General features: G+C 41.4%; 1 protein-coding gene across 2 annotated transcripts; it reads left to right on the top strand.

The window, feature by feature from the left end:
- The first annotated feature begins 46460 nt into the window (after positions 1-46460).
- STAC2 (SH3 and cysteine rich domain 2) lies at positions 46461-124104 on the top strand. 2 transcript variants are annotated; one of them, XM_070726677.1, is made up of 11 exons: positions 46461-46920; positions 89208-89499; positions 93160-93257; positions 100110-100203; positions 102006-102121; positions 102432-102513; positions 105115-105176; positions 107690-107787; positions 112478-112529; positions 117061-117198; positions 122295-124104. In XM_070726677.1, the coding sequence occupies exons 1-11, from the start codon at positions 46828-46830 to the stop codon at positions 122397-122399; spliced, it is 1230 nt and encodes a 409-aa protein (XP_070582778.1). In that variant the 5' UTR covers positions 46461-46827; the 3' UTR covers positions 122400-124104. The 2 variants fall into 2 exon arrangements, with proteins under 2 accessions (XP_070582778.1, XP_070582779.1); XM_070726678.1 differs by having other exon boundaries at positions 46730-46920; positions 102009-102121.
- The last annotated feature ends 20075 nt before the right edge of the window (positions 124105-144179 follow it).

The following is a 144179-nucleotide window of genomic DNA, read 5'->3' as shown; positions in this document are numbered from 1 at the left end:
AAATTCATAGAAAAGGTGATGAAATATTGGAAGACTGAGCTTTTTGTTGGGAATGAAAGCTATGGAATGATCAACATCAGAAGGGGCATCTTCCAGGGGGACTCTTTGTCCCCATTGCTATTCATCATCGCTATAATCCCGCTGTCACTCATCTTACAGAAAACAAACCTACGCTACCAAACTGCTAGGAATTCACCAAAAATTTCACACCTGCTGTATATGGATGACCTGAAGTAGTATGGAAAATCAGAAACTGAGATACAGTCACTAACCAACACTGTGCGAATCTTCAGCAATGACATCAGCATGGAGTTTGGCCTGGATAAATGTGCCACAGTGGCACTGAAAAAGAGGAAAATCACTGAAAGTGAGGGCATTGAAATGCCAAATGGTCAAACCATCAAGTGGTTGATGGCCAGAAGCCTACAGATACTTGGGAATCTTGCAACTGGATAATATCAAGCATGACCATATGAAAACTGTGATCAGCAAAGAGTACATGCAGAGGACCAGAAAAATTTTGAAGAGCAAACTGAATGGTGGCAACACTATCGAGGCTATAAATAGATACACAGCTGGCATAGTGAACTGGACTCAAACAGAGCTGGACAACTTGGACAGGAAAACCAGAAAATTAATGACGATCCATCATACACTACACCCCCGCAGTGATGTTGACAGGCTGTATTTACCAAGGAAAATAGGCGGCAGAGGACTTTTGCAAGTGAAGCAGACAGTGGAAGAAGAGAAGCATGCATTAGCTGACTATGTGAAGGAGAGCAAAGAGTCAGCATTGATGGAGGTCAACAATAGGAAGCTTCTCAGGGTGAAGCAAACTAAAGACCAGTACAGAAAAACTGTAACTCAATGTCGTATGGACAGTTGCCGGAACAAAGCATTGCATGGCCAGTTCTTGGAGAAGATTGAAGGCAAAGTGGATAAAGAAAACACCTGGTCATGGCTTACAAGTGGAACAATCAAAAAGGAGACAGAAGGACTAATACTGGCGGCACTAGAACAGGCCATTAGAATAAACGCTGTCAAAGCCAGAATTGAAAACTATTGACGATCCAAAGTGCAGACTCTGTAAAGAAACAGATGAAACAATCGATCACATACTTAGCTGCTGCAAAAAATCGCACAGACTGACTACAAGCACAGACATGATGCTGTGGCACAGATGATCCACTGGAACTTGTGCCGGAACTACTATTTACTAGTGGCAAAGAACTGGTGGGATCATAAGCCCGAAAAAGTGGTCGAGAATGAGCAAGCAAAACTACTGTGGGACTTCCGACTTCAGACTGACCGAATTCTGAAGCATAACACACCAGACATTCTGATTGTGGAGAAAAATAAAGTATGGATCATCGACATCGCAATCCCAGGGGACAGCAGAATTGAGGAGAAGCAGCTAGAGAAATTAGTGAAATACGAAGATCTAAAAATCAAGCTGCAACGTCTCTGGCATAAGCCAGTGAAAGTGGCCCCAGTGGTACTTGGCACGCTGGGTGCAGTGCCAAAGGATCTCAGCGGACATTTGAAAACCATCGGAATTGACAAAATCTCCATCTGTCAATTGCAAAAGGCCGCTTTACTGGGATCGGCAAACATAATTCGCCGCTACATCACGCAGTCCTAGGTGTTTGGGAAACGCCTGACTGATAATAAAATACGAAATCCAGCATAGTGATCTCGTTTGCTGTGTTGTATTGACATAACAATAACAATAACAATAATGATAAAGGGATATTGTAATTTAAGGTAATTAAACAAATGCCTGTTCAACAAGGACTACTTTATATGTTTTCTCCTTTTAATAACTGCTATACAATAAAGAAGTGTGTCTGTGTAGGTGTCTATGAGGACCACATTTCGAGAAGCTGGGAGATAGTGTTAGGACAAAAAATGAGGAGAACCAGCCAAAATACTAACTGAAATGTAATTAAAGTTGGTAATTTAATTCATGATTCTTCTCTCTGTATTTAATATTGTCTTTTCCCCCTTATCAAATTAGAAACTATTGTTCAATATTAACTTTTGGAAGAGTTTGAAAGCTACATCTAAGACTTTCAGAGAATGGAAGTAGCCCTGGCCCTTAAATCAGCATCTTTTATCAATTTAATGATGACAAATGACCATTCTAGGGGAAAAAACTTAGTCAGCAGTGCAAACATCTTCCTTCCCGCCCACAAAGTGCAATGCCATAAGAAAAAAAATAGGTTCTAGATACACATGCGAGCTGAATGTCAATTCATAAGGAGAAACAATATGGCTCAGTGAACTGCACTCGAACATGATACCAAATCTTTGCAGTATATGTGGTCTTACTTCATACATACCTTGACAAATGACATAAGGGGTATACGGGTATATAAAGTTTCTATAGTGATAAGGATCCTAGACTAGGAGATCTATCATTATTATTATTGTTGTTGTTGTTGTTGTTGTTGTTGTTGTTGTTATTGTTATTGTTATTCTGATTGAATGATTCTGTTTATTATTCTGATTGAATGATTCTGTAGGAAGTTAGCACCCACCCCCTCATAGAAAAATATAAAATATCCTAATAAATATTAAAAAGGCAGATTATATAGGATATCACCAGAAACATGCTTTTAATTTAGGCAAAGAAAAGACCCACTCCTCGTAGCCCCCACCTTTGTCATAGAAACATAGAAGACTGATGGCAGAAAAAGACCTCACGGTCCATCTAGTCTGCCTTTATACTATTTCATGTATTTTATCTTAGGATGGATATATGTTTATCCCAGGCATGTTTTAAATTCAGTTACTGTGGATTTACCAACCACATCTGCTGGAAGTTTTTTCCAAGCATCTACTACTCTTTCAGTAAAATAATATTTTCTCACGTTGCTTCTGATCTTTCCTCGAACTAACCTCAGATTGTGCCCCCTTGTTCTTGTGTTCACTTTCCTATTAAATGCACTTCCCTCCTGAACCTTATTTAACCCTTTAACATATTTAAATGTTTCGATCATGTCCCCCCTTCCCTTTCCCTTCTGTCCTCCAGACTGTACAGATTGAGTTCATTAAGTCTTTCCTGATAAGTTTTATGCTTAACACCTTCCACCATTTTTGTAGCCCGTCTTTGGTCCCGTTCAATTTTGTCAATATCTTTTTGTAGGTGAGGTTTCCAGAACTGAACACGGTATTCTAAATGTGGTCTCACCAGCGCTCTATACAGCAGGATCACAATCTCCCTCTTCCTGCTTGTTATACCTCTAGCTATGCAGCCAAGCATTCTACTTGCTTTCCCTACAATCAATCAAGAAATGGCCAGGCTCACCCATCACCATCTTTTGTTAATACTGTAGTTTGAACTAGTCTTCTACATAACAAATAAAGAGCCATATCAGGAATTGGCCAATGCACTTTCATTACACCACTACCTAGCAAAGGGCGAGCCAAACTTGAAGTAAAAAAAACCACAGCCTACAAAGTTGCTTCACATGGCACCATGGGAATTTGACAACCAAACTTATACAGAAACAGGAAACTCAGGAACACTCAACAATGGACATTTGTTTCCCTCCTGACCCAACGTCTGGAAGCATGTGATCCATCTTTTCTGTTCAGGAGCTCGTGCCATGTGCTCCTGTCCACCATTAACCTTCTTTCCAAGCTCTCTCCATGAATCCAGTGTCTTTATCCCCACTTGGAACTGAACCCAGAAGAATATTACTTTATTTATTTTATTTATTTTGTCCAATACACAATGAGATTTTAGTGGGTATATATCTATATACACATAGTAAAATATATGATGAAGGTTATAGAGGAGATACTCATAGTAAAATATATCTAAGAAATAATAGAAAATAAGATATAGTAATACAGTAGAACATATCAATGAAAGAATAGAAGAAGAGATATAGGAATAGAAGAAAGGAATAGGAGATATAGGAGAGCAATAGGACAGGGGACGGAAGGCACTCTAGTGCACTTGTACTCGCCCCTTACTGACCTCTTAGGAATCTGGATAGGTCAACCATGGATAATCTAAAGGTAAAGTGTGGGGGGTTTGGGGATGACACTATGGAGTCCGGTAATGAGTTCCACGCTTCGACAACTCGGTTACTGAAGTCATATTTTTTACAGTCAAGTTTGGAGCGGTTAATATTAAGTTTAAATCTGTTGTGTGCTCTTGTGTTGTTGTGGTTGAAGCTGAAGTAGTTGCTGACAGGCAGGATGTTGAAGCATATGATCTTGTGGGCAATACTTAGATCTTGTTTAAGGCGTCTTAGTTCTAAACTTTCTAGGCCCAGGATTGAAAGTCTAGTCTCAAAGGGTATTCTATTTCAAGTGGAGGAGTGAAGGGCTCTTCTGGTGAAGTATCTTTGGACATTTTCAAGGGTGTTAATGTCTGAGATGCGATATGGGTTCCAAACAGATGAGCTATATTCGAAGATGGGTCTGGCAATTGTACTTCCTACAATTCTATGAAAGTAAGGATTCATGAGAAAGCAAGATGGTTGCCTTAGCTTTGGCCCAGCTGGAACGCAGGGACCAGAACTAGATTAGTAGCTCCTGTAGTAGTCCTCCATTTACAACCACCATTGAGTCCAGAATTTATATTGCTAAGTGAGATTTTTTTTTTGTTAGCTGAGTTTTGCCCTATTTTATGACTTTTCTTTCTACATTTGTTAAGTGAATCTCTGCAGATATTAAATTAGTAACACGGTTGTTAAGTGAATCTAGCTTCCTCGTTGACTTTGCTTCTCAGGAAGTCACAAAAAGTCATCACATGATCCTGTGACTGCAACCATCATAAATATGAACCAGTTGTCAAGAATCTGAATGTAAATCACATAAGCAGGGGCTACAGCGAGGGTCACAAGCATGAAAAATGGTCACAAGTCCTTTTTTCCAGTGCCATTGTAACTTTAAATGGTCACCAAATGAAATATTATAGGTCAAGGACTACCTGTATTCAACACATCTTCAATCTGCTTAAAATCTAAATCTGTCAATAGCACTTTCCTTCCAGTTTGTCCAGCACCTTGTGTTCTGAAATGCTGCTGATTTATAGGATAAAAATCTGCTTTGGAAATTTTACACCGGAAGGCGTGTCATAAATTATCCTATTTAAATAAATAACATAATGGAAGTGTTCAGCTTGAACATGTGAACAAAATGTATTTTTAAAGAGAGTTTTTGGACCTTGTAACTGTTTTACCCAGAGCTGATCGCCACACCCTTTATTGCTTTAGGAATTAGCTTTTGAGTGAAAGAGGCCACCCTATTGTTGAGGTATAGATCTGTGCCTCTTTTTCCCCCAGGGAATTTTTTGGCACCGTCCCATTTGTCTCTGCTAAAGTTTATTTGTAAACAAATAAACAAAGGGTATCTGACATAAGTTGCACTTCTCCCTCTCCCTTTTAACCCCCAGCCCCTATTTCCTTTGTTTGTACAGTATACATCCCAGAAGCTCTCACACTGTCCTAGAAACTGGGTATGTGTTTGATGTCAAAACATATGAAGATCAAAGGCTTGAAAGAGAGCAGCAGAGAGAAGAATTCGTATCCAAAGTTGAGATGCCTGGATTCCAGTTGTAAGTCCCTGGCAATATTGTTGCTTGTGTGTTGCAAAGAGTACAAATCACAAAGGAAATAAACAGGTATAGAGTGATGTAATAGTTTGGTATGATGTGGATGCAACAGTAGGAATCATTACTAATTTAACTAAAAATAAATCTCATTTTAGCCAGCTGTATTTCTGCTCAATCTTTCTTTCTTTCTTTCTTTCTTTCTTTCTTTCTTTCTTTCTTTCTTTCTTTCTTTCTTTATTTATTTATTTATTTATTTATTTATTTATTTATTGTTTTTTTAATTTATTCATTTATTCATTTATTCAGTCATTCATTCGTTCGTTCATTTGTTTATTTGTTTATTTATTTATTTAAATTATTTATTTATTTATTTATTATTTATTTATTTTATTCATTTATTCATTTATTCATTCGTTCGTTCGTTCATTCATTCATTCATTCATTCATTCATTCATTCATTCATTTATTTATTTATTTATTTATTTATTTATTTATTTATTTATATGCCGCCCCTCTCTGCAGACTCGGGGTGGCTTTATTCTAAGCTGCGCAGAAAGGTGCTTTAGGATGGGTGGCATTCAAATCTTTTAAATAAATTAAAATACCGGTAAATAAATAAATATGTCTTCACTTTAAGTGTCCACGGATTAGGGTCAACTTCTTGGCTGCTGCTACTACTCTCTCTTTTGAAGTTTCTTTTTTTTTTTTAAACAGGACTTGCAGTAGAGATGCTTTCACAAAGAGAATTATTCTCCATAAGAATTCTATATGGACACACACACACTGGGAGAAGCAGAGAGCCTTTCAATGGATATTGCTGCAGATGCAGGGCAAAAATGTACCCAGAGATAAGTTTATTTTGGACTCCACCCTCCCAAACTATTTTTTGCATTTATTTTTCATGCTTTTTTCCCTACTCTGCTTCCAGCATTAGGCATGAGGAGTTGCCCACCACCTAAGATTTCCCTTTTTCCTATCCAAATAAATGTACTGACATTTTGCTGCTGCCTCTCTTCAGGTACCCTTTAGATAAATGGGAGAAAATCATTCTCATTGCACAAGCATTTTTAAAGGAAATTTCTATAACGATACCATTATATCCCATTTATATTTCTTTAGAGATACTCACTGCTTCTGCAAGAATGTGACATTTCAAATAAATATGATAAAATGCACTTGATTTTATAGGCAATTGAAGAATTCACCATTCTAAGTTTTGATATACAGTACAGTGGTACCTCTACTTAACAACGCCTCTACTTAAGAACTTTTCTAGATAAGAACCAGGCGTTCAAGATTTTTTTTTTGCCTCTTCTTAAGAACCATTTTCTATTTAAGAACCCGAGCCCTGGAAAATTTCCCATGAAATTTGAGAGCAGCACAAAATCCCAGCCAGTTTCCTGCCATTCCCCCTTTAATTCAGGCCATCTCGGGTTTTTCTGGGCTTCGAGAGGAGCCTTTCAGTGGCGCTTAAGGAGGCTTTGGCAGTCCAGAGCGAACAACGCATTTTCCTTTCTCTGGGCACTTGGAGAGGGAATAAACCTCTGCCAGCACCCAGGGAAAAGAAACACTCCCTTCGCTCTGAGCAGCCATCACCACAGCGAAGGAAAGGCGCCGGCTACAAAGCGAGTGGGAAGGAAGAGGCAGCATGTAGCAGCAGCAGCAGCCAGTGTATGAGAGACAGTGTATGGGAGGCAGCCTTGCACCGGGTATATTGGAGGTACATACTCCTCCTCACCGCCGCAGAGTCCCTCTTTTTTAAAAAAAAAACCTTAAAGTTTTGGATTTTTTTGATTCCCCTCACCTCATCTTCTTCCTTCGGCAGTGACTTTCCTTCTCTTCCTCCTCCTCCTCCTCCTCCCACCCAAATTCCAAGCTTTTATTTCTTTCCTAATGGGTTTGCACACATTATTTGCTTTTACATTGATTCCTATGGGAAAAACTGTTTCTACTTAAGAACCTGGTCATGGAACGAATCAAGTTCTTAAGTAGAGGTACCACTGTACTTTCTTGGTAATCTTTTTGTCATATGTACTTGTTCTTTTAAGACAACTTTATACATCTCTCTCTCTCTCACTCACTCTTTCTCTCACTTCCTCCTTCCCTCCTCACACACAACCAGAGTCGCCGTTACCCCTGACTTTTTAAAAAACTGCACATAGCAATCTAGTCTATTAGACAATTCCTTCCAAACAAAAAATTAAAATGAATTTTCATTTTTACCCCCAGTGTTTTTGAGCAGTATCCTGTTACATATATTCAGCTGTGTAAGCAAGTTCAACTATTACTTTACACACTACTTCATGTAAGGTATTGGGTTTTTTGAGCCGAAGAAGTTGAAGAATTTGTGCTCTTCCTAACCTCACAATGATTCATAAGGGCACCATTGTGCCTACTGTCCCTATTGCCTAATTTACCTATACCTACCTTGCTAATGTTTATGTTTATACCAATACCTAATAATGTTTATGTTTATACCAATACCTACTACCTTATACATACTTGACTAAATGAATGAATGAATGAATGAATAAATAAATAAATAAATATTGCTAAGCTATAATCCCCAAAACATTTAGAAACTGTGGCGAGGGATGCTGAGAGTTCATAGATTCTTGGAAATCTAGTCTTTTTTTAAAAAAAAAAAATTGTAATTAATTTTTAACAAGTTTAATATGCACACAACATAAAACAGTGCATAGTGAAATGTGCCCACCACCTCAACACACACACATACCCCACCACCAATTGGGGGTGTTTCTTATATAATCCACTTTGACCCAAGAGCAATATATCTATTTACGTATTGTAGAGTGATTCCAATTTATTTCTTATAGCTTGGAAATCTAGTCGAGTCCCTTTTTCAATGCAAGATCCATTACAAGAACATTTCCCAAGCTGGTCAACGGTGTATGGACTTGCATATCTAGAATTCTTAGAAATAGTTATGCTAGCTGGGGAATTCTGGCAATTAAATTTTTATAGATTTTTAAGACATTTGGATTGAGAAACACAACCCCTAGATCTCGGGCAAATGACTTTACAAACTCATTTCAGGACCTCCAGTAAAGGAAAAAACTGTTTCATGTGGCAGTCAGTTCCACCTGCAGACAGCTCATACAGACGTAAAGTTCTTCCTGACCCCTACTCTGGATCTCCTTCCTTGTCATTCTAAACCTCTGCTGAAAGTCCTTCCATTTCAGACTTTTCTACGTAACAAGCTTTCCAATTATTTGAATATTGTTATCAAATTTCCGTTTGATCCTCTCTTCTCTTAGTTAATCATAACCAGATCCTTTATTTGTTCCTCATAGGTCTTGATTTGATGTCATAACTTTGGTAGCCCTTCCCTGAACTTGCAGTGAAATTTTCACAGTTTGAATGAAAAAAATAGCTGTCTTCTCAACCTTTTCCACTTAAATCACTGATAAAAATATTCAGCTGAACCTTGTGGAATTCCACACATTATTTCTCACTAGCTAAAGCGCAACTAGTAATGAGTTGTTGTATCTCAGTGGCTTCCAGCAGGCTACCGAGTGTCCATCTGTGCTTTTCCTGCAGACTGAATTGCGGTTATATTTGCACTGCATACCAATTCCATGGTTAAGTGATTTTTGTCTAATTGTCTTGGTTCACAAGTACGAACTGTAAAGAAGCCATACAAGCTGGTCTCATGCTGAATGATAAACAAGCCAACCAGTGTTCCCTCTAATTTTTGGGGTGGGTGGGCGGAAAAGTATAGTGTCTGAGCGGCAGTCCTTTCAGGACTGGGCGGCACAGAAGCAATAGATAGATAGATAGATAGATAGATAGATAGATAGATAGATAGATAGATAGATAGATAGATAGATAACAAACAAACAAACAAACAAACAAAAAAACCCACCCTGTTTTGCCTCAGAGAATTTCAAAATAAAATACTGTACTGTGTCTCTATAAGAGTGAGCTCATAATAGGGCAACTCTATCAATATCAAAATGCCACTTAAATAGTTGAGCTAGTTTCAAACTAGATTTTGATTTTCTTTCTCTCTTCCTTACTCCCATTCTTTTTCTTTCTCTTTTCCTTCCTCTATTTTTTCTATCTGTTTCTCTCTCTTCCTCTCTCTCCCCTTCCCTCTCACTCTTTCCCTCTCGGCTTCTGGGCAGGTTTGGAAAACTCTGAGTTGATGATGATTTTTAAGTGAGCGATTGCTCACTGCTCAGCTTAGAGGGAACTATGAAGCCAACGTAACACCAGTCGCACTTTAGCTTCGTGAGTGGTGTGAACCCAGTTCTGCTAATGGGCCAAGTATGCATTCTCCATGTACACCCAGTCTACCTCCTGCCTCTCTCCAGATCCCCAAATGTTCAAAAGCTATCAACTCACGGTTAGTAGAAGAAAGGTGAGGCAACAATTACAGGCCTTGGGTGTGGGGTGGGTAATTCTGTACTTTGGATGTTTTCTATATACACATGCCCAAGTTTTCCTAACTGTTTTCAGTAAATAGTGTTTCACGTACAGTGCTAGTAAAACTGCAAAGTCCTGCCTCTCTGTTAGGGAGGAGGGTAATTTTATGGAACAAAAGAAAGGCTGATTTGTCTTTTAACAGGTAAACCTTTATAGCCATTTATTTTGGTCTGAAGTTGAAATGCTTCCTCCTTTGTAGGATGCCTAGGCATTTTCACATGCAAAACATCTCTGTTCTACAGATAGATTTATTTATTTACTTATTTATTCATTTGTCCAATACACAAATACATAGGAAGAAAAATAGACATGTAGTAATATATATAAAGGTAAAGTGAACTTAGAGGAGAGGATATATGAAAGAAAGAAAATATATATGATAAGTGAGAGAAAGGAAAGACAATTGGACAGGGGACGAAAGGCACACCAGTGCACTTATGTACGCCCCTTACTGGCCTCTTAGGAACCTGGAGAGGTCAATTGTGGAGAGTCTAAGGGAGAAATGTTGGGGGTTAGGGGTTGACACAATTGAGTCCGGCAATGAGTTCCACGCTTCGAAATCATATTTTTTACAGTCAAGTTTGGAGCGGTTCGTATTAAGTTTGAATCTGTTGCGTGCTCTTGTGTTGTTGTGGTTGAAGCTGAAGTAGTCATTGAAATTATTATTTCAATTGTGAAGCAGATTATTTTCTCTCTTTTCCTATTACTGGCATGGCTACTCCAGCTTTACAACAAGTTCTGCACTGATAACATTTGTGATTTATTTGAAGAATTTAAATCTTGCCTTTCTTCTAAGAGTTCAAGGCAGAATGCATAGTATTCCGTCTTCCTTTAAAAAATACACACCCAACCCTATAAAATAGCAACTTGTAAGTAGGGGGAAGAATTAGTCACAATCTAAATTAAAGCTGTCTTTCCCAAGCACAAATCCTGGGTGATGGCCAAGTGATGCAGAAGTAGTTAATTCTGAATGTATCACTCATATAAATGGCAAATTTCACAGAAATAAAGAAATAGCATAGTCTTCTTCTGTCTGCTTCATGCCAAGTACATTTGGTTAGAAATAATGCCATTTTGTTGAAAAAATGAACATATGGAGCCTAAACATAAATAAAAACATTAAATATTTAAAATAATAAAGATAATGCAGTATAAGGAACCCATATATTTTTTAAATGTGGGAAGAAACACGTATAGGCTATCACGGTTAGCTCAATGGGTCATAATCTGCAATGTAATGCCATATCTTGGGCAAAGGCCGGTATCATCAGCTACCCCAGTCCTGTAACAGTTATTATATTAGCTATTCGAGTGCAACTTCTCATTTTGAAACCTGCATTTTAAATTCATTATTTGCCCAAAAGTCATTGGGAAGATAGGGGGCTTCTCGGAAAAGTCCCAGGTTGCAAGAACCTTCAAAGAATTATAGCGCCCCCTGCAGCCAAAAAAAAAAAAGAAAAGAAAAGAAAACACTATCTCAAGTACATTGCATCTCTCAAATTTTATTTTTTTATTTTAAAAAATCTTGCCACGGACAATTCTGGCAAAACCATAAAAATAAACAATTCTAATAAATAACAATACAAATACAAATTATAATTAAAAGATGGAGGAGGGAGCAGGATACATGTGTGGGAGGGAATAAGATCTACAGGTCCATCAAACACCTCCAGTGTAGAGGTCCAACTCAATTGGCAGAGCCAATTCTTCAGGTTCTTGAGGAAGACCAGGAGTGTGGGAACAGATCTCACTTTGGATAGCAAGATGCTCAAAACTCCAGAGAGCTGGCCTCCCAGATTCTGGACCAGCTACTATGGAAGGTAAGCAGCCCAAACAAAGAGGCAATGGTGGGGAAGGAAGCGGGCTAGGGCTGGGGTTGCTAAAAGAGGAGAAAAGGGGGCAAACAGGTAGATAGGTGGAAATTTTATAAAAATCTATTTTGGTCATGGCTAAGTGTGATTGAGTGGGCAAGAGTGTGAGTGATTTCAAGTTGGCCACACCTATTCAGTCATATGCCCCCCACCTAGCTATGCCCACTGAATCAGTAGCAAAAACTTTTGAAACCCACCACTGGTCTAATTGATAAGTGGTTGCGTTGACAGTATCAATGACTCTGTCCACTTTCTCAGAACCAGCAAGATCAGAGCAAGATCTTTCCCCAGGCATCTCGCATGGATTTGCACCACTCATGGGTTACAACTGGGAACAAATCCGAGTGACTCTGTCCATCAGGTTTGAACAAATTCTTCTGCAATAAGATAAGAGAACAACAGAGTTGAAAGGGGCATGGGAGGTTGTCTATTTCAACCCCATTCAAGCAGGAAATCCTTGACCATTTCAGAGAAATGGTTATCCGATCTCTTCTTAAAAACCTCGAGTTTTGGACCACCTACAACTTCTGGAGGCAAGTCATTCCACTGATTAATTATTTTCACTGCCAGGAAATTTCTCCTTATTTTTAGTTGGTTGTCTCCTTGATTAATTTCCATCCATTGCTTCTAGTTCTGCCTTTAGGTGCTTTAAACAATAAATTACAACACATACACGCCCACTCTTTTTAATTTAGATATTAGAACACTGTTATCGTGTCATTCAAATCCTTGTTTTCATCAAACTAGACATACCTAGTTCCTGCATTCTTCATGTTTTAACTTCCTAATTATTTTTATTGCTCTTCTCTGCATTCTTTCTTTAGTCTCAGTGTCTTCTTTACATCATGGTAACCAAAACTGGATGCAGTATTCCATGTGTGGTCTTACTAAGGCTTGATAAAGTGGTGCTAACACTTCATGTGATCTTGATTCTATCCCTCTGTTAATGAAGCCTAGAACTGTTTTGACTTTTGGATGATTACCAGAATCTTCCTGTCGCAGGAGGCACCTGGGGAATCCAGAACAGGACCACTGAGCAACTCTTTGGACACAATAAAAGTAAAGAAATAATGTTGTTTCATCCCTGATCCTACGCAGCTTCTGCTCAGGCAATCTCACACTACTCACAAGAGCCTACAAAACTTTTGCCAGACCCATGCTAGACTACTGCTCATCTGTCTGGAACGCATACCACATCTCAGACATCAACACCCTTGAAAATGTCCAAAGATATTTCACCAGAAGACCCCTTCACTCCTCCACTCGAAACAGAATATCCTACGAAAATAGACTAACAATCCTGGACCTAGAAAGCCTAGAACTACGGCGCCTAAAACATGATTTGAGTATTGCCCACAAGATCATATGCTGCAAGGTCCTACTGGTCAATTACTACTTCAGCTTCAACCACAACAACACAAGAGCACGCAACAGATTCAAACTTAATACGAACCGCTCCAAACTTGACTGTAAAAAATATGATTTCAACAATCGAGTTATCGAAGCGTGGAACTCATTGCCGGACTCAATTGTGTCAACCCCTAACCCCCATCACTTCTCCCTTAGACTCTCCACGATTGACCTCCCCAGGTTCCTAAGAGGCCAGTAACGGGCGTACATAAGTGCACTGGTGTGCCTTTCGTCCCCTGTCCAATTGTCTTTCCTTTCTCTCACTTATCATGTATATATTCTTTCTTTCATATATCCTCTCCTCTAAGTTCACTTTACCCTTATATATATTACTACATGTCTATTTTTCTTCCTATGTATTTGTGTATTGGACAAATGAATAAATAAATAAAATCCTTCTTAGAACCACAGGGCAGCTCTTAATAACAGCTATAAGTTGTTTTCAGTTGGAGTCATCTTTCATTGTCCTCCAATGGCGCTGTAGCCTTTTCAGCTTAAGAGATGCTTAGGGCAGTTTCCATGGGGAGAATCTGGCATGAGGGGTTGGAATAGACCACTCAGGTTCAACACTAACCAGATTCTTGACTGACTTTTGATTCCAGAGTATTACCAAGCTTCAGTCAGGCCATGCAGCAATCCCTTCAAGTTATCTCCCAGTTCCCTCTGGAACCCATTTGGGTCCACCAGCGGGCTGCTTGGATGATTCCCCTTTCACTGAGAGGGGAACCATAAGAGAGTGTCAAAGAACCATGAGGGAGGGAATAAGGTTAGATTTACTTACTTACTTACTTACTTACTTACTTACTTACTTACTTACTTACTTATTTATGTAGGTAGGTAGTTAGGTAGTTAGGTAGTTAGTCCAATACACAATGAGAGTTTTAGTGGGTGTATATATATGTATAAAATACATGATGAAGGTTATAGAGGAGATACTCATAGTAAAATATATCTATGAAAGAATTGAAAAGAAGATATAGTAATACAGTAGAACATATCAATGAAAGAATAGAAGAAGAGATATAGGAATAGAAGAAAGATATAGGAGATATAGGAGAGCAATAGGACAGGGGACGGAAGGCACTCTAGTGCACTTGTACTCGCCCCTTACTGACCTCTTAGGAATCTGGATAGGTCAACTGTAGATAATCTAAGGGGAAAGTGTTGGGGGTTTGGGGATGACACTATGGAGTCCGGTAATGAGTTCCACTCTTCGACAACTTGATTATTGAAGTCATATTTTTTACAGTCAAGTTTGGAGCGGTTAATATTAAGTTTAAATCTGTTGTGTGCTATTTTGTTGTTGTGGCTGAAGCTGAAGTAGTTGCTGTCAGGCAGGGCATTGCAGCATATGATCTTGTGGGCAATACTTAGATCTTGTTTAAGGCATCTTAGTTCTAAGCTTTCTAGGCCCAGGATTGAAAGTCTAGTCTTAGGGTATTCTGTTTCGAGTGGAGGTATGGAGGGCTCTTCTGGTGAAGTATCTTTGGACATTTTCAAGGGTGTTAATGTCTGAGATGCGATATGGGTTCCAAACAGATGAGCTGTATTCGAGGATGGGTCTGGCAAAAGTATATATCACTTTTCCATTGCTCCAACATAAAAAACCAAATCTAGTATATGCCCACTGTCCTGAATTGGACTCATGGTTGCGGTACGGTGATTGTAAATTCTTGGGCTGCCTACAAAGCTAAACCCAGGGATACCAGATTGAAGTCCTCCAAAGTCTGGGAAACTCCATTGCCAATTCTGAGATGGCCTCCAATAGGCTAAGAGGCTGGTAGGCTAGCAACAATCAGGGCTGGGTTCTTCCTAGTTTGTACCGATTCACCTGAACCGGTAGTGACCTGCTGGTGATGTCACAATGATGTCACTAAACCGGATAAGTTGGTGCTGGTCTGTAGATGCCACATCTTTAAAAAAAAAGGAATGGTTTTTTTAAAATTTATTTTTTATTCTGTGCAGTTTTTGGCACTGTGTATGCCTCCCCAGTTTATTTTTGGCATTTAAAAAAAAATGGGGTTTTTGCACTGCACATGCATGGCGCAGGAGGAAGTGAACTGGCAGTGAGGTAAGTTGGAATTCACCCCTGACAACAATCCCAACTGAGCTTGAGAGTCTAGCTTTAGAATCAGAGTCTCATAGCCAGAGGGGCGTAAATAAGTGCACTGGTGTGCCTTTCGTCCCCTGTCCAATTGTCTTTCCTTTTTCTCACTTATCATATATATTTTCTTTCTTTCTTTCATATATCCTCTCCTCTAAGTTCACTTTTACCCTTTTATATATATTACAACATGTCTATTTTTCTTCCTATGTATTTGTGTATTGGACAAACAAACAAACAAACAAATAAATAAATAAATAAGAGACTGTCTGATGAGCTCTGCCATCTCACCTTTCCTGCCCAGAGGTCTCAGCTGATGGCAAACACTAAATCCATCTAGACACATCTTCTATCAGAGTTAATTCTGAACTTGCATTGAAAAAGTGGAGGACACCAGGCACTGGACAGTTTGCTTAATAAAGACACTACAGCAGGAGTTCTTTCATCAGAAGGCTTTTATTTCTTCTTAGTATCAACAACTATTTACTCTATAATATATTACAGAACACCTAACCAAACTATTACACTAGATGACACTATCACAGACTATTAACCACTAACCACTAACCACAAGACCATAACCACACCTATGCAAAGGAGTATTATAATGTATGCAAGTATTGACCAATCAGGTTGTAAAACAGATTGCATCATTCTGTTGATGCACCATGACTGATCATTCCTTCTACTTTACAGTAATTACAGCATTTCCACTGTACTTGGAATATTACCTCAGGTTTTAAATCCTGACATCTTTGAAAGAGAAATCCTCCCTTCCACAGTCAGCCAGATCTCAGTGATACATACCAGGTTGGCTCACTTCTCTTCAGTAAGTTCTTGAATAAGAGGAGACTTATTATTGGCCAGTCTGCATACATCAGTAGCCATCAAAACTGTGGGCCTTTGAGGGTATCCTGTCTACAAACCGGGAATGATCTCAGAGAGCTGAAATACTAATTCTACATATCAGAGACATCCTCCTTGTAACAACCTGCCTTCTGGCTCCCATAGCATTCCATGGCTGTCATTATGGGCAACAATTCCCATTCCCCCCCCCCCCAAAAAAAACCCCCAAATGGTATCTTCCTGATGCCTGCCCAGAACATTGTTCCCCAAAGTCTATAACCAAGCACTTGGCCATGGGGACTGGGGACTATGGAAACTTCTACATCATCTATATTGTGGGAGAAAAATAGTCAGATAGCAGTTATAATTTCTTTCAACAACCAGTGTCCAGATACTTAGGATTGTAATATGCACCCAGAGAGATTTGGCTTTGAGAAATTGTAGCTAATAAACAATTTAAATGGCAATATGTGGAAACCTAATGAAGCAATATATCTCAATCTTGGCAAGGTTGACGTTGAATGGATTTCTAAAATTCCTTAGCCAGCAGCTGACTCAGGAATTCTGTAAGTCTATCCATCTTCATCTATGATGAGAAACACTACAAAAAGTTACACTATCCTAAAGATATACACATCAAATGAAGCACAATTTCAACATTTTAAATAAAAAGAATGAGCAAATATCTAAAAATAGCAAACTTCTATGAACTTGATGCTCAGACGTTATTGTCCTTTGATGTTCCTGGCAGGATGGCTGGCCATAAAAGTTGTCCATCAAAGCATTAAAGCGTCTTGTTGTCGGTCCTGCTATGTGAAATGGGAATCAGGGTGTCCTGTCATTGTTCTTGTCAGATAATAACATATCTGGGTAGTGATGGGCAAATCTGACAGCTTGAGTTTCTCTTACTTTTTCCATTTGCACATACCGTATTTTTCGGAATATAGGACGCACTGGAATATAAGATGTGCCTTAGTTTTGGGGGAGGAAAGTAGAGGGAAAAAATCTGCTTACCAGATATTCATCTGAGTAGCATCCTTAGTGTGGTCAGTTTCAGCACATTATTTTATCCCCTGGTTATGGGCTTTAAAAAAAACCTTATTTGGAGAGAGTAACAATGAAAGAGCTTGCAAGCCATTAAGAGATGGGAACATTGTTAGAACTCGTTAGGACTGGAAAAGAAAAATTCTGAGCAAGTAAAGCAATGGGGGGGGGGAAACTGCAAAGACTTAGGGCTTGGAAAACATTATTGGCAGAGAATAACAATGAAAGACCTTGCAAGCCGTAAAAGCTGGGAACATTGTTAGCACCTGGTTAGGGCTCGAAATAAATATTTGGAGCAAGTAGAACACTAAAAAACCCTACAAAGACAGTGTTTGGAAAACATTATTTCACAGAGAGTAAAAAAGAGTGAAAGAGCTTGCAAGCGGGTAAGAGCTGGGAGCATCATTAACACCTAGTTAGGGCTAGCAAGAAACATTTAGAGCAAGTTAGAGCAATGAAAAAAAAACCCTGCAAAGACAGGGCCTGGAAAACATTCCTAGCAGTGAGTAACAATGAAAGAGCTTTCAAGCCGTAAAAGCTGGGAACATCATTAGCACCTAGTAAGGCTGGAAAGAAACTTACTTGGAGCAAGGTAGAGTAATGAAAAAAAAACCTCTGCAAAGACTTAGAGCTTGGAAAACATTCTTCACAGATAGTAACAATGAAAGAGCCTACAAGATAAGAGCTGGGAAGATCGTTAGCACTTAGTTAGGGCTGGGGGGAAAAGTGTTGAAAAAAGCTGCATTCAGTGTATAAGACACCCCTGAATTTTCAGCCTCTTTTAGGGAGGAAAAAGGTGTATCTTATACTCTGAAAAATACAGTATGTCTTATGTCATTCACACAGCAGTTTGAGATTTTTTAAAATATACATACATGCTTACCCAGGTATAGACACTCATATAAAGAATATTCATTTCATGATTTATGTGATGTGCAAGCAGGAACATCTTTATATCATTTAACATTGGTTTCATTCAGTTTTTAAATTATTGAATTGTTCTACATATCCATGAAAGCATGAATTTCGAAAGGTATCTGATGTTTTAGTTCATGCATTTTGGAATAAAAACCTGACCTGAAATGAAACTTCTTTCAACCATGAACTAAATTAATGTCTCTGCATTACTGAATATAAGACTCCCATTTTGTTTTTAATAGAAAATATCTCAAGGCATTAAACATGTTTTATCCTTTTTGCCAACTCGCCCAATTATAAGCTCTGGAAAGCTCTTTCTGCCACTCTTCCAATCAGGAAATGAAGAGAATTAACCGAGAGAGACCCACAAACAGGGTTATTTCACACCATTAGCACTTTGCGTTGAAGCATAAGAATACAGACAGGTAGATAATAAGAAATGGCTGGGCCCAGCTGAGCTGCCTATATCTCCTATAATGAGGCATGTTTATTGAGGGATGTGCTGGCGGTTTTTGTACCTCAAAAAATTAATGCTTCTCAATGCTTCTTTGCTTTGCTAGTGACTCTTAAAAGCCTTGTTAAGGTGAGGCCCCAGTATACTCAACATTAGTTTTTCTAGACAGGAATGATTGTAAACCTAATCCTACGTAGCTTCTGCTCTGGCAATCTCACACTACTTACCAGAGCTTACAAAACTTTTGCCAGACCCACCCTCGAATACAGCTCATCTGTTTGGAACCCATATCGCATCTCAGACATTAACACCCCTGAAAATGTCCAAAGATACTTCACCAGAAGAGCCCTTCACTCCTCCACTCGAAATAGAATACCCTACGAGACTAGACTTTCAATCCTGGGCCTAGAAAGCTTAGAACTAGGACACCTTAAACAAGATCTAAGTATTGCCCACAAGATCATATGCTGCAATGTCCTGCCTGACAGCGACTACTTCAGCTTCAACCACAACAACACAAGACAACACAACAGATTTAAACTTAATATTAACCGCTCCAAACTTGACTGTAAAAATAAATGACTTCAGTAACCGAGTTGTCGAAGCGTGGAACTCATTACCGGACTCCACAGTGTCATCCCCAAACTCCCAACACTTTACCCTTAGATTATCTACGGTTGACCTACCCAGATTCCTAAGACGTCAGTAAGGGGCGAGTAGAAGTGCACTAGAGTGCCTTCCGTCCCCTGTCCTATTGCTCTCCTATATCTCCTATACCTTTCTTCTATTCCTATATCTCTTCTTCTATTCTTTCATTGATATGTTCTATTACTATATCTTCTTTTCTATTATTTCTTAGATATATTTTACTATGAGTATCTCCTCTATAACCTTCATCATGTATTTTACTATGTGTATATAGATATATACCCACTAAAACCCTCATTGTGTATTGGACAAAATAAATAAATAAATAAATAAATGAATGAATGAATGAATGAATGAATGAATAAATAAATAAATAAATAAATAAATAGTTATGATCCTCTGAATTCTGAAAGAATGAGAATGGTTGCTTCATTCAAAAGACCTCAAAATAATCCTGGAGCCATATTCTGCAAATCAGAGGATAAAGTATGTGACAAATAGACTTACTTTTAACGTGACTGACATTGAATGATTTCAAACTGAAAGTGTATATTACTATAATATTATGCATCTATGCTAAAGTGAGAGCTATTGCCAGATGGTGGGAGAATGCTGGATGAGAAATTATGGGAGTTAAGGTTCACCCATCTTAAAGTTGCTGAGATTGGGAAACATCTGCCAGTTAAAAGTACATGTATCTGCAAATGGGAGCTTCAATCAGTTAGCCAAAACCGTGCATTGACTTTTGTTTTGCCTCCTCCATAGGTACCCTAATACGAATGCTTTATTGCTCCTAATCTGGTTTGTAGACAAGGCCACTGCAGGCTGCCACTGAGTATTGAGGGAACAAAATGTAGCAATAGTATAATCCCATGTACAATTTATGGAGTCATATCAGTTGAACAGCATTTTTGGCTGTTCTTGGCCAAATTTGGCTACTTCTGAAAAATCAAACAAAGAGCTTGTCAGTTCTTAGCAGGAATTCAAAAGAAGATTTAAGAATTATCTTATATCTCTTCTGTATCATATTCAACCATAGATTATATTCTTAGTGTTGCAGCTTGAAAATATTATTCGGTAAAATGGTTTGGCATGATATCAGTGTGAACTGATGCTCTCTATTCATAGTCAGCAAATCCAAAAATAAATCTGTGGTTTTTATCTAGCACCTTCAAAACATTGTCATGTTTTAAAACGTTTACCTGCCTGGTGGATTGCAAATGTTGTAGAGGATACTATTTTGATAAAGGAAAAGATTAGGAACCACTCCATGTAGTACAAGCTGGTCTCAAATCTCTATGGAGAAACATAGAATGAATTAAATATGTAAATTAAATTAAATGTATAGCACTAGCGACTATGTGTTTGAGTAAATTGTTTTTAAAAATCATCAACTACATTTATACAACATCCTACTGTATGTGTAATTAATATTAACTTTGGACTTTTTTGTGGCTTAACCTGTAGCATGAATAAAAATCACTGTGTTACAGTGTACTGTATTAGGCAAATTTGGAAAATGAGTTAATTCAGTAACTATATTAGTATATTGGGTGGATAAAACCTTGGGTTTCAGAGAAATGGGTCATTCCTCAGTGAGGGGTAGGTTACACAGAACCCTCCCCTTCTGTTTGTTTTTATTTCTAATTCTAAACAGCTACAGCCAGCATGATGGATGATAAATAATGGTAGCCACAATGCACTATGTATCTAGAAGAACTTGAACTATCCAGCCTTGCCCTAGGAGATTGACCTAAACAAAACTTTAAATTGGTTTTTGCTGTTGTCCACCAATATTTTGGCTTTGAAGGTTTCACCAAATCTATAGTATAATCTGACATATTTTCAATTTTTGTTAAAATGTTCCAGCCTTTTCCCAATCAGGGACTTGTCTTGCTGGCTAAAGATAGTATAAGAGTTGTAATTTCATCAACCATCAGCTGAGAAAGTTTTGCACTTTTCTTTTTATCTCCAGATTTTTGCCACTCTTGGAAATCACATGTGGTCTTCCAAGTGGAAAGTTACTTGTGCGGCACACAATAAGGGCAGGGGTGGGCTACTGCCCGGATGGGCGGGGAAAACGTAGTGGGGTAGCGAAAATGGAGCTCCACCCCAGAGCACCCAATTTCCACTAAAAGATGTTGAAAGAAAATGCAGGATGTCCTGCATAAGCCACGCCCACAGTGTGGTAGTAAAAAGTTTGGTCGCCCTTCACTGAATAAAGGGCATGTCTGCTATGCAAATATGCCCCTTATTCAAATGATGCTTCACTGAGGAGAGGTAAACCTCAGATTTAGCAACGTGGTTACACTTGTGTTAAGTAAATCTTACATAATCGTTCTGTACCAGATGGCTGGTACAGGCTAGCAGGTGGGGTTCCTCATTCCTTGTCCCTCCACCATTTTCACTTCTACCTCAGCAGCAGTTTTGCATAGACATTTGCCTAACCCTCCATTTTGAAACTAGCTGCATTGCAGCTTCTTAGCAGTGGGTAATAAATCCATGCGTGGTAATCAACTGCTAAATATAGCGAATGCTGGAAGCTTTTTATACCCAAGCACACCTGACTTAGCTGAGAAAAGAGGAGGGGCTAGGAGATTTGAAAGGGTGTTTGGAATGCTTCTTCAGCAATTTACTTGGACTTCACGACCCAATTATTATTATTATTTCTACAAATACTATTTCTTTGTGGAAGAAAAGAAAAACAACACCAGCCAGACTGATATGTGCTCAAAAGTAAACTGGTGGATGCATTTCGAATTAATGACTATGTTTGGTTTTCTTCCAAAGCCACAATTTAGTTCTGTGTCACCACATGGGCTGACAGTCAGTTATTCGCATACTTATAGGAAAATAGGTCTTACTGACTTCAAGGGGGCTAATTGCTAAGGAAATGGGCAACGTGCAGCCCACTTGGAAACACTCTGATACAAATATGAATCCCCATTGAATTTTCTTCTATAGGGCACATATATTTTCTATTTAAGCATCTTTTGATTTTGTACATCCTCCAGCTCTTTGTGTTACTGAATGTATAAAAAGATGTAAGTCAGAACAGAAGCCAACTTATCCACTGAATTTTGAGACCCAGAAACATTCTCTCCCATATGTATTGATTAATTTCCATCCATTGCTTCTAGTTCTACCTTTAGGTGCTTTAAACAATAAATTACAGCACATACACGCCCACTCTTTTTAATTGTACCCCCTTAGATATTAGAACACTGTTATCGTGTAATTCAAATCCTTCTTTTCATCAAACTAGACATACCTAGTTCCTGCATTCTTCATGTTTTAACTTCCTAATTATTTTTGTTGCTCTTCTCTGCATTCTTTCTATAGTCTCAATGTCTTCCCTCCCCTCCCGATGCTTCAGTGTTAGGGGCAGCCATTCACTAGGGATGTGCAGTTGTAGTCCCTGTGTAACTATTGTCTTCTGATATTGCCATTTGACATACCGTAGTTTATCCTTTCATGAATTGGTACCCTGGACTATTTTCTCCCGTCATCTTCTGTCATCCTATCCTTATCTAAAATAATTGAACCATGTAGGGTCAGAGAAAGCTGCCCCCACTCTAAGACCATTGTCAAAAAGTAGCCCTTGAGCTAAATGGGGGGTAGATTGTCTCAGCCTATGTCCTTCAGATTGCTCTCTCCCCTCAGTATTTCTCTGATTACCTCATCTCTTCTTGTTTCTTCTCTTTTTGCCTGTCCGTTCCTTTCCTTTGGTTGTCAATCCAGATGTATCTATTTCCTCTGTGGTTGTGTTATCTCTTTCTGTCACACTTCATCCCCCTTGTCTCCTTCAAACCTTTATCTCTCCATCCTTCTCAAGTCTCAGCCTTCCCTATCTGTCAGTTTAAGCCACCACACACAGGCAGAGAACAACCTCATTCATATTAAATGAAACAGCATTCTTTAAAAACCAAAACAAGACTAATCCAGTTGGATTTCCTTCTGGGATAAGAGGTCAGAGATCTTTTTAAACCAGCCTGGGGAACAAAATCTCATGACAGCCCCCTCTGCTTAGCTTCCTAATTGAAAATACAAAGAGAGAGAGAGAGAGATTATTTAGCCCAAATGTTAATTCACTCTGACAGACATGGGGGGAAAATGATTTTCTGAGTGGAACAATAGCAACCTATACTTACATGATTTGACTTTGGTAAGTTATTCAGTCAGTTTTACAACTCTTTGAGATAGGCAGGTGGTATTATAGGTAGCAGAATAGAATAGAATAGAATAGAATAGAATTCTTTATTGGCCAAGTGTGATTGGAATTTGATTTTGGCACGTATGCTCTCAGTGTACATAAAAGAAAAAGATACATTTGTCAAGAATCATGAGGTACAACACTTGTTGTCATGGGGTCAAATAAACAATGAGGAAACAATATTAATAAAAATCTTAAGAATACAAGCAACAAATTATAATCATATGATCATAAGTGGGATGAAATGGGTGATAGGAATGATGAGAAAAAACTAGTAGAAATAGTAGTGCATACTTAGTAAATAGTTTGAGGTGATGAGGGAATTACCATACTTGTTGAAGTATAAGACACACCTTTTTCCTCAGCTCTTACCTTGCAGCCTTTTCTCTCTGCAAAGAATGTTTTACAAGCCCTAAGTCTTTACAGGGTTTTTTCCATTTCTCTAACTTGCTCCGAATAAGTTTCTTTTCAGCCCTAACCAGGTGCTAACAATGTTCCCAGTTTGCAAGCTCTTTCATTGTTACTCTCTGAGAAGAATGTTTTCCAAACCCTGTCTTTGTAATTTTTTTTTAAATTGGTCTAACTTGCTCCAAATGTTTCTTTCCAGCCATAACCAGGGGCTAACAAATCACCATAGCTGTCAAGTGAATCCCTCAGTCATTCAGCAAGTCCCATTTCCTACACTGACTTTGCTTATGAGAAGCTGACTATGAAAGTCACAAATGATGACCACTTGACCATTAGTAGGCTTCAAATTCCATCGCTACCCGTTTGCTATTGGGAGTGAGGGTGTGCATGGGCGCACCAGGCACTTCTGCTCATACACAGAGATGTTTGGACAGATGGACAGAGCCTCTCGCTTACCTGTTCATCGGATCCAGGGTGAACCGATAACAACCTACCACTGCACTTGAAACTGCAATACATGCCAATTACCAAATGTCCAAATTTTAATCACATGAAAATCAGGATGCTGCAATAATAGCAAAAAAAAAAAAAAAAAGGAAATCACCTTTTTGGGGTGTAACTTTGAATAGTCACTAAACCAATTCAAGAGCTAGCTCGCAGTATATTTTCCAAAAAAAAAAAAAAAGATTACCTGATTAGTTGCCAGAGCTATAATAATATATATATTCTAGTTTCTTTCAGTCTGTAATAATGCAGGTAGACAAAATTGGCTATTTGCTGTACTCTGCATATTTCCTTTCTTTGCTCAGGTCAAAGCTAGAACAGATGAGGGTGAAGATGCTAAAGCTATAGAAGATAGAAATGTTGCTGGGGGTAGAAGCAGCAAAGTTTAAAAAAACATTAAAAAACTAGCAATTAATTCTTTAGAAGCTGGTAGCTTGATTATTAGCAAATGTGAATTATAGAAAGTACCTTATTCCAGCCAAAGTCAGCCATACCACCAAACAAGATAGAGTAGGTTATTTACATAATGGGTGGGACACAGTTTACATGGTTCAACAAATCTTATTCAAACCATTTCCCCCCCAAGAAATCAACAGTTGGAATGAATGAAGGAGAAGCAGCAGAGTGGGTGGTTGAACTATATGATGAAGGAGTTCCTGAGCTAAACGATGTGGCTGATTTTATTGAACTGATAAGAATGAGATTCCTAGATGTTGCAAGCCAGGTGGACATAGAGAAACAGATTGGCCTATTAAAACAAGCAGGGCGATTTGTAAAGGAACTGGTATGGGAATTCAGACAGGCTGCAGGCAAGCTGAGAGAATGGCCAGAGAGACATTTGGTCCACATTTTTAAAAATGCTCTTGACCCAGAATTGAGAAGGGCTTGTGAAATACATGGGGTCCCCTGGGCCATTGAGGACTAGTATGCCATGGCTATCACTTTGGATGAGGTGGTTCGCATTGAAAAGAAACCTCCCCCCTGACGGAGTTGGTTGAGTTGCAAATAGGCTGACACCGTAATTTCTGCGGTTCATAGTCACTCCCAAGATGTCAGAAGCAGTCATATTGGGTCTGCCTGGTTGGACAAATGGAGTCCCACCATTAGGTGGGAGGATGGATATCGCAAGCTTGCTCTCCACATTGGGCCTACCCCTCCCACAAAGACTGGCAGGAGGAATCCCCCTCCCCGGGAGAGAATGTATGCAATGTCACCAAAGGAATTGAAAATTGTGTGCACACAAGCAACCTCTCATGCAATTTTGCTTATGTGCATTCACAGAAGCAAAAAACCACCAAAATAGTTTTTAAAAATGGCGCTGCACATGGATCAGGAAAGACACCACTACTGTCACACACAAATTGCACAATCGTCAGATTACTACCAGACTTTCGCACTGGGGCACACCGATAGAAACCCACCTCTGGTTACATGGTCAAGATATTACTTGAAATCCAATCTTGAAGGGGGCAATTTGGAGAGAAATATTTAAAATGTTTGGCCCTAACAAATAATAATCTGACATCCTCAATGCATAATGTTTCCATGAGCAAATAATCTTCCTCTATTTATTTTTAGAGCAAACACATCATTCATATTTTTATTTGCTGCGTCTATAATGTTGCTATTATTAAAACAGCAAAATATGTCAAGCATTGTTTATTAAGCTACTCCGCTAATGATAACATAGAAAGAAAATGTGTATATACTGAAATACTTTTTTATTTTTAGACTATGTTGCTAAATATATTAGGACGAATTCAAAATTTGTAACAGTTTACACCCACTGAAACAATTAACACTGCTTATCTTGAATAATTTCAGTGCTATTATTTTCAAAAGATGCTCAAATTTGAACTCAGTTCCCCTGGTGTATCAAATTTTAAAACTGTTAAAATTTGATCTTTCATTCCAATGCCCCATAGAAAAGAGAGATGTACCATTGGCTTATCTGAACAGTCTTCTCTGTGCACTGCGAGGAAAGTACAATTATGGAAACAAACTCTGGTCGGTTGTTAGGGACTGAGTTTAAATTGTTTAAAGTACACCCTTTATCTCCCTTGACAGCCAGTTTTCAAACGAAGGTGTAGATAAATATCCAAAGTAGTGTATGTCCTCAGAAAGTCTGCGACCCTGGGCCACATAAACTGTCAACTGCCAAGTGTCAACCCCAGGATGGAGGCCTGCCACAATTGGGATGAATGTAGCAGAGGGAGGCACCTTTGAAGTACAGGGGAGAGGAGCGGGTGTGAAAATGGCCCCACTAACTGGCCCTGTGGCAAGGAGGCTTTCTCAGATTCCAGGGCTTGAGCCACAGAAGGGCACTCTTGGGACCAATCCCTCTCAGTTGCAGTCCTTGTAGGATAAAGTGGCATTGCCAGCTGAGTTGGGCGTGCCCTTTGAGATGGCAAAGGCAACAATGGCTGCTAAGGTAGTGGTGTTAACAGCTGCAGTTGGGGTAAGGGCTGGGGTGCCTGAACCAGTGCAGTCTGCTTCTCAAATTGCTTCCCCAACGCTCAAAGTCTCTGCTCAGTGTCCTTGAGGGCCACTGCAGATGAAACAGATGATCTAGAGGTCTTGGTCTTCTCCTTAAAAAAGGAATGGCTTTTGGACGTGGCCTTCTTGGGAATAGCAAATGTAGATGCCTTCTCCTTTTGGGGTTTGTCTGCTTTGTCAGTGGTTAAGATGGTGATCACAAGCCGGCCTCCGGTTATAAGGTAGGCCTCAATCAAACAGCCTTGCAGGCTTAAGGTGGTCAGAGGAAGTATTGCCCTAGAGCAGACACCCCAAATAAGCTGTGTGGTAATATAGCCATGGGTAGTGCCAGATGGCAAAACTCGCCCCCTGTGCGACTATTCAACTGAATAGTCACACAGGCTCAGATAATCAGCAAGAAAAATGTGACTGCTAGCGAAGAGAGGCACTTACAAAGGGCGATTGGCAGCTTTGCTGTGTAAAGTGCCTTCCAGAATGGTCACCAGCACAGTTAGTGTCAAGAAAAACTGTTGGTGGCTTCCAAAATGGTGGCGAAATCTGTCTGGCAATAGCCCTTGGCAAAATGGCCACCTGAAAGTCTGCCTGGTAACAGGTGACTCAAGCCCAAGCTCAACAAAAAAGGTTAGCGGAATTCTGCCCAGCAACAGGCGACCGAAGCTTCCAGAAAATGGCTGCTGTCAAGGGCTGAGGCGAATCGAGCCTTGTAGTTCTGAACAATGTCGAGAAAGGCCAATCGCTGAGAAGAAATGCTGCCAAAAGACAGTAAACTGCTGAATCGTATTCTCGCTGCCAGCGGCTACAGAGGAGAGGCGCACCCTCACTACTGCCAACGTATTATTTGACTCCACTCTGAGGTGTTTCATCCATGTGGGGCAGGGACTCCAACTGCCTAGAATCATGGAGGTGGTGGTTCTTCCCAGCGTGCCTGCTAACCAGCCCATCTCAGATAGCAAAGGACTTGCAGGGCAGCAAGGGAGCCTCGAAAACACCCAAAAGAGGTGGAGGAAGGTTACAGCTGCTGAAGGAGAGTCCAAGGAGATGATTTCAATGTATGCTAAAACTAGGAGAAAAAAATTAATGTCCCTATCACTACAACTAAGTTTTGAAAACTAACTGGCAAGGCTGATAGAGGCCATACTTCAAACAATTTAAACTCAGTTCCTAGCAATCAACCAGAGTTTGTTCCCTTGATTGGACTCTCCTTAGCAGCACACTGAGAAATATTCTTTCCTGTGGTGGATCAGGTTGCAATAATTTAAATGTTTTTTGAATAACAATTCTGTATGTATGTATGTATGTATGTATGTATGTATGTATGTATGTATGTATGTATGTATTCATTCTTTCTTTCTTTCTTTCTTTCTTTCTTCTTTCTTTCTTTCAACTACTTCAAAAAGTATTGCACTTTTTGTGTAATCTAAATAATATCTTTTTTCCATTGTTGCAAAATAAGTTCATTAGCTTTTTGGACTAGCCGTTGTATAAGAGCATTTTGGGATGGGAGTAGAGAGATACACGTTTTTCTGAACATTTGGGAGGATATACATCTACTAAACCTAATAAATAGAACCCATACCACATCTCGGACATCAACACCCTTGAAAACGTCCAAAGATATTTCCCCAGAAGAGCTCTTCACTCCTCCACTAGAAACAGAATACCCTACAAAAATAGACTAACAATCCTGGGTCTAGAAAGCTTAGAACTACGATGCCTAAAACACGATTTAAGTATTGCCAACAAGATCATATGCTGCAACATCCTACCTGTCAATGACTACTTCAGCTTCAACCACAACAACACAAGAGCACGCAACAGATTCAAACTTAATATTAACTGCTACAAACTCGACTGTAAAAATATGACTTTAACAATCGAGTTGTTGAAACGTGGAACTCACTACCAGACTCAATAGTGTCAAGCCCTAACCCCCAACATTTCTCCCTTAGACTATCCACGATTGACTTCTCCAGGTTCCTAAGAGGCCAGTAAGGGGCGTACATAAGTGCACTAGTGTGCCTTTCGTCCCCTGTCCAATTGTCTTTCCTTTATCTCATATATCATATATATTTTCTCCCTTTCGTATATCTTCTCCTCTATTTTTATATCTTTTCTTTATATATAATACTTCATGTCTATTCTCTTCAATATGTATTGTGTATTGGACAAAATAAATGAATAAAAAATAAATAAAAATAAATAAATTAGATTCAAAGTAAGAGATCAATTGGCTGAAACAAAAGAAATTAGAAGGGGTGGAGCAGTTTTCCTCCAAACTTGCAGGTGGCTGAGGCACCATTCTCTTTTTATATGCATCTCATAAAAAGGACTGAGGTTTCGGTTACATGTTGTGTGTGCCCTCTTCACTTTTGTAACCTCTGGAAATCCTTGTGGAGATTGGCAGCCCTTAGAAAAAAAATATGTGGAATGCTCTGCCATCCTAGGCCCTGAATAAGGCCTTCTGGGATACTGGGAGGCAGTGTGGGGTCCATCCAAGGTCAGCTCCCCCCAAGGTCATCTCTAGATAAAACAAGAAAGTCTTTTGTTTAAATCCTGGGAGAGCCAGCGCTGGGCTGTGAGAATTTCTGCACTAGCAGTTCAGAGCCTCACCCTGCCATGGCTGTGGCAATATAAGCAGTGTCTGCATTTATGATTTATTACCATTGCTGTGGCTCATTGACATTATAAATCATTTGTGTAGAAATCCTCAATATAAAGGCCATACCGCCCGGGAGGAGGGAAGAGCGCTGCCAAGGCTGCTTCTGATCTTGGGTAGTTGCCCAATTAAGAGATTTAATGTTAGGTACTTATGAAAATAACAAAAGGTATACTCCAAGCCAAAACAGACATTTTTCATGCCCAGCCAGCTTCACTTAGCTCTGCTTTCTGAGTGAGTGATTGTTTCAGCCACTTGTAGCAAAAGGATCCAGAAGTCTGAGTAGATCTGAACAGTTGACCAGTCTCATGGGGTGAAAGAATTTGTGGGCTTTAAGCCTACTCCCAGAACTGAGCAGGAGGAGTGAGCAAAGAGGTGAAAGGAAGGGAGGGGGTAGGACAGGGGGAGCCAAAGCAGCATTCATTTCTTAAAAGCTCACTTGCTTTGACCATCTACACATGGAGACATTCTTTAGCTTTTCATCTGTTCATTCACTTAAATATCAGCCAGCAGTGTGTGGCAGCCACCAACCACAATACAATCTTAGGTTGTAGAGAGATAGAAAGAATCAAGATCATACTAATATCACTTTAGAAAGTCTTAGGAAGACCACACATGGAATATTGTTTGGCTCAAGGGAATGGTGAGCAGGCTTTGGGGCAAAGCCAGAGCCATGGAATAATAATAATAATAATAATAATAATTATTATTATTATTATTATTATTATTATTATTATTATTATTATTATTATTATTTGCTTTTAACATTAGATTTGTACATTATGTTTTGCTGTTGTGAGCCGCTCCGAGTCTTTGGAGAGGGGTGGCATACAAATCTAATAAATAATAATAATAATAATAATAATAATAATAATAATAATAATAACTTCAGACTTCAGACTGACCAAATTCTGAAGCATAACATACCAGACATCCTGATTGTGGAGAAAAAGAAAGCATGGATCATCGACATCGCAATCCCAGGAGACAGCAGAATTGAGGAGAAGCAGCTAGAGAAATTAGTGAAATACGAAGATCTAAAAATCGAGCTGCAATGACTGGCATAAGCCAGTGAAAGTGGTCCCAGTGGTACTTGGCACGCTGGGCGCAGTACCAAAGGATCTCAGCGGACATTTGAAAACCATCGGAATTGACAAAATCTCTATCTGTCAATTGCAAAAGGCCGCTTTACTGGGATCAGCAAACATAATTTGCCGCTACATCACGCAGTCCTAGGTGCTTGGGAAGCGCCCGACTGGTGATGAAATACGAAATCCAGCATAGTGATCTCGTTTGCTGTGTTATACTGATGATAATAATAATAATAATAATAATAATAATAATAAATAATAATAATAATAAATTAATAAGAATAATGATGATGATGATAATTAATAGTAAATTTATTATTATTATTATTATTATTATTATTATTATTATTATTATTATTATTATTTAGATTTGTATGCCGCCCCTCTCCGCAGACTCGGAGAATACCATCACTTTTTCTCAGGAATTCCTGGAAGCATATGTGGTACATATATAATTCTCCCCTCCATTTCTCCCCCTCCTCACAAAACAACACTGTGTGGCAGATTTCGGCCCAAAGATACCCACTGAGATCTTATGGCTGAAGATGATCTTGAAACTGTGTCCACTATTTTAGCCCAACATCTTAATCACCCGGCCACTCCCAAAGGCAAATCATCCCTCAAGTTGAAATCTCCTATTGTTTTCTTCTAAGATGCTTTTTCTTCATTCTTTTGTTAAGAAAATGTTGATGAGCCCATGAAGATTGATGTGAAGGAAACTTTATCTTACTTTTCCTGGTTACTTCATATATCAGATGCCAAAGTATGATTACTAGCCCTCTAGCCTGCAGTAAAAGCAATAGGGTTTTTAGTTATTTTTAATATTAGATTTGTGCCATTATAATATTGTTTTTATCGTTGTTGTGAGCCGCCCCGAGTCTTCGGAGAGGGGTGGCATACAAATCTAATAAATTGAATTGAATTGAATTGAATATTGAGGAACAAGAGAAAGAGCTGACCAAGACCAGACGAAGAAGAAAGACCAAAGAAATGTTCAGGTAAAGAAAACTGAGACAGAAACTGTCACATCATAAAAATCTCCCTAAATATCCCAAAGCTAAAGGGAAGCATATCCAAACTAGCAAGATTTTTTTACTGTAGCCTTATAATAAAAGCAATAATGGCTTCCAAGACTATGGCTAGTCTGTCTACTTGAAGGAATGATTATATTTTCTTAGGTTTTGTTGGCTGGATACAGGTAGTCCTCAACTTATGACCAACAATTGAGCCCAAATAAGTGAGGAATTTGTTAAGTGATTTTTTTGCCCCATTTTACTACTTAACACATTTGTTAAGTCAATCACCGCAGATCTTACATTAGTAACAGAGTTGTTAAGTCAATCTGGTTTCCCCATTGACTTTGTTTGGCAGAAGATCACAAAAGAGGATCACATGATTCCAGGAAACTGAAATCCTCATAAATGTGAGTCAATTGCCAAATGTCTCAATTTTGATCACGTGATCATGGGGATACCGTAATGTAAATGTGAAAAATGGTCATAATCACTTTTTTCAGTGCTGTTGTAACTTTGAATGGTCGCTAAATGAACTGTTGTAAGTCGAGGACTGCCTGAACTTATATTAACCCTAGCCAAGATAATGAGGTGATGGGACTTGAACTTCAACTTATCATGAAGTCACTGAATGCTGACTGTTCTCCTTTTTTTAAAAAAATATATTTTATTAATTTTCAAAGACAAACATAACATAAAACATTTAGTGGAGCTACAGTTGCTCCGCTCAAAGTAGAAGTCATCATCATAATAATAATAATAGAAAAACATCATTTATAAAGTGTATGAGAATATATAAAATAAGAATATCAATTTTAACATAGTAAATCTAAACCTATATAAAAATTTATAAATATATATATATATATAAAAAGGAAAAAAAGAAAAAAGATTTTTGAGAGAAGAAAGAAGAATTTATGTTTATATTAGTAAATAATTACTATCTAGTACAGTTTTACTACTAAATTCAAATATTCAAAATAGTATAACAACAAACTTATCCCTTTTTCCTTGTTTCCCACCAAGTATATGCCTTCTGCCAAATCTCATAAAACTCTGATTCTTCTTGGTTGTTTAACCGTCTCGTCATCATATCGAGCTCGGCACAATCTAAGACTTTTTAAAAAAATATCTGCTTTTTTAAAAATCTCAGTATCTTTCAATTTTTGTGCAAAAGCTATCCTAGCCGCTGCTAATATAGGAACCATTAAATAATATATATCTTTTTTGTATTTATTATTTGATATACCTAGTAAAAAAAATTCTGGCGTTTTCTTAATTTCTTGTTGTGTTATTTCTCTCAACCATTTTTCTATTAAATTCCAATATTATTTTGCTTTTGTGCAAGTCCACCAGGTATGGTAATAGGTACCTATTTCTGTTTTACATTTCCAACAATTAGGCGAGTTAGTTTGAAACATTTTTGAAATTCTACTTGGTGGTAAGTGCCATCTATAAAACATCTTAATCTGGTTCTCTTTATAAGAAGTTGACTTTGTTATTTTCCAGTTATATGTCCATACCCTTTCCCAAGTATTTAAATCTATCTCTTTATTTAAGTTTCTACACCAACTGATCATGTTGTCCTTTAATATCCATTCTATATTTTTACAATTAATTAAAAATTTGTATATTTTTCCAAACAATTTTCTTTGATTTGTTGTTAATAATTTACCTAAAATATTGTTATCCTTTCTAAGTATATATGTTGTTTTATCTTTATGAAACCTTGACTTAATTTGTGTATATTGCCACCAGTCTATGATGACGCCTGTCTCCAACTGTTCTCCTTTTGTATGAAAAACTCAATTTAAGGAGTCTTCAAGAACCATGTCTTGAAGCTTTCTCTTGTTCTGTCGGGCTCTCTGGTACACTCCTCCCAAAAATTCACAGGTACAAATTTCACACACACACACACGTTTGAAAATTCAAATCAATGTTCTTTATAATGAAAATTCACTTAAACTAAGCCCTCTTTTGGTATACCAAAGAGCACTGGTCTCCAAACAAACTGGTAATTTGTACAAGTCCCTTATCAGTTCTGTGATACTTAGCTTGCAGCTGTGAGGCAATTCACAGTCCTTCTTCTTTCGCAAAGTGAAACACATTTTGCTCTGGTTTAGTTTCCAAGCGGGGGGAAATCAGCACACAAAAGGTCAAAGTCAGTAAAGCAGTCATGAAACACAACGATCAGATAATCCTCCACAATGGCCAAACCCACAGGCTGCTATTTATAGCAGCCTCACTAATTACCACAGCCCCACCCAACCACAGGTGGCCTCATTTACTTTGATAATAATCTCTGTTGTTGTTGCCTATGCATCGCACTCCGCATGCGTGGCTGTATCATTAACTCTTGTTCTGAATCCAAGGAGGAGCTAGATAATTGATCTCCTTCTGAGCTGTCTGCCACACTCTCCTTCTCCCTGTCACTCATGTCTTCTTGGTCAGAGGAGCCTTCATCAGCAGATTCCACCGGGGGCAAAACAGGCCTGCAGCATGTGGATGTCTCCCCCACATCCACAGTCCTTGGGGCAGGAGCAGGGCCAGAGCTAACCACAACATCCCTCATGGGGTAGCATGGGTCTTCGGAGAGGGGCGGCATACAAATCCAAATAATAAATAAATAAATAAATGGGTGCAACTCAGATTTAAAAAAAAAGATCAATGTAAAAATACTCTGATTCCTTTTATGGCTTTGAAAAACATTACATAATTGTCACCCTGCCAAACAAGGAACCAATGTACCTTTTGGAGTAATTTATTAATAGAAAATAGTGCTCAGTCAGATTGATTGGATTCAAACATGGCTGGCGAATAAATTTGCACTGTGGTTTAGATGCTGTGTCATCAGTGATGTATTATGCTACTTCACCCATTTGTTCTCATGTCAATGTTTATATTATATTTACAGCTGCTGAAGATCCACTCTCTCCCTTCTACATAAACTCAATCTGGCGTTCAGCATTCTCTAGTATGGTTGGAAGCATTTAATTTAATGAGACGGTTTCTTTCCCAATCACACATGGATGACCCACTTATTGGGACTAAACTGTCGGAACCTTTGCTGAAGCTCCAAATTGCCCTTTGCCTGAGTGACCAATCTGGCACATGCTGATACTAAAAGTAATAGATTTTTTTTTTAATCTTGGGAAATTATCGTAATCAGCAGCTGGTGGATAGAATCCATAAAAGAGAGTGAAGCTGATGTGGGAACTGTACAAGAAGCAAAACATGAAATTTAGGCGAAGTGTTTCAAAGGAATATTTTTAAAAAGCATTTCAAAGAAAAGGGGTGAGGGAAAAATATAGTAAAGAATTAGAAAAGCAAGAGAAAAAAAACAGAATGGAAAGCCGAGGTTTCTTCTGCTCATTCTCTACACCAGTGGTTCTCAACCTCAGGGCCGGGACCCCTTTGGGGGTCGAATGACCGTTTCACAGGGGTCACCTAAGACCATGGGGAAAGACAAATTTCCCATGCTTTAGGAACTAAAGCTTCTATTCTGGCGCCTTGGAACATATTTTTACAATCCGATGAAATCAGGCGTTTAAAGTGGGGTTGTCCCTCTGACCTTCCTGCCAATCAGCTTTAAGCTCTATTGGGAGAATTAGTGCTAGACTTATGGTTGGGGGTCACCACAACATAAGGAACTGTATTAAGGGGTCGCGGCATTAAAAAGATTGAGAACCACTGCTCTACACCTTCTAGCAGGACTTACCTTATCCCCTTTCGTCCATTCTCCATTTTTTAGCATTGATAAAATGCATCTGGAGCTCTTATCAATATCCTCACAAATGCTGTCATTTAGGCAGTTTCTAGTTACACGAACAATTTTAGGATTTGCATGGGGACCAGGTGTATCTATGTGAAGCTTATGAAATGAATAAGCCACTCACTGCCTACTATGGGGAGACTGACTACTTCAGAGGAGGAAGATTATTTATGATTTGTTCCACTTGTTGTGAGCCGCCCCGAGTCTTCGGAGAGGGGCGGCATACAAATCCAAATAATTAATAAATAAATAAATAAATAAATAAATAAATAAATAAATAAATAAATAAATAAATAAATAAATAAATAAATAAATAAATAAATAAATAAATAAATAAATAAATAAATAAATAAATAAATAAATAAATAAATAAATAAATAAATAAATAAATAAATAAATAAATAAATAAATAAATAAATAAATAAATAAATAAATAAATAAATAAATAAATAAATAAATAAAGATGAAAAGTGCCAAGAAAAGGAACCATTTCTTAGTAGTTGTATCTTCTTGAACAGGCACCCCAACTATCTACTTGCTACTGGCCCCAATAGATGTTTCCCCGTCTTCTCCTAAGTTGTTGTATGTAACACCTTTGAAAAACCCTCTGGGTCAATACTTGAGAGGTATCATCTTTCGGCTGTGGCAAGGAGGTTGCCCAGGTTTGCCTGGTGCACCAGTTGCGGCCCTATTTGGACAGGAAGTCATTGCTCACAGTTGCTCATGCCCTCATCACCTTGAGGTTTGATTACTGCAATGCTCTCTACATGGGGCTACCTTTGAAAAGTGTTCGGAAACTTCAGATCGTGCAGAATGCGGCCGCGAGAGCCATCGTGGGACTTCCAAGATTCGCCCACGTTTCTACAACACTCCGTGGCCTGCATTGGCTGCCGATCAGTTTCTGGTCACAATTCAAAGTGTTGGCCATGACCTTTAAAGCCCTACATGGCATTAGACCAGAGTACCTCCAGAACCGCCTGCTACCGCACGAATCCCAGTGACCGATAAGGTCCCACAGAGTTGGCCTTCTCCGGATCCCATCGACTAAACAATGTCGTTTAGCGGGCTCCAGGGGAAGAGCCTTCTCTGTGGCGGCCCCGGCCCTCTGGAATCAACTCCCCCCGGAGATTAGAACCGCCCCCACCCTCCTTGTCTTTCGTAAACTACTCAAGACCCATCTATACCACCAGGCATGGGGGAGTTGAGACACCTTTCTCCCAGGCTCTTTATATTTTATGTTTGGTATGTATGTGTTGTTTGGTTTTTAAATATGATAGGGTTTTATATGCCTCTTTTTTAATATTATATTTGTTTCACTATAATATTGTTTTTATTATTGTTGTGAGCCGCCCCGAGTCTTCGGAGAGGGGCGGCATACAAATCTAATAAATAATAATAATAATAATAATAATAATAATAATTATTATTATTATTATTATTATTATTATTATTATTATTATTATTATTATCTAATCCAGGTTATAAAATCCAGGAAGCAAAACTTACATGTCTACACATTGCTCTATTGTTGCTATGTTGGTCACTGTGTGGACGTACTTAGCTGAACCTCAAGGGAAAGGATACCAAGTACAGGATAGCAATTAGCAAGTAGACACAAATTATCAAAAGGTTAGGGTTGTATGACCTAGAATCTCTCTGTTATTTTTAAGTTGACAGTTTATTGCCCCCCCTTTATCTTTCGGTATCTAGGCCAATAGATTTTTGTAGGCTAAAGCCTATATTTCTCTTTGAAATTCACTTCCAAATTAAGCAAAGGGACCAAATGTGTGTGTGTGTGTGTGGACAGGGAGAGACAAAGCAGCATTAATTTCTTAAAAGCTCACTTGCTTTTACCCATCTACACACGTCAACATTGTTTAACTTTTCATCTACAGCATTTCAGTGGCCCCGATCTCTTGGGCACCAGGGACTAGTGCAACGGGGAGAAGTTTTTCCATGGATCGGTGGGTGGGTGGTTTCTCATGGTTACTGCATCCCACGAGCTGCGGCATGATCTATTAACCTATTAATCTGTTAATCACTTAAATATGAGCCAGCAGTGTGTGTGTGTGGCAGCCACCAAAAAAGCTAATTAATCCTAGGTTGCATTAGTAGAGGGATAGAATCAAGATAATGAGAAGTATTAGTACCATTTTATAAAGTTTTAGTAAGAACATATCTGGAGTATTGTTTTCAGTTTTGGACACTACATTATAAAAAAGATGTTGAGACGTTGAAAAGAGTGCACAGAAGAACCACAAGGGTGATTAGAAGCCATGTCTACTGAGAGGACCCCTTCCATGTCCAAGGTTGCATAAACAATTGCCAGTTCAGCCAGTATCTATATATTAAATGGAATCAGCACTACCTTGTAGTTTTTTTCCACAAATGCTTTGGATCAACCATGATTAGGAAGAAAAAGGTCCCATGGAGCAGCTCTTTAATATGCAGCAATCCAAAGGGCAGATATATATATAATGACCTTTAAAGCCCTACATGGCATTGGGCCAGAATACATCCGGAACCGCCTTCTACAGCACGAATCCCAGTGGCTGATAAGGTTCCACAGAGTTGGTCTTCTCTGGGTCCCATCGACCAAACAATGTCGTTTGGCGGGCCCCAGGGGAAGAGCTTTCTCTATGGTGGCCCCCACCCTCTGGAATCAACTCCCCCCAGAGATTAGAACAGCCCCCACCCTCCTTGTCTTTCGCAAATTACTCAAGACCCACCTTTATTGCCAGGCATGGGGGAGTTAAGATATTCCTTCCCCCTAGGCCATTACAAGTTATGTATGGTATGTTTGTTTGTATGTTTGGTTTTTTAATAAGGGTTTTTAGTTGTTTTATTAGTTGGATTGTTACATGCTGTTTTTTATCATTGTTGTTAACCGCCCCGACTCTGCGGAGAGGGGCGGCATACAAATCCAATTAATAATAATAATAATAATAATAATAATAATAATAATAATAATATATTCCTGGGCAATCCAAATTCTAGGCAGTGCAAAAGCTGAATCACACATCTTTTGTTAATACTGCAAATTATATATTACTGCATATCCTTGCATGGTTTGGATTATTTATTCAGAATGCAATAACTAGAACCTTGTTTATAGTACAAAAAAACCCAAACCAACCCTGAACCTACTTTTCTTAAATGCTATACTTTTTGTACTCTGCTCCAGAAATTTATAAGCAAGAAACTTAATGCTTGGATGTTTATCTAAAGGTAAAGAAACATAAGGATTGCAGTCTGGTGTTATTGTCACATATTTAATTATTAGATTTGTATGCCGCCCCTATCCGTAGACTCCGTAGATATTGTAGAGGTTAATAACTGTATATTTATTTACTTTCATTGATGGCACATCAGTAGTGTTGAACTATATCTATGAAGTTCCCATTCCCAGCATTGACAGCTTTTGTTCAATGACATTTTTTTTCATGGAGATGTCCTTGCCCAAGGTCAGGTGATTCAGGTAGAGCAGAAAATGCCACCCTACAGCTATCAGAGTGTATTGCATCTGAAATCAATCAAATAATTTTGGTATGCCAAACTTTCTCACCAGAATTCAAGGCAATAAAAATAAAACAAGAGCAAATAAATTACTGTTAAGCGGCAGTTCACTGTTACATCCATGGTGCTCGAATTTTCTGCTTGGGGAGTGTTGTGGTTAGCTCTGGCCCAGCTCCTGCCCCAAGGACTGTGGATGTGGGGGAGACATCCATATGCTGCAGGCCTGTTTTGCCCCCGGTGGAATCTGCTGATGAAGGCTCCTCTGACCAAGAAGACATGAGTGACATAGAGGAGGAGAGTGTGGCAGACAGCTCAGAAGGAGATCAATTATCTAGCTCCTCCTTGGATTCAGAACAATACAGCCACGCATGCGGAGAGCAATGCATAGGCAACAACGACTGAGAGATTATTATCAAAGAAAATGAGGCCACCTGTGGTTGGGTGGCGCTGTGGTAATTAGTGAGGCTGCTATAAAGAGCAGCCTGTGGGTTTGGCCATTGTGGAGGATTATCTGATTGTTGTGTTTCCTGACTGCTTTACTGACTTTGACCTTTTGTGTGCTGATTTTTCCCCGCTTTGAAACTAAACCAGGGCAAAGTGTGTTTCACTTTGTGAAAGAAGGACTGTGAATTACCTCACAGCTGCAAGCTAAGTATCACAGAACTGATAAAGGACTTGTACAAATTACCAGTTTGTTTGGAGAGGAGTGCTCTTTGGCTATATCAAAAGAGGGCTTAGTTTAAGTGAATTTTCATTGTAAAGAACATTGTTTTGAATTTTCAAACGTGTGTGTGTGTGTGTGTGTGTGTGTGTGAAATTTGTACCTGTGAATTTTTGGGAGGAGTCTACCGGAGAGCCCGACAGAACAGGGAGACTATTTCACTCTGTGACATAGTACAACCAGACTTGATTCTAACATTTCCTTCTCCCTTTAAATTTTTTATCTATATGTTTTCTATTCAAAGCAATCCCAATGACCAGCTACACAGTGAAGAGCCGTTGTTTAGTGATAAATAATCCATCCTTTGCATCAAAGACCAAGCCTTAGGAAAAGCTCCGGTTTTTTTTACCGTTCCTGTGTTTCTGCTTGTCATCCATCAATCAAGGGAGAAAAGGATGCAATATTATTTTGGATGCCTCCTATCAAAACTGGCACTTTGGCTCATATTCTTCTTCCTCCGTTCAACTCAAAGGCAAATTGAACCTTTCCCTCACCACAAATCACTTGAAACACTAAAAGCGGTTTTCATTTTATGCTGCTTTCATTATCGCTGCTTCCTGATCTGCTTTCTCAGGGCCGGTATGTTTTTATCTTTTTTCCCTCCCTGTTAATCTGGTTTATTTGTTCTTTCTGAAGAAATTATCTCCTTCCCCCTTTCTAACAGTAATGATGCCAGTTCCAGGGATTTCTTGCCTTCAGTCTTTGGGGTTGGGGGGAAATAAGCTTCCCTTTGAACAGCTGCTATTTTTTGCCAGGAAAATAGGGGGTAGAAGGGATGAGGAACGGGGTGCTCTTGTGTTCATTGCAAGGTCATTGGTGTAGACAATGGCTTGTTTCCTTCCTACACACTCATCTTTAAAAAAAAAAAAGCACACTCACATTTCAACAGAGTAAGATAATTTATGGTTTTCTTCCCCCAGAATCGGGCTGGGGGGGAATACTTTTGAGTGTTTATTCCATCCGCCTGATGACTTCACCGACCTATTCATAAGCTTCCCACCACTTTTTACTCATACAGCTACCACCAACCCTGTGCATTGATTGTGCCAGATGCATATTATGCAGGGATCATGAACACCCATTCTCCTCCTTCCTCTGACCTTCATCTCCACATCTCACAATCCCCAAGGAGGCCTTCCTCTCAGTCAGACTGGCTGGAACTACGGAAATGTAGTTGATGAGGGAAAGCAAAATAAAAGTTTCCCACAATTCTTCTTATTCTTAGGCCTAGCTTTACATTTCGCTGCAGCGCTATCCTGCCCCGACAACTGCAACCTTATTTTTATTTGTTTATAGAGAATATATATATATTCTCTCTATATATATATTCTCTCTATATATATATTGTCCATATAGAATATATATATAAAGAAAAATATAAAAATAGAGGAGAAGATATATGAAAGGAAGAAAATATATATGATATATGAGATAAAGGAAAGACAATTGGACAGGGGACGAAAGGCACACTGGTGCACTTATGTACGCCCCTTACTGACCTCTTAGGAACCTGGAGAGGTCAATCGTGGATAGTCTAAGGGAGAAATGTTGAGGGTTAGGGGTTGACACTATTGAGTCTGGTAATGAGTTCCATGCTTCGACAACTCGATTGTTAAAGTCATATTTTTTACAGTCAAGTTTGTAGCAGTTAATATTAAGTTTGAATTTGTTGCGTGCTCTTGTGTTGTTGCGATTGAAGCTGAAGTAGTCATTGACAGGTAGGACGTTGCAGCATATGATCTTGTGGGCAATACTTAAATCGTGTTTTAAGCATTGTAGTTCTAAGCTTTCTAGACCCAGGATTGTTAGTCTATTTTCGTAGGGTATTCTGTTTCGAGTGAAGGAGTGAAGACCTCTTCTGGTGAAATATTTTTGGACGTTTTCAAGGGTGTTGATGTCTGAGATGTGGTATGGGTTCCAGACAGATGAGCTGTATTCTAAGATGGGTCTGGCAAAAGTTTTGTAGGCTCTTGTGAGTAGTGTGAGATTGCGGGAGCAGAAGCTACATAGGATCAGGTTAACAACTCTAGAAGCCTTTTTGGCGATATTGTTGCAGTGGGCTTTAGCACTTAGGTCATTTGATATTAGTATTCCAAGGTCTTTTACTGAGTGTGGGTTAGCTGTGAGAATTTGTTTATTCAGTTTATATATGAGGTTAGGATTCTTTTTGCCGATGTGGAGGGTAGAGCATTTGTTGGTTGATATTTGAAGTTGCCAGGTGTTAGACCAATCTGAGACTAAGTCGAGGTCTTTTTGGAGAGTAAATGTGTTGTCCGTGGTGTTGAAAAGTTTTACATCATCGGCAAAAAGAACACAGTTGCTTGTGATATGATCACAGAAGTCGTTGATGTAGAGAATGAAAAGAGTAGGACCTAGTATGCTGCCCTGGGGAACTCCACTCTTTACAGGGACGGGGGTGGAAATGGCACTTCCAATTTTGAAAAATTGTTGCCTGTTTGACAGGAATGCAGTAATCCAGCTATGGAGGAATCCTGAAATGCCGTAGGATTTGAGTTTTAGGAGTAGTTTGTCGTGGACCACTGAGTCGAAGGCTTTGCAAAAGTCAATATAAATTGCATCAATGGATTTTCCTTGATCTAGGTGGGTAGTCCAAATGTTTTTGCAGTGAAGTAGCTGTAGGTTGCAGGATAATTTCTTTCTGAATCCAAACCTTCCTTCTTGTTCATAATTGTCCTCACCCCCTCATCAAAAAGAATCAGCCTTAAGTTGCCACTAAATGAAGTAACGTAAAAATAGTCTTTTCCGTTATTTTTTCAACACTATCCCACAATAAAGTTTGTTAAATTTTGGAGGTGAAGCTTCAGCCTGGTGAGATACTCCAAGAAAGAAGCATGGCCAGAAATGCTACTCTTAACTTTATTGTAAGAATGCATCTGTATTTTCAGACTTGCCAGAATCTGACAAGTCTGAAAGTACATCATCCTCCCACGTAAAATCCCAGAAATCAGAGACAGTCCTGTCTGAAATGTTTCCCACAACCTTATTCTTTCTGCAGTTTCAACTGCCTCTTATTTGACTCCTATCTACTTTGCCTCTTGTCTCCCAGGTGATTTCCACATATCATTACAGGAGGCAGTCCATTGTAGCTGTGACCAAAGATGTATTGGCGAGTGCAGGCACAATCTTCCCTCCTAATCACTAAACAGCCTACCTGCAGCTATCTTTCTCTCAACCTTCCTCTTACCTATTTATTACAGTACATTTCTGGAGTTCCTTTTGTCACCACCATTTTTCCCAGTTGCTCATTCTGAAACCATGCATGTTCTCTTGGGTTGAAGAAAACACGCATGGGGAAGAAGAAGAGGCAAACTTGTGCAAATTTGTCCAATGAACAATATTTTGAAATGTCATTAGGACATCTGTACTGTAGGGTATTGCAACTCCACTTTTCTGCAACTCCAGAAAATTAAGAGGGCATTGAACTAGTTTATTATTCACTTGTCCTCCATTTTCTCATAATATCCTGTCGACCAAACAATGTCGTCTGGCGGGCCCCAGGGGAAGAGCCTTCTCTGTGGCGGCCCCGGCCCTCTGGAACCAACTCCGCCCAGAGATTAGAATGGCCCCCACCCTCCTTGTCTTTCGCAAATTACTTAAGACCCACCTTTGTTGCCAGGCATGGGGGAGTTAAGTTATCCTTTCTCCCTAGGCTATTTCAAGTTATGCATGGTATGTTTGTGTGTATGTTTGGTTTTTTATAATAAGGGTTTTTTAGTTGTTTTTATTAATTGGATTGTTTATGTTGTTTTACCACTGTTGTTAGCCGCCCCGAGTCTGCGGAGAGGGGCGGCATACAAATCCAATAAATAATAATAATAATAATAATAATAATAATAATAATAATAATAATAATTCCAGTCCAATTATTCATGGCACCCACTTCTCTGAAATAAAAAACATACTGTAGTTTAAAAATTCTAGTCAATTTCAATTCTTTTTGTAGGATCTAAATACAAGCACTACAGATATTGAGCTGTTTCTATGGCTTTCCCCATACATTTTATTATGTCACATTTTAAAAAGACAATATCAACAATAGGAACCTTCAAATTTCTAGATTCTGTCATATCTCAAGACCTAAAATGGTCACCTAACATCAAAAACATTATCAAAAAAGCACAATATAGAATGTAGCATCAATTCAGGAAGCTCAAACTGCTCAAGGAGCTGCTGATACAGTTCTACAGAGGAATTATTGAGTCTGTCATCTTCACCTCTATAACTGTCTGTTCTGATTCTGCAACCCAACAAGACCGACACAGACTTCAGAGGATAATTAGAATTGCAGAAAAAACAATTACTGCCAACCTGCCTTCCATTGAGGACCTGTATACTGCACGAGTCAAAAAGAGGGCCATGAAAATATTTACTGACTTCTCACATCCTGGACATAAATTGTTTCAACCCCTACCCTCAAAACCATGCTATAGAATACGGCACACCAAGACAATTAGACACAATAACAATTTCCCCCTGAATGCCGTCACTCTGCTAAACAAATAATTCCCTCACCACTATCAAACTATTCACTGTCTGCATTACTATTACTATTAGTCTTCTCATCATCCCTTCCTATCACCCATCTCCTCCCACTTATGACTGTATAACTGTAACTGGCTGCTTGCATCCTTACGATTTATAGCAATATTGTTTCCTCATTGCTTAGTTGTACCCTATGACAATCATTAAGTATTGTACCTCATGATTCTTGATAAATACTGTATATCTGTTTTTTAAATGTTCACTGAGAGCATATGCACCAATGATAAATTCCTTGTGTGTCCAATCACACTTGGCCAATAAATAATTCTGTTCTGTTCTATTCTATTCTGTTGGAACCCCAATGAGCCAAGGGTGACAGCTCGCACGCCTAGAGAGAGGGCTCTGGTGTGCCATTTCTGGCACGCATGCCATAGATCCGCCATCATGGTATTAGGAATTAAGAATATGAATTACAAATTTTATGCTGGTTCTGCACATTAAAGGAACTGTGGATAGAATTTTAGTCAATTATGAGGAATAGCCACTCCCTAGGTCAAGGATGGAGAACCTATGCCACGAGTGCCATGGGTGCCACAGGTGGCACACGGAGCCATATCTGCTGACATGTATGCCATTGCCCTAGCTCAGCTCCAACATGCACGATTTTTGGCTCACAGAGACTCTGGGAGGGCGTTTTTGGCTTCTAGAGAGAATCTGGGGAGATGGGGAAGGGCATTTTTACCCTCTCCCGGCTCCAGGGAAGCCTTTGGAGCCTGGGGAGGGCAAAACACAAGCCTTCTAGGCCCATCAGAAGTGGGGAAACAGGTAATTTTCGGTCTCCAGAGGGCCTCCGGGAGGCGGGAGAGGCTGTCTTCACCCTGCCCAGGCATTGAATTATGGATATAGGTACTTGCGCATGGGCGATAGTATGTGTGCATGCTCTTTTGACTCCCGAGGGAAAAAAAGGTTCGCCATCACTGCTCTAGGTAGTGTCTTGTAATGTCCTCATGTTGGCTTTCCAATCCTCACCTTCAACAAGGAGGCATAAGGAATCCCCACCCAAAAGGAATAATGGTCTTCTTTTGTAAAGAGTCCAGAAAAGACTGGTTTGAAGGTGGTGGTGGGAGTATCACTTTAAAGATTCCTGCAAACTTTCCCAAGGACCAGAAACTAACTTGTGAAAACATAAGAGCAACCAAGATGATTAAGGGACTGGAAACCAAGACTTATGAAGAGAGACTGAGGGAACTGGGCATGGATAGCCTAGAGAAAAGGAGGGCCAGAGCGGACATGATAGCAGTCTACAAGTATACGAGGGGATGTTCCAGAGAGGAGGGGATCACTTTATTCTCCAGGGCACCAGAGGGCCGGACGAGGAACAACTGGCTGGAAGCTGACCAAGGAGAGATTCAACATGGAGATAAGGAGGAACTTCCTGACGGTCAGAGCGATCAACCAATGGAACAACCTACCAGCGGATGTTGTGAACTCCAACACTCTGGACATTTTTAAGAGAAGATTGAACTGCCACTTGACTGGTATGCTATAGGGTTCCTGCTTGGGCAGGGGGTTGAACTTGATGGCCTTCATGGTCCCTTTCAACTCCAGCAATCAATCAATCAATAAATAAATAAATAAGCATGCTAAGAGCAGAATAAATCAAGCCTCCCAACCTATGTCATACCTTGAAAAGGAAGAGCTTGCTTTCACTAGCATTTCTTAAGTGTAAGAAATTCTTGCAGTTACCTTTGCTCCAAGCTAGAGACAAAAGTACTGTACATGCTAGATGGTCATGCAAGAAACTGCTACTTTGAGTGGAGAACATCAAGGGGTGTTAGAGCTGACTACTTCAAGAGGTGAAAGAGGCGAACTCTGAAAAGTAGGTGACTCTGCATTTTGTTCTTTTAGTGTTAAGAATTTATTTTTTTGTCAAATTTAGATAACATAACTTCTTTATGTAGGTCCATCTATTGATAAAGAGTATCCACCACTCTGTTTTGTGGGGCATAATGGCCTATGGGAGAAGGTTATTTTAATATTCACCATTATCCATTCGTAATAAAAGTAGTGATATGAAAGAGAGATTTGGTGTACTGTACTCGGTGCGTGTATGCGCGTGTGTATAAACCAGTTATGACAAAGCTCCTGAAACCAAACTTGAAGGGAGAGCCTCCAGAGTGTAAAAGACTAGGAAGCTTCTCCAGCGCTAGTCAGAGGGGAGGGAAGAGTAACGACGTGGGGTTGTAAATTCTGTTTAGATTTGCATAAAAGGGGAGGTCCGAGTGGTAAGGAGACCCATCAGCATCAGCTTCAGAGTTATTTAGAGTGAGGACCGTCTTTTGCCGCTTAAGAGAATAAGTCGGGGCGGGTTTGTTTGGTTTTTTGCTTTCCTAAAAGGAAACTTAAAGTGGGCGAGGAGGAGGACTCTCAAAAATTTTCTCCCGGGGTTTCGGGAGAATAACGCTTCCTGGTCCATCGAGGCGGGAGAAGAGGCGGCTTTGGATTTAAGGTGGGAAGGGAGGGGCGGAAGAGCTCCGGTCCGCAACCCTTCCGGAAAACTGTGCTCATCTGCTTCAGCTCCGGACCCCCAGCTCAGCCGGGCCCGTCCTAGGCGCACCATGACCGAAATTACCGAAAAGGAGAACGACCCTCAACACAGCACGGATGCGCAGCAGACCCCGAGCACCGGCTCCAGCCTGCAGGAAACAAAGGTAGCCATCTCCCTCCCCCTCTCTTCTAAACTAAGCGAGTTATTGATTGGCGCACTTTCTGAGCCGCCGTCTCCCCAGTCAGCGCAGCTCTCCTTTCCCAGGGCGACTCTCCGGATCGAGGAGGCAGCGAGCGCTGCGCAGGGCAGGGAGATGTTGCCTCCACGGAGCCTCTCGCCCATTCTTCCGCCCCGCCCCATAAACTAGTTCTCCTCGAGCCCCGAGCGGCCGCGTGTCTCCCCCCCGTTGCCCGCTTCCTCCAGTCCCATCTTTTCAGCTCCGCGCTGCCTCCCCTTTCGCCCGCCTTTTCTCCCTGCAGTAGCCAAGCCGCGTGCCATCCTCCTGACTGTTTCATCACCACCGCAGTACTGTATAATCCCTTTGAAGTAAGCGGTGGCACGCTCTTGTTGCCCCTTGGCTAATCTGGCGCCCTCTAGGTCTGTTGGGTTACCGGACCGACAGTCTGCACACCCATCTGAAGAGTGATGTAAAAATCATGGGTAGATATTTTTGGGATTCCTCTTGGGTGTGTGTTCATGTGGCAATTGTATGGGATGGGCAGATGGGGAGAGAGAGAGAGAGAGAGGGTGAGAGAACTGTTTACCATCAAAATACACTTTGGAATCTTCCCAGCCTGGTGTCTGATTTTTCCCTTTATTAATCTGAATGCTGGATATAGGAATGGATATAAATATTTATTGACATTTAAGTAGAGAAGCGCTCTACTTTAAACCTCTGAGTTAGGTATTTATTTTCTATGTCCCAGTTATAATCTGAAGGCCAAATTGTAGGGCAGATAATTATACAGCTGGCAGTAAGAGATACAGTAATGCAATAGTGTGGAGCTCTTTGAAGTTGGAATTTTAAAAATGTAAAGCTGGAAAATGGTTGTATATCCCCACTGTCGTTCCCTCCACCTGATAGCCTTAATGTCCAATTTAAAAGGTAAATAGGATTACCAAGAAATATTGTACAACACATATGTGTTTGTGAGGATCTAAAATATCACTACAGTGTTATCTATGAAATAAGTGCAGGTGACTGTGGATAAGGGCACTACCATTCAGTACACACAAACACACACACACAACTAGCGAAAGACACAGAAAAATTGGAGGAGATTGAATTTGAAAAGGTTACTAGCTGGAAATCATAATAACATCTAATTTCGAAGGAGGGTGGTCTTGGGGCTTTGGAAAGTAACAAAAATCAGCTCTGTGTGTGCTTGTCCCCATGCATGTTTCAATGCAGCAGGGTGACTTATTACAACATGCTTTAATTATAGGCTTTGTGTTATAATAGTTGTGTTCTTTTGTGTCTTAGGAACACGCTTTGGAGGGGAGAAGGGGAAGAAGATGGGGAACAAAATTATTTTGCTATGGAAGAAAAATAATGCTGGAAGTATATCAGCTTTCATTGCAAGAGCAGCTAAAGAGGCCACTAGCGATATACCCAGTGGGTAGCAAATGTTTTTTCTGTGCTGCTTTATTTCCTAGATGCTTCTAGTATACAGAAGAATGTTATTTCTGTAAATGGTCCACTAATTCAGTTGGCTAATTGGCCTATTCTCCCTTCATAAGAAGTATGCATATTGCTCCTGTTTGTCTGTTTTCTTTTACATAGGTGATAACATTTCCAGTTTGAAGGAAGAACATGTGGCCAGTGCAATACTGGAAGGAAGGGTTGATTTTCTCTAGCATTTAGTTTTGGCAGCCCAATGCTTTACTCCCTCTTTACTAGAGTGAAAATGCACTCAACAACGTCAACACTTCTTTTTCTTGTTCTTACACTCCTGAGACCTGAAACCAAAAATAGACATTAGGGACCGCTCTACCTAGGAGAGTGTGGATTGAAAAGAAGCTTGATAAATATATTAGAGACCAGATTTAAAAGGCAGTCAGGTGAGCTTTTTCCAACCAAGCACTCTCCAGGTATGTCAGAGTATGGCTGAGAACAATGGGGCGTGTAACCTAACATACCTCATCACCTCGAGCCTCGACTACTGTAATGCTCTCTCCATGGGGCTACCTTCGAAAAGTGTTCGGAAACTTCAGATCGTGCAGAATGCAGCTGCGAGAGCAATCATGGGCTTTCCTAAATTTGCCCATGTTACACCAACACTCTGCAGTCTGCATTGGTTACCGATCAGTTTCCGGTCACAATTCAAAGTGTTGGTTATGACCCATAAAGCCCTTCATGGCATCGGACCAGAATATCTCCGGGACCGCCTTCTGCCGCACGAATCCCAGCGGCCAGTTAGGTCCCACAGAGTTGGCCTTCTCCGGGTCCCGTCGACTAAACAATGTCGTTTGGCAGGACCCAGGGAAAAAGCCTTCTCTGTGGTGGCCCCGGCCCTCTGGAACCAGCTCCCCCCGAGATCAGAATTGCCCCCACCCTCCTCGCCTTTTGTAAGCTCCTTAAAACCCACCTCTGTCATCAGGCATGGGGGAACGGAGATATCCTTTCCCCCTAGGCCTATACAATTTATACATGGTATGTTTGTGTGTGTGCTTGTTTGGTTTTTAATAAGGGTTTTTTTTTTTGTCATTTTAAATATTAGATTTGTTATATGCTGTTTTTATTATTGTGGTTAGCCGCCCCGAGTCTACGGAGAGGGGCGGCATACAAATATAATAAATAAATAAATAAATAAATAAAATAAATATCTGGAAAGACGAAGAAAGTATTCCCAAAGCCTGACTTGTTATGATCAGTTACCTGAATCTGCAGATCCAGTCTAGAATCGTGTGTCAAAATTTGGGTTGTGATAGAAGATACAGTATAAGAATTTCAGTTATAAAAAAAAATAAGGGGTGCTTTCAACCCATCCCGGTTGTTACTAACGTATCCTGTGATGTGGAACACGCAGGCTGATTCTGCTGCTAGTTTAGAGCCCTGCTGATGTCAAAATTGTGACGTTGGTTGCTAATGCACGTAACATCTTGAGTGGGTTTAAAATTCTAGGCAACACGTGCAGTTCCAACAGTGATGCTGCATCTTCCACCAAATTTGTGTTACCAGTAAAAAGATGCTTGTGTGTGTGTGTGTGTGATTGTCTCTGGTATGCACAGCAGGATACGTTCCAACTTTACCCTGCAATTCACTCTCTAGGAAGCTACCCCTGTAAGGCAGGAGATAGTGCAGTGGCATGCGGCTTTCCTATGTGGGAATCCCCACATGCCTCTGAAATCTATGTAATGTCTGGCACTTTCCCCCTCATATTATCAATTGCTTATCATTCTCCAGTCAAGCTGCTGGCTGTCCAGCACCAAATCTGTGGGGTGAGTCCACTGCTGTTTGGACAGAAATGAAGGAAGACTTCTATCTCCTGCATTTTTACAAGACTGCGCTGTTTGTGCCATACAACCCAAGCATTTTGACTTGCCTTAGTTAGAATTGTCTCATGCTAGAAAATCCCTCTGATGGCCTTCTCCTCCTTTAGCATAAAGGTAATCACCATTACTGAGTAATTAAATATGTGCTGCCCTTTCGTGGCCCATTCTGCCTAATAGTACAGCCACCCACGATTTCAAGGGCTAATAAGAAAAAGAATCACATTTTTGAATGGTTTTGTGATGGGTGGGAGAATCATTCTCTGTATGAAGGATGGAACTTATCAGTGGAATAGCACAACCTAGCCTTCTCCTTGATAGGCTATATTTCATTGCACAAAGAAGCTGATGGGAGCATTTATTTGGAAAAAAACCCAGAGAAAGCCAGGAGAATAATCAAGAATGCACCCTACTCATCCACAGTGCTCCTTGATTCCATTGTCTGGATAAAATTGAGTAAAAAGAAGGGCAAGAGTCACTAGGAATGCAAAGAATTGTAACTGAATAAGGGGCAAAGGTTATGATAAATTAGGGAAGACTTTATATTTTTTTCTGACATCCCCTTTTCTATTTCACTTTTATTAAAGCAATGTAGAATGTGCCACCTGAATTTCCATTATGTAAGAAATCACAGCAGGAAGATGTGATAGTTTTGAAAGTGGGAAAAGTAGTATTATGGGGTGGGGGAGAGAGGAGTTAATTCAGATTTTTTTTTTTTGGTCAGTTCCCACAGTCATGGTTGAATTTCTTATATATTATATATATACTATATTTATTGGATTTGTATGCCGCCCCTCTCCGCAGACTCGGGGCAGCTAACAACAATGATAAAAAACAACATGTAACAATCCAATTTAACAAAACAACTAAAAACCCTTATTATAAAAACCAAACATACACACAAACATACCATACATAACTTGTAATGGCCTAGGGGAAGGAATATCCTAACTCCCCCATGCCTGGCGACAAAGGTGGGTCTTGAGTAATTTGCGAAAGACAAGGAGGGTGGGGGCCGTTCTAATCTCTGGGGGGAGTTGATTCCAGAGGGCTGGGGCCGCCACAGAGAAGGCTCTTCCCCTGGGGCCCGCCAAATGACATTGTTTGGTCGACGGGACCCGGAGAAGGCCAACTCTGTGGGACCTTATCGGCCGCTGGGATTTGTGCGGTAGAAGGCGGTTCCGGATGTATTCTGGCCCAATGCCATGTAGGGCTTTAAAGGTCATTACCAACACTTTGAATTGTGACCGGAAACCGATCGGCAGCCAGTGCAGGCCCCATCTCTGCCTGGTTTAGACTCGGGTAGATCTACTAAGTCTGTGAGTATTTGTGCACTTAGTTGTGCTTTTAGAGCAGCCTTTCCAAACCTGATATTCTCTATTTTGGAGGACTCCGTGTTGGGAAAGATTGATGTGCGTTACTATCATGTTCAAAAGGATCCCTTAAATGCCACCCTGAGGCAAAACAGGAGAAATTATAGCTGTTCATTTGATACCTTTCCTTAGTGATACTTCTTAAAGATGTGCTAGCCTCAGGTCAAAATATTAGGCTTGCTTTGCAGAATTGCTTTGAATGATGTACCTCTTTTCTTCTCTCCCCCCCCAATTTTCCTCCCTTTTAAAAGATTTTTCCTTGATCAAGTCAGTTGCTTAGCCAACAGCCTATCCATGGATTTGGTTTCAGCTCCTTCTCAAGGAGCTCTGAGCTTTGGGTTTGTTTTGTTTGGGAGAGGCGATTTAGCAGCCAAAAAAATATCTCCACTGGAAATAAACTGATTAAGTACCCAAATATTGCTGACATTACAAAAACTCTCCAGGGAGGGAGTTTGGCCTTACCTAAATCTGATGGGGTTTTTATTTACCGTATTTTTCGCTCCATAAGACGCAGTTTTTTTCCTTCCAAAGTAGGATGAAAAATCAGCCCCGTCTTATGGAGCGAAGATGCAGGCAGGGAGGGGGGGGGAGGCTGCGAACTCGGAAGCGCCATCCCGCCGGCTGGCTGGCTAGCTGCTGCTTGGCCCACCGTTCCCCGTAAGCTGCGCGCACCCCCAAATACACCCGTGCACGCCCTTTTCCATGGGCTCCCCATCCCCCTGCCAGCCCGCGGGGAGATGGGCGGGAGCGGGGAGGTGTGGCAGTAGGAGTAAAGGGAGCCGCGACCGCCCCTGCCTCCCCACGGTGCCTCCGGCCAAATGTGCCCCTGGCTTCTCCACGCTGCCCTATTGCCCGCCCGATCCGCCTCCTCTCCTCCTCTGCCACCTCCTGCCTTGGGGCGCGATCTGCCTCCTCTCCTCCGCTGCCTCCTCCTGCCTTGGGGCGCAATCTGCCCCCTCTCCAACGTCGCTGCCTTCTGCCTTGGGGCGCGATCCGCCCCCTCTCCTCCTCCGCCGTCTTCTGCCTTGGGGCGCGATCCGCCCCCTCTCCTCCGCCGCCTCCTGCCTTGGGCGAGCAATCCGGGAGTCCGGGACTGTGTGGCTTTGCGCCATGAAGAGAAAACGGCCGACTTTTCCCTGCTGCCGGAGCCGTTTCCTCTTCATGGCGCAAAGCCACACAGTCCCGGACTCCCGGATCGCTCGCTTCTCCGGTCAGCACAGCCATCTGCCCAGACAGAAAGAAAACAAGAGAGAGAAAGTGAGAAGAAGAGAGAGAAAGAGGGGGAGAGAGAGAGAAAGAGAGAGGGGGAGAGAGAGAAAGAGAGGGAGAGGGAGAAAGAGAGTGGGAGAGGGGGGAGAGATAGCAAGAGAGGGAGAGAGAGAAAGAGAGGGAGAGGGGGGAGAGAGAGGGAGAGGGGGAGAGATAGCAAGAGAGAGAGAGGGAAAGGGGGAGAGAGGGGGGAGAGAAAGAGAGAGGGAGGGAGAGAGAGGAGATAAAGGAAGAGGAGCGAGAGAAAGGAAGAGAAAGAAAGAAAGAGGGATAGAAAGAGAGAGAGAGTGAGAGATGCTCAGTGAGCCTTTCTTTGAAGTTGCCTTTCTTTCTTTCTTTCTTTCTTTTTCTCTCTTGCTCTCTTGCTCTTTCATTCTTTTTTCTTTCTCTTTCTTTCTTTCTTTCTCTTTCTTTCTCTCCTTCCTTCCCTCATTCCATTTCTTTCATTCCCCCTCTCTATTTTTATTTCTCTTTCATTTTCTTTCTTTCTCTCTTTCTTGCTTTCTTTCTTGCCCTTTTTCTTTCTCTCTTTTACCTTCCCTTCCTCTATTTCTTCTTTTCTTTCTCCTTCCTACCTTCTTCCCTCCCTCCCTCCCTTCAGTCCTTCCTCTCTTACTCTCCCCTTTCATAAGTTTCCTTGCTTCCTTCCTCTGTTCCTGTCCCTTCCCCCTTTCTTTCTTTCTTTCTTTCTTTCTTTCCTTCCTCCCTTCCTTTCCTCCCTCCATTTCTTGCTTTCCTTTTCCTTCCTCCCTTCTTTCCTCCCTCACTCCCTTTTTTCACTCCTTCCTCTCTTCCTCTCCCCTTTTTGGCTCAAAATATTTTTTTTCTATTTTCCTCCTCTAAAATCTAGGTGCGTCTTATCAGCAGGTGCGTCTTATAGAGCGAAAAATACGGTATTTTATTTATTTATTTATTAGATTTTTATGCCGCCCCTCTCCGTAGACTCGGGGCGGCTAACAACAATAGTAAAACAACATATAACAAATCTAATATTTAAAATAATTTAAAAGACCCTAATTTAAAAACCAAACATACACACAAACATACCATGAATAAATTGTACAGGCCTAGGGGGAAGGGCATATCTCAGTTCCCCCATGCCTGACGACAGAGGTGGGTTTTAAGGAGCTTAAGTAGGTATCATCAGTATGCTGATGATACCCAGCTTTACATCTCCACCCCATGTCCAGTCAACGAAGCAGTGGAAGTGATGTGCCGGTGTCTGGAGGCTGTTGGGGCCTGGAAGGGTGTCAACAGACTCAAACTCAACTCGGATAAGACGGAGTGGCTGTGGGTTTTGCCTCCCAAGGACAATTCCATCTGTCCTTCCATTACCCTGGGGGGGGAACTATTGACCCCCTCGGAGAGGGTCCGCAACTTGGGCGTCCTCCTCGATCCACAGCTCACATTAGAGAACCATCTTTCAGCTGTAGCGAGGGGGGCGTTTGCCCAGGTTCGCCTGGTGCACCAGTTGCGGCCTTATCTGGACCGGGACTCACTGATCACAGTCACTCATGCCCTCATCACCTCGAGGTTCGACTACTGTAATGCTCTCTACATGGGGCTACCTTTGAAAAGTGTTCGGAAACTTCAGATCGTGCAGAATGCAGCTGCGAGAGCAGTCATGGGCCTACCTAGGTATGCCCATGTTTCACCAACACTCCGCAGTCTGCATTGGTTGCCGATCAACTTCCGGTCACAATTCAAAGTGTTGGTTATGACCTTTAAAGCCCTTCATGGCACTGGACCAGAATATCTCCGAGACCGCCTTCTGCCGCACGAATCCCAGCGACTGATTAGGTCCCACAGAGTGGGCCTTCTCCAGGTCCCGTCAACTAAACAATGTCGGTTGGCGGGCCCCAGGGGAAGAGCCTTCTCTGTGGCGGCCCCGGCCCTCTGGAACCAACTCCCCCCGGAGATTAGAACTGCCCCTACTCTCCTTGCCTTTCGTAAACTTCTTAAGACCCACCTATGTCGTCAGGCATGGGGGAACTGAGACATCTCCCCCGGGCATATACAATTTATGAATGGTATGTGTGTATGTATGCGTGTTTAGAAAATGGGGTTTTAAAAATGTTTTTAGTAGGAATTTAGATTTGTTATAAACTGTTTTTTCCACTTTGTTGTGAGACGCCCCGAGTCTGCGGAGAGGGGCGGCATACAAATCTAAATAAAGATAAAGATAAAGAGTTTACGAAAGGCGAGGAGGGTGGGGGCAATTCTGATCTCTGGGGGGAGTTGGTTCCAGAGGGTTGGGGCCACCACAGAGAAGGCTCTTCCCCTGGGTCCCGCCAAACGACATTGTTTAGTCGACGGGACCTGGAGAAGGCCAACTCTGTGGGACCTAACTGGTCGCTGGGATTCGTGTGGCAGAAGGTGGTCCTGTAGGTCAGTGTTTTTCAACCAGTGTGCCGTGGCACACTAGTGTGCCGCGAGACATGGTCAGGTGTGCCGCGAAGCTCAGCAAGAGAGAGAAAGAGAGAGAAAAAGAAAGCAAGAGAGAGAGAAAGAGAGAGAGAGAGAGAAAGCAAGAGAGAAAGAGAGAGAAAGAAAGAGAAAGAGAGACAGGGAAGGAGGGAGAGATGGAAAGAGAGCAAAAAAGAGAGGAAGGAAGGAAGGAAGAGGGATGGACAGAGAGGGGAAGGAAGGAAGAGAAAGAAAGAGGGAGAGAAATAGAGAGAAAGGGAGGAAGAGAGAGAAATAATTTTTTCGTCCAAACTTTTTTTAGCCCCCCCCACTTCCCCCCCCCCCCCCCGCTCAATGTGCCCCATAATTTTGTATATATAAAAAATGTCCCGCAGCTCAAAAAAGGTTGAAAATCACTGCTGTAGGTGTTCTGGTCCAATGCCATGTACGGCTTTATTGGTCATTACCAACACTTTGAATTGTGACCGGAAACTGATCGGCAGCCAGTGCAAGCCACGGAGTGTTGATGAAACATGGGCATACCTAGGGAAGCCCATGATATCTCTTGCGACCGCCTTCTTGATTCAATTGAGAAATTGATTTATTTCTGACTCTAGTCCAGTTTATTGGAAACCACTGAAAACTGGCATTTTCCTTTGGACTGCTGGTTCTCTGCAAATCTCGTAGACAATCTGTTTTCACATTTGGGGGGCATAAACTGGTATCGTGACTAGGGTCTTATTCAGAGCTGGGTTGCTAGGGTGGAACGGTCACATGTGCTCGCCCCCCATGGCTCTGAGTGCTAGCGGAGTCCAGCGCAATTCTGCTACTGCACCTGGGCAGGTAGAGAAATCATGCGTGGACACGCAGGTGCGCCCGTGGCAGTAGCAGAATTGCGCTGGACTTCGCTAGCACTCAGAGCCACAGGGGCAAGCACACGTCACCCTTCCACCTTAGCACCTCTCTCCTCATCTCTCCCCCACCATAGAAGTGCTGAATTTTCAGCAGTAAAAGCTTGGGGAATGGGAGCACTCAATAGATTCCTTCTAAGTGTTTGTTCTGATGGTGTAGATTTGATCTTGTCAAGCCATTGCCTGTTGTCTTGATGCAGCACCACGGAAGATTTTAAAAATGACGATCCTTATTTTGAATCAGATCGGAAACTGACCACTAGCCAATGCAGGATGGATCTAATCCTGTTCTGATGGATTTGTCTTGTCAGGAGCCTGGCCACTTCACTGTGAATTAGCTATAGCGGCTGAGCAGCACCACATAAAGTGCATTACAGTAGTCTAACAATGAGTCATCATAGCCAAGACATTGGTTAAAGTGGGATTGTAAAAAGTGCAGCAGCCAAGGCTGAGCAAAGGCTTCTCTGGCTATGGTTTCCAGTTCCTATTTCAGCAGAGGCCATGAATCCCTACAGGTAGCCCTGATCAACTATTGTCCAGTGACCATTGGAAATTATAGTGCTGCTGAAAAAATAATTTTATTGCCCATTTAGAACCTTTAAGGCATCCTTCTAGTGTGTGATTGTCATTGCAATAAGTGCAGAAAGCCCTATGCCTGATCTGTGTTTTTTTCTCGTAGAGCAGAGAGATTGAAGAAAAAGGGATTGCAAGAAAGTAAGATGTTAACTTCTACACACCAAAAGCAATGCAGTTGTACTAATAGCCACAGGACAATATGCAGTTTATAGCATGCTCTTGAAATCCCTTCTTCAATCTCTCTGTTCTGAGGCAGCCTGCGATGAGAGAGAGGGGGAGAAAGCAAGTGATTGCTATAGGCACTCTCTCCTTTGTTTGTCCTCTTGTCTCCGTTCCCCCTTTTTCTCACACTCCTCCTCCCCCCAAAGAGAAACTGGGGAGGGATTTCAAGAGAATAAGCTGTTTGTTCTGTTGCGTTTGAAAGCAGTACAATCACACCAGCAATGGGGAAAGGATCAGACAAAAAAGAGATTGTTCTCAGAAATTTTTCTCCCTCCTTCCTATCCCACCAAAGAGATTGAAGAGGAAGGGATTTCAAAAAAAAAGTAAGCTGTTCATGTATTGTGTCTGTGATGCCCAGCCCTGGACTACAGTTTGATCATACTGCTTTTGATATGCACAAGACAGCATGTAAGCACTTGAGTATCCAAAGAGTGGTGGAACAGCTAGGAAACAAAAGAAAACCCAAAGTGTAAAAACTGAGTAGTTCCTAGCTAGAAACAACAGTTATGGTCACACGATTTCTCCTTAGTGACCACTTTTACTTAGAAGTGGACTTGCATATCCCAATACTGTCACTAAGCAAGGACCACCTGTAAAACCCCCAGTTAATGCACCAAGCCCTTGAAAAGGAGCACTACTCCATCAAGAGTACCTACCAGCTTAAAAAAATAAAAGCCATGATGATTTCTGGCATCAAACATCTCATACTTGGCAGGATTTAGTCTTAGGGGTTTTTTTGTCAATCAACCTTTCAGAACCTGTCCAAGGACCAAGCCAGGTTTTCTATGTGTTTGTGTCAGAAAACCATTTGTCCTTAAGTGTAGGACTGTCCTTGATACCCTTTCAGGTAATAAATGAAAAGCCTGATTAATCCTGTTTTTATTAATCTGGAGAGACAATCGTTGTTATCTGCAGCCTCATATCAAAACTCATATCACCGAGTCCTGGAAAATATTTACCTAATGCATCTCTGATTATTTATTCAGAAGAGATTCTAATCATCATATCTGATGAGATCTGATTTAATTTAAGTTTTGAATGTTGAGTCAGAAATGCATTCATGAAAGATTTAGACCCCTTAACGACAAGATGTGAGAAGAAATTTACTTGCCAAGAACTACCTTTGATAATCTTTTTCCAGCCAAGGGCGGCATTTAGACTGGAACCAGAGCCAGGATGTGATTGTGGGAAGGGCATAAAATTAATGGAGCTGAATCATTTGTGATAAGTATATGCCTTCCAAGCTTCATCCATCAGTGTTTGCTTGCAAAGGAGGAATTTTTGTGAGTAATGTGCGAAATTCTCTGGGGAACGTCATGTGTAATTGCAGATCATGAGTTGTCCAGTTTGCTTAAAAACAATTGTAGGTAAAATATGCAGCTTGGAAATTGAGAAAACTTATGCTTGGTCTGCTTCTCTTCATGGTGTTGTTAACAAAAATTAGGGTTGTATGATGATATTTAAAAGAACTTGAATGGAAATGATGAGTATATGCTTTAGTCTGTTTCTTTGCAGTAAGTTGTCTTTCCTTCTCCAGCTTTCCCTTATTGTTTTCTATGAATGAGTCATTTCATGAAGTGGAACTAGAAATTAAAACTATTGGCGGAAGAGATAGAAGAACTAAAGTTTTGATCTTGTTAAGAGCAGATAGCTGAACTATAGGAGATAATGCAATCAAATATATCTATTGATTCAAATTGCTTTTAAAAGGATGGGACAAATGTGCGCAGGATCAGGCAGTTGGTTAATAATAAATATCTACAATCCCAGGACCATTTAAAAAAAAAATATTTTATTAATTTTCAAAAACAAACATGACATACAACATTTAGTGGAGCTACAGTCGCTCAAAGTAGAAGTCATCATTGTAATAAAAAGGAAAGAAAAAAAATATTTTGTTATTTAACATTATCTATGAAATATGTAAAAATTATCAACTTTGAAATAATAAGTATCAACGTATATAAAAGTTTATAAAAGCCTATATAGAAATTTTTAAAAGAAGAAGGAAGAGTTTACATTTATATTGTAAATAACCACCAACTAATACAATTTAACTACTAAATTCAAATATTCAAAATAATACAACAGCCCACTTATTTCTCTTTCTTTGTTTCCCACCAAGTATATACCTTCTGCCAAATGGCATAAAATTCTGATTCTTCTTGGTTGTATCTTAATACAAGGTGACCACATGCAACAGTAGAACACTATTGTTCACTATTGAACACTGTTGAACACTTACCTAGGTTAGCTTTTTAAATGCACCTGGTTGGCATTACATGCAGTGGTGGGTTCTAAATCCTGTCACTACCCATTTGCTTGCGTGCACACAATGCTTCTGTGCATGTGCAGAAGTGTCCCGGATAAGTGGGCGGAGCCTCCTGCCACTGCTGCTACCCGTTCACTAAACCGGGCCGAACTGGGAGCAGCCCACCGCCGATTGCATGGCCCAAAACTGAACTGGAGGCCTGAATCAACAGAATCTTTTCCTACAGTTTTGTCAGCCAAAAGGAAGAAGAGAGTTTGGGAAAGAGCAACTGTAGGTGTCAAGGAGGCTCCTGTAGACTCTTATATCTCAGGAACGTTTATTATACCAAGAGACTTAAAGCCAGTAAACCGGACTGTTGATGCACTGTGTTTTAAAGGCCCAGGCTATTGCTAAAGAAATTGAAATCACTTAAGTCAGTTCTCAGAGAGCTTGGGGGCACAGTCCCCAAGAAAAATGGCAGCCTGAACATTGGCAGACTTTGCTGAGTGCCTGCCACTGAACAGGACCACGGCCAAGATCCAGATTCCAGAGCTGTCTTCCAGAATCCTTTTTGCTTGAGTAGGGAAGAACTTGTTCTTCTTGCGTGGTGGCCAAAGCCAGGCAGCCAGGATCCAGTTCTCCTCCTTTCCCTTCCCTTTCCAAAATAGCTCTTCTTGCTCATGCTGCATACTCAGGTGGAAATTGTCCGTCTACTACTCCAAGCAGCTAGAGCAGGCTGCTCTTCCCTTGTGAGGTTGTTTTCCCCATTGTTTTTCAAAAAGTACAAATGACACTATTCAGGCTGACAGGAGAAGAAAAGCAGGCCAGGACCCAGCGTGGCATTTCCATAAAGAAGATTGGGAAGAGCTAGCTTTGCTCTTTGTTTTCAGGATATCCTTTCCCAGTATATCACCTTCCTTATCATAGGGGACGAATTGTGAATAGATACAGGGACATGGAATTGGGGGCAAAGTCAAGCTGAGGCTTCTGGATATCGTGGATTGGATTTGGAGAAATTCAATTTGGTGGGATTTACTGGCAAATTTGCTTCAGTGGCATTTATTGATTGATTGATGATTTGATTTGATTTGATTTGTATGCCACCCGTCTTTGAGGACTCGGGGCTGCTCACAACAACATAAACAGTGTACAAATACAATTTTAAAATACAATTTAAAAACCCTTATAATAAAATAAAGTAATCACACAATCCAATCAAACCATACACCAGCCTTGACAATTGGTGTGTGTGTTAGTTTCCCCATGCCTGGCGTCAAAGATGAGTTTTTAATAACTTACAAAAGGTGAGGAGCGGGGGCAGTCCTAATCTCTGGAGGGAGTTGTCTCCAGAGGGCCTGGGCCGCCACAGAGAAGGCTCTCCCCCTGGATCCCGCCAGACGACATTGTTTAGTCGACGGGATCCGGAGAAGGCCAACTCTGTGGGACCTAATCGGCCGCTGGGATTCGTGCGGCAGAACAAATATATAGTCTTAATGGTCTGTCATGCCAGCTTCTTAGGGAAAAGAACAAGCTTTTAACTTTTATTATGAGAAAAAAGAACATTAAAATATGTACATAAAGATCTGGTATCTCTGTAACCTTCATATTGTAGTTGTTATATGGATAAGAACTTGTGTAAATGTGAGAAGGACTTTTTTCTTTTAATTGTTCGTTCTGTTTTAGACAACATCTGCAGCTTGTTTATGAAAGCTAAGGGATTCTGTTGTTTAAAGATCATCACTTATTTATTTGTTTGTTTATCGAATTTGCACGGCTGCCCAACTCCATAATGTCTCAGGGCTGCATCTCCTATTAAGACAGTTTGGACGAATAGAAACCAGAAAAAAACAATGAACATCCAAGAAGAAAAAAACAAGCACATTCCTTTAGTGTAAAACATCTCTGCTACCATCAGCCCCAGTCCAAGGCCTGGGGAAAAGCTAGGTTTAAATGAGGTTAGAATAGAGATTATATCGATCTTGGGGAATAGTGTTCCAAAGACCACATGGTGCAACAAAGAAGGCCTGTTTCTTAGATTCAGCTTAGTTTATGAAAGTTCCTGGTTCTGCGTAATCCAAATACCCTCAGGTACTTGATGTTGCGAGTGTTGAGCTTGAGTCTGCTCTTTCCCTATCCAGAACCCAGTCACTGCCAAGACCTTGACGTTGTGACTTCATTGGGCTGGGGTTACGATACACAATCAAGTGTGATCTGCTTGCTTGCTTGCTTATTTAAAAGTGTTTGGTCGGATTCGAAATTATTGGATCTCCCGCGTTGTTCAAGTCCAGTGTTTCCCAATTCTGGGAGTTGAAGTCCAAATATCTTCAAGTTGCCAAGGTTGGGAAACACTGCTCTAGACGTCTCTTCTGGTGCTTCATTTCCTGGAGCTCCTTGGTGAACCATCGAGCTCTCCTGGATCCATTGCCACGGAGAGGTCTCACAGGCACAACCCGATCCAATGCCCCCGATGCTGCCTTATTCCAGGAAACCACCAGGGATTCAGCCGGATTGTGGATAAGGGAGTCAGGTATCTTCCCAAGTTCCTTCTGGAACCCTTCAGGAAGTTGTTGACACTTGACTCCAAAGTGGTGGATGATCTCACCCGATGGTCTCATATAGGTATTGAAAAGGAGGGCAAGAGTGCTCAACCTACTGAATCCTGCTTATCAGAAGCTTAGCACTCTCAGTCTCTCCACCCCCACCCATGCTATCATTTACTGCAGTGTTTTTCAACTAGTGTGCCGTGAGACATGGTCAGGTGTGCCGTGGGGAAATTAAACATGGGTCCCCAAACTATGGCCCACGGGCTGGATACGGCCCATGGAGGCCATTTATCCGGCCCACCGCCAGCCACTTCCATCTGAACATAAACATTCTCCTCACAATCCCTCCAGCTATCAGCGACAGGAAGAGTGGAGGCACAGGGAATGCTCACTGACCAATCACCTTCTAGGATTCATCCCAACTACTAGCGATGAACCAATAGCAGGCTGCCTGCCTCTCATCCACACCCAGGAAGGTCTCCGCTGCGCACTTATCATTGTGTGGCCATGGCGAGTAGTTGAAACTGCTACTCCTCCTCATCGTCCCGATTTCTAATCCTGGTCAGGACTGGAGGTAAATGTTGCCGCCACTAGATGAAGCCTCAGCCCGTTATGTCTATCCTGATTGTGTATATAGATATTTGACTTTTTTTCTTTTTATAAGAGGCCCCTGCAGAGGGTAATATACTATATTATTAACTATATGTATAATATGTACTGTGTTAGAGTGTCGTTTTGTGTCATTTTGTTTGGTGGTGTGCCCCAGGATTTTGTAAATGTAAAAAATGTGCCGCGGCTCAAAAAAGGTTGAAAATCACTGACTTACTGGAACCAATTACAGGGAAAGAACCAGCATAATATTTCTAATCCCCAGGGCAACCCAGAAGACTACTGCGTTTGATGGAATTAAAGGCTTCTGAGAGATTGAGAAGAACTATGTGGGTTCACTACCTTGTCCTGTCTCTATCAAAGTCTGTCAACAGCGGTGCGACCAATAAATTCTCAACTGTCCCAGTTTGAAACTGGCTAAAAATTGACTACATAATCCAAGATCCTCTGAACTGGCTGGCTGGACCAAGTGTCTAGAGCAGTGATGATGAGCCTTTTTTACTTTGGATGCTGCGTATGTGTGAGTGCCCACACCCATAATTCAATGTGTGGGGAGTGTGAAAACACTTCCCTTGCCCCCTGGAGGCCAGAAACGGCCTGTTTCCCAACTTCTGATGGGCCCAGTAGGCTCATATTTCACCCTCCCTAGGCTCCAATGGCTTCCTTGAAGCCGGGGATGGTAAAAATGCCCTCCCCCATCCCTCCAGAGGCTCTCAGGAAGCCAAAAATGCCCTGTCAGAGCCTCTGTATGTGCCAAATATCAGCTGGCCAGTACACACATGCACGTTGGAGCTGAGTTAGGGCAACAGCTTGCGTGCCAGCAGATATGGCTCTGTGTGCCACCTGTGGCACCTGTGCCATAGGTTCGCCATCACTGGTCTAGGGTGTTGGCTCAGGCTTCTTGAAAATAGGACATACCATTATTTCCTTCAAGGCAGGTAGAACCGCATCTCTGTCAATGTGGCTATTATTTTTACCAAGAACTATAGCATGTACTGAGGTTCAATGCTTAAGAAGGGAATTTACCACCAGGAAGAGAAAAATGAGAGTTGCCCCAAAGAAAAGCTACTACGTCATATAGTTGAGTGCGTGATGCTGCCTGTAAGGTGGAGAACAAGAAGAACCAGCGTCTTATTGAATTTAATTCAAGCCCTTTAAGTAACAACAGTGTTGGAGGGGACCTTGGAGGTCTTCTAATCCAACCCCCTGCTTAGGCAGGAAACCCTACACTACTTCAGACAAATGGTTATCCAACATCTTCTTAAAAACTTCCAGTATTGGAGCATTCACAACTTCTGGAGGCAAGCTGTTCCACTGATTAATTGTTCTAATTGTCGGGAATTTTTTTCTTAGTTCTAAGTTGCTTCTCTCCTTGTTTAGTTTCCACCCATTGCTTCTTGTTCTACCCTCAGGTGCTTTGGAGAATAGCTTGACTCCCTGTTCTTTGTGGCAACCCCTGAGATTTTGGAACACTGCTATCCTGTCTCCTGTAGTCCTTCTTTTTCATTAAACTAGGCATACCAAGTTCTTCATATGTTTTAGCCTCCAGTCCCCTAATCCAGGGGTCCCCAACCACCGGGCCGTGGACCAGTACCGGGCCGCGGGGCATGTTGCACCGGTCCATGGAGTCAGCAGCTGCCAGTCCTCCTGCTGCCGCCCCCTCCCTCCAGTGCTTCATCTCCCGCTGGGAAAGAGGCCTCGGGAGGCAGGTTCTGCCGGCCACAGGGCGATGGACGGGACAGAGGGGCGGGAAGGACCGGGAGGCTCAAGCCTCTTTTGGCTTCTGCCGTGGCACGCCTTTGCATTTTTGGCTGGGGGGGGGAGGCAGGAGGGCCGGCCTGACCCCCTCCCTCCAGCGCTTCACCTGCCGCCGGGCAAGAGGGTTTGGGAGGCAGGTTCTGCCGGCCACAGGGCGATGGCGGGAAAGAGGGGCGGGAAGGACCAGCACCCCCATGCTTAATCCCGCCCCCAACCACACCCCTTTCCGCCCCCACCGGGCCATAGAAAAATTGCCTTGCTGAAACTGGTCGCTGGTGGAAAAAACGTTGGGGACCACTGCCCTAATCAACTTGGTTGCTCTTTTCTGTACTCTTTCTAGAGTCTCAACATCCTTTTTACATTGGTATAATGTTTTCCAAGAGAGGATAGTTCTCTGTAAAGGAGTATTTCGGCATCTTTAGGGGCCGTGAAGATAAAGAGTGGTGGATGTGAATAAGACAGGGACAAAAGCTGAGCTTCCTATCGTCATTGAATCTTCCTTACTGCCTCATTTACAGATCTTGGCTAATGAGCCAGGGTGTGTGTCCTCCGTGAGTATGCATAACAAATAACACATGCCTGTTTCAAGCATCTTATCTTCTTGTAGATCTCAGTGGGAGTAATGGAAGGAAGCCTGGCTTTATTTTCAGCGTTCCTAGCTACCAAAAATAGACCCAGCACCCTCTCTAAACTGGCCTGATGTCTTGTAAGATCAAATTAAATTGGACGTTGGAGATGCTTCATTATATCTCCCTTCTCTCTTCATTTCTTGTAAGATCAGTCAAGTGGGGAAGCAAATTTGATCAGGACTGCAGTATTGGAAGAGACTATTTTAGTTGTTTCCCCTGTTCCAGCTTCTTCCCACCTGATGCCCTCTAAAGAAAAGGTGCCAAAGTGTCGACTCCCATTTTCTTTATGAAATACTTCAGGTAATTCAGGAAGAAGCAAAGCGCGGTGATGAACTAGGGCCTTAACCAATTGGCTTAACACACCTCATGCTTGGACTATTGCATTGTGCGAGGGTCGCCCAGAAAGTAATGCACCACATTTTTTCCCTTCAACAATTATTTATTGAACACAATGAAACTTACACACAAGGAAGAACGATGTTTCTTCTACACTCCTATTTTTCTATGTAATCTCTGTCCCATTCTATAGCCTTCCTCCAACGAGACACTCCTTGTTCTACCGCACGAATCCCAACGACCGATAAGGTCCCACAGAGCTGGCCTACTCCGGGTCCCGTCGACTAAACAATGTCGTTTGGCGGGCCCCAGGGGAAGAGCCTTCTCTGTGGTGGCCCCGGCCCTCTGGAACCAACTTCCCCCGGAGATTAGAACTGCCCCCACCCTCCCTGTCTTTTGTAAACTACTCAAGACTCATTTATACCGCCAGGCATGGGGGATTTGAGATAGCTTTCCCCCCTAGGCCATTACAAGTTATGCATGGTATGTTTGTGTGTATGTTTGGTTTTATAATAGGGATTTTAGTTGTTTTTTATTATTGGATTGTACATGTTGTGTTTATTATTGTTGTTAGTCGCCCCGAGTCTGCGGAGAGGGGCGGCATACAAATCCAATAAATTATTATTATTATTATTAATGGTCTCACCCTCTGTTCTTCTGTTCTGTTCTTCTAATGGCCTCACCCTCGATGCCCAGCGACTAACCGTACTTCTGTTGACTGCAGATTCTCCATAAACTGTACACAAACATTTCTGAATGTTCCCAACAGTTTCTTTCTCTGCAGTGAGAAATTCAATGACGACACGCTGCTTGTAACGTACATCACTTACAGACACCATTTCAAAACATTACTGCAGTTATGCTACAGTGCAAAATTTACACACGCACTCCTGGCAATTAAAATAATGTATTTCTAAAGTTTCATATTCGTACCATTACTGTAGACTGAGAAAAAAAATGTGGTGCATTACTTTCTGGGCGACCCTCGTACTTTATCCAGGGCTACCTTTGAAGACTCATTCTCAAGAGATTGCAGGTGGGACAGAATGTTGTAGCCTGATTGTTAGCTATTGGGAATTCCTATTACCACGTGTTCAGTATTACCAACAGGCTTCCAGATAAAATTCAGAATGATAATTTTTGTCCAATAAAATTCTATGTTGCTTAGCTCAATTTAGTTTCAGAATTGTAATTATGCCACAAAGAAGGAAGGGTTTCACATCCCTCCAATGTAAAGAAAGGCTGGAGGCAGAACATCTTTAAGTATGGGAATAGTCTCATCCATAGAATTAAATGGCCGCAAACTTGCTAGCATTCAGAGAACAATTTAAATTGTTCTGTTGGCATCAGTGTTCCCTCTAATTTTTTGGGGGGGTGGGTGGAAAAGTATAGTGTCAGGCGGCAGCAGTCCCTTCGGGACTGGACAGCACAGAAATAATAAATAAATAAATAAATAAATAAACAAACAAACAAACAAATATAAAACCCACCCTGTTTTGCCTCAGAGAATTTCACAATAAAATACTGTACTGTGCGTCTATAACAGTGAGCTCATAATAGGGCAACTCTATCAATATCAAAATGCCACTTAAATAGTTGAGCTAGTTTCAAACTAGATTTTGATTTTCTTTCTCTCTTCCTTACTCCCTTTCTTTTTCTTTCTCTTTTCCTTCCTCTCTTTTTTCTATCTGTTTCTCTCTCTTCCTCTCTTCCTCTCTCTCTCCTTCCCTCTCACTCTTTCCCTCTCGGCTTCTGGGCAGGTTTGGAAAACTCTGAGTTGATGATGATTTTTAAGTGAGCGATTGCTCACTGCTCAGCTTAGAGGGAACTATGGTTGACATAACTTGCAATTTTATTGTTTTGTGATATATTTTTTTTATACATAAAGTGCAATGTACATTGATAACAGCATGTAGAAAATGACAAAGAGGAATGCATGACAGCAAAAATATGATTGGACTGCTTTTGGGGGGGAGATTGCCATTGCTTAATTAAAACTGGGCAAAAATGCAGCTGGCCAAAACGATTTTGAGAGACTCTCCAATTTTGGCCATCTCTGTTGAAAAGATTCTTATCTCAAATACTGTGCTTGCTTGCAATATTTTTAAGACAATAGTCCCAAAACAAGGTATGAGAAATAGATGAGATACTTATTCTGGCTCACATACAAAAGATAACTCTTGGCTTATCTTGATCCAGGGCATTTAAACTAGAGATACATAGTAGCAGCTAGGATAGCTTTTGCTCAAAAATGGAAAGACCTTGAGACCCCAAAAGAAACTGATATATTTAAGAAAGTCTTAGAATGTGCTGAGTTTGACATGATGATAAGAAGGTTGAAAAATCAAGAAGAATCAGAATTTTATGAGGTTTGGCAAAAGTATATATCTGGTGGGATACAAAGAAACAGAGATAACCTTATTTTTACATTATTTTAAACATATTTGTACTTAGTAGTTATATTGTATTAGATAGTGATTATTAACAATATAAAGATAAACTCCTTCTTTCCTCTTCTACCATTTCTCTCTTTTTTTTCTTCATAGTTTATTTCAAGTTATAATTTTAAAATTTCTATATATTTTTAAATGTTTTAGATGTGTTTTTTACTTATTAACTTACAATTGATATATTCAAGTATTTTAAAATTAATGATAATTAGTTTTCATGGCACTGGACCAGAATATCTCCGAGACCGCCTGCTGCCGCACGAATCCCAGCGACCGATTAGGTCCCACAGAGTGGGCCTTCTCCGGGTCCCGTCAACTAAACAATGTCGGTTGGCGGGCCCCAGAGGAGGAGCCTTCTCTGTGGCGGCCCCGGCCCTCTGGAACCAACTCCGCCCGGAGATTAGAACTGCCCCTACTCTCCTTGCCTTTCGTAAGCTCCTTAAGACCCACCTTTGTCGTCAGGCATGGGGGAACTGAGACATCTCCCCCGGGCATTTACAATTTGTGAATGGTATGTCTGTATGTATGTCTGTTTAGAAAATGGGGTTTTTAAAATATTTTTAAATAGTAATTTAGATTTGTTGTAAATTGTTTTTCACTTTGCTGTGAGCCACCTCGAGTCTGCGGAGAGGGGCGGCATACAAATACAAATACAAATAAATAAATAAATAAATAAATAAAGTTAGGTTTTTTTTCTTTTTTACTTATTAAAAATATAAAGATGACTTCTGCTTTGAGATTGTTGCTCCACTAAATTGTTGCTCCACTAAATGTTACATGTAATGTATGTTTTGTCTGTCTTTGCGATTTAATAAAAAATATTATTAAAAAAAAAATTAACTGAAAGGCAAAAAATAAAAAAAATAAACTAGAGATACACAACCTAAGAATTCAAGATGCATATCCTCCTCCCCCAAATACAGACCCTCCGTAGGTTGGCAGTAAATTGTACTTTAGAACAGGGGTCTCCAACATTGGCAACTTTAAGACCGGGGGACCTCAATTCCCAGAATTTCTCAGCCTGCAAAGGCCACAAGTCTTGGTCGTGAAGGTTGGAGAGAATATTTAATATGTGCAAGGAGAATAATGTTTACCTTTAGATCAAATGTAGAATTTACCTAGCTTTAAAACATATTTATTCTGGCTTCTCCTACAGTCCCTGGCACATTAATCAAAATCTTGATGAAGTTTTTAGTCATGGATTTCGCAAGAAATAATCCAATTTGCGCACCAGCTTTGAACCAGGAAGTGCAATACATTCTGGGCTAAAGATGGAAAGTCTTCAGTCCAAATAATCACAACAACTTGCTTTTGATCCTGAGTCTGTTTCTCCCTTCACACACACACCCCTGCAGAGTTTTCATTTATTCCCTTTCCAAAATGCTCCCCTTGGATTGAGTTTGAATGGAAGTTGGCACCCAGCGCAATGATACAATCAGTTAAATAGATTAGATTAGATTAGATTAGATTTATTGGATTTATATGCTGCCCCTCTCCATAGATTCGGGCAGCTCACAACAATGGTAAACAATACATAGTAACAAATCTAATATTTAGCAATCTAAATTACAGTTTTAGGTTAAAAAATCCAAAAGAAACCCCAATATATAAAAAACAAGCACACAGTCGAATCAGACACAGAAACTACATGGGCAAGGGGGAGATGTTTCGATTCCCCCATGCCTGACGGCAGAGGTGGGTTTTAAGGAGTTTCCGAAAGGCAAGGAGGGTGGGGGCAATCCTAATCTCTGGGGGGAGCTGGTTCCAGAGGGTCAGAGCCACCACAGAGAAGTCTCTTCCCCTGGGTCCTGCCAGACGACATTGTTTAGTCGACGGGACCCGGAGAAGGCCCTCTCTGCGGGACCTAACCAGTCGCTGGGATTCGTGCGGCAGAAGGCGGTCCCGGAGATATTCTGGTCCGATGCCATGTGTTGGAGTAACATGGGCATACTTAGAGAAGACCATGATAGCTCTCGCAGCTGCATTCTGCACGATCTGAAGTTTCCGAACATTCTTCAAAGGTAGCCCCATGTAGAGAGCATTACAGTAGTCGAGCCTCGAGGTGATGAGGGCATGAGTGACTGTGAGCAGTGACTCCCGATCCAGATAGGGCCGCAACTGGTGCACCAGGCGAACCTGGGCAAACACTGAATTAATTCTACTGGCTGAATTAATTCTACTCAGCCCAACTGCAATTGGTACCGATCTAAATTTCACCAGGCTAGCTTCAAGCCTAGCCATTGAGAATTGCAATGTAAAAATTAAACCTGAAGATGACAATATGAATGGCCAAATTGTTTCAGGTTTTTTTTCTACTTCTGTTATATTGGAGAAAATTCTAATAGAAATAATGGCAAGAGCCCACTTTCCAAACTGTGACTCCGTCACCTCCCCTCGGGTAATGAGATTTCTTCTCTGAATAAAATTGCCAAAGTCAACCTATTCTCCAAAGCACATGAGGGAAGAACAAGAAGCAATGGGTGGAAACTAAACAAGGAGAGAAGCAACTCAGAATTAAGGAGAAATTTCCTGACAGTTAGAACAATTAATCTGTGGAACAGCCTGCCTCCAGAAATTGTGAATGCTCCAACGTTGGAAGATGTTGGATAACCATCTGTCTGAATGTAGTGGAGGGTTTCCTGCCTAAGCAGGGGGTTGGACTAGAAGACCTCCAAGGTCCCTTCCAACTCTTGTTATGATTATGATTAAGCATTCATAAGATAGCAGTCCTTGACTTACATTATTCCCATGATTTGGTCAGATGAAAATAAGAATAACAGCTGAGCATTATTGATAAAATATCCAGGCCATGCCTTAGCAGAAAGCAGGGGCAGATTCTAATGGAGTCTGCGGAGAGGGGCGGCATACAAATCTAATAAATAAATAAAATAAATAAATAAATAAATAAAATAAATGCATTCTGTACACATTCTGAACACATTACTAGGTTGCACGTTTTACTAAATCACAGTGTGATTTGCCTGCTATTATCTAAATATATGTCAACCTTTTACACTATGATTTGCAACCAGTGGTCTGCGTCTTAGTGTGAGTTGTAATCCCACCAACCCGATAGGTTGTGGCAACCATGGAGAAGGGAGTTAAAGACATCCCCAGAGTTGTGAACTTGTGAATTGGTACTTGAAGCCTCTGGAGGATATGTTGTGGGTAGTGAGCAGGGCTGAAAGTTAAACATTGTACATCATTTCATAAATATGGGGGAAGGAGAGTTTGTGAAAAGGTTGGGAGCTGAGTCGCCAATGAAACTTACATTTGGCAAGCTGTTTTCGCAGCAGCTGCGTTAAAAATAGCTTGCAGGGGCTGGAGCTGCATGTCAAGAAATATTAGCCTTCTTTTTAAATAGTGTCTTGGCAGATTCCCTGAATGTTGCAGAGGGTGAAAAACTGAGAAATGGCAGTTTGGAACCTGTATCTGCTCTTTTGAACATCTGTTTAAAACAGGATAACAGAGAGACTGGGTAAAGGGAAAGGCTTCAACTTCCCTTGGTATAATCCTTCCCACTGGATGCTCTGCAATGTGTGGGGACCACAATTCGTATAATACCAAATTTCCATACTGGCTGTGGATGTTGGAAGTTGTGGTTGCAACATGGTGTAGCTGGAGAGCAACAATGAGAGCCCCTACATAAACTGGGTGCAAACATGCCTGTTCTTGCACAGCTTCTGGAAGCTCTAGAGCAGTGGTTCTGAACCTTGGGGTCCGGACCCCTTTCGGGGGTTGAATGACCATTTCACAGGGGTCGCCTAAGACCACGAGAAAAGACAAAATTCCCAAGGTGTTATGAACTAAAGCTTCTATTCTGGCGCCTTGGAACATGTTTTTACAATCCGACCAATGAGGCGTTTACAGTGGGGGTGTCCCTCTGACCTTCCTGTCAATCAGCTTAAAGCTCTGTTGGGAGAATTGGCATTAGACTTATGGTTGGGGGTCACCACAACATGAGGAACTTTATTAAGGGGTCGCAGCATTAGAAAGGTTGAGAATCACTACTCTAGAGGCTAACCACAGCATACTTCAGCTTCTAAAAATCATGAAAAAAGGCATACTTTTGACAATACTTGTCAGGGGAACTCTGGTGTCACTCAAAATGTGATGGTTGTCTGCTTCAACATTTAGATTCAGCATTACTACCTGATGGGGTGGGAGGGAGTCAGTTAAGGGGCGTGCATAAGTGCACTAGTGTGCCTTCCGTCCCCTGTCCAATTGTCTCTCCTTATCTCATTTATCTTTTCTTCCTTTCAGATTTGTTCACCTATACTTTTATATCTTTTCTTCTATTCTTTTCTTTAGTTATATTACTACATATCTATTCTCTTCAATGTGTATTATGTATTGGACTAAATAAATAAATAAATAAATAAAATAAAGGTTTGCCATATTATTTCCCCAAAAACCACCTGTTTTATGCAAACGTTTTCTTAATGGTTATATGATGTTTTTAGAAAGTCACAACTATTTTCTAGTTCATCTGTCCCATATTCCAAGCCATGGTTCGTACCTTGTGGTAAGCCATATGTTTTGTTTTGTTTTGTTTTGTTTTAGGGTGTTGTGTTATGTTGTGCTTCACAAATAGCTGAGGGCTTAGCATATTTTTGGCAAGCTTTTGTAGATTATTTAGCAAATTTGTTAATCCAAAGTGGTGATTGAATTCAGAATATTCTTCAAACCCATTCTAATTATTCCAATGTCAAATGTTTGTTGCTTATTTATATCTCTTGTTGCCACGTTTTTAGAAAAATCACTGAACTTTCCTTGAAGAAATAATAACAATAATTATTGTTATTGTTATCATCAGTATCACTAGTACTTTGAAGTGTTTTCTTTTAGCTGTATGAATTTGCAAAATTCTCCTGCTTAAAGGCAGTAAACAGGATTGAAGCCAGACTAGACTCTGCAATTAATTTTCAATCTGAGCATTCAGTATATGCTGTACAGCAGTTTTTCACAATGAGAATGACTGGATGCTCAGTGTTAATACTAAGATTCAAACCACAAAGTTTAGGTTTATTCAAGTATTGATTTAGCACAGGGGGTTCCAACCTTGGCAACTTTAACTTCCAGAATTTCTCAGCCAGTTTCGCGGGCTCAGGAATTCTGGAAGTTGAAATTCACAAGTCTTAAAGAGACCCCTGATTTAGCATGTGGTATGAACCTAACCCCTGTAGTTTATAAATCACAATTCATCATATAGTATGTTGTGAAAATTCAATAATTGTATTACTCCAAATATGGTTTTAAAACCTAGTGTTACATGTGAATCTACTCATGATGTATAAAACCTCATAGTTAAAATAATTTCATAGTTATTCTGCCGCGTAAATCCCAGCGGCCGATCAGGTCCCACAGAGTTGGCCTTCTCCAGGTCCCATCGACCAGACAATGTCATCTGGCAGGGCCTAGGGGAAGAGCCTTCTCTAAGGTGGCCCCGGCCCTCTGGACCCAGTTCCCTCCAGAGATTCGGACTGCCCCAACCCTCCCCGCCTTTCGCAAGAGCCTTAAGACCTATCTATGTCGCCAGGCATGGGGCAACTAACAAAGACGGGCTACAAGAATGGTGGAAGGTCTTAAGCATAAAACGTATCAGGAAAGACTTCATGAACTCAATCTGTATAGTCTGGAGGACAGAAGGAAAAGAGGGGACATGATCGAAACATTTAAATATGTTAAAGGGTTAAATAAAGTCCAGGAGGGAAGTGTTTTTAATAGGAAAGTGAACACAAGAACAATGGGACACAATCTGAAGTTAGTTGGGGGAAAGATCAAAAGCAACATGAGAAAATATTATTTTACTGAAAGAGTAGTAGATCCTTGGAACAAACTTCCAGCAGACGTGGTAGATAAATCCACAGTAACTAAATTTAAACATGCCTGGGATAAACATATATCCATCCTAAGATAAAATACAGAAAATAGTATAAGGGCAGACTAGATGGATCATGAGGTCTTTTTCTGCCGTCAGTCTTCTATGTTTCTATTATTATTATTATTATTATTATTATTATTATTATTATTATTATTATTAACAAGTGTTTAGTGTAATATGGTGAATATGCATGTATCTCCAAAAATGCTTATTTTTAAAATGACAAATATTCATAAAGGACAGAAACCTTTTATCTAGCAGTAGAATTCTTTATTGGACAAGGGTAATTGGACACACAAGAAATTTATCTTTGTTGCCTTATATCTAGCCTTATTTATATCTAGCCTTATTTATAAGACGCCTTCTAGTACATACACAGTTGGTACTGTTCATATGTGCTTTGTGATATTTCTCTGCCTTTATAACTGCGGTGTTGAATCTCTTCATCAGTTTTATCCAATCCTTCACATTTACAGTTTTATCTGATCCTTTACATTTTAATGGCTTTCATTTTTCCAGTCTATTAACACTTTTAGATATCGAATAACCAAAGAACACAAAAAAGTGCCTTCTTGGATTGTACAAATTACAAGGTGCCAAAATGATCATGCCCGTGTTAGGATGTCGTTCTGCAAATGACAGAGTTATGTCACTCGTAAAGTCATGTATTTTACTATGTGGTGCATGTGCTATTTGTCCTGCGCGGATTTTTTTTGCAGATACCAATTGGAGAAGCAGAGTCTTCTTCCTGAAGAACTTTTAACTTCTTACATCCACCCATTCCAGTACAAGAACGCCCCCCCTCCCAGTATCTTGAAAAAAGTACCCAGGAATAATTAAGGCAAAATAAAGAGACAGTCCTGGGGATGGAGAAGATATGAGAAATAAATTCTGCCTTGAGTTGGTTTGCTATGAGTGGGTGGTAGTGGGAAGCTTTCGAGATTCTGTTGTTATATCCTACAAGAGTAGTAGCATTTTTGGAATTCTTACACTGTTTGCTTCCTTACCTAGCCTGCCCTAAAGGATTGGTATACTCTATGTTACCTAGGATCTACCTTCTGTTTGTTCCATTCTCCTACCTTTCTTTTTTTTAACTGATCCGGTTTCTTTTGTATTATTACTTTTAAATATTTTTATTAATTTTCCACTTTTAAAAAGAAAACACAATAGTAAGTATAGAAGAAAATCAAAGAAAATTAAATTAATAATAGTATAGACTGATATTACATTATATTAGCATTAAAGTCACTATATTTATATTATATTAATTATACACTAGACCAGTGTTTCCCAACCTTGGCAACTTGAAGATATCTGGACTTCGACTCCCAGAATTCCCCAGCCAGCATTTGCTGGCTGGGGAATTCTGGGTGTTGAAGTCCAAATATCTTCAAGTTGCCAAGGTTGGGAAACACTGCACTAGACTATAATTTGTCTCAAGTATATAAATTAGTGCATGGTTTTTTCCATTAACAAAATAATTTCATATATTCTTCAATGATTTATTATGCAGGCTATATTGCCCTCCCCCCATTGTAAAGTCTAGAATTTATTTATTACATACTTCAAAATATTTAAGAAAGTGAAAATAATAAACAAATTAACATTATTAAAAAACTGTAACACAAAACTAAACCTTTCTTTATCTTAACACATATTTTATCGTTGTATATATTTTCCCAAGTAATCCTTTATGATTCTGCATTACTGCTTTTCTTCAATACGAACATCTGTCATCTATCCATTGACTTTCGTTATTATGCGACTTAGTGTTACTATACTGTAATGGTTATGTTCTATCTCTCTAAGTTGGGCTTTGTATTATTATATGACATTTAAGGCTTCCATTACTCCATTTCCATATATTAGACGCTATTGTAAGTATAAGAGCAATGATGTTTTATCAAAAGAGGAAAGGAAAGGAAGAAAAATTGACTCGCTACAGGTAGTCCTTGACTTACGAGCATGACTGGAATCAGAACTTCCATCACAAAGCAATGGTCATTAAGTCAATCGCATGGCTGTTATGTGGATTCCATTGCCTTTATTTGTTAAAATCCAATGAGATGGTCATGAATAGCCGTCATGGGACCTGAGGCCCTGCAGCCAATCTAAATCCATACTAGTTGCCAAGGACCCAAATTTTGATCACATGACCACAAGGACACTGCATCACCATATCATCTGTAGGTGTCTAGGTTCCCATATGTTCATATGCATACATGAATAATTTTAAGAAGTCATTCTTCAGTGTGATAATTTTTTTTAAAAAAACCACATTTAGGCACAAAGTAGGCTCTGTACTTTTCAGTTTTATTATGGTACTGTCTGCTGCTTAGCAGAAATGACTTTATTTTTCAACGTTGTATGTTTGGAATTTGATCCACAGAAGGAGATAGTGATATTTTATTTCTAATGGGTCTCAAGGGAAATAAATGGATGACTTTGAATTTGTACTCCATCTGCAGATGGACAAATTCTTGAGCCCAATTAACACATGGCAACTCCAAATCTCAACTAGCAAATGCTCTGTCCTACACATTGGGAAGAAGAATCTGAACTTCAAATACGAACTGAATAATCGAATTATCACAGATAATCCCCACTCGGTTAAAGACCTTGGTATACTAATAACAAAAGAGTAAAGTGCCAAAGCCCACTGCAACAACATAGCCAAGAAGGCTTCAAGAGTTGTAAACCTAATCATAAGTAGCTTCTGCTCTGGCAATCTCACACTGCTTACCAGAGCTTACAAAACTTTTGCCAGACCCATCCTCGAAGACAGCTCATCTGTTTGGAACCCATATCGCATCTCAGACATTAACACCCTTGAAAATGTCCAAAGATACTTCACCAGAAGAGCCCTTCACCCCTCCACTCTAAATAGAATACCCTACGAGACTAGACTTTCAATCCTGGGCCTAGAAAGTCTAGAACTAAGATGCCTTAAACATTTATTTATTTTATTTATTATTTATTATTTGGATTTGTATGCCGCCCCTCTCCGAAGACTCGGGGCGGCTCACAACAAATAGTACAAATCACAAATAGTCCAATCAATTAAAATATTAAAGCTTTAAAAACCCCATGTACTAACAGACACACACACAAGCATACCATATATAAATTAAACATGCCCAGGGGGAGATGTTTCAATTCCCCCATGCCTGACGGCAAAGGTGGGTTTTAAGGAGTTTACGGAGGGCAGGAAGAGTAGGGGCAGTTCTAATCTCCGGGGGGAGTTGGTTCCAGAGGGCCGGTGCCACCACAGAGAAGGCTCTTCCCCTGGGGCCCGCCAACCGACATTGTTTAGTTGACGGGACCCGGAGAAGGCCCACTCTGTGGGACCTAATCGGTCGCTGGGATTCGTGCGGCAGGAGGCGGTCTCGGAGATATTCTGGTCCAATGCCATGAAGGGCTTTAAAGGTCATAACCAACACTTTGAATTGTGACCGGAAACTGATCGGCAGCCAATGCAGACTGCGGAGTGATGGTGAAACATGGGCATACCTAGGTAAGCCCATGACTGCTCTCGCAGCTGCGTTCTGCACGATCTGAAGTTTCCGAACACTTTTCAGAGGTAGCCCCATGTAGAGAGCATTACAGTAATCGAACCTCGAGGTGATGAGGGCATGAGTGACTGTGAGCAATGAGTCCCGGTCCAGATAGGGCCGCAACTGGTGCACCAGGCGAACCTGGGCGAACGCCCCCCTCGCCACAGCTGAGAGATGTTGTTCTAATGTGAGCTGTGGATCGAGGAGGACGCCCAAGTTGCGGACCCTCTCTGAGGGGGTCAATAATTCCCCCCCCAGGGTAATGGACGGACAGATGGAATTGTCCTTGGGAGGCAAAACCCACAGCCACTCCGTCTTATCCGGGTTGAGTTTGAGTCTGTTGACACCCATCCAGGCCCCAACAGCCTCCAGGCACCGGCACATCACTTCCACCGCTTCGTTGACTGGGCATGGGGTGGAGATGTAAAGCTGGGTATCATCTGCATATTGATGATACCTCACCCCATGTCCTTGGATGATCTCGCCCAGCGGTTTCATGTAGATGTTAAATAGCAGGGGGGAGAGGACCGACCCCTGAGGCACCCCACAAGGGAGAGACCTAGGAGTCGACCTCTGACCCCCCACTAACACTGACTGCGACCGGCCAGAGAGGTAGGAGGAGAACCACTGGAGAACAGTGCCTCCCACCCCCAACCCCTCCAGCCGGTGCAGAAGGATACCATGGTCGATGGTATCGAAAGCCGCTGAGAGGTCAAGGAGCACCAGGACAGAGGATAAACCCCTGTCCCGGGCCCGCCAGAGATCATCCATCAACGCGACCAAAGCGGTTTCCGTGCTGTAACCGGGCCTGAAACCCGACTGTTGGGGACCTAGATAATCGGCTTCTTCCAAGGACCGCTGGAGCTGGAGTGCCACCACCTTCTCAACAACCTTCCCCATAAAGGGAAGGTTGGAGACTGGACGATAGTTATTAAGGACAGCTGGGTCCAGGGAAGGCTTCTTGAGGAGGGGGCGCACGAGCGCTTCTTTATAGAGTGATGGAAAAACTCCCCTCCCCAAGGAAGCGTTGGTAATCTCCTGGGCCCAGCTCCGTGTCACCTCCCTGCTGGCCGAAACCAACCAGGAGGGACACGGATCCAGTAAACAGGTGGCGGAACTCACAGCTCCAATGGCCTTGTCCACTTCATCAGGTGTCACCAGATCAAACTCTTCCCAGACAGGTGGACAAGTACGTGCCCCAGTCACCTCGACTGACTCGTTGTCAGTCGATTCTGTTTTACAATTGGAGTCGAGGTCGGCCCGGATCCGAGCGACTTTATCAGCGAAAAACGTGTTAAAATCCTCGGCACTACTCTGCAAGGGCTCCCCAACTCCCCCCTGGTTAAGAAGAGAGCGGGTCACCCTAAACAGAGCGGCCGGGCGGGATTCCGCTGATGCAATCAAGGCGGAATGATACGCGCATCTTGCCGCCTTGAGCGCCACTTTGTAAGTCTTAATAAAAGCTCTTACAAGTGTTCGGTCGGATTCAGATCTACTCTTCCTCCATCGCTTCTCTAGACGTCTCTTTTGGCGTTTCAACTCCCGGAGCTCCTCGTTGAACCATGGGGCTCTACGGGGTCTAGCGCCACGGAGAGGTCGCAAAGGCGCAATCTGGTCGAGAGCCTCCGCAGCAGCCGTATTCCAGCCGTATTCCAGGCCTCCGCAAGAGACTCCACCGAATTGTGGATGAGTGCCTCTGGAATAACCCCATGATCTAAGTATTGCCCACAAGACCATATGTTGCAATGTCCTACCTGTCGGCGACTACTTCAGCTTCAACCACAACAACACAAGAGCACACAACAGATTTAAACTTAATATTAACCGCTCCAAACTTGACTGTAAAAAATATGACTTCAGTAACCGAGTTGTCGAAGCGTGGAACTCATTACCGGACTCCATAGTGTCATCCCCAAACCCCCAACACTTTACCCTTAGATTATCTACGGTTGACCTATCCAGATTCCTAAGAGGTCAGTAAGGGGTGAATACAAGTGCACTAGAGTGCCTTCCGTCCCCTGTCCTATTGCTCTCCTATATCTCCTAAACCTTTCTTCTATCCCTATATCTCTTCTTCTATTCTTTCATTGATATGTTCTATTCCTATATCTTCTCTTCAATTCTTTCTTAGATATATTTTACTATGAGTATCTCCTCTATAACCTTCATCATGTATTTTACTGTGTGTGTGTGTGTGTGTGTGTGTGTATGCATGTATACACACACACACACACACACATATATATATACCCACTAAAACTCTCATTGTGTATTGGATAAAATAAATAAATAAATAAATAAAATAAAATAAATAAATTCAGAATCCAGATGGGTCTCAAACATCTTTTTTTAACAAATAAAAAAGTCTTGAGATAAAATAGATCTTGTGCTCCCGAATTGTGTGAAATGAAGCAGCCTCTATTAGCTCACCAGATTTGGAAGCCCAGTGGTATTTCTTTCGCTCCAAAAGTCCCAGCTCATCAGTAGTTAGTGGAGCTGAAACCTTTTAAGTTCAGTCTGCAGAGACAGCTGGGTTCCTTCCGCCCCCCCCTCCCTTGGCTTGCACAACAAAAAGCCACAGCCAGTGAGGTGTACAGAAACCTACATGCACATTTCCACACTCTCACCTTGCACTTTCCCTACCCCCGGATCTCTTCCCTATACTTCGTGTTCTTTTGCTATTCCTCCCACTGCCCCCGTTTTCTCTTAACAAGGCTGAATTAATCTCGCCCCATAGCCCATTTTAAAAGTCAGACCTGATTCATGCAGACTCATGTTAAATGGCAGTTCTGTAAGCTTTTCTAGGGTATTGTCTCTTCACAGGTGTCCCCGAATTAGAAAGCAGAACATACAGACCAGAATAAATGCATTACCCCAGGCCACTGTTTCTCAGCAACTTTAAGAGGTGTGGACCTCTAGCTGTCAGAATTTCAGAATTCCTCAGCCCACTGCATTGATGGTGCCTGTCTATGATTTCCAAACTACAGGGCTTAATCTCAAGTGTGAAGCCAATTACAGTGGTACCTCGTCTTACAAACCCCTCGCCATACAAAGTTTTCGAGATACAAACCCTGGGTTTAAGATTTTTTTGCCTCTTCCTACAAACTATTTTCACCTTACAAACTCACCGCCACCGCTGGGACGCCCCACCTCTGGACTTCCGTTGCCAGTGAAGTGCCTGTTTTTGCACTGCTGGGATTTCCCTGAGGCTCCCCTCCATGGGAAACCCCACCTCCGGACTTCCGTGTTTTTGTGATGTTGCAGGGGAATACCAGCAGCGCAAAAACAGGCACTTCGCTGGCAATGGAAGTCCAGAGTTGGGGTTTCCCAGTGAGGGGAGCCTCAGTGAAATTGCAGCATCGCAAAAACACAGAGGTCCATAGGTAGCGTTTTGAGGACTTCGGTGTTTTTGCGATGCTGCAATTTCACTGAGGCTCCCTTAGCTGGGAAACCCCACCTCCGGACTTCGGTTGCCAGCGAAGCGTTCGTTTTTGCAATGCTGGGATTCTCCTGCTGGGATTCCCCTGCATCATCGCAAAAACACAGAAGTCCAGAGGTGGGGTTTCCCATGAAGGGGAGCCTCAGGGGAATCCCAGCAGTGCAAAAATGGGCGCTTCAGCTGGCAAAAGGAGTGAATTTTGGGCTTGCATGCATTAATCGCTTTTCCATTGATTCCTATGGGAAACATTGTTTCGTCTTACAAACTTTTCACCTTAAGAACCTCATCCCAGAACCAATTAAGTTTGTAAGACAAAGTATCACTGTACAGTGGTACCTCTACTTAAGAACGCCTCTACTTAAGAACCTTTCTAGATAAGAACCAGGTGTTCAAGATTTTTTTGCCTCTTCTTAAGAACCATTTTCTACTTAAGAACCCGAGACCAGAAAAATTTCCCAGGAAATTTAAGAGCAGCATGAAGGCCCGGCCAGTTGCCTGCCATTCCCCCTTTAATCCCGGCCATTCCGGGCTTTTCTGGGCTGAAAGAGGAGCCTTTCAGTGGCGCTTAAGGAGGATTTGGCAGTCCAGAGCGAACGAAGCATTTTCCTTTCTCTGGGCGCTTGGAGAGGGAATAAACCTCTGCCAGCGCCCAGAGAAAAGAAACGCTCCCTTCGCTCTGGATAGCAACTGTCCTCCTCCTCCTCCCACCCAAATTCTGAGTTTTTATTTCTTTCCTAATGGGTTTGCATGCCTTATTTGCTTTTACATTGATTCCTGTGGGAAAAATTGCTTCTACTTACCAACTTTTCTACTTAAGAACCTGGTCACGGAACGAATTAAGTTCTTAAGTAGAGGTGCCACTGTATTGGCAATTTTAAAATAAGTAATTATTTGAGTGCATCAGGGAAAGAAGAGGACAAGGCAAAATCTGGTACTGGTTGCAGAATCTAACTTACTGTTTGTAATATAATAACAAGCAGATATGATGGAAGCAACTAAGGCAAGAGCAGCTGCTGATCGTACATTCTCCCAACATATTTTATTTTCTCTCCATTTAACTTTGCTCCAAGCTTTTTTCTGCTCCATCTCTGTCAGATAGACTAGCTTTTCCAAGCTAGGATGGGTGATAAAACCTGAGGCTAACAAGTAGGGACCAGCCAACAATGACACAGCAAGCTTCATAGTTAGTGAAAATTTTAACCCACCCAGCTGTAATCGGTGTGTACTTGGCAGCTTTCTAGAAGCTAAGCAGGTTTGGATCTAGTTACAGTATGGATCAAAAAACGCTAGGAAGTAGGTTAGACTGAGAAGTTTTTTAAAAATCCCAGAACAGAATGAGAAATTACAGTACTTCTATTCTATTGCCAAGAAAGTTTCATGGATGATTTTCTCCCTAAAGTTGATAGTGATTAAGTCAAAATTGGTGCTCAATAATATAACCTGTCTTGCCTTTTTGAGACTTGGGTACATCCAAAGCACCCTGTATGCAATAATAAAAATGTGCAAACATATCAATGTATTTTAGAAATTTTAAGAAAAAAGGGTGGAGCTTGTTCTGCACAATGTACAATATCGGGGAGCAGTTTATTTATTTATTTATTTATTCGATTTTTATGCCGCCCTTCTCCTTGGACTCAGGGCAGCTTACAACATGTTAGCAATAGCACCTTTTAACAGAGCCAGCATATTGCCCCCACAATCCAGGTCCTCATTTTACCCATCTTGGAAGGATGGAAGGCTGAGCCAACCTTGAGCCGGTGATGAGATTTGAACTGCTGACCTTCAGATCTACAGTCAGCTTCAGTGGCTTGTAGTATAGCACTCTACCTGCTGCGCCACCCCGGCAACCTACCCTGTCCCCCAGTTTAAAGTACAAATATCAGAAAGTGGGCAGTCATTTGAAAATTGATGCAGAAAATCTGACAAAGATTTTCTTCAGTTGACAAGAAATGCAATTAAATAAATAACCAGTCACTTGCAGTATCCATGTAATAGGCTTGATTTGAATCCCAGCGGTGTAGATTTTTCATAGTGTCGTAAATGCTCTTTTTTCCTTGAAGTCACTTCTAATAAAAATGATTGTTTCTAAGTATTTGTTAATAATGTAACTCTATAGTTTTTGCTGCAGCATAAAAGCTGGTCCTTATTTCAAGCCCTGAAATCTCCTACATATTTCTTGAAAAACAACAAAAAATCTCTTCCAAATTTTATTCTCATTGATCCTATTGTCACTTTTTCTGTTCACAGGGAGAACTGCAAAATTTCTCTTGTCTCCTTTTCCAGTAAAAAACAAAACCCAACATAACACATTTTCTTCCTTGTTTTCAGAACCAAAGATTGAGAGGAATTCTACTATACTATAGTCCCTGCACTGAATGATCACACAGGCAACTATCAAGTTTAATACAAGAATAGCATGATATGTAGCCTTTCGCAAGCTCCTCAAAACCCACCTCTGTCGTCAGGCATTGGGGAATTGAGATATTCATTCCCCCCAGGCCTACACAATTTATGCATGGTATATTTGTGTGTATGTTTGGTTTTTAATAAGGGTTTTTAGTTGTTTTAAATATTAGATTTGTTATACTGTATGTTGTTTTATTACTGTTGTTAGCCGCCCCGAGTCTACAGAGAGGGGCGGCATACAAATCTAATAAATAAATACTTAAATCAGTATAAATAGTCTCCCCCCCACCCCATCCTCCTGAGAAGCAAGCCCTGAGAAACTTGCTTAGAGACTATAGTTCATCTTTGAAATCTAGGACAAGTTAAACCTCAAACAATCCTAATTATTTTGCCAAGGTTTACAAGCAGCAGATTCCTCTCCCATCTGCTTAATTCTTCTTGCACCACACATGTTACTAGCCTCAATTCAAATTCAGGTGGACTGTCCATTGCTTTGTCCTCCCACCATGATCTACTTTTTCTCAATTGTTCTACCACCTTGGGCACTTCTCTTGGTTTCAGTGCTTCTCCCACTGGCAAATGGGTTGATTTGTATTAAGAGAGAGTAGGACCTTGCCCCACATTGGATACAAGCAAAGATAAGTAACAAAGGGAAATGATCTATCTATCTATCTATCTATCTATCTATCTATCTATCTATCTATCTATCTATCTACCTACCTACCTACCTACCTACCTCTCTCTCTCTCTCCCTATCTCTATCGATCTATCGATCTATCTACCGACCTATCTATCTATCTGCCTATCTTTTTCTCCCTCTCCCCCCCTCTCTCTCTCCCTCCCTATCTATCTATCTATCTATCTACCTACCTACCCACCTACCTACTTACCTACCTACCTACCTACTTACCTGCCTACCTATCACCGCCAACTCCAATACAATGGCAAAAAGGATGAGAAAATTCATAGAAATAAAATCTAAAACCACACACTAGTAAATATTAAAAAAATATTAAAGGCAACACAGATTAAAACATGGTACTCCCCCCCCCCCTCATTCCATCCAAACAGTATAGCATAAACCCCAGCCTTTGAATAAGCCAAAGCCAGGCTTTAAAAGCTCCCTGAAACCCAAAGGAGAGGGCGTTTTTCAGGGGGAAGAGTTACAAAAGGCCCACTTCCCTAGTCCTTTAACATAATGTTTACTAGAGTGGATCTGAAGCACAACCAGATGAGCAGAAACAATTGGACGCTTATCTCAGGAAAACTGGTTTATCTCAGCCTTGTAAAACTAATTCCTTTTTCTTTTCTTTTTTCCAGGTTTCTTCATTGATCTTGAAAGTTCCATTTTTTAATTTCCTAGCCATTTCTTCCAGCCTTGTTTGTATCTAGAATAATCCCTACAACTGTAGGTTGTCCTCAGCTGTGTCACTTGTACCCCTCACTTCTACGTCTTTTATATTCCTTTTCCCAAACATCGCTTTTCACTCTGCGAAGTGACTTTTCCCTCCCGCCAGAAAGTCACAATTCATATGTCCTTACATTTTGTCTTCTAAAATGCTTTGATTCTCATCCAGTGATCCCAATATCTTATTTATTTATTTATTTATTCATTCATTCATTCATTCATTCATTCATTCATTCATTTATTTATTAGATTTGCATGCCCCCCCCTCTCCGTAGACTCGGGGCGGCTCATAGCAACAGTAAAACAATGTACAACAAATCTAATACAGTGGTACCTCAAGATGCGAACCCCTCGTCTTACGAACAACTCGTGATACGAACCCGGGGTTCAGAAACATTTTGCCTCTTCTTACGAACTTTGTTCGAGTTACGAACCGGCGTTCGGGAGGCTTCTGGGAAGCCCCGCCGCCCGGCTGTCACCTTTTAAAACAGCCACGCGGCTTCCCAGCTGTCTCCCGAAGCCGAACGCGGAAGTTTGGCTTTAGCGTTCAGCTTCAGGAGACAGCTGCGAAGCGGCGCGGGTGTTTTAAAAGGTCGCAGCCGGCCTGGGGGGCTTGCCAGCACCACCCCGAACCCCGAACCCGGGTTCGGGGGGTGCTGGCAAGCCCCCCAGGCCGGCTGCAACCTTTTAAAACACCCGCGCCACTTCGCAGCTGTCTCCTGAAGCCGAACGCTAAAGCCAAACTTCCGCGTTCGGCTTCGGGAGACAGCTGCGAAGCGCCGCGGGTGTTTTAAAAGGTCGCAGCCGGCCTGGGGGGCTTCCCAGCAATCTCCCGAACCGAACCCGGGGTTCAGCAAAATTTTGCCTCTTCTTACGAACTTTGTTCGAGTTACGAACCGGCATTCGGGAGGCTTCTGGGAAGCCCCGCCGCCCGGCTGTCACCTTTTAAAACAGCCACGCGGCTTCCCAGCAGTCGCCGAAAGCCGTTTTTTTGCGGGGGTTTATTTGGTTGCACGGATTAATTGACTTTACATTGTTTCCTATGGGAAACAATGTTTCGTCTTACGAACCTTTCGTCTTACGAACCTCCTCCTTGCACCAATTAAGTTCGTATCATGAGGTATTACTGTAATTTTAAAAAACACTAAAAAACCCATTATTAAAAGCAAACATACACACAAACATACCATTCATAAACTGTATAGGCATGGGGGAGATGTCTCAATTCCCCCATGCCTGACGGCAGAGGTGGGTTTTAAGGACTTTACAAAAGGCAAGGAGGGTGGGGACAGTTCTAATCTCCAGGGAGAGCTGGTTCCAGAGGGTTGGGGCCGCCACAGAGAAGGCTCTTCCCCTGGGTCCCGCCAAATGACATTGTTTAGTCGACGGGACCCAGAGAAGGCCAACTCTGTAGGACCTAACCGGTCGCTGGGATTTGTGCGGCAGAAGGCGGTCCCGGAGATATTCTGGTCCGATGCCATGAAGGGCTTTATAGGTCATAACCAACACTTTGAATTGTGACCGGAAACTGATCGGCAACCAATGCAGACTGCGGAGTGTTGGTGTAACATGGGCATACCTGGGGAAGCTCATGGTTGCTCTCGCAGCTGCATTCTGCACGATCTGAATTTTCCAAACACTTTTCAAAGGTAGCCCCATTTTCCCTTTCTTCTTCTTTCCACTCTTATTCCTCCGTTCTGCATCCACCCATCCAATTACAAAGTTATTATTTCCAGCATTTTGCTCTGTCTTCATTCATTTGTTTCACTTTATTGCATACTCCTGAATCCCAGTAATGTGCGCTGTCGGCTATATTTATCTTGGGTTTCAGATGGCATCCTTGAGCACTTCTAATTCTTAGCAGTTTAAATGATTTGGCATTTATTCGTTTTGAGAATTATTTCAAGATTAGTTTCTCCCAGATTATAACTTTAGTCATGGCTTTTCTCTAATTACAGGCCCAATGCTTTCCCACGGTGGCTGGGGATGATTGGAAGGATTATGCTGAATTGCAGCTGCTTGTTATGGGCTCCGCTAATATCAGTCCTTTTGCTGCAGTAACTGGCTGGAATTGTGTGGTACAGCATTCCCTCAATTTTCGCGGATTAGAACTTCACGGAAAGTTTATACCACGTTTTTTCAAAAATATTAATTAAAAAATACTTTGCGGGTTTTTTCCCTATACCACGTTTTTTCCCACCCGATGACGTCATATGTCATCACCAAACTTTCATCTGCCTTTAATAAATATTTTTTTTAATAAACTTTAATAAATAAACATGGTGAGTAATAATCTGAATGGTTGCTAAGGGAATGGGAAATTGTAATGTAGGGGTTTAAAGTGTTAAGGGAAGGCTTGGGATACTGTTCATAGCCAAAAATAGTGTATTTACTTCCGCATCTCTACTTCGCGGAAATTCAACTTTCGCGGGCGGTCTCGGAACGCATCCCCTGAGAAAATCGAGGGAACACTGTATAGCAAAACTGGCATCCTATAAGTAGAGTGGAAAAGGTATTAGTACACAAATTTCACAGAAAAGATCATGTGAGACAGATTACAATGAGCATAGGTGGAACAGAAAAGTAAGAGGCCAAATGGCTACTATAAAATAAAGTAATTGGTGTATTCAACTACTAAAACTGCGAAGACACACTGAGACATGAAATGGATGATTCCTAAAGCATTCTCATTCTCTGTGTTAGCCATGTATAGCTGCTTCACCAGCAAAATGGATTCAGCTCTCGCTCGCCAGAAAGAGATAATGAAAAGAGCAGTGGAATGGAGTTGTGGGCTAGCCATCCGTGAGCTCACTCATCTCCAGACAGGGCTAGAGATTAGAGCATCTGTAGTGGTCCCCTAGGCCCGCATGTTAGCCGATGGGTTGCTGTTACATTGAACCGAGTTTTTCCTCCAGGCCTAGATGCTGTACCTCGAGTGCAGTTAGTCATGGCCTGTGCTCAGTACGTTCAAAGTCTTATTCTCACAACAGCAGGTCAGTGGAAATTTTTCCTAACAATATGTTAACTAACTTGTTCCACTCTTGACAGCCCTTCTTTTCCCCAGCAGGAAAGAAAAAAACAGTAAATAGAGGGTGGTTTTTCTAGCACATAAATGGCCTGCAGCCTTTTAAACAATCTCTTCTTTGCCCTTTTTCTCCGTCTCTTCTCTCCCCAACACCAAAGCAGCCTGTCTTCCAAATCAGATTAAAGCAGTTTGTGCTTGCATTTTAAAATAGAAATATTTTCTTGACTCCCTGGTGCCCTCCTCTAGATTATTTAAGGCTTCTCTGGTAAATGTGGAATGAGACTGAAGCTCTTCTGTTCTATGAGATCCTTGATGTTCTCTGAGTTTGGCTGTTTCCTTGCAGATGCTTCGTTACCAAGCTAGGTAACATCATCAGGAATGGGGAGAAGGAGAAATGGGTTAAGTTTCTGATTTAATTATTTCCCCCTTCAGTTCCTTTTGGGAATTCTGCAGCAGAAGTGTGATGATTGAAAGGAAAAGCAAACATGAAGTTTATGAAGTACAAGAGCTCAGTTTGGTGTACAGTGTTCCCTCGATTTTCGCAGGTTCGAACTTCGCGAATAGCCTATACCACGGTTTTTCAAAAAATATTAATTAAAAAATACTTCACTTTCTTTTTCTATACCATGGTTTTTCCCACCCGATGATGTCATACGTCATCGCCAAACTAATAATTTTTGCAAATAAATAACAAAAAAATAATTATTAATAATAAGTAATTATGTTTATAAATATCAGGATCACTAAGTGTCTTATTCAATGGTGAGTACCAGTAATAGTGGTGAGTAAATGGTTGTTAAGGTAATGGGAAATGGTAATTTAGGGGTCTAAAGTGTTAAGGGATGGCTTGTGATACTGTTCATAGACAAAAATGGTGTATTTACTTCCGCATCTCTACTTCGCGGAAATTCGACTTTTGCGGGCGGTCTCGGAACGCATCCCCTGCAAAAATCGAGGGAACACTGTAATAGCAATAGGCACCAGCTAGTAACCAGGAGACTGTGGTTCTACTGAAACACAAAGCCAGTTGGGTGATTTCATCCATAATTTTCTCTCAGCCCTAGGAAGAAGCCAAGGGCAAAACGTTATCCCAAAACCTGCCAATAAAACTGTACAGACTAATCCAGGCGATTGCTAGGAGTCAACACCAGAGCCATTGTAGTGCAGTGGCTAGAATGCAGTACAGTGTTCCCTCGATTTTCGCGGGTTCGAACTTCGCGGAACGTCTATACCACGGTTTTTCAAAAATATTAATTAAAAAATACTTCACGGTTTTTCCCCCCTATACCATGGTTTTTCCCGCCCGATGACGTCATATGTCATTGCCAAACTTTCAACTGCCTTTAAAAAACATTTTTTTAATAAACTTTAATAAATAAACATGGTGAGTAATAATCTAAATGGTTGCTAAGGGAATGGGAAATTGTAATTTAGGAGTTTAAAGTGTTAAGGGAAGGCTTGGGATACTGTTCATAGCCAAAAATAGTGTATTTACTTCCGCATCTCTACTTCGCGGAAATTCGACTTTCGCGGGCAGTCTCGGAACGCATCCCCTGCGAAAATTGAGGGAACACTGTATTGCTAACTCTGGTCATAACCAGGAGTTCGATCCTGAGTGACTCAAGGTTGACTCAGCCCTCCATCCTTTCAAGGTCGGTAAAAGTGAGGACCCAAATTCTTGGGGGCAACATGCCGATGTTGAAAACCACTCAGAAAGTGCTATAAAGCACTATGGGGCGATATACAAATAAGTGCTGTTGCTGTTTGAAAGCACAAAATCCATTAAGCCTACTGAATATTTCATTACTTCCAGTGGATACTGAGCAAAGTTCGTGGTGCTAATATAATACGCCTCCCTCCCCAGTGATGGCTGTTATTTCTTCCTTTTCTCTTTCCCCTTGTCTGCTAGTTACAAAGGTTCAAACGCTCTCTGTCACTCAAGACCATCCTGCGCAGCAAGAGCGTGGAGAACTTTTTTCTGCGCTCTGGTAATGAGTTCAAGCTGCCCTCCGATGTCCTGCTCAGCCCTCCTGATTCCGTGCCACCCCCCTCTCCACCCCCGGCTCCCTTCGAAGTAGAAAACTCCCCCAGAGCCCTTCACAAGTCCCTGGGGACTCTCAAGCCCATGAAGACTCACAGCTTCCAGGAGCACATCTTCAAGAAACACAACCCTTGCGAAATTTGCCATCAGCTTATTGTAGGTAAGCGATCGAATCGGACAATTGCTTCGTCCCCCACCTCCTTGATAATAATGCTTGCTAGTTCTTGCCATGCATACTCAGGAACTGAATGCTGGTTATTCTTATTCTGTCCGTGTCTGGATTACTTACACTGTAAATTGCTGAGCTAATTCCAGATCAAGATGGCCCTTTCCTTAAATATTTATCTATCTATCTATCTATCTATCTATCTATCTATCTATCTATCTATCTATCTATCTATCTATCTATCTATCTATCTATCTATCTATCTATCTATTGGATTTGTATGCCGCCCCTCTCCGTAGACTCAGGGCGGCTAACAACAATGACAAAAACAACATGTAACAATCCAATCCAATCCAAAAATAACAAAAAAAACCCTTATTATAAAAACCAGACATACATACAGACATACCATGGGTAAATTGTAAAGGCCTAGGGGGAAAGAATATCTCAGTTCCCCCATGCCTGACGGCAGAGGTGGGTTTTAAGAAGCTTACGAAAGGCGAGGAGGGTGGGGGCAATTCTAATCTCTGGGGGGAGTTGGTTCCAAAGGGCCGGGGCCGCCACAGAGAAGGCTCTTCCCCATGACATTGTTTAGTTGATAGGACCCGGAGAATGCCCACTCTGTGGGACCTAACTGGTCTCTGGAATTCATGCAGCAGAAGGCAGTCCCTGAGATAGGTTTAGACTTAATAAGGATTAGGCATTGATTCTAGACGAAGCTTGGAAAAATATGCATTGGCGGAAGTTGGCTGTTGATGTACCTCATCTGCTTGAGTGGAGCCTGCAGAGAGAAAAAAATAGAACAGCTGGCGCACAGCCCATGAAAGAGCAAAGAGATGCACATAGGCCTGGTATTTCTTTTTTCCTTTTTTAAAGCAGGCTAGCAACAAGCCATTGGAGGTGGGTGGGGGCTTGCTTTGGCCGGGCAGCATTGTTCTTTTGGGTTGGAAGTTGCGATGGATGTTAAGGGAAGCACCCAAGTGTTCGTCTCATGTGTAACACCCCGCATAGCTCTTCTTCCCGACTCAGTCATTAAATTAATCTTTGGGTTGTTGAGTGGAGTTTCCAGAGAACCCCCCCCCCTAATCTCTCAAGGCATCCCCCACCCCCTGAGGCACTTCAAGCTCTCCCCATGCCCCCCAGAGTCCCTATAGGGCAGGGATGGTGAACCTATGGCACGCGAGGTACAGGTGGCACACGGAGTCTTTATCTGCTGGCACATGAGCCATTATTATTATTATTATTATTATTATTATTATTATTATTATTATTATTATTATGTCAATACAACACAGCAAACAAGATCACTATGCTGGATTTCATATTTCATCACCAGTCGGGCACTTCCCAAGCACCTAGGATTGTGTGATGTAGCAGCGAATTATGTGTCCCGATCCCAGTAAAGCGGCCTTTTGCAATTGACAGATGGAGATTTTGTCAATTCCGATGGTTTTCAAATGTCCGCTGAGATCCTTTGGTACTGCGCCCAGCGTGTCAAGTACCACTGGGACCACTTTCACGGGGTTATGCCAGAGATTATTATTATTATTATTATTAATAATAATAATAATAATAATAATAATAATAATAATTTGATTTCTGTGCTGCCCAATCCCGAAGGACTCAGGGCGGCTTACAACATAATAACAATACAAAAAGATACAACAATTAAAAAAAAGTCAAATATAAACACTAAAAAACTAACCCCGATAAAACCAATCAAATCTTACGCATTAACACCATTCATAAAATAAAATTTCACCATGAAAGATAGACAATTCATGGCCCCCAGGCCTGCCAGCAAAGCCAGGTCTTTGTGGCCTTGTGGAAGGTCAGTAGGGTGGGAGCAGTATGGACCTCGGGGGGCAGTTGGTTCCATAGAGCTGGGGCAGCCACAGAGAAGGCCCTCCCCCACGGCCCCGCCAACCTACATTGTTTAGTTGACAGGACCTGGTGGTGTGCTGTTATTGGTCTCTGGAAGGTATGTGGCAGGAGGCTCCAGATCCAGCATTCATGTACGCCCTGGCCAGCTGATTTTCAACTTGCACAGAATTCAATTCAATTCAATTTATTAGATTTGTATGCCGCCCCTCTCCGAAGACTCGGGGCGGCTCACAACAGTAATAAAAAACAGTATAACAATGGAACAAATCTAATAATAAAATTATTTTAAAAAACCCAACAATTTAAAAACCATACAGCACATACATACCAAACAAAATATAAGAAAGCCTGGGGGAGATGTCTTAATTCCCCCATGCCTGGCGATATAGGTGGGTCTTGAGTAACTTGCGAAAGACAAGGAGGGTGGGGGCCTTTCTAATCTCCAGGGGGAGTTGATTCCAGAGGGCCGGGGTCAGGGCCGCCACAGAGAAAGCTCTTCCCCTGGGGCCCGCCAAATGACAGTGTTTGGTTGACGGGACCCGGAGAAGGCCAACTCTGTGGGACCTTATCGGCCGCTGGGATTCGTGCGGTAGAAGCTGTGGAAAGGCATTTTCAACTTCTGGAGGGCCTCCAAGGGGGGCAGGGGAGGGCGTTTTCGCCCTCCCCAGGCTTCAGGTAAACCTCTGGAGCCTGCAGAGGTTGAAAAACAGGCCTATCACTGTTATAGAGCTTGGGCCTACTTTCCACCCCAGCAGGTCCCATATCCTTCTCCTTGTCCCACATCCGCTCACCATGCCCATCGCACACATCCTTAACCCAAGCGCTGGAGCTCTTTGAAAGGTGTGATGAGTGACATGGAGTAAGGAGCTAGAGGAGGGTATGGGGTTCGTTGCAGGGAATGTGAAGGGAGGTGGGAGGGCACTACAGCACTCCCAAGTCTTACATAAGAATGAACAATCACAGGGGCAGTGCAGTGACCATAACTTCAAGATCAGATCATAAATAGATTGGGGGGCAGGGACTAAAGTGACCAGTTGTAAGTCGAGAGCTGCCTGTAAGTGAAAATGGAAAAATAGCCTGGAAATAAGGGTTTTTTTGGGCGGGGGAATCATAAGATGGTTGGATTTTAATAAGCCACCCTACAGATAGGTTGAATAGGGAGAATGGGAATCGTTATCTGGCTCATTTGTGATAAGTATATAGCCAGTTAATTTTAATTTAATTTAATTTATTAGATTTGTATGCCGCCGAAGACTCAGGGCGGCTCACAACAACAATAAATGCAGTAAACAATAATACAAATCCAATTAATAAAAATAGAATTAAAACCCCTTAATATTAAAAACAATCAATGCGACAGTCATAGCATTCTCAAGTGCTATAGTCAGAAGAGAGGGGGGAGTTAATCCCCCCATGCCTGGCGGCATAAGTGAGTCTTTAACATCTTGTGGAAGACGGGGAGGGTGGAAGGGGAAGTTGATTACAGAGAGCCGGGGCCGCCACAGAGAAGGCTCTTCCCCTAGGTCCCACCAGACGACATTGTTTAATCGACAGGACCCGGAGAAGCCAACTCTGGGACCTAATTGGCCACTGGGATTCATGCGGCAGAAGGCGGCCCCGGAAGTATTCCTGTAGTTCCTTGCTATCAGGCATATATTTCTGATGTTTATTCTCTCTTGGTTTGCCCCTCAATGTCATTCCCACCAACCTACGTCTACTATCTTAGCAAAAGACCTTCAACTCCCTTGTGTGTCTTGGCTCTATTTTTAGGAAACTCCAAGCAAGGCCTGCGATGCAAGACATGCAAAGCAAGTGTGCATCTGTGGTGTTCGGAAGAGGTTTCTCATCAGCAGTGCCTGGGCAAGACAGTAAGTAGCTAAGCAAAGCTATTCCTGGGTTAGGATACAAAGATCCAAAGAGAAAGAAGATTAGAGATGGGCTGCTAAGGTGGAACGGCGACGTGTGCTCGCCCCCGTGGCTCTGAGTGCTAGCGGAGTCCAGCGCAATTCTGGTACTGCCATGGGCGCACCTGCATGTCCGGATGCGATTTCGCTCCCTGCCCAGGTGCAGTAGCAGAATTGCGCTGGACTCCGCTAGCACTCAGAGCCACAGGGATGAGCACACGTCACCGTTCCACCTTAGCAGCCCACTTCTGGAGAAGATGGACTCTATTTTATACTTTATACATGTTCTGCTGGGCTCTCTGGTAGGAGCCTCCCGAAAATTCAAGGGTACAAATTTCAGACACACACATGTTTGAAAATTCAAAACAATGTTCTTTATCACAAAATTCAAAATAAACTAAGCACACTTTTTGCATTGCAAAGAGCACTCGTCCCAAAACAACCGGGTAGCCTGTACAATTTCCCTTAAGCAGTCATTAAGTACTTAGCTAGCAGCTGTGAAGAAATCTCACACTCCTTCTTCTTCCAACGAAGTGAGACACACACACACACGTTGTTCTGCTTTGGTTTCAAAGGCGTGAAAAATCAACAAAGTCCAGAAAACAGCAACACATGATTCCTGAAGAACTGCGATCAGATACTCTTTCACAACGGCCAAACCCACACGCTGCTATTTATAGCAGCAGCCCTAATTACTGGAGCCCCACCCAACCAATAAATGGCCTCATTTTCTCTTGTAATAATCCTTCAGTTGTTGTCTCCTATGCATCACTCTATGCATGAGTGGATGTGTCATTAATTCTTGTTCAGAATCCAGGGATGATACAGATGATTGATCTCCTCCTGGGCTGTCTGCCAAACTCCCCTCTTCCCTGTCACTCACACTTCCTTGGTCAGAGGAGGCTTCATCGGCAGATTCCATCGGGAGCCAAACAGGCCTGCGGCATGTGGATATCTCCCCCACATCCACCTGCACATTCCTTGGGGCAGGAGCTGGGCCAGAGCTAACCACAACAACACAGGGTTGATGTAATACAAGTAGGCCTCACCTAACATTCAATTGTTGAACGATTGTTTGACATTACAGTGGTGCTGAATGAAGGAGTTTATGTGCAGTTCTAGATGTTTCTGCCATTGCAGTGCCTCCACGATCAACAAAATTTGGTCCCATTGGAGCCTGCCTATTGGGGCCCGCCAGCAGTCTGTGCAGCTGACAGCGGTTACCATTCGAGAGGAGACCGACTTGGTGATGCGCCAACAGCCTGTGCAGCAGGGCGCCCGAATTGGACAGTGAGGAGGCTGGCGAGGACTCTGTGCCAGAGGCAGAGGTTCAGCCAGGGTCTTTAGAACCTGCCACAATAGATTACTGTGCAAACTAGAGAAAAGTGGGATAGACAGCAACACTACCAGGTGGATTGGCAACTGGCTGACCAACTGCACCCAGCAAGTAGTCCTAAATGGGTCCATGTCCACATCGAAAGAAGTCAATAGTGGGGTACCACAAGGAACAGTCCTAGGCCCAGCACTTTTCAACATATTCATTAATGACTTAGATGAGGGAGTAGAAGGGGAACTAATCAAATTTGCAGATGATGCCAAGCTGGCGGGAGTGGCCAACACCCCAGAGGATAGGCTAAGGATGCAGAGGGAATTAGGCAGATTAGTGCAATGGGCACAAAGAAACAAAATGAAGTTTAATGCAGAGAAAAATACGACACTACACCTAGGTAAGAAAAACCCAAAACACACATACAAACTGGGCAAAAACACTCTCAACAGCAGAGAATGTGTGAGAGATTTTGGAGTCTTTGTGGACAACAAACTAAACATGAGCCAACAATGTGCAGCAGTGGCTAAAAAAGCCAACAAATCTTAAGCTGCAGGAATACAGATATAAGAGGAATACACTCCTATTCACCGCTTTGAGTTATTTGACTAAAATTAATAAAGGCAGGATACAAACAAACAAATAAAAGAAATGCATGATTGATTGCCAGTGCCATAGCCTATATAGTACATACATTCTGCAGGAGGAAGATGGGCAGTGATATGAGGGAGAAAGAAACAGGAGGGTGAATTCTGCCTACAAAGTGTTTGTGCATTTTGGATGAAGTCCAGTATCAAGAGCAGTGGCTTTGCACTCACTTTTTCTTGCAAACAAATCATTTTGGTGGTGCTGGTGTTTCAAAAAAAACAAATAAGTTCTGTGGGGAAAATATCCAAACTGGTCTCTCAAAACTGGGTGAAAAGTCATTCAAATGACAAACATTCAGTTTAAGTAAGTGTAAAGTGATGTACCTTTAGGCAACATAGAACTCTCCCCAAATTTTAGATATTTGTTGATATGACTTTATTTATTTATTTATTTATTTATTATTTAGAATTGCATGCCGCCCCTCTCCGAGGACTCGGGGCGGCTCACAGCAGAGAAAAACAAATCATAAATAATCTGAATACATTTAAAACATTTAAGATTTAAAAAGAAACCCCATATAGTACATACACACTCACAAGCATACCATACACAATTTAAACATGCCCAGGGGGAGATGTCTTAGTTCCCCCATGCCTGACGGCAAAGATGGGTTTTAAGGAGTTTACGGAAGGCAGGTAGAGTAGGGGCAGTTCTAATCTCCGGGGGGAGTTGGTTCCAGAGAGCCGGTGCCGCCACAGAGAAGGCTCTTCCCCTGGGGCCCGCCAACCGACACTGTTTAGTTGACGGGACCCGGAGAAGGCCCACTCTGTGGGATCTAATCGGTCGCTGGGATTCGTGCGGCAGGAGGCTTATCAAACAAAAGTCTTCAGGTTTTTCTGAATAGATATCTGTCATAGCAGTTTTGCGAAAGGCATATTCTATGATAGGTGTGACAAAATAAGGAATTGAAAATAAAACAGCCAGCATTATAATATCTGGTATAGCTATTTATTATTTATTTATTTATTCAATTTTTATGCCGCCCTTCTCCTTAGACTCAGGGCGGCTTACAACATGTTAGCAATAGCACATTTTAACAGAGCCAGCATATTGCCCCCACAATCCGGGTCCTCATTTTACCCACCTCAGAAAGATGGAAGGCTGAGTCAACCTTGAGCCGGTGATGAGATTTGAACCGCTGACCTACAGATCTACAGTCAGCTTCAGTGGCCTGCAGTACAGCAATCTACCTGCTGCACCACCCCGGCTCAATTATCTGGTATATTCTGTACAATTATGGTTTGGCCTGGAAGAAGTGCAGGGCAAGGGAGATCAAGATAATCATTTTCCTTACAAAGAAAGGCTGGAAAATGTAAGGCGTTTAGCTTAGAGGAAAAAGACTAGTGGTAAGGATATTACTTAGGTGCATAAATTAAGCATGACATGGAGAAAATGGACAATATATTTTCTTCTCTCAAGAGAAGAAAGACGAGAAGAAAAGGTCATCCAATGAAGCAATATCTTAAGATTGCTTAAGATTTAGAATAGGCAAATAAAAGGATGTTTTCACATAGCACATAATGTGGTATTCCTGGTGATGGCTACTAATATGAATGGCTTTAAAGCAAGGTTTGTTATCTTCAGATTTATTTTTATTTATTTTATTTATTCGATTTTTATGCCGCCCTTCTCCTTAGACTCAAGGTGGCTTACAACATGTTAGCAATAGCATTTTTTAACAGAGACAGCATATTGCCCCCACAATCCGGGTCCTCATTTTACCCATCTCGGAAGGATGGAAGGCTGAGTCAACCATGAGCCGGTGTTGAGATTTGAACTGCTGACTTACAGATCTACAGTCAGCTTCAGCGGCCTGCAGTGCAGCACTCTACCTGCTGCGCCACCCCGGCTCTTAAGATTTGAGAGCGTTGGTGAGACCACATTTGGAATACTGTGTTCCGTTCTGGAGACCTCACCTACAAAAAGATATTGACAAAATTGAACGGGTCCAAAGACGGGCTACAAGAATAGTGGGCGGTCTTAAGCATAAAACGTATCAGGAAAGACTTAATGAACTCAATCTGTATAGTCTGGAGGGCAGAAGGGAAAGGGGGGGGACATGATTGAAACATTTAAATATGTCAAAGGGTTAAATAGGGTTTAGGAGGGAAGTGTTTTTAATAGGGAAGTGAATACAAGAACAAAGGGACACAATCTGAAGTTAGTTGGGGGAAAGATCAAAAGCAACATGAGAAAATATTATTTTACTGAAAGAGTAGTAGATCCTTGGAACAAACTTCTAGCAGACGTGGTTGGTAAATCCACAGTAACTGAATTTAAACATGCCTCTTATAAACATATATCCATAAAATATAAAAAATAGTATAAGGGCAGACTAGATGGATCATGAGGTCTTTTTCTGCCGTCAGTCTTCTATGTTTCTATGTTTCTATTTAATGTTGCCTCTGGACAATATGCCTCCAAATAAGTTATGGGAACAAGGGTTGGGGAAGATAGGTCTCCTTCTGCCACTTAAAAGTACTCAAAGACATTTATTTATTTATTTATTTATTAGAGTTGGAAGGGACCTTGTAGATCATCTAGTCCAACCCACCCACCCACTCAACAGGATTTCTTACACCATTTGAGACAGATGGCAGTCCAATCTCCTTCTGAATAGCTACATGGCTATTGTGAGAATCAAAATGTTTATTTTTCACATTTCTGAACTACTGGTACCTGACTTCCTCTGAAATCTTAGTATTCTTAGCAATATACAATAAACTGTAAAAAATATAATAGCAGTATACACTGTAAAAAATAAAATGTTAGAATTACAAGTTTTTGAATTGCTAAAAAATAGCTAATAAAGGGCAAAGGAAATGCTGAACTAAGATAAATTTTGAGCGATTCAAGAAAATTCCTATTATGTAAGATCAAAATTACCATATATGACCAGGTTTGGTTTTTAAAATTGCCCCAGCAAATTGTATAAAACATAAATCAATGAACATAAAGTAGACATAAAGCAACATGCCAAAAATATATTTCTCGCAACCCTTTATTTTTCTCTATACTTGCTGTTAGTTCCAGCTGTTCAGAAGTACTATGTAAGGCAAACAGCCCACGTGTTTTAAAAAATATGTCCCTCAGTCTCTTGAAATCAAATATTTCAATTCTTTGTTACCTAATAAGTCTTTCTTAAACTGGATAAATCACTTCATTTGTCTTATACATTCTTTAAACTAACAGTAGATTAGTATTTTATTTCTAGACACTTGTAATTTTTTTCACTCAAGGACATTCTAAAAAGCACTTGGCCACTAATAAACATTTTAAGGTATTTATCAATCCACTTCTCTTGTTTCTTTTCTTTTGTATTTATCCTTAACAAATTGTAGCTTATGGAATCACACTTTAATGAGGTGTGTTTCGCTGCATGCAAATAGTTGCTTGTATTGCAATCCTTCCTCCAGGTGAGCAGTAAACCAAGAAAAGTAGAGGCGATGTGCATTCTGAGAATAGTTAAGAAAGAAATAATGGAAAGGAGGTTTGCAATATAATTTGTTCTAATTTGTGAACATTATCGACATATTAAACTTCCATTATTTATTTTGTTGTGCAAAAGGCAGAATGAATAAACTGCAGTATTACAATACACATATCTTGCGCTATGGTTAATTATATTTGATTTTCTGGTTTTATCAATATGAATTACGTATGCTTTCTCTGGTTCAGCAATTGATATTATGATACAGAAAGTGTTATATCGCTTGGAACCAGGTTTCTGTAAAATAGTTTTGTTTCTCTTTTCAGATTCCACAACTTTTGCCTTATTAGATTATATTTCCATGTTTCCTCCAGGGATCTCAGAACAGTAGATTCCCAACAGCTCTGTAAGATCAATGTTAGTAGATGAGCAAGGAATTTTCTCGGTTTGAAACCAAATTCAATCTGCTATACCAGATTTCTAGAATCAAAGAGTGAATCTAAGGATCACCATTTTTAGAAGCCGATGTAGAGTTCTAGATTATTTCCTCTCCTGTTTTACTTAACTTAAAATTTCTCTAAAAGTTCAGTGATACCTCGTCTTACAAATGCCTCGTCATACAAACTTTTCGAGATACAAACCTGTGGTTTAAGATTTTTTTGGCCTCTTCTTACAAACTATTTTCACCTTACAAACCCACTGCCGCCACTGGGATGCCCCGCCTCCGGACTTCCTTTGCCAGCGAAGCACCCGTTTTTACACTGCTGGGATTCCCCTGAGGCTCCCCTCCATGGGAAACCCCACCTCCGGATTTCCGTGTTTTTGTGATGCTGCAGGGGAATCCCAGCAGGGGATCCCAGCAGCACAAAAACGGGCGCTTCAGTGGCAACGGAAGTCCGGAGATGGGATTTCCCAGCGAGGGGAGCCTCAGTGAAATCGCAGCATGGCAAAAACACAGAGGTCCGGAGGTGGGGTTTTGAGGTCTTCAGTGTTTTTGTCATGCTGAGATTCCCCTGCTGGGATTCCCCTGCAGCATCACAAAAACACAAAAGTCCAGAGGTGGGGTTTCCCATGGAGGAGAGCCTTAGGGAAATCCCAACAGCGCAAAAATGGGCACTTCAGCTGGCAAAAGGGGTGAATTTTGGGCTTGCACGCATTAATCGCTTTTCCATTGATTCTTATGGGAAACATTGTTTCGTCTTACAAACTTTTCACCTTAAGAACCTCATCCCGGAACCAATTAAGTTTGTAAGACAAGGTATCACTGTATATAAAGAGGAAATAAAGTATAAACTAGTTCTTTGTAAAGTTCCTATATTAATTCATCCTCTCAGCAGTACGGCAGAGAATCAAGCACATAATAGTACTCTATAGCAGCCATTGAAATATCCTTCTGTATTTCGTTCCTCAGCAGGCAACCTCTTTCCGCCGTAATCTTAGTTCTCCTCTGCTGCTACATGAACCACAGCCCCAACCAGCCCCAGCCAAGGAATCTCCTCCTGCAGGTAAACACTTGGCTACTTCTAAAGCCTGAAAAGTAAAAATTGTGACAGAAACACAGCCATGGAAAAAGGATGGTGGGGTGGAAAGGCAGAGCTTCCCAAGGGAAGGGTTCAAGACGGCAGATATGCATGTACAGTGCATGTAAAAAAAAAGGGGGGGGATTTTATAGTTCTCATCTTCTGACACCTAACCTCTAAATTGCCTCTGCTGACTCCTCGATGGATATTTAGGGGTAAGAAAGAATACAGAAGCAGCAGCAAGAAAATACCGGAGAGTTATACTTAGGAGATTACTATGGTGCTGGTGTCATCAAGTAAAATGCCATGATTGAGGCAGGACAATTGCATGGAAGGTTTGGGGTGGGAGGGGGTGGGAGGGAGGTTCATTTTGGAATTCAAAGGCCTCCCAGATCCCAATTTAGCAAATAGATTCTTTATCAGGGAACCAAGTACAGTGGTACCTCTACCTAGGAACTTAATTCGTTCCGTGACCAGGTTCTTAAGTAGAAAACTTTGTAAGAAGAAGCAATTTTCCCCATAGGAATCAATGTAAAAGCAAATAATGCGTGCTCCTCCCAGGAGATTCCTAGAGAGGCCCCACGGAGGCTTCTCCCCACCTTTTCCGGCCCTGTTTCTTCCCAGGAGATTCCTAGAGAGGCCCCCCGGAGGCTTCTCCCCACCTTTTCCAGCCCTGTTTCTTCCCAGGAGATTCCTAGAGAGGCCCCACGGAAGTTTCTCCCTGCCTTTTCCAGCCCTGTTTCCTCCCAGGAGATTCCTAGAGAGGCCCCACGGAGGCTTCTCCCCACCTTTTCTGGCCCTGTTTCCTCCCAGGGGATTCATAGAGAGACCCCACGGAAGCTTCTCCCTGCCTTTTCCAGCCCTGTTTCCTCCCAGGAGATTCCTAGAGAGGCCCCACGGAGGCTTCTCCCCACCTTTTCTGGCCATGTTTCCTCCCAGGGGATTCATAGAGAGACCCCCCGGAGGCTTCTCCCCACCTTTTCCGGCCCTGTTTCTTCCCAGGAGATTCCTAGAGAGGCCCCCCGGAGGCTTCTCCCCACCTTTTCCGGCCCTGTTTCTTCCCAGGAGATTCCTAGAGAGGCCCCCCGGAGGCTTCTCCCCACCTTTGTAAGAAGAAGCAATTTTCCCCATAGGAATCAATGTAAAAGCAAATAATGCGTGCTCCTCCCAGGAGATTCCTAGAGAGGCCCCACGGAGGCTTCTCCCCACCTTTTCCGGCCCTGTTTCTTCCCAGGAGATTCCTAGAGAGGCCCCACGGAGGCTTCTCCCCACCTTTTCTGGCCCTGTTTCCTCCCAGGGGATTCATAGAGAGACCCCACGGAGGCTTCTCCCCTCCTTTTCCGGCACTGTTTCCTCCTAGGAGATTCCTAGAGAGGCCCCACGGAGGCTTCTCCCTGCTTTTTCAGGTTACAGTTTCGGAGGTTCGGGTTTGTAAGTGGAAAATGGTTCTTGAGAAGAAGCAAAAAAAATCTTGAACACCTGGTTCTTATCTAGAAAAGTTCGTAAGTAGAGGCGTTCTTAAGTAGAGGTACCACTGTAGAAGAATTTGACCGGTCGTTGCAACTCAAATCTGTCCTTCCAGATTGTAACTAGAAAGCATGGCGGGTTAATCTGGCTGATGAGAACAGATTTCACTCAATGCACAAGGATTTTTTACAAATCATCCAGGACAGCCTATGCTTCGCAAAGTTCAGAATAATAGAATAAAGTGACCCTGCTTGTGACAGCTTCCTTTGCTTCTCCTTTGTGCATGACAATCCAATTCTAAAATGTATCTGGTTTACCAGCAGGCCCCAGTGGGAAGGTAGATCCCGTTTATGAGACTTTGCGCTACGGCACTTCACTGGCCTACATGAATCGCTCCAGCTTCAGCAGCACCTCAGAGTCCCCCACCAAGAGTCTGGTATAGTCCCTAAATTCAAAGATTTCATTTTGGTAACATTAACAGGTCCCTGATGAGCACATTTGGGGTTGAGGGAAACCCTTTGTGAAATCTAGAGAAGATAGGGCAGAAAACTTTTTATTGAAAATGTATATGTGTGGAAAAAAGGATAGGAAGAAAAATGGAAACTATGAGTAAATCAAGAAAGCAATACACGTTTCTTTCATTAGTACTCATTATATAAAGAGTCAAGGTCAGTTTGTATAGTCAAAGCAGATTGCAACATTCAGCCAAACTTGGCTGGTCTCAAAGAGGCATTTATTTCTTCCAGAATGAGAAGGAGGAACTAGTTCAGAACACAGAAGGCTCAACAGCAAGTGGACCAGCGGCAGAGGAAAATATGACTGATAATGGTGAGTAAAACTCCCATTCCCACTTACAATGTGACGTAGGTAAAATAACCTATTTTGTTGACCATGCCCAATGTTTACTTTCACCCCACCACATCCGTGTCTATATATGTAATACATGAAAGGAGGGATATGATTAAAAAAAATGCTTCACTGTGCAGAATATGATACATTAACACAAAAATTGAAAAACGATAAAAAACTACAAGCTATAGACACATGGAAAAACTTTTATAACTGGGTTAACAACCGAAAAAAGAACAGATGTACATATGGTTAAAATAAAAAATGAAAGATAGTACAAAAGCAAACCAAATATAGATAAATAATACTTTATTTATTTGTTGACAAATTCTTTTTACCTGTGTTATTATTGTTATCGCTATATATGTAAATATATGTATAATTTATGTATTTATATGTGTATAATTTCGCTGATACGATTATCCGTGAACTTACAACAAGACAAACGGTAAGGATGCAGCAGGGGAGGGGGGAGGGATGGGAATATATGTTGTACTGTCTTATAACAGACATCCTACAATTGTATTCACAAATTGACGACAATACACCGATCTGTTTTTTGTGTTTTTTAATTTGTATATAACTCAATAAAACTTATTTAAAAAAATAGATTTAAAAAAAAGGAGGGATGGCTCAGCCTGTGTCAATGCAGTCACACACCTCTCTTGCTCCCTTGTTTTCTTTCTCTGTCTGTCTCTGTCTTTGACTCTGTTGCTCTCTGTCTCTCTCTGTCTGTCTGTCTCTCTTCTCTCTTCCTCTCTCTATCTCTCATTCCTCCTTCTCCTTCCCTGTCCAGTTCTGCAAAGTGCACAAAATTAGGTGGAAAAGATGTTTGGAACAAAACCTCAGCTTTGGCCTTGGTCTTCCTCTTTGTTTGTTTTCCTTTCCCTTTCTATGTGTAATTTTTACACAGAGTTATTGTGTAATTCATAATTTCCATGGAAGCAGAATTTCCATGGTCTGTTATGGGATGGAATTCATCAGGTTCTGGAGAATCGGAAGCGGAAATTTTGAGTCATTCAGAGAACTGGCAAATACCATCTGTGGCTGGCCCCAGAGTAGAGAGGGAATGGGGATTTTGTACCATCCTTCCCCTGAAATGGGGTGGGAATGGAGATTTTGGAGTATTATTATTATTATTATTATTATTATTATTATTATTATTATTATTATTTAGATTTGTATGCCGCCCCTCTCCGTAGACTCGGGGCGGCTCACAACAGTGATAAAAACAATACATGGTAACAAATCTAATAATTAAAATCTAAAATAACAGTTTTACATTACAAAAAAAACCCACCAATAGATAAAATACATACACACAGTGATATCATGCACAAAGTTACATAGGCAAGGGTGAGATGTCTCAGATTTATTGATTGATTGATTGATTGATTGATTGATTGATTGATTGGATTTGTATGCCGCCCCTCTCCGTGGACTCGGGGGGCTAACAACAGTGATAAAAACAGCATGTAACAATCCAATACTGAAACAACTAAAAAAACCTTATTTATAAAACCAAACATACATACAAACATACCATGCATAAATTGTAGAGGCCTAGGGGAAAAGAATATCTCAGTTCCCCCAAGACTGATGACAGAGGTGGGTTTTGAGGAGTTTGCGAAAGGCAAGGAGGGTGGGGCCAGTCCTAATCTCTGGGGGGAGTTGGTTCCAGAGGGTCGGAGCCGCTACAGAGAAGGCTCTTCCCCTGGGTCCCGCCAGACGACATTGTTTAGTCGATGGGACCCAGAGAAGACCAACTCTGTGGGATTCGTGCGGCAGGAGGCGGTCTTGCAGATATCCTGGTCCAGTGCCATGAAGGGCTCTCCTGCCATGCCTACCAAGCCAAGCCCACAGAACTGGTAGGGGAAAAAATTGAATTTCACCCCTGGTTGGAAATAAAATTCATCCCAGAAGTCACTGGAGATATCCAAGCACTAAATCTTGCTCTTTCTGATTCCATCTTCTTTCACATATTGTATATTTTGTTTTCAATTATTACATCCTTGCTTACTGTTTGGTAGGCTGTTTGGTAAACTGATGCAGACAATCTCAAAAAAAGAAAGCATTATCTTCCAAAAATGGTTCTAATGCAAATTCACCCCTTTAGTCACAAATTATACTGTGGAAACCAAGACTAGCTCAGAGATTAAGGTTTATGACTTTGGACGCTTTCAGTTCTCACGTGTTTTGCTAAAGGTGAGGGTGAGGTTATTTGGGAATCCTTAAAAAAAAAAAGATTCCCTCCGTACAAACACTCCTCTAATTGCCGCAAAGGCCATCTAATTAAAATTTCCTCTGAAAGCTAGGTCTATCAAAAGGAGTTGCAAAAATCCAATTTTGTTACCCCCTAATCTTTGCAACCCAAAGAACATCATTTTGCCCAGATTTCCTATCAGTGACTGCTTCCCTGATTTCTGAATGTTGTTTCTTAGTGAATTTCCAGAATCTCTTTGTTATCTCTGATTTTGGATTACATCCTCCTCTGAGAAAAAGAAAAGAAAGAATATATGTTTTGTTGCATACTTGAATGATGAGCCTTAATATTCTCTGCCTTTGTTTCCCCCCTTTCAGTTTTCTCAGTGGCCACAGAAGGCGAGAACCCTGTATTGGAGGAAAAGAACTCAGGGCAACAGGTAGAAAATGTACCCATTTCATTTCAAGATTGAGAAAAAGCAGAGATTACCCCAAAAATGTAGGATATAGCCCCTTCCTCAGATTTTTCATTCTAGAGAAAGAGGGAGGAAGGCAGGAAAGGAGAGAAATTGATCACAATAATGTTACACAGTGATACCTTGTCTTACGAACTTAATTGGTTCCGGGACAAGGTTTGTAAGGTGAAAAGTTTGTAAGATGAAACAATGTTTCCCATAGGAATCAATGGAAAAGTAATTAATGCGTGCAAGCCCAAAACTCACCCCTTTTGCCAACCAAAGTGCCAGTTTTTGCGCTGCTGGGATTCCCCTGGTACTCCCCTCCATAGGAAACCCCACCTCCAGACTTCCGTGTTTTTGTGATGCTGTAGGGGAATCCTAGCAGGGGAATCCCAGCAGGAGAATCCCAGCAGCACAAAAATGGGTACTTCGCTGGCAACGGAAGTCTGGAGGAGAGGTTTCCCAACAAGGGGAGCCTCAGCGAAATTGCAGCATCTAAAAAACACGGAAGTCCTGAAAACCCCACCTCCGGACTTCCGTGTTTTTGTGATGCTGCAATTTCGCTGAGGCTCCCCTTGTTGGGAAACCTTGCCTCCGGACTTCCGTTGCCAGCAAAGTGCCCGTTTTTGCACTGCTGGGATTCCCCTGCAGCATCGCAAAACACGGAAGTCAGGAGGTGGTGTTTCCCATGGGAGGGAGCCTCAGGGGAATCCCAGCAGAAGTCCGGAGGTGGGGCATCCCAGTGGCGGCGGCTTGGGTTTGTAAGGTGAAAATAGTTTGGAAGAAGAGGCAAAAAAATCTTAAACCACAGGTTTATATCTTGAAAAGTTTGTATGACGAGGGGTTTGTAAGACAAGGTATCACTGTATTTTATATTTAATTATGTTTGGCTTTTATTCCTTTTTAAAATTCAAGAGCCAAAAAATTGTTTAGTGCAGTAGTTCAACTTTAAAAGTACTGTAGAGTGGCATTGAAGAATACGTCATAACTTTCCCTTTTTAAATAAGCCTACTCAGTTATTTTCTCTTGTGGGATAATTCTTTGGCATTCCAAACCAGAAACTCTCTACCCTTTCTTGTCGAAGTGTAGTTATTTAGTGATGGCCCACTATAATAAACTTCCTTGGTGAGTCATGGAGGAGGCAGACATTTTATATGTGTGTAGAATTTCTTAAAGAAAAGTGAGGGACAATGAGAATGACTGGCAAAATAACCTCTGCTAGACACAATTAAGATAATTGTGTTTAGTGTTGGGAAATGAAGACTGAGAAGGTTATGACTGCATTATTTGGAGATATTTTATCCAGAGGAAGGCCATAATCTGTTCTCTGGCAAAACGAAAGATTCTGTTTGAAAGTTAAGAACATTTCTTGATGGCAAGGGGTTCAAGGGGACATTTGCTAAACATGTTTGGGCAGTGTGAGTCAGATGTTTGTCATCCCTGCTTTAATCTGGGTTTTCATATTGAGTGGGGGCAGAATTCAGTGGCTCAAATGCCACCCCCCATGATTCTATAAACAATTTAAAAGTTCAGAGCTCTGCTTTTTAAAGAAACCAAGTGGCATATGTTCTGATTTGTTTTTTCTTCGAATACTGTGTTCAGTTCTGGAGACCTCACCTACAAAAAGATATTGACAAAATTGAACGGGTCCAAAGACGGGCTACAAGAATGGTGGAAGGTCTTAAGCATAAAACGTATCAGGAAAGACTTAATGAACTCAATCTGTACAGTCTGGAGGACAGAAGGAAAAGGGGGGACATGATCGAAACATTTAAATATATTAAAGGGTTAAATAAGGTCCAGGAGGGAAGTGTTTTTAATAGGAAAGTGAACACAAGAACAAGGGGACACAATCTGAAGTTAGTTGGGGGAAAGATCAAAAGCAACATGAGAAAATATTATTTTACTGAAAGAGTAGTAGATCCTTGGAACAAACTTCCAGCAGATGTGGTAGATAAATCCACAGTAACTGAATTTAAACATGCCTGGGATAAACATATATCCATCCTAAGATAAAATACAGAAAATAGTATAAGGGCAGACTAGATGGACCATGAGGTCTTTTTCTGCCGTCAGACTTCTATGTTTCTATGTTTCTATGAAAGTTGTGAAAAATACAGCCAAGCAAAACAATTGATCCCAGGATGGATAGAAGGCTGAAAAAAGGCTCTTGTCAACTGAGTGTGTGATCCCCCCCCCCCCACACAGCTTTACTTTTATGCTGGCTTTTGCCCTTTTCCTGACCCATTTTGCTCAACTGCACACTTTCACAAATTCTTTCCAACAAACCATCACCATCTCTAGCATGGAAAGTAGCAAGTTCTGGTAATCATGAGATCTTTATCTGCCTGTAATAGCATTTTGCAAAAGCTGTAAAATGTAGGAACGCTTTGCATCAAAGGGTATTTTGCTCTTTATTTCAGACTAGATCCCTAAAGATTATACCATTATCTCAAGACTGCAATGTTTCTACTTGTTATTTCTTTTTCCAATAGCCATCTCAAGGCTCTGCACGCAAAGAGGTCTCGCCCATGTATTCTTACGTTGCTCTGTACAAGTTTCTGCCTCAGGAGAACAATGATCTGCCTCTGAAGTAAGTGTGCATTATTCTCGGATATCCAATCTAGGAATCCATAGTATGAGATAGGCCTAGTATCTTAGGCTTAGAATAACTTTAGTGTCACTTCGAATGTACATTAATCAGCATATATTCAAAAGACATTTCATTGCATTCGGTTCATAAAGGATCTCCGCCTCTAATATACACTACATGAACAATGAAGGAATGAATAGAATAGAAGAATAGAATTTTATTGGCCAAGTGTGATTGGACACACAAGGAATTTGTCTTGGTGCATATGCTCTCAGCGTACATAAAAGAAAAAGATACATTTGTCAAGAATCATGTGGCACAACACTTCATGATTGTCATAGGGGTCAAGTAAGCAATGAAGAAACAATCAATATTAATAAAAATCTTAGGATACAAGCAACAAGTGACATCATACAGTCCTAAGTGGGAGGAAAAGGATGATAGGAATGATGAGAAAAACTAGTAGAATAGAAGTGCAGATTTAGTAGAAAGTCTGACAGTGTTGAGGGAATTATTTTTTTAGTAGAGTGATGGTGTTCGGGGAAAAACTGTTCTTGTGTCTAGTTGTCTTGGAATGAATGAATGAATGAATGAATGAACGAACGAACGAACGAACGAACCAGCCAACCAACCAACCAACCAACCAACCAACCAACCAACCAACCAACCAACCAACAATAAACACAAAATTATACATATATCCACATATAGTATATGACATGGAGAAACAATACAGTCTAATTTGGATGTACACATGTACATTGCGAGAGAATCAAATCTTGCAAGTTTACCAGACAGATGGCACAGGGATCAAAGCTGTTATGTAATGTAGTGGAATTGCTAGAAATACTTCAAAACCTCTTCCCAGAGGGGAGCCGCAGAAACAGATTGTAAAGTGCCTGTGTGGGGTCTCTACTAATGCTTTGAGCTCTAAGCACAAAGCGCTTATAAGCAGTATCCTGAATGACAGGAAGCGAGCTTCCTATAATCTGTCCTTACCACTCTCTGAATAGACTTTCTATCTGAGGCACTGATGCACCAAACAGTGATGCAGTTTGTTAAACTCGCAATCGTGCCTCTGTAAAAAGTGGCCAGGATAGAAGGAGAGAGATGTGCTTTTCTCATCTGATGCAGAAAATGCAGACACTGGTTTGCAAGAATGACGTGTGGAAATACAGTATCAGTTCAGATTGTTACTTATCTGCACCCCCAGATGCTTAATACTGTTGACCACCTCTTTGGATGCATCCTTGATACTGAGTAGAGCAAAGGTCCCCAAACTTGGCAACTTTAAGACTTGTGGACTTCAACTCCCAGAATTCTCCAGCCAGCAAAGCCAACTGGAGAATTCTGGGAGTTGAAGTCCATAAGTCTTAAAGTTGTCAAGTTTGGAGATCCTTGGAGTAGAGTATGACCATGCCGGCTCTTCCTAAAATCTATTATGACCTCCTTTGTTTTATTAACATTTAAAGCCAGGTTACTTTTATTATGCCAGCCTACCAGATCCATCACTTCTTCCCTACATGCATCTTCATTGTCTTCCCAGATAAGACCTACCACTGTTGTGTCATCTGCATACGTCACAATAGGATTTGTAGCAGATTTGGCCCAGCAGTCGTCGGTCATCAAGGTGGACAGTAGCGGACTTAAGACACAGCCCTGTGAAGAATCTGTACAGAAAGAAATTGGAGTTGGAGACTTTTCTCCCAATTCACAAAAACTCTCAATAAGGAAACCCAGTATCCAAGTATATAAAGATGATTAAAATCTAACAGGCCCAGTTTGTTGAACAAATGATGAGGAGTTATTGTGTTGAACGCCAAACTAAAAACCAATAAACAGCATTTGCACACGAGTATTCTCCTCCTCCAGGTGTGCCAAGCACATAGGAAAGTGCATCATCTATAGCAGTGTTTCTCAACCTTGGCAACTTGAAGATATCTGGACTTCAATTCCCAGAATTCCCCAGCCAGCATTCACTGGCTGGGGAATTCTGGGAGTTGAAGTCCAAATATCTTCAAATTGCCAAAGTTGGGAAACACTGATCTATAGCAGTGATTTTCAACCTTTTTTGAGCCGTGGCACATTTTTTACATTTACAAAATCCTGGGGCACACCACCAACCAAAATGATACAAAATGACACTCTAACGCAGTACATATTATACATATAGTTAATAATATAGTTTCTAAATGTATTTATACTCACTTAGTGTGAAACCTGGGCCTGTTTCAATGAACACAAAAGGGATATCCTGGCAGGAATGGAAGATTGGGGACCCATGTTTAATTTCCCCACGGCACACCTGACCATGTCTCACGGCACACTAGTGTGCCACGGCACACTGGTTGAAAAACACTGATCTATAGAACAGATCTTCCAATAAGCAAACCGTAATGTAGAAGTAGGGGCAAGGCATGAAACTATGCCTTCCCCCTACTTATCAATCTCTCAAAGCATTCCATCATAATGCAAGTGAATGCAACAGGATGGTAATCATTAAGGCATGTGACGATAGTCTTTGTGGGCACTGGTATAATGATGGCAGTCTTAAAACATGATGGAACCACAGCCTGCTGCAATGAGAGGTTGAATATCTTTGTGAGAACAGTGGCCAGCTGGTCAGCACACTCCTTAAGTACTTGCCAAAAGAGGTTATCAAGACCAAGTATTGACTTTCCAAGTTAGACCTTTTGCAGGATCTTCCGAACAGGAGTTGTATCAGACCTGATACATTATGGCCTCAAACCATCCAAACAACATATTTAGCTTGTTTAGAGGATCCATGTCCCCCTTGCATGTCAGGGAAGCTGCCTATTTGGGTCATGACCCAAATACCTTGCCACAAGTGCCTCGAGTCCATAGGGTATTGAAAGAAGTTCTATACTGTCTAACTCTAGGCCCGCTTTTCTGTTTTTATAGCATGTCTCAAATCAGCTCTTGCTATTCTAAGGGCTTCCATCCACATCACCTGATTTGAAAGTGGTGTTTCTCACCTTTAACATCGCACAGCCCTCCTGTGACATCTAAGGTTTCTCATTTACTCATATGATAAAAGTCCTAAGGACACGGATATCCTCCAAACACGTTTGCATATAAGCAGACACACTAGAAGCGTATTCATTCACATCAGTATGTTGCCCATTCGTTGCAGCCTTTTAAAATATGTTCCAATTAATGCACTCAAAGCAATCTTGAAGAGCTTCCATAGCTACTATCTGCCACAATCTCACGTGTTTTTTTAAATTGGTTCTCTCTCTCTCTGATTAACAAAAGCTTATATGCTGGCATAAGCATCACAGAGAGATGAGGGTGAGAGGAAGCCTTAAATGCTTTCTCAATGTTAGAATAAGCTAAGTTCAGGATGTTCCCAACCCTAGTGGCAAAGTCCACAAGCTCAAACTCAGTCCAGACAAGACGGAGGGGCTGTGGGTTTGGCCTCCCAAGGACAATTACATCTGTCTGTCCATTATCCTGGGGGGGGGGAATTATTGACCCCCTCAGAGAGGGTTCGCAACTTGGGCATCCTCCTCGACCCACAGCTAACATTGGAGCACCATCTTTTGGTTGTGGCGAGGAGGGCATTTGCCCAGGTTCTCCTGGTGCATCAGTTGCAGGCCTACTTGGACAGGGAGTCATTGCTCACAGTTGCTCATGCCCTCATCACCTCGAGGTTCGATTACTGCACCGCTCTCTACATGGGGCTACCTTTGAAAAGTGTTCGGAAACTTCAGATCATGCAGAACGCGGCCGCGAGAGCCATCGTGAGGCTTTCCAGATTCGCCTCTTTTCTACAACACTCCGTGGCCTGCACGGGCTGCTGATTGGTTTCCGGTCACAATTCAAAGTGTTGGTAATGACCTTTAAAGCCCTTCATGGCATTGGACCAGAATACCTCTGGAACCGCCTTCTACCGCACGAATCCCAGCGGCTGATAAGGTCCCACAGAGTTGGCCTTCTCTGAGTCTCGTCGACCAAACAATGTCGTTTGGCGGGCCCCAGGGGAAGAGACTTCTCTGTTGCAGCCCCGGCCCTCTGGAATCAACTCCCCCCAGAGATTAGAATGGTCCCCACCCTCCTTGTCTTTCGCAAGTTACTCAAGACTCACCTATATCGCCAGGCATGGGGGAACTAGGACATCTCCCCCAGGCTTTCTTATGTTTTATGTTTGGTATGTATGTGTTATATGGTTTTTAATTGTTGGGGTTTTTATATAATTTTTATTATTAGATTTGTTCCATTGTTATACTGTTTTTTATTGCTGTTGTGAGCCGCCCCGAGTCTTCGGAGAGGGGCGGCATACAAATCTAATAAATTGAATTGAATTGAATTGAAGGGAATTAGGGAGTGCTGCTTTCAAGTTAGTATGATTGAAGTCCCCTACCACAATGAAAACCTCCTCCTGGTGGATTGTTTGCAAGTTATTGGTAGTGCTATAAAGAACACTCAGGACTTCAGTCTTGTTGGCACTGGGGGCTACACAGTGCCAAAAGTACTGTGAGACCTTATTAATGGGGCTTAGAGGAGCTACCACTCAAGATTAAGGCTGTGGTTGCTGGTGGGACACCTGCGAGTAATGTCTTCTAGCAGGCTATTTATTTTGCCCAGTGATTTTTATACTGTGGCATTCCCTACCTATCACTACCCAAAAGGCATCTGGAGATAAACTAGACTTTGTCTGTCCCTGCAGGCCAGGAGACCGAATCATGCTGATAGATGATTCTAATGAAGATTGGTGGAAGGTGAGCAGAACATTATAGCAGAACACAGAGATCTGAATATATACTGTATTTCCCATATGCAAGTAAAATATGCAACTTAACTTCTTATATGAACAAGTGTCACCAGGTGTGTTTGACCAATTGATTGATTGATCGATCAGTTGATATATATTTTTAACCTGTTCATTCAGAAGCCCAAGGAAGCTTGTGCAGCACTCCTTCCCTCCTACGTTTTCCCCACAACAACTCCAATAGAAAGAGAAGGACTGGCCAAATCCATCCAGTGAGCTTCATAGCTTACCATGTACTTGAACCATGGACTCCCTTATCTTAGGCCAGCAACTTGACATCCTCTGCTTTTTCGGAAAAGTCTTCAGAAATTTCCTGATAATTAGCAAGGGAGAGGATCCTAAAGATGTGGGTGAGAGGAAGGAAATCTGTAGCCCATTGTGATTAAAGGCTTCATCTTTGAGGATATGAGTAGATAGATAGTGTTATACTGGGCTTCACGTTACGAGCCACCAATTAAGTCCAAAGTAGAAATTCAAACACACACAGTTGTAAACAAAGTTGGTTTATCAAAAGGAAAATATTGTCCAAACACACTTTTATTCAGTCAAAGTGCTCTCCCACAACCCACAAGCCTTGAATGCTGTGAAAAACATAAAACAAAAGCAAAGCAGATAAAAGGCAGCTGTGAAAACATCACAGCCACCCCCCCTTCAAGAGTCCTCATGCTGTACTTAACTGTGAATTGTTCCACAAAGTCCTTGAAAAATCCTGAAGCAGTTCACAAATGTCTTTGTAAATCCTGAAGCAAACCATAAGTCTCTCTCTCACAAAACGGATAATCTCCCATGCCGAGAGGCAACAATGCTGGCAATTTATCAGCAGTCCCATTAGCCTAATTGCCCCAGCCATAGGTATTTTTCCCTTATTTTCTATAATACTTGCGCAGTTGTTCCTTCCTTGTCATAAACCTGTGTCTGCGAGCATCTATGATTCCCTCCTCTTCTGAATCTAACGATGATGACGATGATGATGGCTCACTAATGGGGTAATTAGCTAATGGGCTGCCTGTCATTACCTCCTCATCCGATCCTGCTTCACTCCCAGAATCTTCCCCTGACAAAGAAGCTTCACTGTCTGAAACTGTTGGCAGTAAAACTGGCCTCTGATAATGTGAGGATTCTCCCACATCAACCCCCACCATCCTTGGAGCAGGAACTGGCCCAGAGCCAACCACAACAGATAGATAGATAGATAGATAGATAGATAGATAGATAGATAGATAGATAGATAGATAGATAGATAGATAAAAGATTCCAACTGCATGTCTGCAGGTAGGTATTCTAAAGTGGTGGTTCTATCACTATAATTGGATAATTTAATTATAAACAATTATATGCTTCTTTACGTTACATTTCCTCAACCCAGGATAGCTTATCTAAAATACTGAAACAAGCCTTGTATGGCTTGCAGGTTAGGAGGAATACTATAGTGCCCTTTAGTTTTTATATATTTATTTCACTATATAACAGAGTTGGAAGGAATGAGTCACCCTAAACAGGGTGGCTGGGTGCGAATCAGCGGATGCAATAAGTGCAGAAAAATGTGAGCATTTTTCCGTCAGTATTACCACTATATCCTTATAAAGGCTCTTAAAAGTGTTTGTTCAGACCCGGAGTTATAGGTCCTCCACCATCGCTCTAGACGTCTCTTCTGGCCCTTCATCTCCCAGAGCACCTGAGTAAACCAGAGAGCTTGCCTGAATCCATTGCCATGGAAAGATCGCAAAGGCGCAATCCGGTCCAGTGCCCCCAATGCCACCCTATTCCAGGCAGCCACCAGGGACTCAGCTGAATTGTGGACAAGGGAGTCTGGTATCACCCCAAGCTCCCTCTGGAACCCTTCAGGGTCCATGTGACGTCTGGGGTAGAACCACTTAATTGGCTCCCTGCGGTGGGGGAGTAGCATCCTAAAGTCTAACTTCAGTAGGAAATTATCTGACCATGACAAGGGAAAAGAATCTACACCCCTTAATTCCTGATCATCTCTCCACTGCCCTAAGAGGAACACCAGGTCAAAGGTATGTCCCCACCCCCATGAGTCAGAACCTGAATTATTTGGGTCAGGTCTATGGTTGTCATGAAAGCCATGAACTCATGAGCCGCATCCGAGGGATCGGCAATTGACGGCAATTTGAAGTCCCCCAGCATCCTAAACCTGGGGATCTCCACCGCCAGCATCATAAACCTGGGGATCTCCACCGCCATCCTTAACAGCTTCGAGTCTACGGCATACAAATCTAATTAATAATAATAATAATAATAATAATAATAATAAGCGCCCGACTGGTGATGAAATACGAAATCCAACATAGTGATCTCGTTTGCTGTATTGTACTCACATAATAATCATAATCATAATAATCATAATCCTGGCTACAGCCTCTAGTAGCGCAGGCAGCTGGGAGGCAGGTACGTTAACAACAAGCCCTACTGAACCCCTGAATCCAGCCTCAAGAGGAGAGATTCACACTCAACTATTTCTAGAGGCAGAGATCCTATGAGGACAAAGACTTTTCCAAAAAATGGCTGCCACTCCACCACCCCTTCCCTAGAGTCACAGCTGATGTAAAACCTGAAACCCATCCGGCCAGATCTCTGAGAGGGAGACACACACACACCCCTTGGCCCAGCTATGTCTCAGTTATGCATGCCAGGTCAGCCCTCTCTTCCAGAGTTAAATCCTGAACGAGGGGGGCTTTGTTGAGAACAGACCTGGCATTAAGCAACAGCAGCTTGGGACCAGGGCCCTGACATCTCAAGTCACCAAGTATATGAGAGGGGTTGGAACATGTAATTGCTTTGAGACAGCGAGTCCTAGTTCCCTGAGAGCGGCCTATCCCGTACTCGCCATATCTAGCATTCCCAGTTACGACCGTAATACTCCGGCTCTCAAACACCCTATTCTGTCCTTCTTGTCATTCAGGTTATCAGAGAGTGCTCTGTACAGACATGCTGGTTTCTTATTTTTCTTCCTCATTGGAATTGTGCTACACTGGGCTTTTACAATCTCACTTTTCAAAGTTTCCCAGGCCTCTTGGATTGTTTTCCCCTATGGATTCTCATCCATGAAATACTTCCCAAGCTATTGAAGTCATATTTTTTAAACATTCCAAAATGAATCGTTGATAGTTCTCTGAATGGCTAACACAAAACTGACAAACTACATTGGGCTCTAGTCCGATTATTTATTCCTTGATGTTACTCCTATCATCCTGCCCGTGACACAGATATTATTGTACACAGAAGGTGATAAAGCTCTAAAACAATAAGGATAGTTCACCAATTCTTATTATTAAGAGCAAGTGTAATGGCAAATATTTTACTTCGTTCAGTTATTTATTTCTAAATAGAGAAACTTCTACTTTACCTTTATTAAAACCCTCCTCGCAGGTGTTTCCCAAACATGCAATAAAAATTTCAAAACAATAAATCCATTACAAAAACTATAATTACCATTGTGAAAAATGCAGTAGAAATCTGATGAAATGCTTTTTAATGCTTTTCTTTATTGCCTGTTGAAAACCCCCCAGGAAATATATGACCCTGCATGTACTTGCCATTAAGCAGAAGAGTTCTCTAGGGACAATTTTGTTTGCTATTGCTCTTATTTAAAATCCAGAGAATTACAGGTCTCAGTTTATAATTTTTATAAAAGGCCAAGTTGCTGTGGCTGCTGATGAGCAAGATATAAAAGTACAGTGATACCTTGTGTTACAAACTTAATTGGTTCCGGGACAAGGTTCTTAAGGTGAAAAGTTTGTAAGATGAAACAATGTTTCCCATAGGAATCAATGGAAATGCGATTAATGCGTGCAAGCCCAAAATTCACCCCTTTTGCCAGCCGAAGTGCCTGTTTTTGCGCTGCTGGGATTCCCCTGAGGCTCCCCTCCATGGGAAACCCCACCTCTGGACTTCTGTGTTTTTGCGATGCTGCAGGGGAATCCCAGCATCGCAAAAACGAGCGCTCCACTGGCAACGGAAGTCTGGAGGTGGGGTTTCCCAGCGAAGGGAGCATCAGTGAAATCGCAGCATTGCCAAAACACCAAAGTCCTCAAAACCCCACCTCCAGACCTCTGTGTTTTTGTGATGCTGCAATTTCACTGAGGCTCCCCTCGCTGGGAAACCCCACCTCCGGACTTCCGTTGCCAGCGAAGCGCCCATTTTTGCGCTGCTGGATTCCCCTGCTGGGATTCCCCTGCAGCATCACAAAAACACGGAAGTCCAGAGGTGGGGTTTCCCATGGAAGGGAGCCTCAGGGGAATCCCAGCAGAAGTCCGGAGGCGGAGCATCCCAGTGGCGGCGGCTTGGGTTTGTAAGGTGAAAATAATTTGGAAGAAGAGGCAAAAAAATCTTAAACCCCGGGTTTGTATCTCAAAAAGTTTGTATGACGAGGTGTTTGTAAGACGAGGTATCACTGTATAACACAAATACTACCATAGACTTTTGTGCTATAGTGGTGACATTTTTGTTTTGCAATCTAGGGGAAGATGGGAGACCGCATTGGCTTTTTCCCAGCCAATTTTGTCCAGCGAGTTCGCCCAGGTGAAACCGTGTGGAGATGCTTCAGGACTTTCTATGGCAACAAAGAACAGGGACAGCTGAGCCTTAAAGAAAACCAGGTAGGCATATATGCCTCCAAATATAGACGTGATCTAGAAATGGGCCTCTGGCCTCTTTTTCAGTTCAAGTTTGGAAAGATACGCCCTGCCTCTCAGCTGAACTTGAAGAAGTGAAAATAAAATGGGGTCATCCAAGGAGAATTAAAATGCAGCTTTAATCCTACTCATAACTTTTTTGTAGCCCATATGGGGAAAAGGTTTGCTATCCCTGAAGTAAAAGGCAATTTAAAATAATAGGAGTCATACATAATTCCTAGGAAATTTAGGGACAAATCTATGTGTTTTTAAGTGGGAGGGGAGGAGCCTGGTTGGCTTGTTTTAAAATCAAACTTGTTTTCCTGGTACCGCCTGTTGAATTTAAACACCATGTTGATCCTGAAACGTACTTGATTGTACTGTATTTTTCTTCATTCTTTGTAAACTGATGGGCATCATTTTGCTAGGATAATCTTTATCCTTTGTTTTGTGTTATCTGTTGACAGTATCTAGTCATTTTGTCTTCTGCCAGACTCTTGGAATTATCTTTTATTATTCTAAGAATTAGAGGCTTGTATAGTGACTCACTCTTCACAGCTGGTATCCAAAATATTTGAACTTTAGCATTCTCATTTGTGCTTGCACTGAATAGTTTTAATTTTACTTCATCAAAGTATTGTTCTTCTTGCAGTTTAGGTTAAACTTTTCTGATGATCCAGCTTTCACAGCCATATGCCACAACTGGAAAGCCATAGTCTTGATAATGTGTACTATTGTTGTCATTTAAACTAGTTATCTCCTAATTATTATTATTATTATTATTATTATTATTATTATTATTTACTAAATTTGTATGCCGCCCCTCTCCGGAGACTCAGAGCGGCTTACAACAACAAAATAATACAAATCCAATAGTTAAAAAACAATTTAAAACCCCTTAATATAGAAAGCAATCATACATCTCATACAAACTATACATAAAACGGAAACGGCCCAGGGGAATCAATTTCCCCATGCCTGACGGCAGAGGTGGGTTTTAAGGAGTTTGCGAAAGGCAAGGAGGGTGGGGGCAGTCCTAATTTTTGGGGGGAGTTGGTTCCAGAGGGTCGGGGCCACCGCAGAGAAGGCTCTTCCCCTGGGTCCCGCCAGATGACATTGTTTCATCGACAGGACCCGGAGAAGTCCAACTCTGTGGGACCTAACCGGTTGCTGGGATTCGTGCGTATTATGTAATAATATGTCAGAATTACCAATTCTCAAAGTTCTATATTTAGGAACAAATATTGGTGCTTCACATTATGGTGATGAATTGGACATGAAGATATTATATAATTTTGTACAATGTTATTGCACACAAACTGAACTGCAGCTGAGGGGTATCTTGTTTGTGTATCGCTGAAGAATTAAAATCTTGGAACTAAATTAGGAACTGGAGACGTTTTGCTGAGTCAGGTCTTTTCATTGAATCACTATATAATTCAGTAGCAATGCTTCTTTGACACTTTTAGATGAACTACAGTATATATAATGTACTGTATATAATTGTAAATAATTCAGCAAAATGAAATTATACCGAGATTGTAGAAAGGAGATGTTTTTGCCCTTCAATTGAGTCAGCACAAGACTCAGATTCCTGGTGGTCATGATAGCTTTTATAACAGGTTAGGTAAGACAGCAGATGGAGAAGGTTAACTAATATACAATGATACCTCGTGTTATGAACTTAATTGGTTCCAGGATGAGGTTTGTAAGGTGAAAAATTTGTAAGATGAAACAATGTTTCCCATAGGAATCAATGGAAAAGCAATTAATGCGTGCAAGCCCAAAACTCACCCCTTTTGCCAGCCGAAGCGCCCATTTTTGCGCTGCTGGGATTCCCCTGAGGCTCCCCTCCATGGGAAACCCCACCTCCGGACTTCCGTGTTTTTGTGATGCTGCAGGGGAATCCCAGCAGTGCAAAAATGGGTGCTTCGCTGGCAATGGAAGTCCAGAGGTGGGGTTTCCCAGCGAGGGGAGCCTCAGCGAAATTGCAGCATCTCAAAAACACAGAAGTCCTCAAAACCCCACCTCCGGACTTCCATGTTTTTGTGATGCTGCGATTTCGCTGAGGATCCCCTAGCTGGGAAACACCACCTCTGGACCTCCGTTGCCAGCAAAGTGCCCGTTTTTGCACTGATGGGATTCCCCTGCAGCATTGCAAAAGCACGGAAGTCTGGAGGTGGTGTTTCCCATGGAGGGGAGCCTCAGGGGAATCCCAGCAGCACAAAAACGGGCGCTTCGCTGGCAACAGAAGTCTGGAGGCGGGTCATCCCAGTGGCGGCAGCTTGGGTCTGTAAGGTGAAAATAGTTTGGAAGAAGAGGCAAAGAAATCTTAAACCCCGGGTTTGTATCTCGAAAAGTTTGTATGATGAGGTATTTGTAAGACGAGGTATCACTGTATTTCCATTAAAAAAATAATAATATTGGAGTTGCACTCTATATAAAGGTCCTTAGTGTATAAAGCACTTTGTTCTTAGTCTCCTCTAGTGATTTTATTAGAAAGCTCTGGGGTTAACTTTGAAGCCAGTGAATTTTTCATTTGGGCATTCCAAGTCCTTCCTTCTTGAACATTCAAAACAAACTCAGCATCTCCTTGTAACCAGGTTGTTTTGCTGCTCCATCCATTCACAGTGTGCAGGATTTCAGCGAATCTGAATTCTTTGATTCATTTTAATATGTCTCAAGCAAACAAAGTTATGCTGAGGCAGTACAGTGTTCCTTCGCTTTTCACGGGGGATGCGTTCCGAGACCGCCCGCGAAAGTCGAATTTCCACGAAGTAGAGATGTGGAAGTAAATACACTATTTTTGGCTTTGAACAGTATCACAAACCTTCCCTTAACACTTTAAACCCCTAAATTGCAATTTTCCATTCCCTTAGCAACTATTTAGATGCTCAACATCAACATGTTTATTTATTAAAGTTTATTTAAAAAGATATTTATTAAAAGCAGATGAAAGTTTGGCGATGACATATGACATCATCGGGTGGGAAAAACCGTGGTATAGGGAAAAAACCCGAGAAGTATTTTTTAATTAATATGTTTGAAAAACCGTGGTATAGACTTTTCGCAAAGTTCGAACCCGCGAAAATCGAGGGAACACTGTACGAAAGGACCGTCTGCGACAAATAATGGAAGAATGCTTAAGACAGTTTGGATGCCAAGCAAAAGATAGCCAGTAATATAGTGAAGAGGAGGAGAGGCAAGCCAAGGTGAAAAATATTGGAGCACAGGACTTATTCTAATGTTAAGAAACACAAAGACAATTGCTTAGGACAGTTTGTTTGGGGTTTCCGTTGAAAATGCTTCATTTATTATGATTGGGTAAGTCACGCAGAAATATATATCCGAGTCTACAGAGAGGGGCGGCATACAAATCTAATAAATAAATAAATATCTAGAAATGCATCTTGTTGTGAGGCAGATTCTCACCCATTAATGAACTTTCTTGGTACTGTATTAGAGTTTTGTTGTCTAATATGTGGAAGCCTACACAAAGGGTTGGAAAACATTGCAAGTACCGTATTTTTTGCTCCATAAGATACTCCTCATAATAAGACACACCCGGTTTAGATGAGGAAAACAAGAAAAAATAAATAACTGCCTCTGCCTCCCGGCATCCATTATCTGGCTAGCATCCTTGCAGCAAACTATGTCTGCTGCCTCCACCAAGAAACACTGAAGCCTTCACCTTTGAGCAGCTGATGGGCAATTGGATTGCCAGAATCCTGCCAATCAGCTGTTCCAGGAGGCGGGGATCTCAGCCGCTGTTCACTGCTGCTGCCTCTCACACATATTCGCTCCACAGACATTTCCACCACTTTGGGGGGAGGGGGGAAATGCATCGTATGGAGCAAACAATACGGTAACTCCAAATGAAAGTTAATTTAAACTTCATATAAGTGGTATCTCATAAAATTCATTCCAGAATTAGGGGATCAGTCTCTTCTCTTTATTACAGCAGTGGTACTGGCATATAAAAGACTTTCCAATACATTTCCCTTCTTTCTTTTGGAACCAGTCACTTTTATTTTATATAAATTGCTATGGTATGAGATTTACATATGTCATGTGTGCTATTTCTTTCTTCTCAGTCTCCCAGTTACTATAGGCACTGATCGGGGGGGGGGGGGAGTTTTGGCTATGTTTATATACGTTGTATATATCATTCATTATCTGCTACTTAAAATTTTGGATAATTGGTGAGACATGATATGGCTTGTATGATGAGTCATATAACCTGCAAAAGTCTTCTGGATATTTTTACCATGGAAGTTTCAGCCTTTATGAAGTAACTTTAAAAAGTGCACCTTCTTGGCCTGAACAAGATTGTTGCTGAAAATAACCTTTTGTTTGCGAAAAACTCTATGGACTTTTAAAATGCCCATGAGAAAAGTGAATTTTGGAATACTATTACTGACAAATGCTTTGTGGCCGAATTAAAAAACTATCTGACAATAACTTCATTTTTTTTAAATGCCTCCAAAACACACAAACAGGACAGTAGGAATTACTTATTTATTACTTCAGTTGCATACTTTTAATGTCACATTGTGGAGTTCATCATATGTGTACCTCTGCTTAAGAATTTAATTTGTTCCGTGGCCAGGTTCTTAAGTAGAAACGTTCTTAAGTAGAAGCAATTTTTCCCATAGGAATCAATGTAAAAGCAAATAATGCATGCAAACCCATTAGGAAAGAAATAAAAGCTTGGAATTTGGGTTGGAGGAGAAGGAAGAAGAAGAAGAGGAGGAGGAGGACAGTTGCTACCGACTGTGAGGCGGCGAGGAGGAGTACACGCCTCCCATACACTGTGCCAGAGAGAGAAACCCAGGGGGAATGGCAGGAAACTGGCTGGGCCTTTGTGCCGCTCTCAAATTTCCTGGGAAATTTTTCCGGGCTCGGGTTCTTAAGTAGAAAATGGTTCTTAAGAAGAGGCAAAAAAAATCTTGAACATCTGGTTATCTAGAAAAGTTCTTAGGTAGAGGCATTCTTAGGTAGAGGTACCACTGTACATTTACCATTTCCGAGTCTTTTGATAACATTTGGGATTCTCACCACCCTTCTTCTGATTCTCCTAGATCTGTGTTGGTGTGGGAAAAACCAAAGAGAGTGAAGGTTTCATCAAGGTGACAAGTGGCAAAAAACGTGGGCTGGTGCCTGCTGACATTCTGACAGAAATTTGAAGACGGAAGATGAAGAGCAAAACGAGAGAAGTATACACTAAAAAAGAGGACGCCTACAAGGGGAGTGACACCGCCTTGTGTTCCTCTAGGCCACCCCATATTGGAGCACCTGGGTAATCACCGTTTCACAGAATCTTCCCACTGGATCTTGCGTGCAGCTTTTGTGGAAGGGATGGAAGGAGGATGGAGAGGGAATTGGCAGGAGCACCACTTCCTGTGTATCTTTATCCATGTGGGGCTGGAAATTCACTCCTGTTTGACTTAGTTTTCTCATCACATTCACTGCAGTCTCTGTAAAGGTCTTTGGTGAAGAGCTCTCTGTGTTGTGAATGCGAGGGAGGTTTCCCCTGCTGTAATTCACACCCTGCCTCCTTGTCTTTGGGCCCTGACAATAGATGCCAGTTAATAATTAACTAGCCTTAACTTATTGGGAGCGATCTATCTTAGTGTAAGGCTCTCAACCCCCTCCCATTTTCAGAAATCCCCCCACAATGCTGTGTTGCATGCAAGCTTCCCATGAAAATGCAAAGCCCTTCTCTGACTAAGGAGACCGTGTAGTGTGTTGGTTTGTGTGTTAGTTTTCTTTCTCTGTACTTGTGTGACTGCTCACAATTAGTATCACCTTCTGTCAAAAAGTTGATGTGGCCAAGCAATTATATGCAGCCTTTTATTGGTCACGTACTGAGGCGTCTTACTTTGGAGCCTCTTCTACTTAATTTTTTGGAGGTGAAGTGGTTTGTAATTCTATTGTGCCCTTTCTTGGGTCCTGGGGAAATCATACAACTATGTTTGCTCCTCGGCGTGTAGTGGCTGACCCACCATTTAACTGATAGCAGCATTGATAATTTCTCAGGGACCTTCCTTAGCCAAACGCTTTTCTGAACTAAACAGAGAATATTACTGCTTTGCTCATAGGGGTTCAATGATGTGGGTTAGTCCAGACTTCCTTGTTTCCTGGCATGCTTTCAGCTATGTGATATGCAGATATATTTTTGTAAAAAGGGAAAGAAAGAAAGAAAGAAAGAAAGAAAGAAAGAAAGAAAGAAAGAAAGAAGGGAAAGGAAGTCTATGATTTGAAAATAGTTTTTAATGTGATATTTGCATAGACATCCCTTGTATGAGCAAACTAGCATTGCTTCACTTGATTTGCCGGCTTAAGGAGAGATGCCTTGTTAAATCTTATGGTTTCTAGGGCCCAGTCGGAATATATAACAGACCACATATGAGATATTGGCCTGAGAAAGATGGCGCACATGAAATACGTCTGTAAGTGGGATAGACCATTTATCACCATTTAACCAATAGTGTGTATAACAGATCCATTGCACTACTAAATACATTCAGACATGAGGTACATGCATGGCTCATTTATCTAAATTAAGCATTTATTTTCTTACATTGCATAATCTAACCAGGGAAACAGAGTTCTTTCCTGGGTTTTACACTGTGACTCTAGCCCATTAGTGACTTAGCAATAGGTATTCCTTTGCTTCCCCCAAAACTCCAGAAATATATTTTCTTTATTTATATTTTAAATTGCCCAAACAATATACAAACGCTTAATTCATCGGGTATTTTCAAAAGAAGACTTGGTGATTTGATGATGGCTGATACACAGCACATTCATGATATTCAGCAAATGTTTTCCATTTTGTTTTTGGGAGTAGAAATACATTTTCTTGCTTCCTTCAATAAAGGCTATTAGTGAATACTTTTATTAACCGAATGTGCGCACTATACATGGTTTTGCCATAATCGATGGTGAAAGGCTGCTGTTACAATAAACAAATCCTGTTTGCTATCACAAGGGCAAAATACAGGCATATGCACAATGCAACAAGGAAACAAATGATGTATCAAGGAAGATTTGCTCAAGTGTGCAAACTCTATCTTGAACTATGTTATTACTCAGCAAAAGAAACCCAAAAATATTTATGTAATGAAGAAATTGCCACAAGGAAGAAATGCTGGTTCAGGGGTAGAATCTGGTGTTGCATTTAGACATGACTTAGACTCCTCCATATTTAAGCCATCACTGACATTCTGATGTTCATTTAGTCATGCACTAGATATAAACTCCACCACAGTTTCTTTTTTCATCAGTGAGTACTTAGCAGTCAAATTCATTTTCTCATGGGAGCAAGCTGTTCATATCCGTCTCAAAAATCAATCTGTATTCCTTTTATACTTGAGATCAGAGAATTATTCCAAGTATTTCCATATCATAAAGACATCATTATATTGGACTGATTCACATCTATATCATAGAAGTTCTGCAAAACTAAGCAATGACTTGCAAATACGATGTCCAGATTCCATAACCAGGAAGCTTATATCATTAGAAATGCTTTCAGCAAATGAGCTTAGCCATTCAGTTGCCAAAAATTAAGCATAAGGAAATCAAATAATGCAAATGCATGTATGAGTCAGACTGTAGCTTGGGAAATTTATTGCTTGCAGAGCTAATATAAAGACAACACAGATTAGAATGTATTTAAATGTCAGTGTCGCAAAGTGGAAGCTGTAGAGGAAAAAGAAGCACTTAATATTTGTTGGACAATATGTGTTGAAGTATGGCACAATAAATTTTCCACCAAGTACACAGACTCATTGATATTGCCTTTTCTGGGTCAGGACCACGAAAAGATGACATAAGCAACAAGAGATTATCAACCGTTCCAATTTTCCAAAATAAATAATGTTTATATAGGGACCAAAAGTAAGAAAGTCTATTTAGAAGACGAATTTCCCATTTTTGTTTTATTATGCATAGTTACGTTTGCACTATTTTCAAATTACTTTTCCACTTTTTGTGCACTAATTTGGGGTTAACCTACCAAGCACCTGCTGAGCGTTTAGCCAATGTCTCAATAATCATGCAAATTTTACAGCATGCATTCCTGAGGAGTTTTGCTTGGTTGTCAGGATTAAAAAATTAGATCCATAATCTTATGATCCTCATATTAGGAGTGCCAGGAGGAAAGTACATCGGACATAATATGAGATCTTCCAGCTGGAAGGTTTAAATTTCCTACTGCGCTAATTCATGTAGCAGGTGTAATTTCTTCATTGGTTTCCCCTTCATTCTCCTTTAAAGGTTTTATTCAGAATGATGGAATTAACTGGAGGATATGATGCACATGATGTTTATTTGAAGCACATGATGTTTATTTCTTTTCTAGCGAAAAATGATATAATTAGTTCTCAGTAAATAACATCATTGAAAATATTGTTGGTGGGGTTTTTAAAACTGATTAGAAAAATGGGAGGAGGGAGAATAGGTGTCCAGATACTACTGACTCCACTTGATTCATAATCCTAATGAATGGGGTACTATAGAGGTGATGTGATACGAATTCTCCAAAATAAATTGCAGCAACAAGCAAGAAGGAAACAGAAGGGAAGGAAATATAATCGGAATTACTTTATGAGAAAAGATATTTCTCTTGATAATGTCGTACTGAATTTTGGAGCTAAAACCGAAAGATGTGTTTACTTGCCCAGTACATCACCTGAGCTACCAATGCTTTGGGGGAGCGGGGGCATTTCTTCATTGGCTAATTGTCACAGCGACAACTAACTACATCTAAAACAATGTCATGTCAATATAATTTCCTTCTTAGGCAAGCTGTGTGAGAGACTGGTTACAAAAACATTCAACATACATTTGAAATCTCCATTGTACAGAATGTGTAGCACACTTGATTCCTTGCTGGAATCCCACTCATCACCTAAGCAATAATGTTCAGTTCCTTCTTGGCAGCATATAAACATATATATTAATAAATGGCACATTTGTATATGTTGAAGAATGCATTGTGGTCAAAGGGGGGGGGGAGAAATGTTCTAAATTAAATACTATAATGCACCAAACACTGTGACTGATAGGTTTTTCTTCTCCCAATTTGGTCAAAGGGATATTGGGTATTTGGTAAGATAGTTAAAGGTACGGTGAAGAATTTGTAAAGCCAGAATCTTATACTTGAAGGTCAGCACTTTGCCTAAGCTGTTCTTATCAAATGTTTCTCTATGTCTTAGCTGGGTACTTCATTCTTTAAATAATCGTTATTCCACACTTGCTATCAATGCTGTCATCACCAAGCAAAAGAAGTTTGCAGGCTATTCATGTGGATGTAATATTTAAAATATTTGATATGTTTTCACACAACTGATAGTGTTCTTAACCTGAATATGTTAGCTCAGGGGTCCCCAACCACCGGGCCGCGGACCAGTACCGGGCCGCGGGGCATGTTGCACCGGTCTGTGGAGTCAGCAGCTGCCGGCCCTCATGCCATCACCCCCTCCCTCCAGCGCTTCGCCTCCCGCCGGGCAAGAGCCCTCAGGAGGCAGGTTCTGCCGGCCACAGGACGATGGATGGGACAGAGGGGCGGGAAGGACCGAGAGGCTCAAGCCTCTTTTGGCTTCTGCCGCGGGGCGCTTTTGCGTTTTTGGCTGGGGGGAGGCAGGAGGGCCAGCCTGACCCCCTCTCTCCAGCGCTTAGCTCCCGCTGGGCAAGAGGGCTTGGGAGGCAGGTTCTGCCGGCCACAGGACGATGGCGGGAAAGAGGGGCAGGGAGGACCAGCACCCCCATGCTTAATCCCGCCCCAACCACGCCCCTTTCCGCCCCCACTGGGCCATAGAAAAATTGTCTTGCTGAAACTGGTCCCTGGTGGAAAAAACGTTGGGGACCACTGTGTTAGCTAACCAGGCTATTTAATATCTTTGAAATTTACTATTGGCAAGTTGCTTGCAAATTGTAGAGTCCATAAATATGCTTATTTGTCTAGTGTAGCAAGACAACATGATTTGAAGAACTTGGGTGACTTGGGATGTGGTTATACAACTAAACCTGCCTTTACACAGTGAAAGTGAATGTGTGTGGTGGGATAGTGCTCTGTTAATAATCTCTGTGTACTGTATGTGTGTAAGAGGAAAAAATACAGATATAGAGAGCGGTCTTTTTAAATGTTATTCAGTATGTGTATATTTGGTACCAAGTTTACAGCTACTTCCCAAAAGTTTATTCTTATATCCCTGAATCTGTGAACTCACGTGTTTCTGAGTTTTGGGCTGTAACTCCTGCAGTTGGATTTTGCTTCGGCCTTTATTAAGGCATTTCACTGTCATCTGTACCATTTCGTTTAAATTTCTTTGTTTAAGAAAGTCAGTATAAAATAATTCTATATTGTCATGTGTTGATCTTTCCACCTTGGCCTAGGTGGGTCTTCGATGGACAAAGAAAAGTACACAGTACTAAGGTTCCACTGAATAAATATAAGTTCTGAAATAAGGTGATGCTATGAAATAATTTTGAGACAAGATACGGCTCAGAGATCTCTAGATTCCTTTTCCTGCAATATTGGTAAAAATCTTCTTACGTACTCCATACTGCAGTTGGTGCTGATCACTTGCATAAGCACATATTCTTGCTTCCACAAATATATACCTATGTTAACTTGCAGCATATAAGAAAAAAGTAACACTGAAAAGGGAGAAAATATGGAATACTACAGAAGATAAAGATGTCATCACATTGATAAAGATAACCATTACATTTGTGCTGCAAACTCAGTTGCAGTCCCCCCCCCCCCCCCCCCCACGGTGATCTATTTTCAAGATTCATTCTTTAGCTTGATACATTTTTTTTTCTGGGGGTGGTATTAATAAAGGAAAAGAAACAAATGATAAACTATTATCAAGAGTAGAAAATGCAAATGGGTGTTTTCCCCTGGAGTGTAAAACATGTAATATAGTGTCCAACATTCAGTGTGGTCCTCACCTGGAAACAAATTGACAGATATTTTAAAGTTCCCCAAGCTGATATACAGATATACACATCCACCGAACTTAACTTTAAAAGCTGATTTTAATAAACTCAGAAACGGCTTGGGAAGGATTCCATGAATAAAAATCTTAAAGGAGAAAACAACTCAAGAAACTTGGAAAACTCTGGAAAAATAATAATAATAATAATAATAATAATAATAATAATAATAACAATAATAATAATAATAATAATAATAATAATAATAATAAAAAAGCTCGGTCCTGCACAATACTGTACCACCAAAAAAGAAAAATGAAAAACCCAAGAAGAAACAGCATTGGTGCACAAAGATCTCTCTGATAGACTGAAAGATGGAAACGATAAGTACAATTAATGGTAGAGTACCAACAAGTAATCCTGACTTGCAAAGATGAAGTCATAAGATGAAGGATAAGAATGTAGTAGACTTGCAAAAACAATTACAGCTTCAAGAAACAAGAAAAAAGTCAATGAAACAATTGGTCCGCTAATGGAAGATGATGGCAAAGAAGTAATGGGCAGTAGAGAGAAAGCAGAGATGCCTAACTCATTATTTTCATCAGTTTTCATGCAAAAAGAAAATATAGCACAACCTACCAAAAACAACCATAAAAGAGACTAGAAATAAACATTAGAAGGACACCTGTCTGATCTAGATGAGTTCAGATCACTGGGATCTGATGGACTTTATCTCAGGGTTCTGAAGAAGCTGGCAGATGAGATATCAGAACCAATGAATCATGTTTTTCAAGGACCATGGGGAATTATCTGAGGCCTGAGAAACAGCTGATGTGGTTCCCATCTTCAAAAAACAGTGGGGGGGGGACCCCAGTTTGACCTCAATACAATCTGGGAAGATCCTGGAAAAGATAATGAAAATAACTGATCTGCGAACTCCTAGAAACAAGTAGTTACAACCAGAAGCCAACACAAGACGGGCTACAAGAATGGTGGAAGGTCTTAAGTATAAAACGTATCAGGAAAGACTTAATGAACTCAATCTGTATAGTCTGGAGGACAGAAGGAAAAGGGGGGACATGATCGAAACATTTAAATATGTTAAAGGGTTAAATAAGGTTCAGGAGGGAAGTGTTTTTAATAGGAAAGTGAACACAAGAAGAAGGGGACACAATCTGAAGTTAGTTGGGGGAAAGATCAAAGGCAACATGAGAAAATATTATTTTACTGAAAGAGTAGTAGATCCTTGGAACAAACTTCCAGCAGATGTGGTTGGTAAATCCACAGTAACTGAATTTAAACATGCCTGGGATAAACATATATCTATAGTAAGATAAAATACTGTACAGGAAATAGTATAAGGGCAGACTAGATGGACCATGAGGTCTTTTTCTGCCATCAGTCTTCTATGTTTCTATGTTTCTAAGATTGTCACAAACGTGCCAAAGTTTATTCATCCTTTGACAAAGTGACTAAATTAATGGACCAGCAAAATGCTGTGGATGTAATAACTGCAATTGAATTTGCAGCACAGGTGTCATAGATATATTTATTTTTATCAATGGGATGCCTCCCTTCTGTAGTATTCCTTATATTCTCCCCACCTCTCAGCCTGCAGCCAATCATATCATGCATTGCTCCCAGCCCCTGGGATCATCCTTCCCATTGCCAATCATGCACTGTCCCAGTGTCATTGCTGCCACCCACCACCCAATTGGCTGGCAGCTATTTGTCCAGTGCAACAAAATGCCTGTGTCACATCATGCCTTGGGGAATGGGCTGAGGATGGAGGGCCAGGGGGCCATTGGTAAAAGACAATCGCTGGCAGTAGTCCAGTGCAGGAGGAAAACCTGCTGTAGTTCAGCGGTGGTGGCTGGAAGCAAAGTGGGCATGGCCAAGGGTCAGCACCTAAACGCCGTAGACACTCTTGGTAAGCTAAAAACAAGGGAAATAGACAGCAGCAGCACCCGGTGGGTTTGCAACTGGCTGGCAAACTACTCAATAATTAGTCCTTAATGGTATTACACCTTGGGAGTAAGCAGTGGAGTACCACGAGCTTCCGTCTTAGACTCAGTATTCTTCATTATCTTTATCAATGATTTAGACAAGGGAGCTCGTCTAATTTGCAGATGACACTAAACTGGCAGGAATAGCCAATACCCCAGACGATAGATATGGGATCCAAATAGATCCTGACAGACTTGAACACTGAGCCCTATCTAATAAAATGAAAATTCAATGTAGAGAAAAGTAATGCAGAAGAAAACCAATATACAAACACAGATTAGGTCAGTGATGGTGAACCTTTTTTTTCTCGGGTGCCGAAAGAGCGTGCATATGCACTATTGCACAGACACGAGTGCCCACACCCATAATTCAATGCCTGAGAAGGGTGAAAACAGCTTCCCCTGCCCCCTGGAGGCCCTCTGGAGGCTGGAAACGGCCTGTGTCCCAACCTCTGGTGGGTCCAGTAGGCTAGTGTTTCCCGCTCCAAAGGCTTCTCTGAAGCCAGGAGAGGGTAAAAATGCCCTCCCCCATCTCCCTGGAAGCTCTCTGGAAACAAAAAATGCCCTCCCAGAGCCTCTGTGTGAGCCAAAAATCAACTAGCCAGCACAAACAAGAATGTTGGAGCTGAGCTAGGGCAACAGCTCACATGTCAGCAGATATGGCTCCACATGCCACCTGTGGCACCCATGCCATAGGTTCGCCATCACTGGATTAGGTGAAACCTGACTCAAAAGCAGTAATTGTGAGAAGGTTTTGGAGTCCTGGAGTCCTGGTAGACAATCATTTAAATATGAACCAGCGGTGTGTGGCACCAGCCAAAAAGGATAAAGCAACTCTTGGTGGCATAAACATAGGGATAGAGTCAAGAATACGTGAAGTTTTAGCATCACTTTATAAAACCTTAGTAAGATCACATCTGGAATGCTGCATTCAGTTTTGGCCACATTATAAAAAGGGTGTTGCTTTGGAAAGATTTCAGAAGAGCATCAAAGATGATTAGGGGACTGGAAGCTAAAACATGAATGGTTGCAGGAACTGGGTATGGTTAGTCAGGAGAAAAAAAGGACTAAAGGTGACCTGACAGAAGTCTTCCAAAAATTGAAGGGTTGCCACAAAGAAAAGTGAGGTCAACTTATTTTTCAATGCACCAGAAAGCAAGACAACTTACCAAGGAGAGAATAAACCTGGAACTAAGGAGAAATGCCCTAACAGAACAATTAACCAGTGGAACAATTTGCCTTCAGAAGTTGGGGGTGATTAATCACTCGAGGCTTTTAAGAAGAAACGACATTGACTTGTCTGAAAGATATAAGGTCTCTTTTTTGAGCAGTGGGCTGAACTACAATTAGAATATCGTGCAAAAGTTCATTCATTTCAGTAATGCAACTTAAAAGGTGAAACATAATATATGAGAGAGACGCATTGCATGCAAGGCAAGAGAGTTCAAGCTGCGATTTGTCATATAATTGATGATGATAGGGTACAACTCATGAATACCCCAAATCCACCATCTCAGAAAATTAGAATAATACATGCAATCAATAAAACAAGGATTGTACATAAAACAATGTAGGACTTCTGAAAAGTACAAGCATGCATATGCACTTGTTCTGCCGGCGTGTTTCAACCACCCGTACTTACAGGGTAATTAGTCCAGGAAGGCACACACCACACGATAAAAGGAAAACCCAAAAGTTTTTATAAACAGAAAAACACAAACAGCTCCCTTTTTAAATGTCAAAGGGATTTTCTGGTACACACAAGGCACAGGTTAAATGCAATCCAATTGCTCACCAAATAACTGGGAAATTGAGTCCAATTCTAAAGTCCAGAAAGTCCACACACAATCTTGAACAGCACAAAAACCACGATCTTGATGAAACAATGAATCAGATAAACTGCCATGAGGCTAAAACACCAGGTTGCACTTTTATCTGTAGCACTAATTACAGCAGCCCCACCCAACCACAGGTGGCCTCATTTTCTCTTGTAATAATCCTTCAGTTGTTGTCTCCTATGCATCACTCTACGCATGTGTGGATGTGTCATTAATTCTTGTTCAGAATCCAGGGATGATACAGATGATTGATCTCCTCCTGGGCTGTCTGCCAAACTCCCCTCTTCCCTGTCACTCACGCTTCCTTGGTCAGAGGAGGCTTCGTCGGCAGATTCCATCAGGAGCAAAACAGGCCTGCGGCATATGGATATTTCCCCCACATCCACCTGCACATTCCTTGGGGCAGGAGCTGGGCCAGAGCTAACCACAACATGCACTCAGTACTTGATTTGGGCCCCTTTGCAGCAATTACTGCATCAATGTTGGGTGGCATGGAAGTTATCAGCCTGTGGCACTGCTAAGGTTAGTTATGGAAGACCAGGGTCCTTCAATAGCAGCTTTGTACATTGTTTATCATTGTTGTGAGCTGCCCCAAGTCTTTGGAGTGGGGCTCCATACAAATTGTTATTGTTGCTGTTGTTATCATTATTGTTATTGTTAGTATAATAATAATAATAATAATAATAATAATAATAATTATTATTATTATTATTATTATTTCAGTTCTTCTGCATTGTTTGGTCTCATGTCTTATGACATGACTCCCCAAATCAACACAGACTTGAAACCTCTGCATCTCATTTGGAAATCAAGGGTCCAGAGTATGGATGAAGAATGGAGAGGCACACACTGCAAGATGCTTGAAGTCCAGTGTGAAGCTTCTATAGTCTGTGATGATTTGGGGAGCCATGTCATCTGCTAAGGTTGGTCCACTGTGCTTCATTAAGTCCAGGGTCAACACAGCCATCTACCAGGAGATTATGGAGCACTTCATCGTTTCTTCCACAGATGAGCTTTATGGGGATGCTGACTTCATTTTCTAGCAGGACTTGGCCCACATTGCCCAAAGCACCAAAAACCGGTTCAATGAATTTGGGATTACTGTACAGTGGAACCCCGACATAAGAGCTGCTCTACTTAAGAGCAACTCGAGATAAGAGCTGGGAGGGGAGAGATATTTTTGTTCTACTTACAAGCCCAAATTCGAGATACAAGCGCCAAGGAGCTGTCTCCTGAAGCCAAACGCTAACTTCCGCGTTCGGCTTCAGGAGACAGCTGCGAAGCGGCGCACGTGTTTTAAAAGGTTGCAGCCGGCCTGGGGGGCTCGGGGGGGGTGCTTGCAGCTTTCTTTCTTGCTCTTTTTCTTTCTCTCTTTTACCTTCCCTTCCTCTATTTCTTCTTTTCTTTCTCCTTCCCACCTTCTTCCCTCCCTCCCTCCCTTCACTCATTCCTCTCTTACTCTCCCCTTTCATAAGTTTCCTTGCTTCCTTCCTCTGTTCCTGTCCCTTCCCCCTTTCTTTCTTTCTTTCTTTCTTGCTCTTTTTCTTTCTCTCTTTTACCTTCCCTTCCTCTATTTCTTCTTTTCTTTCTCCTTCCCACCTTCTTCCCTCCCTCCCTCCCTTCACTCATTCCTCTCTTACTCTCCCCTTTCATAAGTTTCCTTCCTTCCTTCCTCTGTTCCTGTCCCTTCCCTCTTTCCTTCCTTCCTTCCCACCCTCCGTCCATTCATTCACCCATTCCTCTCTTAATCGCTTAAAGCCGGTCCCTGGTGCAAAAAGGGTTGGGGACCTCTGTCCTACAGGATTGGGTGGCAGAGAAGTTGAACATATGTAAATTTAAAAGTTTAAGAAAGTTTACAAGTTAAGTGAAAGAAACTTCATTATTCATTTATATGTACATGTACATTTCTTCATTAAAAACATGTCTTTCTGCATAATTTAGACTAACTTTGTGAGTTTTTTGAGGGCTGGAACCAATTAAAATTATTTACATTAATTCCTATGGGGAAAAGTCATTCGAGATAAGAGCTGCTCGACTTAAGAGCCCAGGTCCGGAACGAATTAAACTCGTATCTCGAGGTACCACTGTACTTGATTGGACAGTAAACTCTCCATAGAACCGCATAGAGAATCTATGGGGCATTGCCAAGAGAAAGATGAGAGACATGAGACTGAACATTGCAGAAGAGCTGAAGGCTGCTATTGAAGCATCCTGGTCTTCCGTAACACCTCAGCAGTGCCATAGGCTGATAGCTTCCATGCCATGTCTCATTGAGGCAGTAATTGCTGCAAAAGAGGCCCAAACCAAGTACTGAGTACATATGCATGCTTATATTTTTATGTATAATATATATATTATTTATATATTTTTTCAGTGGTCTGATATTGTTCAATGTACAATCCTTGTTTTACTGTTTTATGCTGTATTCTATGGCTTATACATTTATTCAAGATGTGCTTGGCTAAAATTTATATCTGATTGTTGGAAGGTGAGAAAAGAAAAATGTGATTATGTAGTATATAAACCAAAGTAATTTTTGTCCTAAATATTGTTGATGGCAGTATCAATTAAGTCAATCAAGTGAAGTTAACAGTTGCATATAGAAAATGAGAGAGGTACAGTTCAGTGAGTTGAAATAGCAAGGAAAGTGTAATTTTGTAATCATAATTTCCTACAATTCTTTCTGTATGCAGAGTCAAATTAACATCTCATATAACAACATTTATTTTACCTAGCATGCTTTATGAATCTTGCCACTTATCATGCAGTGTGTCATGCTACATTACCTATCATTATTTCAATTATAGGCCAGTATAAAATACTATAAATAAGAATTATACCCATTTGAGTATAAACATACAGTAAATACAATATAAATACTTAAAATCCAGCATTGTCAACATGGAACTATAACATTATAACACCTTTATATAAAGGTACTTGAGTTATAACTAATACTGTAAACTAAAAAGCAAAAATATAATAGAAAAAATGAATATAAAGACTAAATGATTATAATTAATTAAAGTTTAATAAAAATGATACATAAAGTATAGCAATAGTTCTTATTTAATCTATTTAATTTTACTATCATAGCTCAGATACAAAAAACCCCTTTGATTTGTATTTATGATTACACAAAATTTTGCAACTGCAATAAGAACATTAATTTTTATCAGAGTGGAAACTGCTGGCATATAAGATCTGTAAGATTTCCCTGGATAGGCTAAACTCATCCACTGAGAAGAAACCAGTACAGGTTAACCTGTATGTTATTCAAACCCAGAAAATTGGGCTGGTAGTCCATGATCAAATGAATGATAGCTAAGTACGTCATGCAAATAAACCTTAGTTATCTGTACATGGTTAAATATAATGACATTTAATGACATGGGTTTCAGTCCAACTCACCTGGAAATGCTAAGTGAGAGAAGTCTAGTATAATTTCGTTTATTTAAATAGCCTTGAGGTATTGTCACAATTAGATGAGCTGGCAAGTAGAAATGAATATTTCAAGGATTTATAGAACAAATGATTGCCAATAATTCCAGAAGGAATTTTGAGCAGGAAATAGGAAAAATAAACAAAGCTAGAAAAAGCTAGGGATGCTTGCCCTCCACTCCTCAGGATGCTGGGCAGCCTGTGCCATCATCTGGGGATCTTCCACATGGCCTGAGAGGGACAGCAAGGCTACTCTAGTGGATGTGGCTTTGGCCCTTGCCTTGGTCTTGCGTCCTCTGCTGGAGACCTCTGGATACCCACTCCCAGTCTTGCCTGCCCTCCCCCTCCAGGAAGCGGAGGATTACCCTGCTGCATATGGAAGCATTGAAGCAAAAGTTTGCATGAAGCATTTTCCTCTGAGTCCAACTATGCACGCGCATTTGGCTGCCAACACTTTGGGGAGATGAGGAGCTTGAGGAGCACATAATTTCCCCCATGTGTTGTCCTAACCAGAGATGGGCTGTTGACAGTCATGCCAGTTTGGGCAAACTGGTAGTTAATATTCTGCACAGTTCGGCCAACTGGCAAATCCCCCCCCCAATGTATAGCCCTGCCCCCACTGTTTGGCCCTCAAAAAGGGGCCAAAAATGGGCTGGGCCAGCCAGTGGTGGGATTAACCCCAACCAGCTGAATCCTACCTCTGCCTTTGAGGCGTGTAGCCAGGAGGCGGAGCTGGGCGTGACCCAGTCACATGACCAACTGGCCACGCCTACCCAGTCAAAGAAATGGTTGTTAAATAAATGCCAACTTTATTTCTCATACATCTTACAATTTTTCTCTAAATCTAATTACTAAAAGGATTATGGTTCAAACAAAGGGTCAATAGAAAAAGTAAATCTGATCCTCTTCTCTCCAGCAGCCACCAATTTTGACCCACTCCATCTCTAAGAAAAAGTGGAAAGAATTCCACAAAATTAGGTTTAGTAAGGAGAAGCTTCAGTTGGACAGAATAGAACAATTTACTGGCCAAGTGTGATTGGACACACAGGGAATTTGTCTTTGGTGCGTACGCTCTCAGTATACATAAAAGAAAAGATACATTTGTCAAGAATCATGAGATACAACACTTAATGATTGACATAGGAGTCACATAAGCAATCAGGGAACAATATTAATAGAAATCTTAAGGATACAAGCAATCAGTTACAGTCATAAGTGGGAGGAGATGAGTGATAGGAATGATGAGAAAAAATGAGTAGTAATAGTAGTGCAGACTTAGTAAATACAGTAGCTTGACAGAGTTGAAGGGATTTGTTTAGCAGAGTGATGGCGTTTGGGGGAAAAACTGTTCTTGTGTCTAGTTATCTTGGTGTGCAGTGCTCTGGAGCAATGTTTTGCGGATATGAGTTGAAACAGTTTATGTCCAGGATGTGATGGGTCAGTAAATATTTTCACAACCCTCTTTTTGACCCATGCAATATACAGGTCCTCAATGGAAGACAGGTTGGATGTATGAATTTTTACTTAAGATTAGTTACCACAGGAGGGAGATTTTGATGGGTCAGGAAAAGACGAGAAAAAGAATATTGAAACATATTGGAAAAAAGTGAAGATTGGGGAAAAAGTGCTCACTACTGGCTTTAACGTCACCTAGCAGATACTGGGGTTGATGATTTATTTATTTATTCGATTTTTATGCTGCCCTTCTCCTTAGACTCAGGGTGGCTTACAACATGTTAGCAATAGCACATTTTAACACAGCCAGCGACCGATTAGGTCCCACAGATTTGGCCTTCTCCGGGTCCCGTCGACTAAACAATGTCGTCTGGCGGGACCCAGGGGAAGAGCCTTCTCTGTGGTGGCCCTGGCCCTCTGGAATCAACTCCCCCCAGATATTAGAACTGCCCTCACTCTCCTTGCCTTTCAAAAGCTTCTGAAGACCCACCAATGTCGCCAGGCATGGGGAAATTAATATACCCCTAGTTACTATCATTTTATGTATGGATTGTTAGGTTGTATGATTGTTTTTCTTTTTATAATGAGGGTTTTAAATAGTTTTTTTAATATTAGATTTGTACATGTTCTATTGTTGTTATGAGCCACTCCGAGTCCTCGGAGAGGGGCGGCATACAAATCTACTAAATAATAATAATAATAATTATTATTATTATTATTATTATTATTATTATTATTATTATTATTATTATTATTATTATTGCCCCCACAATCTGGGTCCTCATTTTACCCACTTCGGAAGGATGGAAGGCTGAGTCAACCTTGAGCTGGTGATGAAATTTGAACCGTTGACCTGCAGATCTAGCAGTCAGCTTTAGTGGCCTGCAGTACTGCACGCTACCTGCTGCGCCACCTCGGCTCATCTTTACGATCCCTGATATTTTAAGCATACAAAAAATTCTAACTTTGACATTAAAAGGTTCTTCTCATTTATCCTACAGTGTTAAACCTTCTTTTGATTGTTATGTATATTCTAAATTCCAAATAGGGACCAGGATTTTAGCATCCTAACTTGTATTTCCCCCCTGTTATATTCCATTTTTCTTCGGAAACAACAGTAATTGTTCCCAGTCACCCTCCTTCATAATTATCTCGGTCCATCACCTCCTAGCCTGTGTTTATCCTTTTCTTAGTGATTGCCTTTGTCCTAACCAAACCCTAGTGACAGATAAATATATCGTAAGGATACACTGTCTAATGACATAACTGGACATCTTTCCTTTCAAGACTTCAAAGTCTCTCTATATGATGTCGATAGAGCTGCCTCTGACATAAACCAGGAAAGAATTTTAAAAGGTTTGGCACCATGACAATCAGTTTGGATGACCTTGAATTGCTTCTCATTTGTGGAAGCATTCTGTTTTATTGCTGCTGCTGATCTTTCCATGTGAGAAATGCTGTACACCCTTTATCCTCATAATCCTGTAAGCGAGAACGCAACTATTTTTATATTACGCACAAGAATAGTTACCTACTTTATTTACTTTTCTTTATCTCCCTTCTATCTCAAAAACGTTCAGGGCAGGTTCTGACAATTTAAAAATAGTTAAAATAACCATTTTGAAAGCTGTAAAATAACCATTAAACTATAAAGTGCTATTATAAAAACCCATAAATAAATGTTAATGAAACTGAATTTTAAAAGCCTCCTTAAATTACAGTTAAAACCAGACCTCTGGACACTGTTTTCTAAAACTGTAGAAGGAGGGGAGTGCCTAGAGCAGTGTTTCCCAACCTTGGCAACTTGAAGGTATTTGGACTTCAACTCCCAGAATTCCCCAGCCAGCGAATGCTGACTGGGGAATTCTGGGAATTGAAGTCCAAATATCTTCAAGTTGCCAAGGTTGGGAAACACTGGCCTAGAGTTCATTGGAAGTTTATTTCAGAAATCTGGTGCTACTGTGGAAAAGGCCCGCAACTAAACTTCTTGCGCAATGGGATAACCTTGCAATCCTCTCCAGCAGATTTTAGATGGATGGGGTGATATAACCATTTTCAACATCATAGGTCAGTGATACCGAACCTTTTTTGGCTCGGGTGCCAAAAGGGTGCCCACACGCACGATAATGCGTGTGTGAGTGCCCACACCCATAATGCAATGCTCTCCTCCCCATGCATGTGCACAACCCCCAGGCTGCCCCCTCCCTGTATGTGCACAGGCCTCACCGAAGCCTTTGGACTTCCGGTAGGCCAGGTTGGCCTGTTTTTTGCTCTTCCCAGGGTTCAGGAAAGCCTCTGAAGCCTGGGGTAGCGAAAAATGGCTCAATAGGCCAACTGGGAGCTTTCTGGAAGCCTGGGGAGAGCGAAAACAGCCGAAAAGAACACTGAAAATCAGCTGGCCACTACGTGAATGTATGCTGGAGCTGATAGAGAGCAATGCCTCGCATGGCCTCAGATATGGCTCCAAGTGTAAAGTTTTTAAGATTGGGAAAGAGGGACACCATTGGGGGGGGAGGGGCTTAAAAATCTGTAAAAACAACTCTCTCCCTCCCTAACTCCCTCTTTCTTTTCTCTCTCTCTTCCTTCCTCCCTTTCTCTTTCTCTCTTCCCCCCTCTCTCTTCCTCTTGCTATCTCTCTCTTTTTCTCTCTCTCTTTCTATCCAGATTCCTAAGAGGTCAGTAAGGGGCGAGTACAAGTGCACTAGAGTGCCTTCCGTCCCCTGTCCTATTGCTCTCCTATATCTCCTATACCTTTCTTCTATTCCTATATCTCTTCTTCTATTCTTTCATTGATATGTTCTATTCCTATATCTTCTTTTCTATTCTTTCATAGATATATTTTACTATGAGTATCTCCTCTATAACCTTCATCATGTATGTTACTATGTGTATATAGATATATACCCACTAAAACCCTCATTGTGTATTGAACTAACTAACTAACTAAATAAATAGACAGACAGACAGACAGACAGACAGACAGACAGACAGACAGACAGACAGACAGACAGACAGACAGACAGACAGACAGACATAACCAGAATGGCTTCACAGGTAGGAATTACTTCATTTTCACAAAGCTTCTCTGGAATGTTGTCTCATTGAGGAAGAGAGATGGAATGGCCAATTCTCCAGTAATTTGCTCAAATGTGGAAGCTGGTTGACCAGCGGCATTTTAGTTATAATTAGCCTTTTAGTTTACTTGGTTATTCAAATGGCTGAATTTTAGAATTCACATGAACAGACTGACTCTCACCTACATCTCAGTGAAACCAGTTGTGTAAACAGAGTCAAAGAATGAATTTCAGCCATCAAAAATTTCCCTATAATCTATTTTACATACGTACAAAGATACCCAGCCACACATTAAAACCATTTGTTGGAAACAACTAGCTATATTCATGTTCTACTTTACCAATACAACCTAGAAGCCCACACGAAAGTTTTACACTGCAGTTCTGCTAATCCCTTCCCACGGGCCCTGTGGCATTCACCGTTGAAGAGCAAACCAAACGAATACAGTAGTCCCTCGCTATACCGCGCTTCACCTATTGCAGCTTCACTTCATCGCGGGTTTTCAAGAAATATTAATGAGAAAAATCATTCGCGGATCTTCGCTGGTTCGCGGGTTTCTGAGGAAGTTGATCGGCAGATTTAAACAGCCCGCGGAACTCGATCGGCAGGTTTTTCAAAAAATATATATCTAAAATTGTAAATACTGTATTTAAATACTGTATCTAAAATAAATACTGTGTGGTAAGGGTTTATAAACACTTAAAACAATGAAAACCTACCAAACAATTACAATAGAAATACTTAAATAAGTACTATCAGTCGATAAATTCCCCATCGCGGATTTCACCTATCGCGGCCGGGTCTGGAACCTAACACCAGCGATAGGTGAGGGACTACTGTAGATCTAAATCTTACACTAAATTATATACCATTCTCAACTTTGAAAACTACATTCTTTTGTGGCATGCAATCCTCTCTGTACAACCATACAGTTGCAATCCTCTGTGTACAGCCATACAGTTAACCAGACATTTTAAGGCTAATCATAAATGCTCTGAAATAAATCAAGGTGACAGTATTCTTTTCTTTGCCGTTTGTTATGCAAATTATTCTGATTCATGTCAGCCCCTCGCCGCCTCCTTGGGGGAATAAAGAAGACCTTGTGGAAAACGAGTAATCACATCAAATTGTCAGTGGCAAGTCAGTTTTTGATTCCACAGGAATGAGATTTAAGGAGGAAAAGGGAGGAAGAAACAGTTTTACTGCTGGCAGAGAAGCATATTTTTCTTTTATTTCTCCCACTTGGCCTTATTTAAATAGGATGGAAAACAAGGATGGAATATGTGGGAACTCACCTATATAAATTATCCTCCCACCTACCCCTTTTTTGCTACAGATTGTCCTGCTCCAAATACCAGACAAGAGAGTTAGATGACAGCAGTAAAATTTGTGTTAAAATCATTTTCTGTGGGGCCTTGTGCCAAAAAGCCTTGGACAACTCTGCTAGTTATTCAAAAAGAAAGAAATCTAGTAAAAATTAAGATTTGATGGCTGTTCAGGTCTTTGAAATATATATATATATCCCATAATTTTCAAATTCAGCAAAAACATGTGACACATACAGAATATAGTTTGTCGGCTATGAATAAATTAACTGCCTTGGAAATGGCCCTGGGTTGAGCTGAGAGGCAAAAAAGGAGCTGTGATGTTCCTTCAATATACCAGGGTGATTCAACACAAAAAAGCATGCAACCCTTCCCTGGAACAGAGCTGAAGGGATTGGATACTGTAGCCTAGAGGTTAATTCTCTGCCTTACAAGGCAAAGGCTGCAAGTTCAAGTCCCAGTGAGGATATGTCTAGCTGATGAGGCCAGAACAAGGCTGAAATAGATCTATCCTAGTCTCCCTTAATTTTCAAATTCAGCAAAAACATGTGACACACAAACACACACACGCACACATATATGTGAGGCCTCTCTTGGAATCTCCTGGGAGGAAACAGGGCCTCCACCCTCCCTGTGGTTTCCCCAATTGCACACATTATTTGCTTTTACATTGATTTCTATGGGAAAAGTTGCTTCTTCTTACAAACTTTTTTACTTAAGAACCTGGTTACAGAACAAATTAAGTTTGAAAGTAGAGGTACCACTGTGTATCTCTCTCTATATATATTCAAGGACCTGAACAGACAACAAATCTTAATTTTAAATTTTAAATATTTAATCTCAACCAAAATTATAGCCCAAAATATGTATTGGTCATGAAATAAACAAAGCAAGGGAAGATCTATTTGGGTAAATTTGTAAAATTGCAAATTATTATCACACAAAAATCCTCAGATATAAATTCAAATATATTTCTGTCTAGAGATTAATGGAGTTGTAGATTAACCATTCTGATAGGTATCATTTTCAGGACTCCCATGAATCCTTTCTGGAATGGATTTTACCTACCAGCCCATTTGTTCTATCAGGGCTGGATTCCTTCCACTGGGACAGGATCTTCCAAACCAGTAGTGACCCACTGATGTCATTGAATTGGATCTACTGGTGCTGGCCCATGGGCGCTGCCATCCTTTTGGGGGGGGATTTTTTAATGAATTGTTTTACTTTTGTGAAGGTTTTTCCTGTTCTGCTGCTTGTAAAAGGGCCCGCCGACCTGCCCATCCCCAGGTTTAAACTGACCTTTATTCCTTTGCCCGAAACATAGCTGATCAGCTGCTTAGCTGGATTTGGGGCCGATTTGGCAAGAAGCCAAATTGCACAAGGGAACACAAATGCGTGTGAGCAGAGCAAGTGCACGATGAAGTCGCAATGCGAACTGGTGTGAACCAGTGGCGAAGGTAACGGGAACCCATCCCTGTATTCTATATAAACAAAACAGTAGCTGGATTAATTCAGATATAAAATTAGCTAATAGTCCAGGGGTGAGTTCCAAAAAGTTTAACTGCCACACTGTGAGCTTAATTTTGTGGGCATGCCTTAATTTTGTGGGCTTAGCTTGGGTGGTCATGTGACTGGATAGTAGTGGCTTGGCAGTTACGTAGCTGCGTGGCAGTGGCTTCACGATCATGTGACTGGACGGGTGTGGCCAACTCAATGTCACTCATGTCAAGGGGTGCCTCGCCTAGCCCTACCTCTCCCAGCTGTTCCTTGTCACATCCAGCCTCAATGATTCTATGGATCTGTAAAAACGTTGTTCACCTTTTTTCAACTTTATTGTCTATTTAATAGAGATGTACTTTTATGGATCACTGAAAGGAGGAAATGGCTCACCCACTTTGCCCAAGAATGTGATAGGCTAAGGGTCTCCAACCTTTTGGACTTCAGGACCACCAAATTCATAATTTTAAATCCCACCTTTCAGACCTCTCTGTCTGCTTCTGCAAGGACTCTGGGTGGGAGGCCTGAGAGAAATTGCCTGGTCCAGGCACAGAGCTGGGAACCCTTTTTGTGTTCCTTCTCTCAAGAAGCTTTGTCAATCTTAGTGAAAGAAAAAGAAGGGCAGACTGACAGTGTCTTGCTGATGTTGGTGGGAATGTCAGTCCAATATTCCAGAGCTGTAGCTGTGGTGTAGTCCCACCCCACCCCTCCTCCTTTCCTTTTTTCTTTCATTTCTTTTCTCCTGTTCCATTCCTTTCCTTTATTCTCCTCCCCCCTCTCCCCTTCCCTTCTCTTAATGTTCCTTTCCTTTTTTCCTCTCTCTCTCCTCTCCCCACTCCCTCTTCCTTCTTTCCTTTCTCCTTTCCTCCTCCTCCTTTCCTCCTCCTTTCCCTTTTCCCCTTTCCCTTTTTCCTTTCCTTTTTTTCTCCTGTCCTGTCCTTCCTTCCTTCCTTCCTTCCTTCCTTCCTTCCTTCCTTCTCTCTCTCTCTCTCTCTCTCTCAGGAAGAAATTGCTCTGGGACTAAGAAGGCTGTGCTGTCCTGGAGCGCAGTTGCTGCCACAGCTGCCCCTCTCGCCTTCCTGGCTTCCGCTCAAGACCAGCCAAAAGGTGAGGCTGGGATGTTAGCAGCTAGGAGTTCAGGGCAGGTGTCTTCATGCATGTAGGGCAGGCAAGGGGAGTGTTGGAGTCCCCCTCCTCTGCGCAACCTGCTGCCTAGCAGTCTCCTCGCTGCCTGCTTCACTCATAGCATGATTGAATGGGGCTGAGGCCATTCCAGGGGCTCCAGCAGAAAGAGAAGCACACCACCACTTTTCGTAATGATTCCTTGCCCAACTTTTTCATGCTTGCAGAGATTTCCTCCCAGCGGCGATGAGCTTCCC

This window comes from Erythrolamprus reginae, chromosome Z (genome assembly GCF_031021105.1).
Source record: "Erythrolamprus reginae isolate rEryReg1 chromosome Z, rEryReg1.hap1, whole genome shotgun sequence".
Taxonomy (NCBI): Eukaryota; Metazoa; Chordata; class Lepidosauria; order Squamata; family Dipsadidae; genus Erythrolamprus; species Erythrolamprus reginae.
This window is presented reverse-complemented; position numbering and strand designations above follow the sequence as displayed.

Bases quoted from the DNA above. Each gene is read 5' to 3' on its own strand.
- STAC2 (XM_070726677.1), top strand. From the start codon at position 46,828: ATGACCGAAATTACCGAAAAGGAGAACGACCCTCAACACAGCACGGAT. The intron at 93,258-100,109 runs GTAAGTAGCTAA...TTCGTTCCTCAG, and splicing joins AGCAGTGCCTGGGCAAGACA to CAGGCAACCTCTTTCCGCCG. The intron at 100,204-102,005 runs GTAAACACTTGG...CTGGTTTACCAG, and splicing joins CAAGGAATCTCCTCCTGCAG to CAGGCCCCAGTGGGAAGGTA.